The sequence below is a fragment of the Sorex araneus genome, chromosome X (assembly GCF_027595985.1).
Source record: "Sorex araneus isolate mSorAra2 chromosome X, mSorAra2.pri, whole genome shotgun sequence".
Classification (NCBI taxonomy): domain Eukaryota; kingdom Metazoa; phylum Chordata; class Mammalia; order Eulipotyphla; family Soricidae; genus Sorex; species Sorex araneus.
The window spans coordinates 26,949,905-27,094,083 of NC_073313.1; positions in this window are offsets into that span (position 1 = coordinate 26,949,905).

Sequence of the window (144,179 nt, forward strand, 5' to 3'; positions counted from 1 at the left end):
TGAGAGACATTACTGGTGCCCGCTCGAACAAATCGATGAGCAACGGGATGACAGTGACATATATATATATATATATACATATATATGTGAATAATCAATATGTTCTGCTAGATTCAAAGGATATTTTCACTATCCAGAAATAAATATCAGTTTTACTTTAATAACCGAGTCACCTGTGGGTGTTTTTTTTCTTTTTTTTGGAATTGCCTTCCTGCAGAAAATCATTATAAGATCAGGTGGAAGTTTTATTTAAAGACACCAGTGACTGGCCAAATTTGAACAAAAACTGGAGAGAAGGAAAGAACTTTGAATAAAATCCCTTGATTATAAGGCTTTTGCCTGAGGATACGCTCCAATTTTTGTGAGGCTATTAGAACTAAAGGAAAATGCTGCCCTGTGTTACACCTGATGTTGGGTGCCTTAAGACAGAACTCGGTTGTGTTAGCATTGAAAAGCTATGGGGAAGAGGATCCAGTAGTCTGCTTGCCTTGTACATGGCAACCTGGGTTCAATCCTCAGTATCCTATATGGGATCTCCCAAGCATCCTCAGGAGTTATTCCTGAGTGCAGAGCCAGAAGTAAGCCCATCACTGTGTATGGCCCCAAAACAGAAAGAAAATAAAAGAAAAGGAAATATCATGTGAAATCTAGAAGGAGAGAGTCACTAAAAGGGAAGTCCTCAAATACACATGAAATTCTGAATACATTCTTGAAAAGTCCCTCAATTCAGCATATGCCAGGATCATAGAACAAATGAAATCCTGAAAGCACTGAATAATTTTAGCTACAGCTTATCATGACTGCAGAAGTTACAGGGTATGGTATGGGCACATGCAGACTTGGATTTCAATATGTTCAAATTAATATCATCCGGAATAAGAATAATACAATAAGCACCAGACACAAACTACAATAGTAATGGGAGACTTCCACATTGCTTTCTCATCTCTGAATAGGTGAACTAAAGTAAAACTCAACAAGAAAACACTGGCTTCGAAGGAAGAAATGGAAAATATGGGCTTATCAGACAAATACAGGCCACTACATCCCCAAAGTATTAAATACACATTCTTCTCCAGTGCACATGGACATTATCCAAGATAGACCTTATGTTGAGTCACAAAACATATCTCCACAAAACCAAGAACATAGAAATAATATCAATAACCTCCCAAGTCATAATGCCTTGAGAATTAAAATTAATCAGAAGCAGAAGCTAGGAATAACATCACACGCTTGGAAATTAAACAATTTGCTGCTGGCCAACCATTGGGTAAGAGAGGAAATCCAAAGATTCCTGGAAATAAACTAGAATGAAGATATGAGCTCTCAGAACATATGGAATAGAGCAAAAGCAGTGTTAAGAGGAAAGTTCATAGCAATACAAGAATTCTTTAGGAAGGAATAAGGAATAAACATAAACAATCTAACCATGTAGTTATATAGATTGATATAGTAAAATTGCAGGCTAAAAAAATCAACCCCCCAAAACCAGGGTTTTTCTATATGTAAATAATTTAGGAAGAAATTCCCTTCACAGTTGTGCCTCAGAAAATCAAGTACCTAGAAATTAGCTAATCAAAAGAGGTGAGAGACCTACACAACGCAAATGACAAGGCACTACTAAAAGAAAAGAGGACATGGGGGATTGGAAACATATTCCCTGTTCATAGGTTGGGAGAATTAGAATTGTAAAGATGGCAATACTACCCAAATAATTATATAGATTTAAGGCAATCCCTGTAAAAATATATATATTTTAAAGATATAGATCAAACACTCCTGAAATTCATTTGGAATAACAGACCCCCAAGTAGCCAAAAAAAATTATAGAAAAAAGAAGATAGGAGACATTGTTCTCTCCAACTTCAAACTGTACCACAAAGCTCTAGTAATTAAAACCATTTGTAGTACTGAAATAGACTCTCAGATCAGTGGAATAGGCTTAAAAAACCAAAGACAGATCCTCACGTATATGATCAGCTAATCTTTGATAAAGGAGCAAAAAATATGAAGTGGCGCAAGGAAAGCCCTTCAACAAATGGTGTTGGGAGAACTGGCCAGCCACATGCAGAAAATAAATAAATAAATAAATTCAGATCCCTTTCTAACACCATGAACAAAAGTCAAATCAAAATGGATTAAAGACCGCAATGTCAGACCTGAATCCATAAATTACACTGAAATATTGGCAGAACTCTTTATAATAATGAAGCCAGAGGCATCTTTAAGGAGTCAATGCAAAGCTAACAGAAACAAAGATAAATAAGTGGAATAACATTAAATTAAGAAGCTTCTGCACCTCAAAGGAAGCAGTGACCAAAATACAAAGATACCCCACAGTCTGGGAGACATTATTTGCCCATCACTCATCTGATAAAGGGTTAATATCCAAGATATATAAAACACTAATAGAGCAATACAAAAGATTAACCCCATTAATATATAGAAAAGAGATGAACAGAAACTTCCTCAAAGACAATATACAAATGGCCAATAGGCATATTCAAAAATGCTCTGCATCACTAATCATCAGGGAAGTTCAAATCAAAAATACAATATCACCTCACAATACAGGGACTGGAACACATCAAAAAGAACAAGAACAGCCAGTGTTGTCATGGATGTGGGGGAAATGGGACCCTCACTAATTGCAAGTGGAATGTTGACTGGTCTGGCCTCTGTGGAAAACAATATGGACTTTCTTCAGAAAAACTACGAATTAAGCTCTCATTTTACCCAGCAATTCCACTTTTTGAAATCTAATCCAAGGGCTCAAAAACTCAATGGAGAAAATACAATTTCACCCCTTTGTTCCTAGTAGCACTATCCACAATAGCCAGCATCTGGAAATAAACTAAGTGTCCAAGAGCAGGTGACTGGCTACAGAAACTATGGTCCATATACATAATGGAATGTTACTTGGCCATAAGAAAAGATATAATCATGCAACTTGTTGTTATGTTGATGAATCTGGAGAGTATCATGCTGAGTGAAGTCAGGCAAAGGGCGAGAGACTGATGTAGAATGATCTCTCTCATATGTGGGATATAAAGAAACATAATGGTAGGATTATAAATGCCCAAGGACAATGGAAACAGAGAACATAAGAACTGGTCTTCAGTAGGAAGTCAGTCACCTAGGGGTGAGAGATGCGGGGAGGAGAGATAGAACAAGGAAGGCACTATAACAATAGTGGAGGGAAATGTTCAACTGGTGGAGAGGGGGGAGTGTCAGAACTGAAAATTAGTAAAGTGAATGAAACCCTATGAGCAACAGTACTGTAAACCACAGTGCCAAGAGTTATATACTAAAACAGTACCTCTCATAGAGGCAGACTGGTGCATGGGAGGGAAATGGTGGGGACTGGTGGAGAGAGGTGAACAATGGTGAAGGGATTGATGTTGAATAGCTTTGTAATTCACAGTGACTAAATTATTTTTAAATGTGCATTTGGGCTAGAGAGAGTACAGTGGTAGGGCTCTTGTCCTGCATATGGCTGACCAGGGTACAATCCCTGGGACCCCATATGGTTCCCCAAACACTACCAGGAGCGATCCCTGAGTGTAGAGCCAGAAATAATCCCTGAGCACGACTGGGTGTTTCCCACAAAACAAAACCGAAGATGTGTCTTTCAAGGAGACAGGTTGCAGGGTAGGAGGGAACCTGAGGATGTTGTGGAAGGCTGTAGACACTGCTGGTGGGATTTAGTTGTAAAATTGTATGCCTGAAAGTTTTATTTCAAAGGTTACTTGTCATGCCTATAATATTTTTAATCCCCATCAATTTTATTAATAATATATTTATTGGTTTATTATTCTATTCTCCAAAGCATTTAAGTCTTTTATATAAAGATGTAGCCTGCATTTGATGAGTTTGACATATACTAAAATAAGATCCATTCTCTAGCTAAAGTAGGTCATGATAAGGTTAAGTATCAGATAGCAGATCCTGTGGAATTCTGGATTTTTAAACAATTTGAACATTAAATTTGAGCAATAATTGCACGAGTTTATTACAAAAGAAATGTGATAGGATGTTACCTAGTTTGTCTTGTGATAGCCCTTATCAATAAACACATTTTCCCATTTCTAAATGACTACCAATAAAATAGTTAAAAATCTTATTACTACTACTCAATTCCCGGTTTCCTCCGCCCCCTCCCCCGCCTTCTTTTGGTTTTGGAGCCAGGTGTGGTGATGCTCAGGGGCTACTTCCAGCCCCTGATGTAGGTCACTCCTGATGGTGTTCAGGGGACCATGTGGTGTTTGGGATCAATGCCAGGCCTTCCTCATACATGTGAAGCATGTACTTAGCCTTTTGAGCTATTTCCCCAGTCCTTTATTTTTTATTTTTGTAGAGGTTACACCTAGCAATGCTCAGGAAGTCATTGAAATCTCAGATCAAATTCAGGGTCTTGTGCCTCGTGCTTGCTAAACATTTGCTCTACCATTGGAGCTACTGTCCCATCTCAGTCAGCGCTACTTTAATTTTTCTCCTTCCTTTAGTGACTGATCAGATAACTTCACTTCTTTTTAACTTAAATTTTCCTTTCTTTGACACACTTGTTTTTTATTTCTGACTTATATCCCCATTCATTTGTTTCTATTTTTCTTTTAGATTTGTAGTAATTCCTTAAATAATATAGAATATTCACAATATAGCTCTTTTTATTTTCTTATTTTGGGGTGTGAAGGTGATGGGTGTTTGGGGCCATATTCAATTGTGCTCAAGACTTAGTATTGACTCTGTGATCAGGAAGCATTTTTTGGGGGGGGAAGGTGCGAGGAAGCACACCGAGAGATGCTCAGAGGTGATTCCAGGATCTGCACTGAGGAATTACTCCTGGTGGTACTCGGGATGATATGGGATGCCAGGGATCAACGTGAGACAGCTGCATACAAGGTAAGTGCCTTACCTCCTGTGTTATCACTCGCTCAGGAATTATTTGCTTTTGTTTCATTTATTGCTTTCCTAATCTTCAACCAGCACTGAACTAAAGTTTTTGTTATTTCATATTACCTCTTAAAGTACCAGAAATTTAACAGCTTAAGCCAACATGGGTGCTCACCATAATCATACTGCAAAATCCCTTTTGATGAGGAAGGACACTTAGTAACAAAAGGCCTGTCTCTGTTTTTTCTTTAAATGTCCTCTTTTCTAAAGGAACAAGAACATGAAATGGAGGAAGGACAGCTTCTTTAACAACTGGTGATAGGAAAACTTGAAGATGTGACTCAAAGAACAAAACAAATGTTAAATGGAACTACTTAATGATCCATCAATTTCCTTCCACGTATCTATCACAAGAACACAAAAAAACATCAATTAAAAAAAGTTAATGTGTATGCCTATGTTTATCACGTACTAAGTACTACAATTTACAGTACAAAAGATCTGGGAACAACCCAAGTGCTGAAAGACATATGAATAGTTAAAGAGGTTGTGTTCTATATATACACAAAGGAATACTATTCAACTCTCAGAAAAGATGACTTTTCTGTTTGTTACAATGTGGATGAAACGTGAAAGCATCATGCTAAGTGAACTCAGAAGGTGAACGGCAAATGCCAGATGATCTTACTCAACTACATCTTTAAGAACAAATCAAGTAGTATAAAATGTTCAAGAAAAGTAAATCAGACTGACAAGAGAACTGGGGGGAGAAGAGGGAGTGAGAGAAGGATCTATAGACTATGGAGGAAATTACTATAGTAGGCATTGCACATTCTCCCTAAAATATTTGCACACTTGCAAACTAAAACAAAATCATCATTCACATTCACTTCTTCACCTGAAGTAAAGAGTTTGTGTCGGGGTCCTGGCCAGTCGACCCCAGCACACTGGAGTATGATCCCCTGGAGTCGCCGGACTTACTTCCTATAGGAGAGGGAGTGGGTAGGAGAGAAGCGTCTGCCCTGGCCCTCCGCGCACCGTGGACTCCTGACGCCTCAGAGAAAGAACCACGCGGGATGGGGAAAGCTGGTGGCCAATCAGCAATCCGTTTATTAGCTCTCACACAGAGGTTTTTACGCACACGTTTCAGGGGCAGCCCACGTGTATCACATTTGCCTCATCAGGATCAGTACCAAGGTTAGTTAATGATTTGCATCTCCCGCTCTCAGGGTCAGGTGTATCAGCTCAGGCAAATGGTAACTGTTATGTCCCTTGTTCTCTGCCTGTGTGTGGAACGCTGGAGCAAGCCCCTGGGCCCCTGTAAACAGGAGCAGCTCTTGCTTTCAGGGGCAGGGGATTTGGTCCAAGTCTCAGGCTGGCTGCTGAGACCCCAACAAGTTTGTTGAGTTTTTTTTAAATTATTTTAAAGTAATGATTACTTTGAGAAGCACTGCATCTTCCTGGTATTTAATTTTTCTAACAACAAGAGTGGTATAGTTTCTATCTTTTAAAAAGGTTTTCATTTAGGTTCATCAGAAATATTTCACTGTTTTCATCCATAAAGAGGATATATTTTTTCTTATAATATATTTTAATTATTTTAGGAACATATTTCTGTGCCATAATTCCTTTAACTATTCTTGTGTGCTAGTCTATCAGAAAACTGAAAATCTGTTAGCTTGTACAGATATCATAATCAATCCACTGGTGATATATTGATTTGTCAAAAACTTCTGTTGAATTTTACTCAGGATACACTCTACAAATTAAAAATACCCATACTCTTTTTTATATAACTATTTAAGTCCGTTTGCTATCATGTCTTATAAGCACTATCAATGTAATAACAGATGAGGTACGCTTGCCATATTTATAACTTACACAAAAAATACAGCTTACATTCATTTCATTATGATTCATGCCATTCATCACAATATTCTATTTAAGATTCATTATCGGCCGCGGCTCGGGGCTTCTCCTGAAGCCCCTGCCTGGCACCTGTCCGCCGCCGCCGTCGGATCCTGACCAATCTCCATCCTGCAGGTAAACAGGCAATCCCTTGGAGAGCCTGCCTCAGCGCGGAGAAGTCCCCTCCCCGCCCCCTGCCCGCCGCGGCTCGGGGCTTCTCCTGAAGCCCCTGCCTGGCACCTGTCCGCCGCCGCCGTCGGATCCTGACCAATCTCCATCCTGCAGGTAAACAGGCAATCCCTTGGAGAGCCTGCCTCAGCGCGGAGAAGTCCCCTCCCCGCCCCCTGCCCGCCGCGGCTCGGGGCTTCTCCTGAAGCCCCTGCCTGGCACCTGTCCGCCGCCGCCGTCGGATCCTGACCAATCCCCACTCCGCTGCTTAGGGGCGTGTCCTCATCTCAGGGGGCGTGGCCTAAAAAGTGGGCGTGGCTTCTTTCCGGAGCGGCCAACGCTAACGCGGCCGCAGTTATTCTTTGCTACCTCAGCTCAATCCGTACTGTGTATTCCTTTGAAAACTCACTTTTGCGATCTCAAACATCTACGCAAAATACCCATTAGCTTAGGCTGACACTATAAAAGCTATAAGTGAATAAGGGAAGTTTAGCACAATCGGAGCCCCTTCTTCCCACAAAAAGGAAGAGGAATAAAGAACTACAAGGTGCCAACTCTGCACTTCCGTGACAATATGAAGAAACAGCGAAAATCCCCTCCACCAAGAGAGGGAGAACAAAAGATACTAGAAACCTCAAAACAGTCTCCCAACATCTACGACCTCTCAGATAAACAATTCAGAGAGGAAATATGGAGGAGAGTCGACCTACTCCAAGCAAATATGGAACAGACATCCAATAAATTAAGGGAGGAGATGAATCAAGCGCTGGAACGGTCTACCAAGAAAATTCAGGAAGAAATGAGAGCAGAAATGAGAGCAGAAATTTCAAACCTTCGAACCGAAGTCTCACAAATAAAGCAATCGGTAGATGAAATAAAAATCTCACTAGATGCCCTCAACAGCAGAATGACTACAGCCGAAGACAGAATCAGCGAGCTTGAGGATGAGCTGCAGAAAGCTTACAGACAGCAACAAATCATGGCCAAAGACCTCAAAATGGCTATAGAGCGAATCAGAGCCCTGGGGGATGACTTCAAGAGGAACAACATAAGAATCATTGGAGTACCAGAACCACAGGGAAGTAACCCCAATGAAAAAAACATAGTCAAAGACATCATCGCTAAGAAATTCCCAGAGCTGGAGAAGGCAGGCGTCCAGATACAAGAAGTCCGAAGAGTGCCAGCAAAAAGAGACCCAAATAAAAAGACTCCAAGGCATATCATAGTCAGAATGGCGGATGCTGTAGATAGAGACACAATTCTACAAGTAGCAAGGTCAAAGAGGGAAATCACATACAAAGGAGCACCCCTCAGATTTACGGCCGATCTGTCAGAAGAAACCCTCCGAGCCCGAAGACAATGGTGGGACATAGTGAAAAAACTCAACGAAATGAATGCCTCACCAAGAATACTTTATCCGGCTAAACTCTCACTCAAACTCGAAGGAACCATACACTACTTCTCGGATAAACAACAGCTCAGGTCCTTCATAGACTCAAAACCAATCTTGAAAGAAGGTCTAAAGGGGCTACTGTAAGGCAAGGAGGAGCCCCATAAGAACAACAAATCCCACAGAAAGATGACACAAAACCACATCACAATAATCTCTCTCAATGTCAATGGCCTAAATGCACCTATCAAGAGACACAGAGTAGCTAAATGGATCCGGAAACTAAACCCAACATTCTGTTGCCTGCAAGAAACACACCTGAACAAACAGAGTAAACATAGACTCAAAGTCAAAGGATGGAAAACAATCCTCCAAGCAAACAACCCCCTTAAAAAAGCTGGAGTGGCCATCCTGGTATCCGACAACATAGATTTCAGGATGAAAAAGATCAAAAGGGACAGCGAAGGTCATTTTCTGTTTATCAAGGGATATGTACAACAGGAAGAAATCACACTCTTAAACGTATATGCTCCTAACGAACGACCGGCTAAATATTTAAAACAACTCCTAACAGACTTCAAAGAGGACATCACTAACAGCACAATTGTAGTCGGAGACTTCAATACGGCCTTATCACCTCTAGATAGATCCACAAGAACAAAACTCAACAAGGAAACACTGACCCTGAATGAAGAAATTGAAGAGAGAGGCCTAATAGACCTATACAGGGCCTTACACCCCAAAAAGAAAGAATACACATTCTTTTCCAGTGCACATGGAACATTTTCAAAAATAGACCATGTACTGGGCCCCAGAACATACCTCAATAGAATCGGAAAAATAGAAATTGTATCAACCATCTTTTCAGACCACGATGCGCTGAAGATAGAAGCTAACCACCCACAAATACGGAAAATCAAATCAAACACCTGGAAATTAAACAATTCCATGTTGAACAATGAGTGGGTCAAGAAGGAAATCAAGGAAGAAATCAAAAGATACTTAGAAACAAATGAGAATGAAGACACGAGCTACCAAAACCTATGGGACGCAGCTAAAGCCGTGTTAAGGGGAAAATTTATAGCTCTCCAAGCATTCCTCAGGAAGGAAGAAAGGACCCACATAGATAGCTTGACTTTACAACTCAAGACCCTAGAAAAGGACCAGAAAAAGGACCCCAAACCAGACCGAAGGAAAGAAATAATAAAAATTAGAGCAGAAATTAATGACATCGAAACCAAAAAAACAATCCGAAAGATCAATGAAACAAAGAGTTGGTTCTTTGAGAAAATAAATAAGATTGATAAACCGCTAGCAAGTCTCACAAAGAAAGAAAGAGAGAAAACTCTAATAAATCGAATCAGAAATGAAAAGGGGGACATCATAACAGAAACCAGTGAGATTCAAAAGATCATTAGAGACTACTTTGAAAGTCTTTACGCCACAAAAAAGGAGAACCTAAAAGAAATGGATGGATTCCTTGATTCCTACAATCTCCCAAGACTGAAGAAAGAAGACCTGGAATACCTGAATAGACCCATCAATGTTAAGGAAATTGAAACGGTAATCAAAAACCTCCCCAAAAACAAAAGCCCAGGCCCAGATGGTTTCACTGGCGAATTCTTCCAAACATTTAAAGAAGACCTATTGCCTGTTTTCCTCAAACTTTTCCAGGAAATTGAAAAAACAGGAACTCTCCCAAACAGTTTCTATGAAGCACATATCTCCCTAATACCAAAAGCAAACAAAGACACCACTAAGAAAGAAAATTACAGACCAATTTCCCTGATGAACACCGATGCGAAGATCCTCAACAAAATACTAGCAAATAGGATCCAACAACTCATCAAAAAGATCATACACCACGACCAAGTGGGATTCATCCCAGGGATGCAAGGATGGTTTAACATTCGGAAATCAATCAACATAATCCAGCATATCAACAAAAGGAAAGATAAAAACCATATGATCATATCAATAGATGCAGAGAAAGCATTTGACAAGATCCAACATCCTTTCATGATGAAAACCCTTGCCAAAATGGGGTTTGGAGGAACTTTCCTCAAGATAGTCGAAGCCATCTATCACAAGCCTACGGCAAGCATTATCCTCAATGGGGAAAAACTAAGGGCCTTTCCTCTGAGATCAGGCACAAGACAAGGATGCCCACTCTCACCACTCCTCTTCAATATAGTACTGGAAGTACTTGCGATAGCTATTAGACAAGAAAAAGAGATTAAGGGCATCCAGATAGGAAGGGAAGAAATCAAACTCTCACGATTTGCAGACGACATGATACTATATCTAGAGAAGCCTAAAACCTCTACTAAGAAACTCTTAGAAACAATAGACTTATACAGTAACGTTGCAGGCTACAAAATCAATACCCAAAAATCCATGGCCTTCATATATGCAAACAATGAGGCAGAGGAAAGGGACATGAAAAAAGCAATCCCATTCACAATCGTGCCCCAGAAAATCAGGTACCTCGGAATCAGCTTAACCAAGGAAGTAAAAGACCTTTACAAAGAAAACTACATAACGCTACTCCATGAAATCAAAGAGGACATGAGGAAATGGAAACATATACCCTGCTCGTGGATAGGGAGAATCAATGTTGTCAAAATGGCAATACTCCCTAAAGCATTATACAGATTCAATGCGATCCCTATAAATATACCCATGACATTCTTCAAAGAAATGGATCAAGCAATCCTAAAATTCATATGGAATAACAAACGTCCAAGGATAGCTAAAACAATTCTTGGGAAAAAGATGATGGGAGGCATCACCATCCCCAACCTCAAACTTTACTACAAAGCAGTAACAATTAAAACAGCATGGTACTGGAACAAAGGCAGAGCCGTAGACCAATGGAACAGGGTGGAATATCCCTACACACAACCCCAAATGTATGACCATCTAATCTTTGATAAGGGAGCAAGAGAAGTGAAGTGGAGCAAGGAAAGCCTCTTTAACAAATGGTGCTGGCACAACTGGACAACCACATGCAAAAAAATGGGTTTAGACCTTGACCTGACACCATGCACAAAAGTCAGATCAAAATGGATTAAAGACCTCAACATTAGACCACAAACCATAAGGTACATTGAAGACAAGGTCGGCGAAACCCTCCACGATATTGAAGATAAGGGTATCTTCAAAGGTGACACGGAACTAAGCAATTTAGTAAAAACAGAGATCAACAAATGGGACTACATTAAACTAAAAAGCTTCTGCACCGCAAGAGATACATTGACCAGAATCCAAAGACTATCCACAGAATGGGAAAGGATATTTACACAATACCCATCAGATAAGGGGTTGATATCAATGGTATATAAAGCACTGGTTGAGCTCTACAAGAAGAAAACATCCAACCCCATCAAAAAATGGGGCAAAGAAATGAACAGAAACTTTACCAAGGAAGAAATACGAATGGCCAAAAGGCACATGAAAAAGTGCTCTACATCACTAATCATCAGAGAGATGCAGATCAAAACAACCATGAGATACCACCTCACACCACAGAGACTAGCACACATCCAAAAGAACAAAAGCAACCGCTGTTGGAGAGGATGTGGGGAGAAAGGGACCCTTCTTCACTGCTGGTGGGAATGCCGACTGGTTCAGCCCTTCTGGAAAACAATTTGGACGGCTCTCAAAAAATTAGATATTGAATTCCCATTTGACCCAGCAATACCACTGCTGGGAATATATCCCAGAGAATCAAAAAAGTACAATCGAAACAACATCTGCACATGTATGTTCATCGCAGCACTGTTTACAATAGCCAGAATCTGGAAAAAACCCGAATGCCCCAGAATGGATGACTGGTTGAGGAAACTTTGGTACATCTATACAATGGAATACTATGCAGCTGTTAGAAAAAAGGAGGTCAAGAATTTTGTAGTTAAGTGGATGGGCATGAAAAGTTTCATGCTGAGTGAAATGAGTCAGAAAGAGAGAGACAGACATAGAAAGATTGCACTCATCTATGGCATATAGAATAACAGAGTGGGAGACTAACACCCAAGAACTGTAGAAATAAGTACCAGGAGGTTGACTCCATGGCTTCGAGGCTGGCCTCACGTTCCGGGGAAAGGTCAACTCAGAGAAGCGATCACCAACTACATTGCAGTCGAAGGCCATGTGGGGGAAGGGAGTTGCGGGCTGAATGAGGGCTAGAGACTGAGCACAGCGGCCACTCAACACCTTTGTTGCAAACCACAACAGCTAATTAGAGAGAGAAAGCAGAAGGGAATGCCTTGCCACAGTGGCAGGGTGGGGTGGGGGGGAGATGGGATTGGGGAGGGTGGGAGGGACACTGGGTTTACGGGTGGTGGAGAATGGGCACTGGTGAAGGGATGGGTTCCCAAACTTTGTATGAGGGAAGTGTGAGCACAGAAGTGTATAAATCTGTAACTGTACCCTCACGGTGATTCTCTAATTAAAAATAAATAAATTAAAAAAAAAAAAAAAAAAGATTCATTATCAAGTTGTGGGGCAAGAGGAGGCATGGATGTCAGAACCAAGAAGACTGCATATTCTTTTGGTTTTCTTCCTAGAGTCATTCTTCTTGACAGACTCCAAGTTGTTGGCTTGCTTAGTGTGGGTTTTGTTTTGAAAGGATTAAGCAGTATTTCTAGGGAAAGTGGGATTGGCATTAAGTCTTGAACTTCATTATAGACTCTACATTACTGTAGTTTCTTTCTTGATTATTCACCATTTAGGTTTGGGTATACAACCCACAGGGGCATATGGAAGCAGCTGAGTGTTTTCCGGAGAAGACTTGCCAAAACACTCACAACACCCCAAAGCTCTGACATTCTCCAAGGTCTTCAAAAAGCAGCTTTTTAAAATCAAATTTGGGGGACTGGAGATGTAATATTTGGGGACCGCTTACCAAACACACAGTTGATCTGGGGGTCCTGGCATTCCATATGGTTTCCTGAGTTCCACCCGAAGTACCAAGAGTAATCCCTGAACACCATCAGGGGTCCACCCCCCACCACAAAAAATAAATAAATGAATAAAATAAAAAATTGTACTTCTCTTTTGTGGAGGGTTTGGTCTGACCCAAATTAATAACATTTAGGGACAAGTTTTGGATGATAAGACTTTAATACCACTGTACTCTTAAAAAGTAATTTTTATTTCAGTTTTATTAAATATAATTGATGCAATTTTATTGCTTTTAAAGACAAGCAACATAATTTATAAACAAGGTGAAAAAATATATCCTTGATACAAAAACTTCTAATAAGTGTTGAAAAATATATTAACACTTGAAGATAATGTGTCAAAGGTGATAAAACAATATTTCTCAAAGAATAAAATATATATGCCTAGTAATTGAACATAGCTCAAGTTCATTAGTAATCATAGGAATATATAAGTAAAGGCATTGCATTTTAAAATATCTGGTTTAGGGGCCAGAATGATGGTATAGCAGGTAGGGCACTTGCCTTGTACAGGTGGTCCCCCAAGCAGAGCCAAAAGTAAGCTCTGAGCACTTCTGGTTGTGGCCCCAAATAAAAAAATAATCACTATATCACTGTCATCCCATTGTTCATTGATTTACTCGAGCAGGTGCCAGTACCGCCTCCGTTCGTTCCAGCCCTGAGATTTTAGCAGCCTCTCTTTACTCGTTTTTCCCGACTATTGGAGACTCTTTCCAGGGTCAGGGGAATGAGACCTGTTATCGTTACTGTATTTGGCATATCAAATACAACATGGGGAGCTTGCCAGGCTCTTCTGTGTGGGTAGGATACTCTCAGTAGCTTGCCAGGCTTTCTGAGAGGCATATATATATTTATATATAAATATATATATAATAACATATTAGAAGTTTGTAAAAATATGGAAAGAGTGATCAAAGCATTTCTCACAATTTTCAGCAGGTATGCAGTTACATAGAATTCACCTTAAAACAATTTTAATGCTTTATAAGCTTTAGTTAAATGAATAACCCTTTAATAACATCATTTATCTTCTACACTGCATTGTAACTAAATAATAGGAGTTGCAGTACATGTTCACACACAAACACATGCACACTTATATATACATCAGTAAATTGAACGTGGATAAAATTGATATTCAAGATGACAAAATTTACAATGTGTATAATTCTTCACTTAGGAGATCTTTGGCCTTGAGAAAGTTATCTAACTTGTCTTTGTAATTTTCTTAAATGTAAATAAGAATATCAATAATCCATACCACAGAAATTTGTTCTGACTATATAAACAATTGTAAACAATAATAAATAATTCTTGTCATACAGTTAGTCCTCTTTTTTTTTCCTTTTTTGTGTCACACCTGAGCTGGAGCGATAGCTCAATGGTAGGGCATTCGCCTTTCACGCGGCCGACCCGTGTTTGATTCCTCTGCCCCTCTCGGAGAGCCCGGCAAGCTACCGAGAGTATAAAGCCCACACGGCAGAATCTCGCAAGCTACCTGATGTATTCAATATGCCAAAAACAGTAACAATAAGTCTCACAATGAGAGACGTTACTGGTGCCCGCTCAAGCAAATCGATGAGCAAGGGGATGACAGTGACAGTGACAGTGTCACACCCAGCGATGCACAGGGATTACTCCTGGCTTTGCACTCAGGAATCACTCCTGGCGGTGCTCCGGGGACTATATGTGATGCTGGGAATCGAAAACCTGGCTTGGCTGCGTGTAAGGCAAATGCTGTTCCTCTATGCCATCACTCCAGCCCCACAATTATTCCTCTTAAAAGTGTTAAATCGTAACAGGGCAGAGAGTCTCTTGCCCGCATGCCTGGCTGTCTTCCCAGGGGCCCCTCGGAGGGGATGGGCTCCAGCTTCCCTCCCCACCCCGAGTAGAGCTCCCGGCGGCCAAAGACCACCGGAACCTAGCTACAGCCATGCTGGAGGCCCCTCTCCACACGTTCAGACGGGCCTCATCATGAAGGTACCGGCAGAGGAACCCAGGTGTGTGTAATCCCATCAATGGCCAACATCCAGAGACTTAAAAGTGAGCTCTTAGAAGTGCGCGGTCGCAAAGCTTGTAGCCTACTTCTCCCTCTGGGAGAAACTGGCAAGCTTCTGAGAGTTTCCTGCCCACATGGGACAGCCTTGCAAGCTTCCCATGGTGTATTCATATGCTAAATCCAGTAACAAGCTGGATCTCATTCGCCTGACCCTGAAAGAGCCCCCAGTGCAACATCGTTGGGAGGGCCCAGTCGAGAGAGACTTCTAAGATCTCAGGGAAAGGACGAATGAGAGGTTACTGAGCCTGCTCGAGAAATCAACGATTAACGGGATTTCGTGATCATGATCGTGAAAAGTGTTAAATAGTATTTATTCTTAAACACTAAATTAACACAAAAACTTGGGAAGGGGCAATAAATAATTCTTTATCCTGGTGTTTAATAACCACTTTCATTCTTACTATTTTGGATGTTTAAGACAATATATACTAATGAACATAAAAAAATTTTAAATCCTTAATATTGAACCTACCCTCTTAAACAAAGGACTCAATATGGACTCATATAACTGTGAGGATCATGAAAGTTCTAAAAAAAAGTCTTTGAAAATAAATTTATTTCCAATTTATTATCAGTAAATGTTTGATTTGTATATGTTTTATACACTTTATGCCTGGGGTCACACAAACATTTTTCAATGAAAAGGGTTCATGGATGGTAAAAGTTTAAACAGTTCTTTTCAAAGTTTAATGAGTATGTGAATCACCTGAGGGTTTGTGAAAGCTGTACATTTTGATTCTTTATATTTAGTTTGGAACTTGTACTTCTTACAGACTGGTCCATACAAAACATTTTGGGTAGTAAGAGTGTGGAGAAGTGATCAGCAAACCAATACCCAGAGGTCAAATCCAGTCAGCTATATTTTATTGGAATACATTCCACGCACCTATTTCCTTACTGCCCGTGGAGGCTTTCATGAGATATGAAAGCAGACTTGAGTATTTGTAACAAAGATCACATGGACAAAAATCTTGAAACATTTACTGTGTCTTAGCAGTTTACTGACCTCTTGTAAAGACACACACTAATTAGTATAATAAAACATTTTAAATACAAAATTTGAATTAATTTGAACACGTTGGGTGCCTAACAGAAGTGGCTCACATTTAAAAGTGTCTTAATAAACACACTTGACAGTGCCGGTATCAATGTGTTAAATACAAATTTTAGATTTAAATTGCTTTAAGTACAAATAAGAATTAATGACTATGAAACATGAGCAGCAATTTGAGTCCCATCTCAATATTCACTGTATCACTGTATCACTGTCATCCTATTTTTCACCGATTTGCTCGAGCGGGCGCCAGTGACGTCTCCATTCATCCTAGTCCTGAGATTCTAGCAAACTCTCTTTACTCGTCCTTCCCAATGGTGCCGTATTGGAGGTTCTTTCAGGGTCAGGGGAATGAGACCCATCATTGTTACTGTTTTGGGCATATTGAATTCACCATGGGTAGCTTGCCAGGCTCTGCCATGTGGGTAACTTGCCAGGTTGTCCGAGAGAGAAAACTAGACAGTAAGATGTCACTCGGTCACGAATGTGGCCATGTGCTTCTGGGAGCTTTGTTTTATAGTCTCTGGATCTTGACTGTTGATGGGATTACACTGGGAAGTTTGTGGGTGTGACCACCTAGCTACTGGAAAAAGAGGGACCTGGATGGAGGAGGCCCAGTTCCTGATCCAAGCAAGATTGGAGATCTCAGCCCAGGGTCCCTAATAACTGGGTTCCTTTGCCGGTTCCTTCATGCGTGAGACTCATCCAAGCCTGTGGAGATTGGCCTTGAGCATGGCTGTGGCTGCCAGGGCTCTGCTTGGGGTGGGAATGGAAACTCAACTCACCCCCCTCTGAGGGGCACCAGTGAAGACAGCCAGGTGTGGGAGGCCGGAGACTCTGCCTCAATATTACCTTATTGGTAATATTGTCTCAGTATTATCAATCCACAAATCTGAGAAGTTCTATTGTCTATGCAAATAACCTAGGGGTTAAGTTAGAATAAAATGTACTTTTTGCAAAAAGTATATGCTCAGGGGTGGAGGGAACAATAAAGTAAAAGATTCAAGGTATACAATGCCTCAATAATAGATTTATAAGTTATTTAGGTTTGTAGGTCAAAGATGATCAATTTTACAGTGATTAAGACTTTCAATTGTTTCTATATGACAGTCAATTGCTCTCAATGGAAGGGACATCTCCGAATGCAGCAGCTATGTGTACCTGGGTCGAGAACTCAACATGATGAACAACCTGGCACCTGAACTGCGCAGGAGGAAGAGAGCACTGTGGAACTCCTTCAAGAGCGTCGAAGAAGTGGTTAAGAGGATGAAGAAACTCTGGCTCTGGGCACATCTTTTCGACTCTACCATTCTTCCTGCACTAACATATGCCTCAGCAACCTGGGACCTATGAAAACAGGATGAGAACATTATTTGGGTATCCCAAAGAGGAATCAAAAGAGCTATGCTTGGAGTATCACGTTTCACTCAAGTGAGAGAAGGAATCTGGAGTTCCGACCTTCGTCGATGGTCAAGAATCAGGGACGCTGTCTCGTTTGCCATGGTGTCAAAAATCAGATGGGCCGGACATGTAATGCGATTCAGAGACGACTGCTGGACTAGAGCTGTTACCGAATGGATTCCACGGGATTTCAAAAGACCACATGGCCGCCCACCAATGAGATGGTCAGAATTCTTCGTCAAAACCCTGAATGAGGGGCTGGAGAGATAGCACAGCGGGTAGGGCGTTTGCCTTGCACACGGCCGACCCGGGTTCAAATCCCAGCATCCCATATGGTCCCCTGAGCATGACCAGGGGTAATTCCTGAGTGCAAAGCCAGGAGTAACCCCTGTGCATTGCCAGGTGTGACCCAAAAAGAAAAAAAAAAAACCCTGAATGATTTGTTTGAGGCTCTTCCTGTTCCTGGAGCGAGCAGATATCCTTGGACTACACTAGCACGTGATGTTACTGGCGCCCGCTCGAGCAAATGGAAGATCAACAGGATGACAAGTGATACAAGTGATGACAGTCAATATGCTGTTATAGAGCACTATCCAAAAAGGTTGTGGAAAACCCATCTCTTTAGCAGGCATTTGGTCACAAAGTAGCATAGACTGAATAACAATCTTGATTGGAATCAGAATTGTCTAAAAAAAAAAAAATTTTAAGGGAAATACTAAGTTGAAGACAGAAACTTCAACCGTATGATTAATGTAGATTAAGGAAGAATAAAGGAAGGAACGCTCTACTATGCTACAGCAATGATTGGTGTTTCAGCAAGGATTGCTCCAAGCTTTTAAAGACCAGAGTAGGAGATTTTGTCTTGCACCCATATGTTTTTTAAATTATATGCAATTTAAATTGCATATAATTTTAATATATAAAATTTTAATATATAAATTTTAATATATAAATTTGGGTAATATTTTCACACTTGTTATCTTTTTTTCACTAAGAATTAGCTGTGTTTTTCAAACCTAATACATCTTTCTTCATGTGCAACTCTTTGTTCAAAATGCGGAATACCCAGGATATGCTGACATTCGATCTCCTACCTACTACCTCAACCATCCGTACCCAGATTGCTTTCAGTGCTCTCTCTTCACAGAAAGATTACAATACCAATCCTTAAAGGGGGAATGCAACTCATGTGATGGAGCACATCCCTTGCATGGCAGATTTGCAAGTTTAATCTCTGGGTTTAATCTCAGGACTTGGCTCTCTGGGCACTGCTGGACATGGCTCCTTAATTTTATGTATTTTTGAGTATAGTAAGTGCTCAGTAAAATATCCATTATATATGTTCAAAGAGGAGTTATATTTTTTTAGAAATGTATTATTGATAAATGCTATGTAATTTATGCATGCTTAGAGAGTAATTGTTTTGAAGAATGATATTATCTAGTGATAAATGTAATAACAGCATTAATGATGTTTTCTTTACACACGTGCTGAGTATACATATATTGTTTGGTATAAACATTTTTGTTTTCTCCTTTTTGATTACCAGTATATTTTTATATGGTTAAATGCCATTTATAATTAAGAGAAATTGTCAGAGAGGGTATATGTGCATATGTGTTTTGGTAAAAGAATAATACTTTATATTTATGCAAAATATAAGCTTCTAATTAATAAGTATCTGTGTTTGTTTTGTTCACAAATATTTCTGTTCAGATAAAAGTATATGTTCATATGTATACATGCATATGCCTATGTATGTACTTATGTACACGTGTGTTTATATAATGTACTTATTTTAAACGCTAAGCACTGACAATATATTATTATCATAGTTAAGGGTAATTTGACTAAGCATAGGAGCCTGGTTTTTAAAATTGTTGGGTATTTTGAAGGAATTTATTTCTCGGTAAACTTCTGATCAATCCAGTTGTTTCCTAGTATAACTTGCTGATTACCCAGCCTATCAGAGGGAATTTTCTTTTGATATTTCTATCATGGTAACTAACATGATGGATCTGATAAGAGATGTTATCTTGGCCACTAAAGAGATTCTTTTATTTAAGAAATAGATGTGATTCATTTTGAAAGCTTTTTACATTTTCATGTCTTTTGCTAAAAACACCTTCTTTTTATTGATTTCTGTGAGCTACAGTTACAAAACTTTTATGTTTGAGTTTCAGTCATACAATGATAGAATGCCCATCACTACACCAGTGTACATATTCAACCACCAATGTCTCCTGCTCCCTGTCCCACCTCTTCCCCTGCCTCTATGGCAGAAAATTTCCCTCTTATTCTCTCTACACGTATGGGTATTATGTTTGCAATACAGATAATGAGAGGCCATAAAAACGCCTCTTATTTGGTTGAATCTTACAGATTCACTTTCTGATCTTCATTTCTTTCATCTGCTACTTCCCATCTCTTTTTCTTTTTGTTCCACATTAGGTAAAATGGCCTTAATTTTCTTTCTATCCCTGCTATTCATTTTTAATGGTAATAAACATACTTTCAGTTTCAAAGATCTTTCTCATCCTGTTTTTACTTTATTGTAACATGTTCTGCTTTCATTTATTACACTGAGACTACTAATGATTAAAAATAACATATTTTATGTTCCTCTGTTTCATTTCTATTACGAATTTTACTTTTTTCATGCTTTTGTTCTCTTTTACTGGTGCTTATCTCTCATATTAGAAACTTTTATATTAAGAATAACCATTGACTTAAAGATAATCTGTATACTCTGGATGAAGAGGATTATTTACTGATAGATTTCACTGTGTAGTGATTGGTAGGAGAGTTAAAATAAAAAAATCCTCAGAATTTTAGAGACTGAAGTGTTTGGGATTATCTCAAGGATATAATTCTTCATAATCTTGCCAGCGGTTTCTAGACAATGATGTTTACAAAGATGGACAGATAGATTAACAGAAAGACGGTATTCATGTACATATGGCCACTCATTAACTCTACAGTCAGCCTTGGATCTTTCTCTATCCTAGTTTTCTAGACAGGAATATCCCATAACTCCAAATCTGGAAACTTTTACCATCAATTGTTCTAGAAATTGTCCCCCACATTTCCTATTTTAGAGGATGGTAGATATATGCAGAGGTAAGAGGGTGAGAGTAAATACCAAGTAAATCAACTCAAGATAAAATTTTAATTATAGAATTTATGTCAGATGGAAGAGAACTACCATTTTAAAACTCATAACATTGCTGGACATTATATTTAGCAAACTTTTGTGTTTATTTTAAAAATTAATGTTAATGACTTTAAATTTTCGTTCATATTAATGAAATTACTTTCTGTAATTACATTTCTGCTTATACAGAGCACCACTATGTAATTATGGAGCAAATGATATTATCTTGCTCTATAATCCTTCAAAACTTTCTTTGACATTTACAGAAAACCTGTATTATATTCTCTGTTTTATTTACAATGACTATTAAATCAATATAGTTTACAGTTAATTTTTGGTTTAGATATATATATATACATTAAATTATAGTTGCCATATTCTATTGAAATTATTATAAAGTAACAAATCACCAACTTTCTAAAAGTCAAATATGATATTCTCTCACCATTAACCCTGTTAAGTTAGTCACAAGGGATTCAATATTCTGGATCCTAAGTGAAGCATTGAATAATAATCACATCCTAAAGTACCATACCGAACTATATAGCATTCATGAAAGAAGGTAAAAAGTGATAAAGACAATGATCTTGTTACAGAGACCACCATAAATATTCAAACAATGTTTCCAAAGAGTTGATAAGGCAATAAAATGAAGGAAGACATTTCAGAAGCTGCAGTTTTCTTCATATTAGAGGTGAGTAGAGAGAGTAACAGGATATAATAATCTCTGCTAGGGGAATGGTATGAAGAGATGAATAGGGAATAAAGGAGGCCTAAAAGTTGATGAAAAAAATCATTCCCCTTTCTAATGGGGAGCACAACATGACAGAATTAGGAATGAACATCATGCCATTTGCTCTACTTGGAGGCAACCCTTTAAGTTTACATCCTTCCTTTATTATCTTTATTTAGTTTTCCTTCTGAGCTTCCTCAAGCTTCACTTTACCCCCTAATAATTTTTATATTTTATAATATTTAACCTTATAATCTATAGATAATTAAATATTCAAATGAGAAAATGGAGTATTTGGAAGTTTAATATAACAAATATAATAAAAAAAGTGTTGGGCTTATTAATAGAAGTTTTTTTTTAATAGAGACTGGTGTCAGAGGGTGACATCTGTCTAGCTAACCAAGAAGAATGCTCTCTATATTTAAATCGAAAGTTCCACATCCCAGGAAACCACACAGTCTTGGGGAAACCAGGATAGTTGGTCAGTCTGATTTGATTATATTTTGACCAAAGAAAAAATATGTTACCAAAAAAATGCAGCAAGACTAATAAACATTATACAGATAATGAGTAGCAATAGTAACAAGGAAGTTATCAAGTTGGAATAAAATATCCATAGCTGAACCAGAGAGATAACACAATAGGGTGGATCTCAAGAGTCACTTGTAAGAGGCCCAGATCCAATCCCTACTACCTCATGATCCTCTGAGAACAGCCAGGAGCAGTCAGAAGCATGGAGTCAGGAGTCAACTCTGAGTACCACTGGGTGTGGTTCAAAAAAGAAAAGTAAAGTAAAATGAAATATCAATAGTTTGCTTTGTCTTCTATTCTTCTTTCTTTCATTAAAAAGTTTAAATTTTCTTTATCCTGTTCCCTTATCTGGCTTACAAGACCCTCGATCTCATAAAGTGAATATTTTTGTATGTAATTTCACATGGGGCTCAGAGTCTCAGAAACTTATCATTTAATACCAGATCCTATTCAGATCAATTTGATGTTGGTTTCAAATTATCAGCTGTATTTGCCTTTAAATATCCTACCCAGTCAAAAATTGTCACAGCCAATATCCCCTTCCATCCACCAGTGTCCTCAGGTCCCCTGTCATACTCCATCCTGCACCCTTGGCAGGAATATATTTCATATTATTTTCTCTAACAAAACTTAAATAAATGGCAAATGGAATTATCAAAAACATGAATCAGCTGGTTATAGGGTGAATATCCTTTTCCATTCTGTATACTGTTTTTGTATTTTGGTCACTGTTTCTTTGGAGGTACAAAAGCTTCTAGTTTAATTTAGTCCCATTTGTTTATCTCTGTTTTCACTTGCTTGGCCAGTGGTGTGTCATCTTTGAAAATACCTTTAGCTTCAATGTCATGGAGGGTTTTGCCAAGCTTGTTTTCCATGTACCTTATGGATTCTGGTCTGATGTTGAGATCTCAATGCACTTTAACCTAACTTTTGTACATGATGTTAGGTAGAGATCTGAGCCCACTTTTTTGCATGTAGCTGTCCAGTTTTGCCAGCACCATTTGTTGAAGAGGCTTTCCTTGCTTCACTTCATATTTCTTGCTCCCTTATCAAAGATTAGATGATCATATATTTGAGGGTGTGTGTGGGGTCCCCCCTGCGGGCATCATCCTGTCCCGCAGGGAGGACCTTTCGTGGGGCTAAGGAGGGGACGCAACCGAACGAAGAGACGCAGAGCCAGAAGGAGGAGGAGAGAGAGAGAGTTTATTCACAGCAGTTACAATACTTATACCTCTTGGTGGGAGCGGGCGGTATGCATGCTTGGACCCCCATAGGAACAATAGTAAAATGCAGATCAGGCATGGGCGTTTGGCAGATCAGGCATGGGCGTTAGCTAGTGAGAGAGGAATGCCGAACTGATAAGATCAGTAAGGTCAGCAGTGGTGACCTTGTTACAGGAATCCCAAGTAAGCCTCCGCTGGACTAGAGGATAAGAGCTGGGCTTGTAAAATGGCTCCCTACATCTCCCCCTGTTTTGTTTTAAATTAAATGTGGTCAGGGGAGGCATTGTCCGGTATCCCTTGTGACACAAACACAAAAGCATGAAAGTACACATCTCAAGGGGGGAGATGCGGGTGACACATGTGCTCGGCCACATGGCACAAGCAGCACATGGGCTCAGGCAGCATATGCGCGCACTTCCTTTGTTCAAGGTGGCCTTTATAGGGTCCTTCAACCTGCCCCCACGTGGGGGCTTCTTCCCAGGTAAAAGTCCATTGCTAAGGAGGTTACCAGGGAGGTAGGGAGTGGTGATGGTCTTCTTTAGAAGGTCTTATCATGTCTGTTTTCTGTATCCACAGGGTGGGTCAGTCTCAGGATTCTCCTTCCCAGAGACTTTGTTAATCTGTTTCATTGCCAAGGGCCTTTCCCTATCTACCTGCCTACATCATATTCCCCCCTAGAGATTTCACCACCTTAAATCTTTAAGGGGAAAATGGTCGGTGATCCATCTTCTGAAGCTGCTTCATGCTGACAGAGGGGCGCAGACCCTGCCTGCACAAGGGGTGAAACCTCATGCTACCTTAGTTTAGTGGGCCCCAGGCAATGAACTGTTAGGGATCCTGAAGTTATCTGAAAGAAAAGATCAGATCAATTAGACTGAGAGGGATATTCAACCCTGTTCCATTGGTCTGCAGTTCTGCCTTTGTTCCAGTACCATGCTGTTTTAATTGTTACCACTTTGTAGTAGAGATTGAGGTTGGCGAGGGTGATTCGTCCCATATTCTCTATCCCAAGAGTTTCTTTATCTATTCATGGGGGCTTATTGTTCCATATGAATTGTAGGAGTGTTTGCTCCATTTCTTTGAAGAATGTCATGGGTATCCTTATAAGAATCGCATTGAATGTGTACAATGCTTTGGGGAGTATTGCCATTTTGAAGCAATAGTTGAACTCTACAAGAAGAAAACATCCAACCTCATCAGAAAATGGGGGCTGGAAATGAACAGAAATTTTCTCAAAGAAGAAACCCTAATGGCTAAAAGACACATGAGAAAATGCTCTACATCACTAATCATCAGGGAGATTTAGATTAAAAAATCTGCATGATGTTTTAATGAGATATCATTTCACACCACAGAGACTGGCCCAAATCTAAAAGAACAAAAGCAACTGGTGTTGGCGCGGTTGTGGGGGGAAAGGAACTCTCCTTCACTGCTGGTGGGAATGCCGACTGGTTCAGCCCTTTTGGAAAACAATATGGACGATTCTCAAAAAATTAGAAATTGAGCTCCCAATTAACCCAGCAATAGCACTCCTGGGAATATATCCTGGAGAGGCAAAAAGATATAGTAGAAATGACATGTACATTAGTATTTTCATTGCAGCACTGTTTACAATAGCCAAAATCGGGGGGGGGGGAAATGGAGTGCCCCAAAACAGATGACTGTTAAAAAAACTTTGGTTAAAAAATCTTTGGTACATCTACACAATGGAATACTATGCAGCTGTTAGAAATTATGAAGTCAGGAAATTTGCATATAAGTGGATCAACATGGAGAGTATCATGTTAAGCGAAATGAGTCAGAAAGAAAGAGACAGACATAGAAAGATCACAGTCATGTGTAGAATATAAAGTAACAGAGTGGGAGACTAACACCCAAGAGTCGTAGAGATAAGGACAGGAGGTCTGCCCCACAGCTTGGAAACTGACCTCACATGCTGGGGGAAAAAGCAGCTGAGATAGAGAAGGGAACACCAAGTAGAGGATGTTGGGAGTACCCATTCAGGTTGAAAGATAGGTGCCAAAAGTAGACTATAGACCGAACATGAAGGCCATTCAATACCTCTATTGCAAACTACAACACCCAAAAAGAGAGAGAATAAAAGGGATAGCTCTGCCGCAGAGGCAGGGTGGGGTGGTAGGGGATGGGGTGGTGGTGGTGTGAGAGATACTGGGAACATTGGTGGAGGAGAATGGGCACTGTTGGAGGGATGAGTAAACGATCACTGTATGACTGACATGCAAAAACAAAAGTTCATAAGTTTGTAACAGTACGTCACGGTGATTCACTAATTAAAAATTTAAAAAAATAAATAAGTCAGCAAGTATTTGTGGTTATTTTACTGCCATATTATTTTAAACTGTGTAAATAAAGTAATTCAACTCATTTAGTACAACAGAGTACACTGCCTATTCTTGTTTACTTAAAAAGTTTTGAACTCTGGCATCTAAAATTTATTGCATTAAAATTTATTTTGTACTTGAAAAAAAATTGTCACAGGTTTACACTGACGAATGCTATTTTGTCTAGGCAAAATCAGAGCATTCAGATGTTATTTAGCCATTTTATAGAGATAAATTTAGATTAAAATCTAAACTGGGGGGACCCTCCGAGCCTAAAGACTTTGATTCCAGAGATCTAACACATTCAGGCATCCAGCGCAGCATCTAATAACAATGCACTGGGACTGCGAACTGGGCTACAACTCTGTGCTGCCAGGGGGTGGATTTTTTTCCTCCCCACCCTGTCTTCCTGCACAGAAAATGGCGGGTTGGCGGCACCCACATGGCAGGCGCCATCTTCTAAGACTCCAAACCCAGAGGTACTCGGTTTTTACTCTTGGGGCTCCCAGGAACTCATGGGAAATGGGCGTAACCGGCAAGCCCTCGGCCCAGATAAATCCGGAGCCGCTGAGCATGAAGCGGACCCTCTGCGCCTAAAGACTTTGATTCCAGAGACTTCTTACAGCAATGCACTGGGACTGTGAGCTGGGCTATGCAATTTCTGGCAGAATTTTCCTTGGACTTTATACAGAAATCCAAAACCGCAATTAACATTTATAATTGTCAGCAATGTGAAACGGTTCCTTTTGAACAGATCTGACTTGGGGGGGAAACTCCAAATAATAACAGTAAGTTTTTGTTGAAATATTGAAGGTTATTAATGTAGCAGCCACCTCTCTGGACTGTGAACTAAGCAAAAGCCCCACGCTGGCCAACGCATTGTGGCGTACACCATACTATATGGCGCGGGAAGGGGGATGAGGGGGGAAAAAAAAAGGGAAAAGGAAAAAGGAAAAAAGATACAAAAAAATAGAGTTATGTACTTGTAGCAGTGGGGCTACATATCTCTTCATTTCCAGCAATGGAAAACTAATTATCAAATGCTTCCTTGGTAGTATGTCTGTCTCTCTTGGGTGGAAACTCCAACAACTATAGTGAGTTTTGTGTTGAATTATGGAATGTAATCAAGGTAAAGAGAAAATGAAGTGAAATTCATTAGTTATATAGTAGGGGTAGGGGCTGGGGGCGGGGGGTATACTGGGGTTTTTGGTGGTGGAATATGGGCACTGGTGAAGGGATGGGTGTTTGAATATTGTATAACTGAGACATAAACCTGAGAACTTTGTAACTTTCCACATGGTGATTTAATAAAAAGTTTAAAAATAATAATAAAAATTAAAAATCCAGAAAAAAAATCTAAACTGGGGACATTTGTAGTAGGAAATGCACACTGGTGAAGGGACTGGTGGTAGAACACTATATAACCCGCACCCAATCATGAACAACTTTGTAATTGTTCATCTCACTGTGATTCAATTAAAAAGTAAACAAATTTAAATTAAAAACAAATAAATTTGAGAATAAAATTTAAACAGCAAGTGGAGTTTACTTTCCAGAAGTTTTGGTAACATAGATAGGATAGGTGTAACACTAGATATTGATGTACTCTGATAAGTTGGACTTTCAGGCACATATTCAGCAATGAAGGGGTTAAAAATGGGCAGAACATAACTTACGGGTTATTAGAGGTTTGTGTGTTTGCTCCTATCACCCAATACCAAATTCCTAAAACTTTTTGTGACTTCATTTCTAAATATCTCAATTGATTCTAAAACAAAGGAAGAAAAAAATGCATTCAAATGATGTACAATTTCGCTCCTGGATTCAAAAAAAAAAAAAAAAGGAGGGTTTTGTTGACAAAGAAACAACTTACTTGGGAAGCATGTCTAGAAGAAACTTTGAAGAGAGGAATATCAAGTTGGTTTCACTCCCATCAGAGACAGGGGTATGTAACACTCTCTACACATTTAAGCAGTTTTTTATAAGCGCATGCATATTCATGAGGGGAACAGTGGGATACTCAGTTGACAATATACATCGCATGAACAGAGAAACATTTTCAAGGGTGTGTTTTTAGTATGGTAATAAAAAGAGAGGTTGACAAGCAAAGGGTTGAGACTAGAGGTTGAGAATGGCTCCATTGTGCATTCTCTACTGTTCAACCAGGGATTTGGTGTTCTTACCAGCAACAAGTGTTCCTAAGGTTCTACCTCAGCCCAAGGAGTACCTAGAGAATATAATGAAGTGGCTTCTACCAGGAACACACTGTTACACTCTCAACTGCAGCTCTCAGACCAGTCTGTTTTAGTTTTCTTACTTAATTCCAGTGTACTTCCAAGTGTTGGGGCAAAGAGATGGGGCAAAAAGATGGAAACAATTTTGATTATGCATTATACCTCAGCCCCCAACTTTAAGTTTGGGTCACCATATGCCTTAGCTTTTTAGCAGCTATTACTATTTCATTTCTTCTTTCTTCATAATCATTCCAAAGTTATTTTTTACATACTTGTATCACTTGTCATCCCATTGCTCATTGATTTGCTCGAGAGGGCACCATTCATCCCTGTCACGTGCTAGTGTAGCCCAATGGCCTCTGCTTGCTCCAGGAACACAAAGAACCTCAAGCCATTCATTCAGGGTCTTGACGAAGAAGTCTGACCATCTCGTAGGTGGGCAGCCATGCGGTCTTTTGACGTCCCGGGGAATCCAGTCAGTAATAGCTCTAGTCCAGCGGTTGTCTCTAAATCACATTACTTGTCTGGCCCATCTGATTTTCTACACATTGGCAAATGAAATAACATCCCCAATTCTCGATCATCAAAGAGGTCGGAGCTCTGGATTCCTTTTCTCACTTGAGTGAAATGTGATATTCCAAGCATAGCTCCTTGGAATCCTGTTTTCATAAGGCCCAGGTCTCTGAGGTTTATGTTAGTGCAAGAAGAACGGTGAAGTCGAAAAGATGTGCCTGGAGCCAGAAGTTCTTTGTCCTCTTAGCAAGTTTTTTGACGCTCTTGAGGCATTCCATGCTGCTCTCTTCCTCCTGTGCAGCTCTGGTGCCGGGTCATTTGTCATGTTGAACTCTCGACCTAGTTACACAAACTGCTGCTTTCGGAGATGTTCATTCTATCGAGAGCAAATGGAACATCAGGAACTAGATCGTGTCTCATGAACATTGTCTTCATGAGATTCAGCTGCAGTCTGACTTTTCCATACTTATGGTCGAAGTCGGCCAGCATTCATGACGCTTGGCTAATGTTTGGTGTTATTAGAACAATCAGCGAAGCAGAGGTGTTGTAGTTGCCGACTTTCTATCTTCACTCCCATTCCTTCCCATTCCAGTCATTGCATGATGTTCTCAATGGTGGCGTTGAAGAGTTTCGGTGAAATGGCATTGCCCTGCCAAACCCTCTCTTTATGTCGATGATCACTTCCTTGTAGAATGGTGAAATTCTGGTGGTTGAATCCGTAATACAGCTCTTGGAGAATCTTTATGTACTGAGTTTGAAACGCCCTGTTTGGCTAGCGCTTCAATGACCGCTTCAGTCTCAACAGCATCAAAGGCCTTCTATAAATTGATGAACGTTAGACAGGGCAACATCTTGAACTCTCTCGAAACCTCAATGAGCTTGGTCACTGTGTGGATATGGTCGGTTGTGCTGAATCCTTTTCAGAACCTGGCTTGCTCGCATGGTTGTCCATCGTCTAGTGTTCTGCCAATCCTATTCAGGATGACTCGAGTGAACAACTTGTAGACAATGGACAACAGGCAAATCAGGTGATAGTTGCCAATGTCGTGGATGTCTCCCTTTTTGTACAACAGAATGGTCCTGCTGGTTTTCCATTGGGATGGAAACTTTCATTTAGACAGTGTTTGAAGAGCCGAGCCAGTGTATTGACGAGTAGTGGCAGCAGATTCTTCAGGTGTTCGGGTCTGATCTTGTCTGGACCAGGTCCTGTATGCTTCTTTATATTTAAAATATATATATATATTATAAATATATATTTATATATAAACAAAAATATATCCTGGTAACTCATGCTTTTGAATCTTGTACTTTTGCATTTAGCAATATTTTGTGAAGATAATTCCATAGCATAGATTAAAAAATAAGCCTTCTTTACTTTGGGTATATCACTGTACAGATAGTAATACCATTGTTTACTAACCAAATTTCTACTAATGCATATCTAGTTATTTGTCATCTGTTACTATTACATAAAATGTAACAATGATTAAATGTTTAGCCCCGACTTTTCTTTTTCTTGAATTCATAGTAGATATTAACATGCTCCTATCAGCCTGCATTCTCAGTTGCTGTTCTTGCTGAGTTTGCTTTATGGAAGTAGACTATCCACAGTCTTGTTTCTTTCTGAGATCTAGAGTTAAGCTGCTCTTCTGCGCTTTTGGCATGTCTTCCATTTATTTTATGGTTTATGGCTTAGCAGTCTCATAGGTTCAATTAAAATAAAAAAAATTAAACTGGAGTTTGCATATTCGTATTTCCTGATCCTCTTGTTCGACAAGGAGTGAAAACAATAAAAAGAAGGAATCCTGGGTTTCCATGCCACCATAAAATCAGAATTTCAAAACAATGTAATTTTGAATAATTCTCTAAAATTTCATTTTCTTTTTTAAGCTGCAATAATAATATTTGTAGCTATGCCATTCCAAAAGAGAAGGCAATTATCATCCCTGCACAATCTCCCATTCTCAGCTCTAACTTTAATAATAAATACTTAGCTACAGAGAAATAGAAATATATCCTGCAGTTGGATAGCTCACACAGAATATTGTTATGAGATCTCTTAAGAGGAAGATGTGAGTGGTATAGGTGTTTTCTTATTCCTCTGAGTAGGGTAGTGAGTTTTGGAAAGCAGGAAGGAGAGAAGGAAGAAAAGAAATGAGGGAAGAAAAAAAGAAACGAGGAGACTTAATGAACTGGCAATCTTTCTCTGGCCTTGATTGTTGCCATACATCTTTTGTGACTCCAGAGTTATGGGAACTGAGATTCACAAATGCCTCTTGTAGACAATTATTTGAGTTGAGGCAACAACTGTATCCTGCTGTATCTGCCAAAACTGCCACCAGAAATCTCTTCTCTTCGGCTACACTTAGGCTTTATTTGATGCACCCTTTAGAAGTGATGGCTAGTTGATCATTGGTACATCAGAATTAAGTGTCTTCTCTTTGATGATTTTCTATATTCAGCTACCATGCTTCTTATAAGTTTTCAGGCATTGTTTTCTAAGTTTTGGTCTTAAAGAAACTGTAAAAGGTCGGTTATAATATTTAGTTCTCTAGTTTAATAATGTAGCACTTACAAAGTACAAAGAACTAAGTTAAATGCTCAAATGGAAAAAAAAAGGGAAGGTACTGTCCTGCCTTCAGGAAAGCTATTATTTCATATATTGGTTAACAGGTCTAATTGTGCCTAATTCAATTTTTAAAGCTATGTTTATAAGTCCACTGTACATGCATAATAAGGCAAATTTGTACATGTAGATACTGGTGGCAGCCCTCACACCCTCTACTATTAATACTATGATTATAATTATAGTAGCACTGTAGCACTGTCGTCCTGTTGTTCATCATTTTTGATCGAGCAGGCACCAGTAACATCTCCATTGTGAGACTTGTTGTTACTGTTTTTGGCATATTGAATACGCCATGGGTAGCTTGCCAGGCTCTGCCGTGTGGGCGGGATACTCTCAGTTGCTTGCCAAACTCTCCGAGAGGGGTGGAGGAATCGAACTTAGGTCAGCTGCTGCGTGCAAGGCAAATGCCCTACCCAATCATAGTATTTTTATATTTTAGGATTACTCTTAATATAATAGTCCTTGTGATTTACCCATTGCAAATACCAAGTCTCTTTAAAATAGAAAAAGACCCCTACACAGATTTATTATCTAACCTTATTCCAGTTTCAATATTTTCTGAAGTATAATCTTAAGCCATTCAATGTGGATTTCCCTGATCTACTGTAGCCAGGTAATCTGTAAAATTACCTCCCTCTGCCTCCCCCACCAGGGGAGAGTGCTTTCCTTGAAATAATGTCTTAATTTTCTAATACCCTAATACCCTCATCCCACCCCCTTTTTGTCTGTATAAAATTTCCATCACACATTACTCCTTGTATACCCTTGTTACTTATTTTTTCCCTTTCATTTCTTCGTGAGTATTGGGTGGGAGGGAGAGGGGAAGGAAAGGAGAGGGGCACTGAGTCATACCTAACTGTACTCAAGGCTTACTCTTGGCTCTGCACTCAGGGATCAATCCTGGCAGGGCTCAATGCTGGGGATTGAATCAGAATGGGCCACTTGCAAGGTAGGCACAACCACCTGTACTATCTCCCAGCCTCGGCCCTTTCTACTTCCTAGATTTATTTTGCTAGATTCATGAATCCTTTAACAAAGTCATTTAGTTCTCTCAATTTGTGAAACTTGCTTTTCAACAACTCTATCATTTACGTTGTATGAGGAGTACCTATAATTCAGTATGCACTTCAAAACATGTATGCAAATTCTTTATATTTAACATACCTAGCACGCTAAATCTGAGTTACTTTGCATTTTTGTTTTACTTCCCTCCTTTTTTTCTTTCTACCTCCCTCTTTCTTTGTCCTTCTGTCATTTTCTTCCTTTCTTCTTTCCTTCCATCCTTCCTTGCATGTAGCTAACCAATTTACCAATACCATTTGTTAAAGGAGTTCCCCCCCTAATTAATGTACAGAGCTCCTTAGTCATTAATTAAATGGCCCATAGAGCTGTGGGGGGTGGTACTTTAAAACTCTTAATTCTATTCCAATTTCTTGAAAATACTTTCTTATTCTGGTGCCACCCAGATCATGACAGATTTATGGTACAAATTCAGGGAATGCAATGCCTCCCATCTTTTTTCTTAGCAATTCTTTAGCTACTTGGGAAAGTTTTAGAGTTTCATAATATTTCAGCAGTGCTTGTTCTATTAATGATTATTTTAAATGTTCTTAATGGCAATATGGTTATAACTTCATCATCATTGATCCATGTTTGCAAAAATGTGACTATTTGTCTTGATGAGATTTTCATATATATTTTAACTCTTTCAAAATATAGTGACTGTCTCCTATTCTTCACTAATGCTCTCTTGAACTCATTCTAAACAGGTTTTGACCTTAGCGTTACTCAAGGGCATTGATGAAATTGAAGTTACTGCAATGGGTGGTTCTCAGCTCTTACATTGCTTGACAATTTGGCATGTTGTGACATAAGTTTCTGGTCCAGGGATCAGTACTTTACTAACCTTACTTATTGGATGTTGTATTCATTTTCTCAGGCTGCCACAATAAGACACTACAGACAGGGACTCAAAATCAAAAAGTATTAAACGCTAGATATCTAAGATCAAGGTGAAGTCAGGACTAACTTTTGATGAAGCCTCTCCTGACTTATAGACAATTATCTTAGTATCTCAACACAAGGTTTTACCTCTGCATGTACTCAGAGAGAAAGCAATATTTGATTCCTCTTCTTGTAAGTACATCTGTCTTTTGGTGTAGAGCCACACTCATATGATGGTATTTTAACTTAATTATGTCTTTAAATGTCTTCTCTCCAAATTTAGTCACACCGAGGCTATGTCTTCAACAATAAATTTTGGAGGTACATACTTCAGCCCATAGCAGATGTTCTTCTTATTTATTATGTTAACCTAAAAAAATCAATCACTGCTGTATAGAGGAAGGAACTATTTTTCAGAATCCAAGTTAGGGGCAGCCCAGAGGAAGCAGAAACCAATGCAGAGTTCTGATTAGCTGCTTTTCAGCCCCAACCAAGACAGGTTCTAATTTATATATAGTTCGAGCAGGCTTGCTATTCTCAATAGAGGGAAAAAAATGTACATTAAAGTAATCATTTAAAGTAACAAAGCATTTGTCTTTGACTGAGCATATCATGAATAACACTGTGGCTGAACAAGAAAATACACCTTTCCCCCGTCTTTTGCAATGCTGGAAATTGTTTTGTTTGGGTGCCACATCTACTGGTACCCAGGGCCCACTCCTGGATTGATGCTCAGGGGCCATGACTTAGTCCGTCTTCTGGACCAGGATTCAAACCAGTGTCTCAGCCACAACCTCAATGATGATGAGGTTATAACCATATTGCCACTAAAAACATTTAAAATAATCAGACTAGAATAATCACTGCTGAAATAGTATGAATATTTAGAGTATCCTGGGCCAGGACCTTAACCTTTGTACTGCCTTTCTGACCCTGTGGAGTTAAGGCTTTAACTCATGGCTTCACACATGCAAAGCTTGTCCTTTACCACTGAGCCACACCCCAAGGTGCATATTTTGAACTCAGAAGATCAATATATTTGGGGAAAAACCATCCTAAGGGTGAATAAATTAGAGCTAAGGGCTTGAGATTTTTGTTGATGGCCATTTAGCACTGGTCTTCATGGTTGTTGTGATGCTATTGCATCAGTGAAATGGAACACAGGCAGGGGGTCACTGGATTTTTTTGAGGCAAAACATGAGAAGAATTCATTACATTTGCCATGGTTGACTTAAAACCTCTGGAAACTTAACTTCTCTGTGCTCAAAACCGCAATTTTTTGACTGATCCCTGCCATCTTCCCTTTAATTCGCGTGGAGCTGAGTTCAATCCTTGTCCCCATTATATTCTGTCAACAGTTAACTCCATGGTGGTCTCAATTACTGTCAGTTTTAAATAGCATTTATATTATGGAAATTCTCAAATAATGAGAATGGACATTAAACACAAATGTATTAAATGACCACAATGAAACACAACTTTACATCCATTCATATGGCTGTAATAAAAAGAGAATAACAAGTGTTGGCAAGGATATAGAGAAATTAGAGCCCTCAAACTTTCCTGGTGGGAAAACAAAATCATGCAGATGTTATGAAAAACAGTTTGGCAGTTCCTCAAAAAGATAAAAATAGTATTATCATATGGTCCAATAATGTCATTGCTATATATACAGACCCCAAATAAATAAAATAAGTGTCCAGGCAATAATTTGTATAGGAATGCTTACAGCAGTGTTATTAATAATAGTCAAATGGAAGAGGAATGCAATATCCACCAATTAGTAATTAGATAATTTAAATCTATATTCAAAAATGTACCAATAAAGTGAATTAAAGTACTGATAAATGTTACATGAATGAACTTTTAGAATGCTATGTTAAGTGATACATGTCAGTCACAAAAGATAACACATTATAGAGGTCAATTTTAATTAAATATCCAGAAGAAATATATATAAATAATAAAGATGATAGGGGAGTGGTAGTTTAGGATTGGCGGTGTTAAATGAAGAACATGAAGGTTACCTTGAGTTGACAAAAAGTGTCTGAGTATTGATCATGCTGATCAGTATACATACCTATGAATATACTGTTTAAAGTGAAACAGTGATATGTGCAATTTTTAAAACCTTCATTTTGGTTTTGGGTTACACCTAGCAGTGCTCAGAGATTACTCCTGACTCTGAACTTGGATCATTCCTGGTGGATTTGGGGTAACTATGGGGTAGAAGGGATTAAACCCAGGTTGGTCACAAGCAGGGCAACAACTCTACCAAATGTACCATCTTTCTGCTCCCCTTCATTAAAAAAATAGTTCGGGGGTCACACCCTGTGATGTTCATGACTTACTCTTGACTCTTGGCTCATTGACTATTCCTGGGAGTTGTGGGGGAAAGATATGCTATATTAGGGATCAAACTGATAATTCAAGTACCGGACTTACTGTCCTATCTCTCTGGCCCCTAACATGTTTACATTAAAGGGATTAATTGTGTGTTATAGAAATTTGTAATAAAACTATAATTTCTATAAAGAAAGCAACATTATAATGGTCAGAATAACTGTTCCCTTTGTTGGGTATGAATTGATATTGATTGGTAAAGAGGCATGGATTATCCTTCTGTCTGCAGTCTGTGGGGGTTTAACAGATGTACACATTTCTCAGATGTCATCTATAAAAGTTCATTTGAACAAAGACATGAACTTCAAGAGGACTAAAATAAGTAAAACATATGCACATATGTTATATATACATGGTATGTGCATATATGTGTTTGTCTTATCTGTATGTGTGTGTATGTCTGTATGTGTGTGTATTACAGAGCTAGCTGGGGGGGGGGGCTGTGCGTATGCTCTGCATAAAGTAGGCCCACATTTAATCCCTGGCACGTGGTTTCCTGTGCACCACCAAGTATGGCGCCTACCCCCTCCACAAAAAAAAAAAAAAAGAAAAAACAATACAGTGCATCTCACTAGTACCCAAGAGTAAAAAACACTTAAATAAGTTATATTTCATGTCAGTCAAATTTAATATATGCATTACTTGACGGAGCAAGAGTTCATAGGATCTATTTCTGTAAATTATGGCAAATATTTTGAGGATTGAATAAATATCAAAAAAGATCCTAAAAATGTTATTGCTGTTTAGCCTAAAAGTTCAAATTCAATTGTTAACCCTAAGGTATCATTAGCCAAAATGATTTTAATGCAAGTAAAATATAATCTATTATATTCTTTTTATAATAGTAATGAAATTCTATCAAAGAATTAATTACTTATAAAAATACACTTGTGTATTACTATTATATTCTATAATATTTACTATAATTAGCATATATTTTTATGGTCTTTAGTGAGACCTGTTTGTCACAAATTGCTATCTTTATTATGAACTTACTTTTAATTGACATATCTGGATATAGTAATTCATAAAACAGAGTGCAAAAATATATCAGAAGATGTATTAGGCTCTAGTTCATTTTTTATTTTGTAATGAATGTGTATTACTTGCATAAAATGTGATGCAAAGTGTGTTCAACAGTGTCCAAATCAACAGGCACAAGAATAATATTTCTTAAAATTGCAGAGATTTTCGAAATGAGATTGTCACGGATGGTACTTGAGATCACATGATCAGTTTCAGAGTTAAAGCAGATCAAAAGCTGGCTTCTGATGGGTTGGGAAATTAAATTGAGAATAGTGGAAATAAAAAAGTTAGACAGGCTTTCAGAAGTTTGTATGAGAAGAGAAAGAAAAATCATATGGCAGCAAGATGGGATCAAAGTTCAAGAAATATATTTAAGTTTTAGAAAAGTCAGCATGTTTGGTGACTATAGTGAAGAACAAGTGGAGATTGCAAAGAACAGAGAATGGTGACCATCAGTGAAAAAAGAGTCTAATGAAGGACAGTTGTCAAAGCTATGATGTAACTAGTTGCCTTGGTCAGAGTGAGAAATGCTCCATACTCAGAGATTTGATTAGATGCAGTGAAGAAAAGCGCTAGTTGGAGTAACTATCAGTTACAGATAGATTTTTTTTCTTTTTAGGATTGACAGTAAAATGTTGAATAGGAACAATTTTCTCAATGGTATAAGTGTAAATTAGCTTATGCGCTGAGAATTATATGACCAGCAGCTAGCTAGAAAAGGTTGATTAAGCATAGGGTGAATGGCTACACCAGAGGGATGATGAGAAATAAGATGAGAGGGGACAAGGATGGGACCAGGATCTGAGGACAGACAAGCACTTATATTCTTGGGAAAGGTTGATGACTGCAATAAAATTGGGAGCTTTGGATCAGTCGTATACCAATGTATACCAATCTTTAGGTATACATGGATCTTGTTAAAGCTACCCATATGAAGTGAAGGATCCAGAGCAGGATAGGATATAGGAATGGTAACAGGAGTTGCTGTATATGGGCTCATGTGGGAACCGAATCTGGGTAATAAAACACTGTGGTCCTGAGATTGAGTGATCTGAGGATTATGTTAACAGTGGAAGTTCTCTGTCCCCATAACTAAGACATTCATCTGTCTCATAAGCATTTAAGCTTTCTTAAATGTTATTGGAAAGTTGTTTTGATCAGGAAATCTTCCAACCCAAATTAAAATCATTCAAGTAAATGATGAAGCAATATAGACATTAGCCTTAAAGAAATGTGGGCCTTCATATAACAGTGCAAATAGTGTTCCAGAAACAACTTGGAAATCCAAACTTTTGCTGTTCTCAGATTGGAAGATAAAAACAGTGGGACAGGAAATGGCAAAGGGAGATGGAGTTTCTCATCTTGCTAAAACATTTCAAGTTTAAGTCAGTGCATCCATAAACACACAAGCACAAAATCAGTATCAGATACCTCTTTAGTAAATCTTTTTTTTTGGGGGGTCCACACCTGGCGATGCACAGGGGTTACTCCTGGCTTTGCACTCAGGAATTACTCCTGGCGGTGCACAGGGGTCCATATGGGATGTTGGGAATCGAACCTAGGTCGGCCACATGCAAGGCAAATGCCCTCCACACTGTGCTATCGCTCCAGCCCCTCTTTAGTAAATCTTAACAATATTTAATATTCTTAAATGAGTTGACTGTAAAAGTAGATTTATTACCACCACTGAGTGAGTCAAGTATTTTCAAAATAAAATAACAAATTTTGAATGATCAGCCTATAAATAACATTTCTGATGAGAAACATTATAAAAATAATTCACAACATTACTAAAATATAATCTATAAGTTATTTTTATATAAAAATAAATAAGTAGCACTGCACTGTCATCCTGTTGGTCATCAATTTACTCGAGTGGGCACCAGTAATGTCTCCATTGTGCGACTTGTTGTTACTGTTTTTGGCATATCAAATACGCTGTGGGTAGCTTGCCAGGCTCTGCCATGCGGGCAGGATACTTGGTAGCTTGCCGGGCTCTCCGAGAAGGACGGAGGAATCGAACGCAGGTCGGCCGCATGCAAGGCAAATGCCCTACCCACTGTGCTATCACTCCTTTCCAAAATAAATAAGTACTCCTATAGTCCTCAAATATATTTATTTGTTAATACCTGTGTATCCTTAATGTGTAACTTATTTTAAAATAAATTTGATTCAGATTCCTTGCTTTTTAGCTTTATATTTTAAGGTCAATACCAAAGAGGTTTTTGTTGCAGCCATTTTAATTTTCAAGGCTATCAAATCAATTCTCTGTGTAATATGGCAAAGTTACATTGAAACTAAAGCTAATTTTCAGTTTCCTAAGAGAAGACACAAAAGGTATCATGCAAAATTTCCTCATTTTTTTCTATCGATAATTTCAGTAAGAAAGTTTAAATCATAATCTGCATTTCTCCAGCATAAACTCAAACAATTCCAAAAGAATGCAAAATGTGAATGTTGGTGAATGACACCAAGTACTTGTACATTGAATTTTCCATTGTAAATTTCCTTCAGCTTTCAAATGACACGCAGAAAGGAGTCTCGGTGTTTAAGGATGCAATACACTGGAAATAGTTTTAGGGAACAAATAATTAGCCTTTTGGAAGTGCGTGTTCATTTTACACAGCAATCTGTTCCTTCATCTCCTCCTCCTTCCTGTTTTGAAGGCAATCGTGTGTGTTACGGGCACCATCTGCAGCCTTCCTGACAGGTGCAGGGTCAGTATTATTCCTCCAAGCATGGTGTTGAGTGCAAGCTGGAAATTTCACTAGGCAATTTAGGAGATTTTGAAACCAACCAAAAACTGACAGCCTATTTTAACAGTTGATATGAACATTTGTTTAAAATGCTTGTAATTGTTCTTTCAAGACTACCTGCACATAGGTTAATCTGGCTTGGGACATTAACCAACAATAGGCTGATCCCAATAATGAATCTAATCTAGAACATACAGGTCAGAAATAATAAAAGAAGAAAAATTAGCAACATGTCAAGCTTTGTTTCTGGGGTGAATGGGTTGTATAGCCTTGAGAAAAAAAGCAGACTTCATTCTCATTTCTCTACCTCATTTTTCAGTGTTTCATGGAACCATGTTTAACCATCATTTTTCTTCAATTTTCCTCTAGGTGTTAAAAAAATGAGTCAAATATTTACAGATGACTGCAAATAACCACTGCTAGGCAACTTGGTTTCTGGAAATAATTTGTCAAAGAGCATACATACTATGCTTTTTTAAACAAACAATGTTAATCATATGCCTTGTCAATAATTCTCATAAAAATCTACATTATACATAAAATAGTAATCCCTTTTATGTTTCATGAAGTAAAAAATGTGTAATTTGTTTAAATAATACCAAGAGATACAGAAGTAAGGCATTTTGAGATCTTTTTGCTCAAATTAGGATACTTTCCATTTTTTCCTTGTAATCTGAGGCTATGTCTAGGTAATAAAAATATCTGAGTTTAAAAAATAGTAAAGTATCACTTTATATTATGTAGTTTTCCAAAATATAGCCTGAGTCCTATTTAGTTATACTATAAAGGCATATATATTGAACATGATATAAGAAAAATGCTATTTGGGGGACAGAGAGATAATCCAACAGGCTTGAACATGGCGTTGCATGCAGAAGGCCTGGGTTTGATGCCCAGCACCACGTAGTCCCCCATGTACAATCTGGAGCAACCCCTAAACACAGAACCAGGAGGTGTGATCTAAGACCAAAAGTAAATACTCAGGTATATTGCTGGTGTGGAGAAGTGGCATAGCTCTATACCCAAACCACAGTATCAACAAGACCGAAAGCAGGTGATCCAAATTACAAAAATGAAGTTTAGAAATGCGCCTGACAAAGAGGCAGGCTGGAGTTGGGGTGGGGTGGGAGGGAACCTGGGAACACTGATGGGTTGAAGTTGAGACTAGTGGTGAGATTAGTGCTGAAGATCATATGCCTAAAACTCAACTATCAATAACTTTGAAAACCACAGAGTCTTAATCAAAAATTAAATTTTAAATGATATCGTATGGATCCAGATCTGATATTGAGGTCTTTAATCCATTTTTTAAAATCCACTTTGATCTGACTTTTGTGTCTGGCGTTTTCTAATGCCTCTTTCTAGAAATCTGAGTTCTTTTTTTTTTTTTTTACATGTAGCTGCCCAGTTTTCCAGCACCACTTGTTGAAGAGGCTTTCCTTGTTCCACTTCCCATTTCTTGCTCTTTTATAAAAGAACAGGTGATGATATATTTGAGGGTCGGTGTCAGAATACTCAACTCTGCTTCATTGATCTGCAGGTCTGTCTTTATTCCAATACCATGCTGTTTTAATTATAGATTTGTAGTACAGTTTGAAGTTGGAGGAGGTGATGCCTTCCTTCTTCTTTTTCCCAAGGGTTTCTTTAGCTATTTGTGGGGGTTGGTTTATTTTTCCATATGAATTTCAGAAGTGTTTGATCTGTTTCTTTGAAAAATGTCATGGGTATTCTGATATGAACTACATTGAATCTGTATAATACGTTGGGAAATTTAGCCCTTTTGATAATGTTAATCCTACTGATCCATGAGCAGGCTATGTGTTTTTATTTTCTCATGTCCTCTTTTATTTCTTGAGTAGTGTTTTCTAGTTGTTTTTTTTTTGTATAGGTCGTTCACCTCTTAGGTTAAGCTGACTCTGAGGTACTTGATTTTCTAAGGCACAGTTGTGGACGGAATTATGTTTACTAATATCTCTTACTTCTCTTTCATTTTTGTATAATGGACCTATATCCACAAGGCACATGGGGAAAAATGTGGGAAGAACCCACCATGACACTGAAGCTAAAGACATCTTCAAAGATGAAAAACCACTGATCAAGGAAGTGGAAGCAAAGATAAACAAATGGGACTACATTAAACTATGAAGTTTCTTCACCTCAAAGAAAATGATGACCAGGATACAAAAACAGCCCACAGAATGGTAAAAATTATTTACCCAATATGTATATAATAAAAGGTTAATATCAAAGATATATTAGGCACTAGTAGAACTTTACAAGAAAAAAGCACCCAAATCCATACAAAAATTGGAAGAAGAAATGAACAGAAACTTTCTCAAAGAAGAAATACAAATGGCCAAATGACACACATGAAATATGCTCTATCTTACTAATCATAGGGATATACAATCAAAACAACAATGAGATACTGTCTCATACCATAGAGACAGACACACATCCAAAAGAAAAAGAGCACCCTGTGCTGGCACAGATGCTGGGAAAAGGGACTCTCCTTCATTGTTGGTGGGAAAGTCGACTGGTCCAGTCATTTTGGAAAACAGTAGATATTCCTCAAAAAGTCATAAATTGAGCTTCCATATGTTCCAGCAGTACCACTTCTGGGAATATACCTTAGGGGCCCCAAAAGTGCAGGAAAGCCATCTGCACATCTCTATTTTCAGCACTATTCACAATAGCCAGAATCTGGAAACAACCTGAGTTCCCCATAACAAATGACTGGATAAAGAAACTCTGGTACACCTACACAATCGAATACTATACAGTCACCAGAAAAAAATAAAGTCCTGAAACTTGCATATATGTGAATTGATATGGAGAGTACCAGGCTGAGTGAGATGAATCAGAGGGAGAGGGGCAGACATAGAATTATTGGGCTCATCTATGGGATATAAAAAGACACAATATAAGTCCAATACCCAAGGACAGTAGAAACAAGGGCGAGGAAGAATTGTCCATGAGGCTTACCACAGTTGGTGGGAGGGGGGAGGCAGTTATGACAAAGATAGCTGGAAACAATCACTCTGAACAAGAACTGAGTGCTGAAAGTATATAAAGGGACAAACATAACTTTTTAGTACCTGTATTGCAAACCATAAAGCCCAAAAGTGGAGGGACAGAGAAAGAGAGAAAGAGGGAGAAGAGAGAGAGAGAGGGAGAGAAAGATTGAGAGGGAGAGATAGAAAAAGTACCTGTCATAAAGGCAGGCTGGTGGGAGGCAGAAGAGAAACTGGGAACATTGGTAGTGGGAAATGTACACTAGTGAAGGGATGGGTGATGGAACAGTGTATGACTAAAAATCATGAATAATTTTGTGACTGTGATTCTCAATGTGATTCACTAAAAACAGGTAAATTATAAAAGATTTCTTAATGTAAACATCAAGTCTGCTATAAATAACAATAGCAATAACAAATAATAATAATAACAATAATAATAGGCAAAGTATCTTGAACAAAACACAAACTGCTTTTGTCTTCTTTACCATATTCTTTGTCACACAACCTAGGGTAGTATTATTTTTCTGAGCTAATGAAAGTAAATAGGAATGAGGGTAAATGATGGAAAAACAAAGATTTTTAAATGATCTCTATATGGTATTTCCCAATGTATTTTTGCCTCAAGGGTACTTGAAATACTCAAAAATTATTGAGGACCGGAGCTTTTCTTTGTATGAATCATACATCATATATAATCAATATTTACCATATTAGGAACTAAATATCTGTTGAAAATACATATTCGGGCTGGAGTGGTAGCACAGCGGGTAGGACATTTGCCTTGCACGCGGCCGACCCGGGTTCTATTCCCAGCATCCCATATGGTCCCCTGAGCATGGCCAGGGGTAATTCCTGAGTGCATAGCCAAGAGTGACCTCTGAGCATCGCTGGGTGTGACCCAAAAAGCAAAAAAAATACATATTTATTTTTCAAATTCACTTAAAAATGACACTGATAAATACCTTACCTATATCCAAAACACAGAACAAACAACTCTGAAAGAAGGGGATCCAAACCTCAAACCACAGGACAAATAAAGAAGCAGGATGGAGGTGGGGGTGGGAGGGAAGCAAATGTATTGATTAAGATGTATTGATGGGGGGAAGTTGGGTCACACCTGTCAGTATTCAGGGGCTACTTGAGGCTCTTTGCTCAGAGTTACTCCAAGCAGTGCTCCGGACACCAGGTGCTGCTGGGAGTTGAACCTGGAGCTTTAGCATGGAAAGTCTGCAACTTTAGCCCAAGTGAGCTGCTATCTCAGTGACTTAAAAAACATTACTAATTAAAAAAATTACGCTTTCATAAAGAAGGAAGTGAAAGAATGACACATTGTTACATTTTTTGCCAAACTTTTGAAACATTGACTGATAGAGAAGAGCTGGGTTGTCATATCTGCTTTGGTTATCCAGTTTGTTACAATATCTCATTTTACGTAGCCTTTAGAAAACTCTACCATACATTCATCATTATCACTGTCACTGTCATCCTGTTGTTCATCAATTTGCTCGAGCGGGCGCCAGTAATATCTCCATTCATCCTAGCCCTGAGATTTTAGCAGCCTCTTTTTACTCATCCTTCCCAACGGTGTCAAATTGGAGGCTCTTTCAGGATCAGGGGAATGAGACCCATCATTGTTACTGTTTTGGCATATCGAATACGCCATAGGGAGCTTGCCAGGCTCTGCCGTGCAACCAGGATACTCTTGGTATTGCCAGGTTCTCCGAGAGGGAGACCTAGACAATAAGAGGTCTCGTGGCTGCAAATGCGGCCGTGTGCTTCCAGGAGCTTTGTTTTATAGTCTCTGGATCTTGGCTGTTGATGGGATTACACGTTAATGGGAATGTATGTGTAACCATACATTCATGGATAAAATTAATGTGGACAGGCAAACAGCATTTTAGGACTGTTTTAAGAACAATTTTGACTTTACCAACCACCTGAGGGGTCTAGGTCCCCAGAGGTTCCCACAATGCATATGGAGAATTTCTGACATAAGAGATTAATGAATTATTCTCAGACCTAGGCTTCAGTTTGTGAATTGTTTCATGAATTTTCCCTAGACTAAACCTAGATCATGCTCTAGTCTTGTGAGGCTTGATTTCTGTCTGGAATTAGGAATAATGTGAGGAACTTCTTAATGAGGACTTGAAATCAGGGGGCAATTTATTTAGGATGTTTGTATAATGTTTATACTATTTAATTGTAGCAATTGTAGCAAGACTTATGCTGTTACTCTTAGAGAATTGCACTAACATAAAGAAAAAGATAATATTTTGTTTATGAAATACTGAAGTAATATAGAATTATCTTGCACACTTCTACAGCATAAATATTGAAAGTGAAATTAAAGTTTGATGTTATTTGATATCACTAAATAAGTGGAAAATTATTAAAATGCAGAATTATACTGAATTTTTCCCTGTTTATTATTTTCTTTACTTCTAATAGTATTACAACTCATGTCAGGCACTATTATAATATCAATACATGACTAAAAATTAGTGAAAGTGATGTGTGTATGTGTGACATAAGTCCAACAATGTCTTTTTAAAGTCTAAAATATAAATAAAGAAAGCTCTTGAACTTTGTTCTTTTCAACAATAAGGTAGGAACCAGTTTACTATATGCTCTAAGGACAATTATAATATCAATAAACTCTTATGATATTATTTTAAGTATTGTGGAAGTCAATATTGGGTCACATGCAGAGAACAGAACAGTAGTATCTAGTAAAGTTTTGAAATGTTCAACGAGGCTAGTTTTAAAAGAATGGATTATAAAAGGGCAAGAAGTGAATGCAAGGGGAACCATTAAAACTACTAGATTGTCGGGCTGGAGCAATAGCACAGCCCGTAGGGCATTTACCTTGCACGCGGCCGACCTGGGTTCGATTCCCAGCATCCCATATGGTCCCCTAAGCATCGCCAGGGGTAATTCCTAAGTGCAGAGCCAGGAGTAACCCCTGTGCATTGCTGGGTGTGACCGAAGTAGCAAAAAAAAAAAAAGAAACTAGATTGTTTAGGCAAGAGCAATTTGGGATTCACAGTATGACTGTTGTGATAGTTAGAAGTGATCAGCTCAGAGACATTTAAAAAAAAAAAATTATTGGTGAAACACTGTGAGGTACAGTTGTAGACTTGCAACCTTTCGTGCATGTGTTTCAGTTGTACAATGACTGAGTACCCATCCTCCACCGGTGCCCATTCTCCACCACCAATGATCCCAGTATCTCTCCCACCACCCCCACCCCATCCACACACCCCACCCCGCCTCTGTGGCAGGGCATTCCCTTTTGCTCTGTCTCTCTCCTTTTAGGTGTTGTAGTTTGCAATAGTGGCCATTAAGTGGCCATCGTGTTTGATCTAAAGTGTTTGATCTATAGTCTACTTTCATCCCATATCTGCCATCCCGAGCGGATACTCCGGACCCCCTTTACTTGGTGTTCCCTTCTCTATTTGGGCTGTCCTTTCTCCCAGCATTTACAACCACAACATCAGACCAGAATCCATTAGGTACAATGAAGACAAGGTCGGCAAAACTCTCCACGATATTGAAGCTAAAGCTATCTTCAAAGATGACATGCCACTTATCAAAAAGGTGGAAACAGAGATAAAAAAAAATGGGACTATATTAAACTAAGAAGCTTCTGCACCGCAAAAGATACAGTGACCAAAATACAATCTACGGAATGGGAAAGAATATTCACTCAATACCCATAAGATAAGGGGTTGATATCAAGGATATACAAGGCACTGGTTGGAATCTACAAGAAGAAAACATCTAACCCCATCAAAAAATGGGGCAATGAAATGAATAGAAACTTTCTCAAGGAAGAAATACGAATGGCCAAAAGGCACATGAAAAAATGTTCTCCATCACTAATCATCAGAGAGATGCAGATCAAAACACCATGAGATACCACCTCACACCACAGAGACTGGCCCACATCCAAAAGAACAAAAACAACCGGTGTTGGCATGGATGTGGGGAGAAAGGGACCCTCCTTCACTGCTGGTGGGAATGCCGACTGGTTAAGCCCTTTTGGAAAACAGTATGGACGCTTCTCAAAAAATTAGAAATTGTGTGATCATTTGACCCAGCACAATCACTTCTGGGAATATATCCCGGAGAGGCAAAAAGAGTATAGTCGAAATGACATCTGCACTTTTATGTTCATTGCAACCCGAGAGCAGGTAACTAGTTAAAGAAACTTTGGTACATCTACACAATGGAATACTAAGCAGCGGTTAGAAAAGATGAAGTCATGAAATTTGCATACAAGTGGATCAACATGGAAAGTTGATTCATTCATGCTAAGTGAAATGAGTCAGAAAGAGAGGGACAGACATAGAAAGATTGCTGTGGTTTGTTTCATGGCTGGGAAGACACTTTTTTAAAGTAGTCCTGTTACTAAGTAAAGAGGCAGTAAATCGGTAATGGAGACTTCCATTGGCTCCTCATTTACATACAAAAGCTCATTGATCAATTCCACAAGCCCTCCTTTACAGGGAGTATAGACAACCAGCAGAAAAAGCTACGGGGTGGAGAATTCCTTAAAAACTTAAAAGCTAAGGGGAACATACTACAAATACCTTTGGGTGGCACTACAGAGGGGAAAACCTGTTTAGTGTTAGGGGGTTGAAATTTCAGGCATGAAGATTGTTACTGTTAATTTCTTTTGTATCTGTTACTGTTACTATTGATTCCATGGGAAAGTCAGACTGCAGATATGTATCTAAGTGCACTGTCAGTAAAGAGTAGCAACACGGAAAATATCTGGTGGAGGGCATGCTATTCTTAACTCTCCATCCATAAGAACCTGAAGTTAGATCTATAGCAACAGTTTTTGCTAAATGTGTATGGATTATATGTAGTAGATAACAGGAAAAGGACCTCAGGAATGACCTACCAATTAAAGAATACCACTAAATAAACTGGAAGACACATTGATAAATCTGCATGTAAAGAAGTCAAAGAGTTGCATTTAGGATAAATTAATTTACATTGTCTATTAGCTACCTGTAAGACCAAATCGATCCAATTGGTCATTTATACTAAATTGATGAATTTATATGTAATACGAACAAAATGCAACACAAACAATAAATTTATAAATTAACTCTAAACATTAAACCAATCATATTATTAAATGCAAATTATTTCTGAATACCACCAAAATCAAACACAAAGATAAAAAACGATCCCTTCACTAGCTTTCAAAGTTTTCAAGGTAGAGAAGACTCAGTTTAAACTATTCTTGATCAATAATTACCAAAAGGTATTAATACAGCAAATTAATATAATAAATTCATATGCTAGTGCTTCATCTATGTAAATACTTCTTTCATTTTTAAAATTTCAGCATGATTTTTTGAGATATTTTGCATTCAAAATTTGCCATTCTATATTGAAATTTGAAATTAACTCTAGGAAATACAGTTTACTTGCAATAAAATCCATCAATTATATGTGAGCAATGCATTGAATTTCAGTGTGTTGAAAAATGAACCACAAAAATTGTAATATAGAACATTCCATCAACCTAAAATGTTCTCCTGTGATCATTTGAAGTCAATCCCATCCTCAAAACACTGGTCTCTGGTACCTATTGATATGCTTCCTCTAGCCATAATTTTGTCATTTTTAGGATTGCATATATATTAAATCAAACAGTGTGCTTTTAAGTTTCATTCATACTGAAATATATTTATCAGTTCATTGCATTTTATCACTCAATAGAACTCTGCTGAAAGGGGTTTTATATATTTCCAGTCTTTGGTGGATAAAAATACCGTAAATATTCAAGTACATGCCTCTGTATGGAAATGTTTTAATTTCTCTTAGTTACCTAGTAGTTTAATACCTGAGTCACTGTTAAATCTATATATAACTTGATATTGAATTATACAATTGCTTTCTAATGTTGATGTGCCATTTTGCACTTCATCAGCTAAGTATAAAAAGATCTAGCCAATTTACTAGGAATTATCACCAAAATTTGCTGATACCAGACTAGAACTTTTGTTATTTTAAATGTGCATAAAAAATATTTTAAAAATTTTCTGTTTTCTGATGGAGTACCCTTGAAGTTGAAAAAAAGATAATGAATAGCAACACAAAACAATATTATAAATATGAATGATATATTTATGGAATCTGGTAACATGTATGTAAATTACTTTAAAATTAAGTAGAGAAAATTTTTGAATAAATTAAAAAACAACAACTAAAAACTGGGTCAGTGGCCATGTATATAAAAAATATAGTGAAGGGATAAATGGCCTAATGTGTCAGAACTGGAGAATTGGTCTACAGAACTGAGCTTAACACAGAGGGGATGGTAGGAATCTTGGGAATATTGGTGGAGGAAGTGGGCAGTCAGGTGGTGGGTGTGGTTTTAGAACAATGTACGTATGCATGAGACTCCAACAATAACTTTATTTTTTTAATTTATTTATTTTTTTGGTTTTTGGGTCACACCTGGCGATGCACAGGGGTTACTCCTGGCTCTGCACTCAGAAATCACTCCTGGCGGTGCTCAGGAGACCATATGGGATGCTGGGATTTGAACCCTGGTCGGCCGCATGCAAGGCAAACACCCTACCCGCTGTGCTATCACTCCAGCCCCTCCAACAATAACTTTAAATGTAAATGGCTAAAATTCCCCAAATGAGGATTGTTGATTTGCGTAAGAAAAACAAGAATTAATTACAGGCTTTCAAGAATAAGAGACTCACACTAGATGGAAGGATACACAATCTAAGCACAAATGGACACCCCAGGTGAGGCTAGTCTTTGGTGAGGCTAGTCTTTGTTACATCACTGTAACAGGAGGCAGAGCCCTCTTTTCTGGCTTTCTGGCTTGGAACCGGCAGCCTCCACAGCTGACCTGTGCCATGTTAATGGGCTCATGCAACATTTTCTAAAGCAAATTAGAATCTACAAAGCAAATTACAACGTTGCTCACAGTTATACTTCTTGTCATTGAGCGAAGATGGGTAGAAAGGAAAGAGAGTAACCCAGTCTAATCCTTCAGCATCTTCAAGGGGGGTTAACTAAACTCATCTCAACACACCAAAAATACTAGGAAACTGATGGGTGGAATGAAAACAGTATCACTGAAAACACAATGCCAAATCAGGTTGATGCAGGCAGGTAGATAGGGAAAGGCCCTTGATGATGAAACTTAGATTAGCGAAGTCTCTGAGAAGGAGACAAGACCGGATGAGACCTCGAGCAGTGGACCCTGAGGAGATTGGACCCCTCCCCATGAAGGAAATTCCTCGAATTCCCTCGGACCTCGCCCTTAATCTGATTAACTTTAGTGATTCAGCCCAAAGAAGACCATCACCACTTCCAACCTCCCTGGTAACCTCGTTAGCAACGAACCTTTACCTAGGAAGAAGCCCCACATGGGGGCAGGTTGGAGAAACCCTATAAAAGACCATGAACAAAGGAAGCAAGTGCATATGCTGCCTCAGCCCATGTGCTGCTTGTGCCCATGTGGCCAAGCACATGCGGTGCCCGAGTACATGTGTCACCCGCATCTCCCTTCTTGAGATGTGTACTTTCATGCTATCATGTCTAGAGCTAGGATGTGTATAGGGGCTCTCTCCACCCTTGGAGAATCTCGTGTTCTCTCTTGAGCACGTTACTCTTACTATTCTCTCTCTCACTTATCCCTTTCTCCTTCCCTCAAAAAACCTCTAAATAAAGTCTGTTTACTTCACTGCTTGTCTACTTCTGAAATTCTTTTCCGTGAGTGAGACAAGAACCCAGTAACCCTGGGTCCCGGGTGGTAGAGGTGGTTGGGGAGAAAGTGACCGTCTTTCTCCTCCCCGCTTCACATAAATCACCCATGGGGCCCACCGACATCAAAGTCAGTAAACCCTCAGACAATGAGTTTAGTGACACCATGATGAGGATGTTTAATGAGTTCGAAGAAATATCAGTCAAAATGAGAAAAATACTACAATCAGAAATGACAGAAATGAAGAGCATGCTAGGTCATAATAAAAACTCAAAGGAAGCTCTGAACAGCAGAAATATCTGAGCCAAAGTATCTGAACAGTATCTGAGTCAAAGATCCAGGAGCTTCAAGGTGAAATGGAGAAAACCACTAGGAACCAAGGGAAGGAAGAAAATAATCTGAAAAGAACTGAGCAGCATACCTGGGAACTATGGAATGGGATGGGTTCAAGAGGAGCAATATAAGAGTCATCAGAGTCCTGAAAACAGGAAGGCAAACAATATAAAGAAACAATAGTTAAAAGGCTAATTGATAAGAATCTCCCAGAGTTGAGGAATAAAGGCACTGAGATTCAAGAGTCCCAAATGATCCTAGCAAGAACAACTTAACCAGGAAAACTCCAAGACACATTGTACTCAAAATGAAAAAAGCCAAAGACTGAGACACAATATTGGATGCAGCAAGATTAAAAAAAAAAAAAGGCAGGGGCCAGAGAGATAGTATAGTGCTTGCTCTTCACACAGCCTATCCAGGTTTGATCCCCAGCATCCCAGACAATCTTCTGAGCAGTGTCAGGAGTGATTCCTGAGTGCAGAGCCAGGAGTAACTCCTGAGCATCACCGAGTGTAGCCCCATAATAAAAACTAAAGAAAAGAATAAAAAGAAAAGCCCATAGGATTTACTGTGATCATCAAATGAGACTCTGAGTCAGAAGAGAATGGAGAGATACAGTACAAAAACTCTTCTAAATGTACATCTCCCCAAGAATACTCTATCCAGCTAGGTTATTGTTCAAATTGGAAGCAATACTAGAGATCTTCATGAACAGGTAAGTGAAAGATCGCTGACCTGGCCCTTGGCAGACAGAGGGGCAGAGACAAGTGAAGAAATAGAAATTTATATAAAGTGGAGAAATAGAGGTGCACCCCCAGAGGGACCCCACATCGGCCACTGGAGAGGCTGGGTTTAGAGCTGCCTGGCAGGCTCTCAGCAGGGGTGTTTATAATGTCTCTTTGGCGACAAAGAGACAAAGGACAACATGGTTTCTCTAGTGGGGACAAAGAGGAGTGTGCTCTTAGGCTGGAGGGTCGTAGAGGAGGTGTGATTTAGAGCTGCTTTCCTCTATCAGGGAGGGGCAGGGGGATCCCCAGAAAACCTTACAGTAACAGCTTAGGAAATTCGTAGACTTGATCCAGTTTTGCAAGAAATATTACAAAAGCCTCTTTAAAGGACAGGACAAACTTCCCAATAAATTACACTCTATGGCGCTCACTATGGGTGCCCGCTAGTAGATTAAGAAAGGTATGTTTACTCCTATGTTTAATTCCTACATTGCTAAGGGATTTGATACATTTTCAATAATAAATTAATGTATAATTTATGTTGATTGTTCTATGTCAGATCAGTTTTTTTATACCCATTTTTATTGCAGGTTTTTTTTATTGAGACGTTTTTATTGCAGTCTGTGACTAATGATATGCAAACACTTAAGCAATATCCACAAAACTTTCTGAGATAAAAGCAGTATTCCCTTTCTTAAGATACAAGACTTCGTACTTTTATAGGCTTACTCAGATTTTCCCTTTAAATTTGCTTAATTCTCTTCATTCTTACTAAATTTTACACTTATAGTTTTTGCCTATGGGCTGGAGCGGTAGCATCGCTGCTAGGCCTTGCACGTGGCTGACCCGGGTTCGATTCCTCCGTCCCTCTCAGAGAGCCCAGCAAGCTACCAAGAGTGTCTCGCCCTCACAGCAGAGCCTGGCAAGCTACCCGTGGCATATTCCATCTGCCAAAAACAGTAACAACAAGATTGGACCCCTCCCCGTGAAGAAAATTCCTCCAATACCCTAAGTTTAGTTATTCAGCCCAAAGAATACCATCACCACTCCCAACCTGGTAACCTGCTTAGCAATGGGACTTTCACCTAGGTAGAAGCCCCACATGGGGGCATATTGGAGAAACCCAATAAAAGCTACCTTGAACAAACGAAGGGTGCGCATATGCTACCCAAGCCCATGTACTGCTTGTGCCCACATGCCCGAGCACATGTGTCGCCCTCATCTCCCCTCTTTTTTTTTTTGCTTTTTAGGTCATACCTGGGGATGCACAGGGGTTACTCCTGGCTCTGTACTCAGGAATCACCCCTGGCGGTGCTCAGGGGACCATATGGGATGCTGGGAATCGAACCCGGGTTGGCCACGAGCAAGTCCTACCCACTACCGTACCCACTACCCTACGCCCTACCCACTGTGCTATTGCTCCAGCCCCTCCCTTCTTGAAATGTGTACTTTCATGCTTTCATGTCTAATGCTGGGATGTGTGTAGGGGCTCTCTCCGCCCTTGGAGAAGTCCGGGTTCTCTCTTGAGCTAGTTTTTCTCTCTCTCTCACTGTCTCGCCCTCCACACCCTCAAAAACCCTCCAAATAAAATCTATTTCACTGCTTGTCTACTCCTGAAATTCCTTTCTGTGAGGCAAGACAAACCCAGAAACCCTAGGTGCCAGGTGGCAGAGGGGGATGGGGAGAATGTGACCGTCTTTCTCCTGCCGGCTTCACTTAAGACACCCATGGGCCCAACGACATCAGTGGGACTGGTTTTGAAACATCATATGTCGAAAAGGACTCTATCATGAACAACTTCATAAATAAAGTTATCTTCAGAAGAAATAACTTTAAAAACATAAATGTAGGCCCAAAGATATAGTACAGTGGGTAGGGTGCTTACCTTACAAGTGGCTTCATTCCATGCACCATCTATGGTCCTGCTAGCCTGCCAGGAGTGATCCCTGAGTGCAGACCAGAAGTAAGCCCTGAGCACCACTGGGTGTGGCCTCAAAGCAAAGACATATATATAAGTAAACATAAAATTTTACACACATAGGAACCTAAGGTCTACAAATGCAGCCATAATTACATCAGACAAAACAGATTGGGTGAAGATGTTCTGTTTAGGTTGTCATCTGCTGGCCGTGGCTTAGAGTATAAGGGCAGAGAGAAATGAACTAACTCCCGTCATTGTTTGTTTATTTTCTATCTATTACTTTGAACTCATTCTTGAAGGGCTTCTGTACTAGTATTTTCTACCCTGGTGGTCTATTTTGTTGCTGTAGAATTTTTTGCTAAAGGTCTAGGACTGTTGTTTCAAGGTCAAAGAGAGAAGCAAAATCCGAACTTAACATATTTCTTCCACCAATTTATTTTATTGCTGCCTGAGGTTCCTCTGCCCCAAGTAGTAACACACAGTAAATACATAAGCCACTCAAGGGAGCCTATAACTCCACTCCGTGGCTTTCCAAACATTGTATGGTGAATTTTACTCAAATCAATGCTACCTCAATAAAAAGAGGGTCATCACATTTGATTTGGGGTAAGTGTATCACACGGACTCTGTGGTAAATTTCAATGAATCACACCCTTATATAATCCTCTCCTTTGAAACGCAGGCAGAATGTGTGACTTTATTTTAACCGCAGAATGACAAGGTGACTATGATAGTGCTTTGTTATTTACGAGTCTGTCAAAGCATAGAGATGTTCCTAGAGGCCTTAAAGAAGCAAAGAGCTATGTTGTGAAATGCCTAAGAAGGGGACCGTGTGGCAGGAGCTGTAACTGTCCCTCAGCCAATAGCCAGTAGGAAGTCAGGGACTTCAGTCATAAGGCGATAAGCAAATTAATTCTGTCAACAGCCTGGATAAGCTTGAAAGCAGATTCTCCTCCAGTCAAGCGTCCGATAAGACGACAGCCAGCCAGTAACTTGATTGCATTTGAGTGGAGGAACGTGCAAGCTATTCACAGACTTGTGCACCCAAAGAAGTTGTATGATAATAAATATTTGTTGTTTTAAGTCATTGTATCTGTGGGAATCTGTTATGCAACAGCAGAAAATGAACACGGGTAGAAAATAGCTCAAACTAGTTCTGAAGCTTGATGGGAACTAGGATCTAAGGGTAGGTACACAGGGAAGTGAAAAGGTGTTTTTACTTTTATCCTTTTATAATAAAAAATAAGAATCATTCGGAAGGCAGGATTGCCATAATTTAAAAAAAAAGCTTAATTTTTTGACTGCTTACTTTTTTGCATCATGATATTTTCACATCTAATATTTAAAATGTAATTTGCCTGTGGAGAATTGTATGAATATTCCAAGTACATTCCAAGGTCACAATTACTCTGCTGGTTTTGTTTGTTTGCTTGTTTGTTGCTTTTTAGTTGTTTTTGTTTGTTTTGGGGGCCATCATTGACTGTGTTGTCTCTAGAGCTCAGCAGATCAAATAAGGTGCTGGGGATCAAACCTGAGTTAGCTGTATGTAAGCCACTTGCCTTACCTGCAGTATATCTTTCCAGCCCATTGACTATTCTGGGTTTTAAATGTAAGACTGTGTGACAAGGACCAAGTACCCCAAGGAACAGGCAAGAGCTGTTCTCTTGCTCAGTGTACCCCATCAGCTTATCATCTCACATCTATTGCTTTCTCTTTTTGTGTCCACATTCTCTTTTTGTGTCCACTCAGGGCTAACTCCTGGCTCTGTGTTAAGGGATCAGTCCTGGAGATCATAGGTGGTGCCAGGGCTTCAGTCAAGGTCACCAGATGTAAGGCAAGTGCTTTAACATACACACTCTCTTTTTAATCCCGTGAGCTACTGCTTTCTAACTGAAGTGAATATGGTCTATTATCAATTGTTAAAAGTGATTGTCAATATTTCTTGTTTCAGTTTTCTTTAGAATATCAACAGAATGATTAACTTCATTATTATCCATAGTAAAGTTCAATAAATCAATATTCATTTGTTCAACAGTAAATTTCTTCAACAGCCACATAAATTGGTGTTATGTGGGGAATTATGAGTTTTATTGAGGTTTACTATTCTTAAAATAAAACTAATTTCGAATTCATAAAGATGTAATAGATCAGCCTAATTGAATCCAGTCATATTTTATCAGAACTGATTATAGCATTGGGATTGGAATTACTCTGCCCGTAAGTCTCTCTTTTTTAAAAATTGTCCTTTTGAGAAGCTCAATAGAATCTTTCAGAGTATATGTACCTTATGAATGGGTACAAAACAAGTGGGTTAAAGTATATATTAGCTTCACATGTATCATTTTCAGGTAAATTGATGATAAAAATGGGATTTCCATGTCCTCGTAGTCATTAATTTATTGAAAATTCCCACAAATTATAACTGTTTTGCTTCATCAATATCTACTTATTATAGCAGATTTTTCATTGATTACAATGTATCTGTTGAAAGCTACAACATTTAATTTCATGCTCAGATATACTGTCTAATTACCACTCATATTCACCAACTCTGTAGAGAGCCTCTTGCTGTGCGCCTGGCTGTCTTCCCCAGGGCCCCTTGGAGTGGATGGGCTCGAGCTTCCCTCCCCACCCTGAGCAGAGCTCCTGGTGGCTGAAGACCTCCAGAGCCTAGCCACATGTTCGGACGAGACTCACGCATGAAGGTACCAGCAGAGGAACCCAGGTGTGTGGGACCCAGGGCTGAGACCTCCAAGCCTGCTCGAATTGGGACTGGGCCTCCTCCACCTAGATTTCCTATTTCTCAGAGCTAGGCGGTCACACCCAGAGACTGCCCCCATCACCGTGTAATCCCATCAACAGCCAGTATCCAGAGACTTAAAAGCAAGCTCCCGGAAGTGTGTGGCCTCTTTGTGGCCACTCGATATCCCTCTGGGAGAACCTGGCAAACTACTGGGAGTTTCCTACCCACATGGGAGAGCCTTGCAAGGTCCCCATAGTGTATTAATATGTCAAAACCAGTAACAAGCTGGGTCACATTCCCCTGACCCTGAAAGAGCCTCCAATGCAGCATCTCTGGGAAAGACGAGTGGAGAGAGGATCCTAAAATCTCAGGGCTAGGACGAATGGAGACGTTACTGAGACTGCTCGAGAAATTCGATGATCAACAGGGTGATGATGATGATGATGATTATGATTCACCAACTCTATCATGTTTGCTTCATCTTTATGTTTCATTAGCTAATTTTTAAAACCTATGATGATGAAATAAAGGGCACAGTTTACAGTAAACATTTCTCTAACACTCATACAAGACTTAGCACACCAACTCTTACAAGGCTATTTTTTCGGATGACAACAAAATATACAGATGCAAATTTTCAGTCTATATTTTATAGAAATTTAACTGTTTCTATTTGCTGTAGTTTGTGTACAATAGAGGGATGAATTAAATTATTTTCCTTCACCTTCAGAAAGGATCGGGAGATTGAATAAACTCTTATCAATGCCCCTGCCCCCAAAGAGAAAACATAAATTCTTTTTTGGTCATGATTTAGTCTTTGGTATTCAATGTCATAATAATATATTATGTAAAGGATGTGATCCCCAACACCAAATCATTAGGAATAAAAGAAAGAGGGCATGGATCTTAAAGAATAGTGGATATATGTGGGGTAGAACTCAAGAAAAAGTTTTAGATAAGATAAACCAATATTGGTGGTTGTTATTAGAAGAGGTAACGGAAATTTCATTGTTGGTTCTCATGATAACACACAAAACATTATGTTACTTACTGTCTGGGAAGACATAGATAAGAAAAAATAGCATCAGTGCTCATTAAGCAGTTTGAAATATATTATCTAATAAATACTGATTCTGAAGGAATTCATCATCAATTATTTCCTTAAGATTAGACTTACATCGAGCAGTGAAGAATCCAGGCCTTCGGAAACCACAAGGCAGAGAATGCTCTGGACCCCAGACCAAGCCAACAACACCGGGGTGCCAGACGGGGAAGGTGCAGAGTCCCCGCCTTCTCCAGATGGAGTCCCGGTGACACTGAGCTTCTACTAACACAGCTCCGGTATGTGGGACTGGGATATCTCCCCAAACTGCACGGCCGCATGCAACCTTTCCTGATACACAAAAAATACACTCAGGAATGGCTCTGCCACCCCTGAGTTCCCATTATCCCAGAGGCACAGAAACCAATCTTGGAACACAGCAGCTGCTGGCAGATATACTCCTGGACTGTGAACTAAGCTATGGCCCCGTGCAGCCCGAGGAGGGGAAGGGTTTCTGTCCCTCGGCCTTTTTCCCTTTGCGGCAGCATGGCTACTGCCATGGTTCAGAACCAATTGAACAGAGAGTTGGGAGCTTGCAGTGATGGGTCGCATGGGGAATTTTGTGATGGGGGGGCAGAACCGGCCCTGCCTCCTGCCCAAATGAGACCCTGAGCGGCCGCCCACGAACAGCTCCTCTCCTCCTGAACAGCCATGATCCCAGAGGCATACAAACCAATCTCAGAATGCAATGACTGCTGTCAGAAATACCTTTGGACTTAATACCAGAATCCCAAAACTGGGTGGCCACTTTCACGACCGTGCACAATCATATGCTCTTTGTTATCGACAATAGAAAACATACTATCTAATAATGCCATTCCGACAGGTCTGACTGTTGGGGGAAAAACTCCAAATAATGACAGTGAGTTTTCTGTCAAAAATTAAATGTAATCAAAGTAAGGAGAAAGTAAAGTGAAAATCATCTGCCACACAGGCAGAGGGGGAGTGGGAGTGGGGGGCATGCAGGTGTTCTTGGTGGTGGAACATTTGCACTGGTGAAGGGACGGGTGTTTGATCATAGTATGACTGAGACTTGATCCTAAAAGCTCTGTAACTGTTCTCACAGTGACTCAATTAAAAAAATAAACATACTAAAAAAAATATTAGATTTATGTCACATTTTTAAGCTTCCCCACAAAATTTTTGTTTTCATCAGTATCTTGCCTGATGAATGACCCAGAAAGAAATTATTGGTAGTTCTGGTAAGCTGTGCTCAGTGTAATGTCTAGGAATATTTGTATCATACACAACGGGAGGCTCTATACACTTGCTATGATGAATTATTGGTGAGAATTGAGACTGTCTTCATCAACATAGTTTAATGATTAAGAGTGAGAACTGACTCCACCTTTGCCAACATGATATCAATATTTGTTCCCTAGAACCTTTCATTCTAGAAGACAAATGTTTAAACCAATACATAACTTCATTTTATTTTTTGGAATAAGAAATTGTTACTAACCATTTTGTCTAGGTAGTTTATTCATTTTTACAAACATAACCCCTTTGAGGTCAATAAATTGTTCACATTAGCAAAGAGTTTGACTCATCAAACTTCATGTCAAGATGCTTGCCTCACTTTGTTCATCAATCATAATGTATTATAGTCAAACTCCAATTATTTGCTGATATTCGTAAGTTTTCTATCTTGAAATACACACCTCAACTGACTGGAATCTAGATTTCCCAAAATCTATAAATATTCTCTTCTGACACAACCTAATATGACATTAAGACTGTCAAAGTTGTGTCCTCTTTTACTGAAGGAAATCAAATTAAGTTTTCTTTTCTTTTTAACTGTTTTCTGGTGATCTTCAACCATGAGTGTGGAAAGGTCGGATTGCCGCTGAATCTCAACAAGACGATGTTCATGAAAAACGAACTGGTCCCTGAAGCTCCATTAGCTCTCAATGGAACGAGCATCTCCAAATGCAGCAGCTGTGTGTACCTGGGTCGAGAAATCAACATGAGGAACGACTTGGTGCCAGAGCCGCGCAGGAAGAAAAGAGCAGCGTGGAATGCCTTCAGGAATGTCAAAGAGGTGGTTAAGAGAATGAAGAACCTCCGACTCTGGGCACATCTTTTCAATTCCACCATTCTTTCTGCACTAACATATGCCTCAGAGACCTGGGCCCTACGCAAACAGGATGAGAATGCTATTAGGGTATCCCAAAGAAGAATCAAAAGAGCTATGCTGGGAATATCACGTCTCACTCAAGTGAGAGAAGGAATCTGGAGTTCTGACCTCCATCAACGGTCAAAAATCAGGGATGCTGTCTCGTTTGCCAAGGCATCAAAAATCAGATGGGCCGGTTATGTAATGCGATTCAGAGATGACTGCTGGACTAGAGCTGTTACAGACTGGATTCCACGGGATGTCAGAAGACCTCATGGCCGCCCACCAACTAGATGGTCAGATTTCTTTGTCAAATCACTGAATGAATGATTTGAGGCTCTTCCTGTTCCTGGAGCGAGCAGATATCATTGGGCTGAACTAGCACGTGACAGGGACAAATGGAGACGTTACTGGCGCCCGCTCGAGCAAATCAAAGATCAACGGGATTACAAGTGATACAAGCGATTTTGTTTTGTTTTGGTTTTAGGCCACATCTACCAGTACTCAGGACTTACTCCTGGCTCTTCTGGTGGTCTTTTTGAAAATAACAAAAGCAATGAAGTGTCTTTGTACCTGGTGGCGGGCTCTCTGGGCGGCTCTGTCTCACCACCCACGTTCAGTGCCCTGGAACCGCTTTGTGTGTTTTCTGTCAGGGGCAGGCAATGGAAGGAAGAAAGCCAAACTGATTGCTCGATCAGTTTATTTCATTCTCTCTCTCTGCTTCTCTCCCGGCTCTGGATCTCTCTCTGGATCTGTGGATCTGGCCCCCCAATCCACTCTTACAGCCTAGTTAAATCTCCCCAGCATGAGGGGTTTGGGGCGTACACATAGGTGTGGTCACAACCAATAGGGTAAGGTTCCTTTCCCTTAGGGGATGCTTCTCTTAGGACTTAATTCTCTTTCAGCAGGAGGATCCACCCAAGGGTGGAGTCCCATAAGTGTGTTTCTCCTCTCCTCAGCCAGCAAACATATAAGAATTCATATATTAATCATTTTGTATGGACACAATAAGAAATGCATTAAAGCTTATAGAATTGGTCTCCTGGGGCCATCTCGATCTCAGACTACAGTGCTCAGGCTGGATCAGTCTTTCCTATCCCTAGCAGCGTCCTAGTCTCGTCATTACTTTTGGATCATGACAGCATTTGTCTATGATCAAGCTCTTAACTTATACTTAAGAATTAGGCACTTTGGCCAGGCCCATCTCGATGCCAGGGTAGCACATAACTCACCGCTTGCCCTGGATCCTTCCTGTCCCTCGTCGGGACCCTGCTTTGGGGGTGCTAGGAACTGAGGGCAACTGAGGCTTAAGTGGAGAAAGCAGATGCCTGGGAATAAATAATATTCGAAGCCAATTAAGTCCAAGTTACAAAAGCATAATATTGTCTTCTCGTGTCTATACAAAAAGGACTTTAAAGTAAATTATTCAAAAGGCACAAGGAGAGAAGAAAGGCAATATTACGTTGTAATATAAGTTCAGTATCCTAGGAAGGTCTGACCTTACACATTAGCAGAGTCAGATTAAGGGAAAGCCAAGGATTAACTCTTTTGGGGAAGAGAGCATGGAGAAGTGATTATAGCTAAACAAAGGGACGGGAGAGATTCGGGAACACCTTGATGGGTGAGACTAGGGTAAGCCTAAATTCCGGGAAAAACCGGGACAAGCTCCTCATGGCAAGGGGGGAGAGGACAAAGTAATGTCATCCTACAAGGATGAGTGAGTCATGTTTAGGACAATACTTAAAAATTAGATTCCTATAAAGGACTTTCCTCGTAAAGTACCAAGAAATCCAATTATGCATCAAAACCATCTTTGGCGTACTTTATGTTATATTCTTTCAGACTCATTAGAGACATAAAATTTCTTTTTAGATGATCAGGCTTCCCCTCACTGAGTTTTAAAAATTGCTTTTATAATCAGCTCATCAAAACTAATGTTTGCATACTTTATGTGATTTTCCTTTGTCAAAATTAGACAAATCAAATTCTTTTAGAAAAAAGCATTTATTCTATTTGGTTTTAATTACTCCTTTTTAATAATCAATAGATCACTTCTTGGACACTGTGGTGATGGTTCTTTTAATGATCCCTGTCAGACATGCCAATAATGATTTTAACAAAGATATTTCAAATATTAGCAATATTGTAGCAACACAATATTAACTTCAGAATTTTTTCAATGAAGGCAGTTAAAGGTGGAAACTTGCATATAGAATTAGAATTACATACAGTTCTATTAAGGCCTGCAGGACTAAGAGTAGGGCCACTTACAAATAATAGAACTGTGCCCAGAATGGACCTAATAAAGTCAAAATAGAATAAAATCACCTTCAAAATCTTTAGGCAGAGGCCAATATTCTTAGGTAAGAATATATTGATGCTATAACTTCAATTGCCCAATCAGTCTTGTATTCCTTTTGCTGACTTTGACTGAGAAGCAAAATGCAAAAGTTTATTTTCCACTTAATGGAGATTATTTTTCATGCTATCATCAGCTCAACTACAAAACAACCATTCCTGGTTGTTATGTTAAATGAATATCTTGGGGTTAAATCGTTCAAGTTGCCATCCTTTATTGGAAATTTAAATAAGGACCATTATCACTATAACGCATTGTCTGGAGTTTCATCTTACACCTATGGAATGTGCTTCTCATAGACCTACTGATAGCTGTAAACATCAATATAATTTTATAAATTTTTTTATGTTTGGAGTCACTCCCAACAGTGTTCAGGCCTTACTCCCAACTCAATGCTCGCAGGACCGTGTGGTGCCAGGAATCAAACCCTAGCTTTCCCCATGCATAGCATTTGGTCTGCTTATTGAGCTATCTCTTCAGCCTTCAGCCCTATGAATGAATTTTAGAAAAAAATTTAGAAAAAAATTCACCGTAGAAAGGACTGTGTAGAAAATGTCACAGTAGAAAGGACTTCTGCAGTTGTATGTTATATGTTTATTGCAGTACTGTTCACAATAGCCAGAATCTGGAAACAACCCGAGTACCTGAGAACAGATAACTGGTTAAAGAAAATTCAGTATATCCACACAATGGAACACTATGCAGCTGTTAGAAAAGATGAAGTTATGAAATTTGCTTGTAAGTCGATGGACATGGAGAGTATCATGCTAAGTGAAATAAGTCAGAAAGAGAGGGAAAGACACAGAATGACTGCACTCATTTGTGGAGTATAAAATAATATAATATGAGACTAACACCCAAGGACAGTAGAGACGAGGGCCAACAGGATCACTCCGTGGTTTAAAAGTCTGCCTCATTCGCTGGGGGAAAAGGCAGTTGGGATGGAGAAGGGACCTCTAAATCAATGACGGTTGTAGATCGCTTGGGATGGGAGATTTGTGCTGAAAGCAGACTAAGGACCAAAAATAATTGCCTCTCAGTATCTATATTGCAAACCGTAATGCCCAAAAGTAGAGAGAGTAAGACGGGAGTGCTTGCCACAGAGGCAGGGGTTAGCCAGGGGGTAGCATGGGGTGGAGGTGGTGGGAGGGATATTGCGGACATGGGTGGTGGAAAGTGCGCACTGGTGGAGGGATGGGGGTTCGATCATTGTATGACTGAAACTCAATCATTAAAGTTTTGTAACTGAACTGTATCTCCCGGTGATTCAATAACTTTTCTTTTATTAAACATAAAACAACTTTACTCAAAAAAAGAAAGAAAAATTGACTTGTGTTGTAAACTTGCCCTAAATGCATAAAAATGCATACCAGGATTATTATTTCTTATGGTCAGGGAGAGCCCAGCAAGCTACCAAGATTATCTCGCTCATACGGCAGAGCCTGGCAAGCTACCCTTGGCGTATTCAATATGCCAAAAACAGTAACAACAAGTCTCATAATGGAGACATTATTGCTAGAGCAAATTCATGAGCAATAGGATGATAGTGATACAGTGACAGTGATACAGTGATGGTCAGATATACAATTCCACACCCTTTCAAATTTTTCAACACACACAGATTACATAATTCTACTGTTGCATATTTTTCTCCATTAAAGAGGTTAATCTGATCAGAATGGTGATTTGCTAAGGGGTGTAGAAGCTAAAGATTATATAGTTCCAGGTCCCAGTTGCTTTTTTTATGGCATTAGAGAATAGCTGGATTTTTATTGCCTTAATTTCACCACTGTTGGAATATTTCCCCTTTTCCAGCTGCCTTCTGGAGTTTTGTCACAGAAACCTTTTGTCACAGAAACCTAGCTGATCTTTGACCCGCAGATCTTAGGTGCTAGCCAGGCTTGACTTGACATTGTAGATTCCAGGCTCTGGCCCAGCCTGGTCTTTGGGATGTAAATTTCAGGTGCTGTCTAGTTTGTAATTGACATGTAGATTTCTTGCTGCAGCCTGGCCCCGGTCTTTGGGATGTAAATCCGAGTGCTTTCAGCCCAATGGAGGCTTGGTTTTGGTTTTGTATCTTCTTTCCGGAGGCCTAGATTAACAGCCTGCAGATACAAGAGAATTATGTTGCCTCAATGTTCTTCCTGTAAGATCTTTGGGTGCCTTTGGTGACGTCAATGTATTGCGCACTTTGGAAGGGCCATGATCAATAAAAGGGGTTGGAGAGAAGGTGAGGGGGTGGAGAGTGTATAGAGGAGGAAGTGTGTATAGAGGGAAGATTGGAATAAACTGCAAGTGAGACCAATCATCATGGCTCCGTTCCTTCCTTCGCCTGCCACATCATCGCCATCAACCTCCCCGGGGTGGGGGAAGCGGCTGGAGGCTACCAAACTCCCGGTGGCGGGAGAGACAGCTGCTGCCCTAGGCCTTGTGCCTGGCTCTGTGCGGTGAGGCGTCCCTTCCCTCGCCCGCACCTTTTCTTTTTATTTTTATACAACCACTTCAACTAGATGATTCCCATTCACTGGTTTAGAGAGTCAACTGGGGATCTCTTGTCTTTGTTCAAGGAGGTACCCAAATATGATAATAAATCACCTCACCTTGCTCAACTCAGCATTAGTTCAGTACTTTGGATACTTTTTTTTCTATCATGAAAGTTTGAATATATCAAGGAGAAATAGTTTTTGTGTTTCTATATACCAGGTTATTTTGTATTGTGATATGTATTATATATTATAATATTTAAAATATTTCCCTTGGGATGGGAGCAATAGCACAGCGGATAGGGCATTTGCCTTGCACGCGGCAAACCCGGGCTCGATTCCCAGCATCCCATATGGTCCCCCCGAGCACTGCCAGGAGTAATTCCTGAGATGCAGATCCAGGAGTAACCCCTGAGCATCGCCGGTGTGATCCAAAAAGCAAAAATAAATAAATAAATAATCAAAAAATAAATAAAATATTTCCCAGAAAATGTGGCACAGGCAACAATCAGTTATTATAGATACCTGAAGAGTCATATATGTGACTATTAGTTTGATAGCAGTTCTAAGCAGAAGTCTAACTTATCATAGGCAATTGGAGAAAAATTGCAGCGGAGCAGTGGCATATAACATTTCCTTTTGGAGTAGCAAAATAAAGGGGGGCTGCATGGTGGAAAGGAGAGAAAATGGCAATTGAAAATTGGCTGAAAGCCTGAATTTTAGCAAAATCAAAGTATGTAACAATGTATATGCTCCTTTTTCATGACACGATTCTGCTATTTATTCAGCCGCTGATTAAGCTAACTGAATGGACATAAACTCCACATTACTTTTTAAAAAAAAATATTGAATATCTATGAAATAGACATTCTTACATATCTGTCCTAGCATAGAATTCACTTTTAAAGTGAATTCAGGGGCTGGATCAATAGCACAACAGGTAGGGCGTTCGTCTTGCACGCAGCCGACCCGGGTTCGATTCCCAGCATCCCATATGGTCCCCTGAGCACCGCCAGGAGTAATTCCTGAGTGCAGAGCCAGGAGTAAGCCCTGTGCATCCCCAGGTGTGACCCAAAAAGTAAAATAAATAAATAAAAATAAAGTGAATTCAGGGTATGCATATACTATTTTAATAAACTATTTGGGAATCTCTCATATTTAATTAAACCAATTAATACACTATGTTTATTTTCAATAAAAAAGAAGGTGACTGAGCTGGAAAACTTGAAAAAGTTTTAGCACTGTTAATATACAGCTATTTACTTTCATTAAGATGAGTAAATAAATTACTTTTAGCATTTCTATTTCTATTAAATTATAACTGTTTGGCTGATTGGGTTATTTAATTGGAAAAGTGGTAATGAGGGAATTCTTCCCCCAGGATTGCTGTTTTAGTGCAGGAGTTTAGTCCACCACGATGAAAAAGCAAAGTAGCTTGCATTGTACATAACATATAACCATGTATACATTAAGATTATTTAAATAGAAGGTAAAGTTAAATCTTTAAAAATAATTTTAAAAAACAGCCCAATCCTTATAAAAATTTTTAATAAAAGTACAGTTGATCAGAATTTCTGTTTATATATTGTATTTAGTTCTTTTCTTAAATGTAATAGTACTGCTATTTATTCAGCCACTAATTAAACTGACTGAAGCGGGCATGAACTCTACATTACTTTTTCTTTTTAATTTTTATCGAATATCTTTGAGATAGACCATTCCAAAGCTGTTCATGATTAGGTTTCAGTTGCACAATGATCCAACACACATCCTTCCACCAGTGTACATGTCCCACCAACAATATCCCCAGTTTCCCTCCCATCCTCCAATACCCCACCCCCACCCCCAGTCTGCCTCTATGGCAGGCATTTTTCTTCTTTCATTCTCTCTCCTTTTCCTTTTGTACACTATTATTTACAGTAAGAGGTCATCGTGTTTGTTGAGGGCATTCAGTATTTTTTTTATCAGGAAGGTAAGGCTGGAGTAGCTTTTTAACTGGCTGGCAGACTTTGGGGTGTGAACATGACTGCTGAGGCTTCTGGAGGTACAGGAAGTACAGAGACATTGGGGGAAGTAGCACATCCCCATCCTGAGAAAGTCTAGAGATTTCAGTCACAAAACTCGCATACCCGAATTTTCACCAGATTATATCTTAGTAAGGTCCATCCTGAGACAGTGGAGTCTGGCCAGGGGCATGGAACAATTTTGGATTTTGGAAGCAAGTGGTTGCTGGGAACTCCGCTTGGTCGGGCACCAGGAAAACCCACCCCGCGCCCTTCCAATTTACCCCAGTCAGGTCAACTTTGTGTGGGTTCAAGATTAGCAGCTTTTGATCTCTTGAGATTTGTTTATGGATCTCTGAAGCAAGGCCAATAAATGAAGTTGTATAGCTGAGCTGGAGGTCATTTGTAGCATGGCTCCCACATACCTAACTTTTGGCCATTTTACTTCTTGGGAAACTTGTTCCGGAGTTTTTGGGGTCTGACCAGAGGCACAGCAGCAATTTTGGGATATCAGAAAGCCTGAAGGCTATATCAGGAGGTTGATACACTTGCCCTGGAGGTACAAGTTGACCTCCTGGTGGCCCCACACCCCATGTATTTAGTTCTCATTTTTATTGTAACAAATTCCCACAAGTTTTGCAACTTAAAATAACAAATGAATTTGATAGATCTACAGATCAGAAAAAAACAAACCAGTTTTACAGGGTCTAACATTTATGTATCAACCAGCCTACTTTCTTCTGAGGGGAACGCTAGGAGAGAATCATTTCTTTGATTCTTCCCTCTGTCAAAGATTATCTTCAATCCTTGACTCTGTCGACACCTTTCATCTTCAAATCCAGCAATTCAACATCTTCAATTCTCTCTGACACTGACTCTCTACTTTTTACATTTATTAGCAACCTTCTTATTACATTGGAACTATCCATAAAAACCTGTATAGTATCCCTATCTCAAGATCTATCACTAAGTCACATCTGAAAAATACCTTTGATCATTTAAGGTCAAAAATTTATCCATAATTTTCAAGCATAAGAAACTGGTTATCTCTGTGCGTCATTATCTCTGTGTGTCATTATCTCTGTGTGCCAACACCTAAGAGCCATAACAGAAAACCAATGTATTTTAACACTTGCTTCCTCTAGGTCCCAAAGTTAATCTATCTGAAAGCATTTTTCTCATTAGACAAAATTAAGATTTCTTCATGTAACATGTGTAGGAAACAATTTTCAAATTTAACTTAAAATATATTATTTATATATTCTGCATGAAAATATTCTTCATTAGTCAAGACCAATTAATATGAGAATTTTACGTTATCATTCTTAATTACCCAATATAACAATGTAAATCATCCAGATGAGCCTCACACATGAAGGGACTGACAGAGGAACCCAGGTGTGTGGGACCCGGGGCTAAGATCTCCAAGCCTTCTCGAATTGAGGCTGGGCCTTCTCCACCCAGACTCACCTTTTTCCAGTAGCTTGGCAGCCACACCCACAAACTGCTCCTGGCGCTGTATGATCCCACCAACAGCCAACATCCAGAGATCATAAGACCAAGCTCCCAGAAGAGAGCGACGCAGAGTCTCTTGACCCTCATGCCTGGCTGTCTTCACCAGGGCCCCTTAGAGGGAACGGGTTGCCTTTCCCTCCCCACCCCAAGCAGAGCCTTGACAGTTGAAGACTTTTGGAACCCAGCCACAGCCATGCTCATGGCCATCTCCACTGGATGAGCCTCACGGATGAAGGGACTAGCAGAGGAACCCAGGTATGCGGGACCCAGGGCTGAGATCTCCAAGCCTTCTTGGATTGGGACTGGGCCTTCTCCATCCAGACCCCCCATTTTTCAGTAGCTTGGCAGCCACACCCACAAACTGCCCCAGGCGCCATGTAATCCTACCAATAGCCAACATCCAGATACTATAAGACCAAGCTCCCAGAAGCACGTGACCACAAATGTAATAATGTAATACATGTAATAGCATGTGTTACATGTAATAATATGTAGTAACATGTATTACATGTAATAACATGTAATAGCCTTGTTCTCCCTCTTGGAGAACCTGACAAGCTACCAAGAGTCTATTGCCCAAATGGGAGAGCCTTGCAAGCTCCCCATGGCATATTCATATCCCAAATACAGTAAAAGATATATCCATACCTCTCGGAGAGCCCGGCAAGCTACTGAGAGTATCCTGCCCGCACGGCAGAGCCTGGCAATCTACCCGTGGTGTATTTGATATAACAATAACAATAGGTCTCATTCCCCTGACCCTGAAAGAGCCTCCAGTCATTGAGAAAGACAAGTAAGAAGAGGCTGCTAAAATCTCAGGGCTGAGTGTATTAGATGTTACTGGTGCCTGCTCGGGTAAATCTATGAGCAACGGGATGACAGTGATACAGTGATACAATGAATGTCTAGGAATCAATGGTTATAATAGCTTCTCATGTGCCTTCTCAAATATTTTAGAATCTGTAATTCTCAAGAATTATTTTTTGTAAATTGAGTTTCTATGAGATATACAATTAGAAAGTTGGTCATGATTGGGTTTCAGTCATATGATATTTCAACACCCTTCCCTTCACTTTTCACCAGTGTATAATTTCCACTGTATCCCCAGTTTGCCTTTTCATCCAGTTTGGCCTGGCTCTATGGAAGGTACATTCCCCCCCCCCCACGTCTCTCTCTCAAGAATTCTTAAATTGTAATTGTCAAAGTTCCAGAAAATCTGTTTCTTATAGTAGCTTTAATATTTTAACAAATTAACTTTTGCTTCTCTAGAATTTTTATTTAAAATATTCTCTTTATTACTCCTTTTTATTGATAATAATATGGAAAATAGTGCATAGCTATTAATCTGACCACTATATACATATATCCTGGAGAGAGGATTATTATGAATTTGAAAGGTCATAAATCATTTTAATGCCTATTTTCATGCATGAAATTAAATATTTTTACTTAATATTTTAATTGGGGCCAAGTAGAGAGCCATGCATGCCACCCATCCTCACCAGGCATGTCCCAGGTACCCTATTACTGACTGGGTGTCCCTGATGGTTACTGATACCAGTGGGCCTAATTATTAAATTGTCTTGTCCATTTAGTTGAGCAACTGCTTGGAAGCATCCTAAAAAAAGGTCTATAAAACTTGATTATATGGGTCACACCAGCAGTAGTAAGGGCAAGCACTCCCCACAATGCTCAGGAAGCAATCAGGACTCCATGCAACAGCAGTAGCAGCCTGAACTAGCAACTTGGAGTGCTGGGGATCAAACTCAGATATCACACATGCTAGGCATGTGCTCTTGAGCTATGAGAACATAAACTTTTTCTTTAGAGTCAAGTGTCCTCTGTTCATCCATTTTAGCTGATTTTCCATATTCTCTTTAATAAAAATATGTCCTTCTACCTGTTCACAAATAATTATTCCATACATGCTATGATGAGCAACTCTGCAAGCCACTTGGCATAAAATGATAAATAAACTTGACTTCATGTAATTTATGTACTATATGTAAGATAGAACATTAACTGACCAAATTATAAAACTCTATGTTAACATATAGTTCCTGCAAAAATATGAGCTTCTCAAAAGCAAGTATCTTCCTCTGCTTTGCATATAGATATATGTCAAGCAACTGGAACTTAATCTGGAATATGGTAGCCACTCAACAAATATATTATGAACAATCTAATAAAATATGGTAAAATTCATTTTAAATACACAACACATTTCTAGTTGTACAAGATCACAGTCTGGTCAAATCTGGCCATTTGTGTTATTCCAGCTCATAATACATAGTAATGATAATAAATGTGAATGGGTGACAAGAGAAAAAACTTCTTAAATATTAATAAGAAAAGAACAGCATGGAGTTTTGTATTAAACTAATAGAACAATTATTGTAAAAATGATAAAAGATGACAAGTGTTCAAGTGTTGGTGAGGATGGGGATAAAAGGGACTTGGGCACAATTGGTGGAAATGTAAACTGGTACAACCATTGTGTATAACAACATAGTGGCTCCTAAATAATTCATTATGTGGGGCCAGAGAGATAGAACCATGGGTAAGACACTTGTCTGCATGTATCTGACCCCAGTTTCATCCCAAGAACCACATAGAGTCCCCCAAGCACTGCAGTGACAGGAGTGATCCCTGAGCACAGAGCCAGGAGTAAGCCTTGAGAAAGAATGGCTCTGATTAACCCAACCCACTACCCAAATTTCAACATGATTCACCAATTCCTTTCTGTTTATATTAGTAGATAAGTATGTGTATGTGTGTATATATAATATATAGCATACACATTATAATATATGATAATATATATGTAGCACTGTTGTCTGGTTGTTCATCGATTTGCTCGAGTGGGCACCAGTAATGGCTCCATTGTGAGACTTGTTGTTACTGGTTTTGGTGTATCAAATAAGCCAAGGGTAGCTTGCCAGGCTCTGCCATGCGGGCAGGATACTCTCAGTAGCTTGCCGGGCTCTCCGAGAGGGACAGATGAATTGAACCTGGGTCAGCCGCGTGCAAGACAAATGCCCTACCCGCTGTTCTATCGCTCCATATATGTCTGTATATAATATATGCACACATTTATACACACATATATATGAAGTAAATAAAATCATTTCAAGGTGCTATCAGCACCCTCAATTTTATTGTAGCCTTATTCATAATAGCCAAGATATGTAAACAACCTATTATCAATTAATGAATGTAAGAAGAAAATGTTATGTGATATCACTCACCTTTAAAAAGAAGGAGGGGGCTGGAGCGATAGCACAGTGGGTAGGGCGTTTGCCTTGCATGCGGCCAACCCGGGTTCGATTCCCAGCATCCCATATGGTCCCCGGAGCATTGCCAGGAGTAATTTCTGAGTGCATGAGCCAGAAGTAACCCCTGTGCATCGCCAGGTGTGACGCAAAAAGAAAAAAAAAGAAAAACAAAATAAAAAGAAGGAAATCTTGCTATTAGCATCAAAATGAATGAACCTTGAGAGTATCATGCTAAATAAAATAAGACAGTCAGAGAAAGACAAATGCTCATTCATACATGAAACACTCAAAAGGCCAAACTTATTGTAACACAAAGTAGAATGATGTGGAACTGGAGAAAATGAGAGAAATGTTGATCACAAATTATTAGCTTGAAATTATATAATAGTCTGGATAACTGATGATCAGCATGTTGACTATAGATAATTGTACTGTAACACTGGTGACAGGTGTAGTGTTGCAACTGTGTGAATGGGAAGTCATCGTTAAAAGTATTAGAAATAACAGAATTTAACTCAATAAAAATAAATAAATTCAAGAACTGTTCTTCCTCTGTTCTCCCAAGATCTGGATAATGGGTGCATAACTTATAAATGTTCCTACTTTTAAACTGCATTTTGTTGATCTATGATGCTTAACAATTTGTCATGAACACAATATGCCAAAAACAGTAACAACAAGTCTCACAATGGAGACGTTACTGGTGCCCACTTGAGCAATAGACAAACAACGGGACAACAGTTCTACAGTGCTACATATACATTTAGAAGAATAATTCCTATACATACATTGACGCCATTAAGGAATATTTTATAATGAAAAGAAATGTATGGAATTTTTAAAATATTGAATACATTATAATTATTGAATGTATTTTAAAAGGTCTTTAGTCAAGAATACCTTTGCTCTGGGTTAGTTCCCAACATATATCCAAAACAGATATGAAGGTAACAAGAAAGCAAGACTATTTAATCTTATCAATAAATTAGACTGCATACTTTGGAAACTCTTCGAAAAGAATAAGAAAAATAAAACACCAAGTTACTAAATAAATATCCATTTCGAACTTTGTTACCAGTACCTGCATATAATCCCAATTTTCTATAGTTCTAAATTCTCTCTAAATTCAAAATAATCATGCAGTGGGGGGAATAACTGATTGAATGCCTCGAGGCAGGAAAGAAAATGAATAATGGATTTGAAGACCTTGTTACCAGAAAAGAAAAATACCTTCAAAATAGAGCTACAGTCGAGTTAAAACATCAAAGCTGTGCCCTATAAAAGTTTCCACTGGCCACGTATAAGAAACTGGAAAATCAAAAAGAGAATAATACCTATAATTATTCGGAACCATGAAAAGCCATGAGTATGTAATGATACTTGTAAATGGAAAGTTCATTCAAATTGGGCAAAAATTGATTAAGTATGAAGGAAGATGAGTGATAAAATATGCTTCAATTTAATGACAACTTATTAGAAATTTTTGTGTTGTTTCATTTTTGTTTTTAATTATAGGTTGCTATATAAATTGTCTTCTGTAAATAAGGGACACTGGCTATAAAAATTATAGGAAAGCTAACTCCAAAGTTAGGCACCGTGGTAAATCATGAATTATAGTCAGTATTGGTGTGCTGACACAAAGACCTAATAGATAAAAGGATGAAAAAGCAATAAGTTGCGAGATGATAGATAAGTTAAAAATCGACAGATAAGAATTAATCACATAGACACAACAAAAGCATTTCTTGGAGCTTTCATATTTAGTAGTATGTAATAATAAGTTCTTATAATGTATTATGGAGTGACTTTTAAATTGAGAAAACTGTTCCAAGATCAAATCATAGTGGGTGTGCGAGAAGAGAAACCACATCTGAGATCAAACATGGACTTGTAAATCTCATTTGAATTAGCAGTAAAATTAACTATATTAGTGTAAGATGACATTAGTTCATCCTTTTTCCTCCACCCTTTCTCCCTTGCCACAGGGAGCTTAGGTTTATTGAGTTACACCCATCACAGTGCTCCTGAGGCATTCCCATTCCTCTGTGTTTAACTTCTCTGTGCTCTGCTTCCTCTATCTGTTAATCACTTATATCCCAAAATCAGACCCTCTGACTTGTAAGGTCAGATCCTTTTAAGGACTCTGGATTTTGTATTTATAAGTGAAATATTGCTTTTCTCTTTCACTTTTGTCCTTTGCATAGTTTACTTTAGAGCAAGGCCTTTTGTATAGACATTGGAAGACAGTTAATACTATGCTTTTTTTTTTTAACTTGGGAGATAATTGACTTTGAATAGTATTTACTCCTGGGCATCTGTCATATTGACTTAAGCTATAGTTGCCCTTAGTTCCTAGCACCCCCAAAGCAGGGTCCCGACGAAGGGACTTGTATGGACCCAGGGCAAGGCTGTGAGCTACCCAGGCATTGAAACAGTACAGGTCAACTGCTATAAAACTTGTAATAAGTTAAGAGCACGGTCGTGGACAAAGTCTGTCATGACCCAAAGAGAAGTGACTAGAAAAGGACCCTGATAGGGTTAGGAAGCATTAATCTGGCCTAAGGATTGTAGTCTGGATTCTATAGCGACATGTCCTCAGGAGAGCTATCCTTTAAGCTTAATATATCTCTTATTGTGTCCATACAAAATGACTAATATTATTAAGAAGTAGAATTATGATGAGTTTAAGTACATATGACTAAGGAAAGGAAGAATATGCCCTTAGGTGAATTTCAGCCCTTGAGCCCCTTAGGTGAAATTCTGCCCTTGAGTGGATGTCCTAACAGGATTAGATCTTTGTCTTAGAAGAGCTTCCAGGAAGGAAAGGCTTTACATATGTTGATTTTGCTATCTTACCTAAGCATATTGGCTAACCCCAACCCTTGGTGATTAGGCTGACTAGGCTGTGAAATGGGATGAGAGAGATGTGAATAGGAGACAGAGTGAGACTAGCATGATGGAAAGAAGGAGACAGCAATGAGGGGCAGTGAGACGGGAATAGGGGCCTCAGAGAGAATGGGATAGGTGTGCAGGAATAAATGGTGGGATGGAAATTGGAATTGGAATGAATGGTGACTGATCACCAACCAGCTTGGTGGCCCTGTTCCCTCTTTCATTCATCCATCGTCATTGGCCGTCTGTGGTGGGAAAGCAGCCTGACCACCAAATGCACTCGGAGAGTGTCCACACATTTTGTGAACACACATATGAAGAACCCAGTCAGCAAATTTTGGACCTAGGTTTTATCCTTTACAAAGATAAAATTACACCTTGTGTCTTGACCAGAATCAGCAACCTTGGCTAATCTGACACAATGCTCTTAGGAAAAGAAGGAAAATCTACTAATAATTCTCCAACCTAAACTAAAATTAGACAAGTATTAAGACAATTCCTAATGCACTGTAGCACTGTCATCCCGTTGTTCATCGTTTTTGATCGAGCAGGCACCAGTAACATCTCTATTGTGAGACTTGTTGTTACTGTTTTTGGCATATTGAATACACCATGGGTAGCTGGCCAGGCTCGACCGTGCAGGCGGGATACTCTCAGTAGCTTGCTGGGCTCTCTGAGAGGGACGGAGAAATTGAACCCAAGTAGGCCGCGTGCAAGGCAAATGCCCTACCCGCTGACATATATTAATTTAATTGCATATTTTGAAATAACTATTACCATAGTAATAATTTGCATATGAGAAGATACTGGAATTGAAGACATCTGCCACATGATCTATTATTTTATAGATACATTTAAGATAATGGGACTAAGCTTGCATTCAACATTTAAATATCTAGCAATACTGAGTGTATTTTATTTATTTTAATGATATTAATTGTGCAAGAAGATTGAACTATTTTTAAAAAAATGATTCATGAAATAATAATGTTAGTGCCTATCAGAAAAGCAATAGAAATATTCTTTTTCATATTCTTCTCCACAGATGCCCTTCTGTTAATAGCATTGTAATACTATTCTGATCTTAAATTTATAAGATCTATAATATTCTCTATAGACAAAATGTCATAGGAAATTGCTACCTTCAGGATGTGCATGAAAAAATTTTAGTAACCATTCACAGTCATAAATGATGATGAAATTTGAGTTGAATTGAATAATCTTGCTATGGTGTTCATATCACTGAATTAAAAAAATGATTAGTGAATCACTGTGAGGTACAGTCACTGACTTACAAACTTTCGTGCTTGTGTTTCATTCATACAATGGTCGAGTACACATCCCGCCACAAGTGCCCATTTTCCACCAACAATGGTCCCAGCATCCCTCCCACCACCCCCAACCCGTCCCCATATCACTGAATTTTTAAACAATGTCCCACCATTTTTTTCTGCCCCCAATTGTCTCACTTGATGTCCACTGTAAATATTTTTTAGTTAAAAAGGTTTTTTTAAATTATCATGTAATAGAGCATTACAAAGCTGTTATTGATTGGGTTTCAGTCATACAATGAATGTTCCAACACCTATCCTCCATCAGTGTGTACATTTCTCACCACCAATGACCAACGTTTCTGTCCCCTACCCCAACTCCCCACTCCCAACACAGCCTGTCTCTCTAGCAGGCAGTTTTATTTCTCTCTCATTCTCTTATTCTCTCTCTCTCTCTTTCTCTCTCTGTCCCTCCTCCCTCCCTCCCTCTCTCCCTCTCTCTTCCTTCCTCTCTTTTTTCCCCTGTCTCTCTTTTGGGCATTATGGTTTGTCCCTCTGCAGCCACAGATGCCCAGATAAGCTCCTTAATTGAGGGGGTGGAGTGGGTGGAGAACTCCTGCTGTAAATCTTAAGGATGCTCTTTTGTATGTAATTTCCTTCTTTGATCTTGCTTCTTTCAATATTCTATCTCTCTGTTTGGCTTTCATCATTCTGATTATGATGTATGTAGGAGTATTTTTATTTGAGTCTCTCTAGAAATTTGCTACCACATAGATGGAACTGGAGACTATCATACTGACTAAAGTCAGGAGAGAGACATACACAGAAGAAACAGAACAGGGCAATACCGAAGGCCCCAAAGCAACAGAATCAAAGAACTTGTCTTACGTAGGAAGCCTACTGAAAGGGTTGGAAGGGTGTGTGGGTGACCCTGGGACAATGGTGGAAGGAAGTGGACATATATATGGAAGTTGAGTTGCTAGAATAGATTATGTGTAAATTTTCTACTAACAACAGTCCACGATGTCCAATTTTTTTTTAAAAATTAGATAAAAAATTTTTACATAAATAAATAAATGCATTACATTGTAATTCTTTTTTGTTGTTGTTGGGTCACACCTGGCGATGCACAGGGGTTACTCCTGGTTCTACACTCAGGAATTACTCCTGGCAGTGCTCGGGGACCATATGGGATGCTGGGATTCGAAGCCAGGTTGGCCGCGTGCAAGGCAAACGCCCAATCCGCTATGCTATTGCTCCAGCCCCCTACATTATAATTCTTAAAAGCACATATTTTTGTAAAACATTTTTTGGTAAAAGAACCTATTTGCAAGGTTTTTACCTTGCAAATTTTACAAAAGCTATTTCTATAAGACTTATCATTTTATAAAAATATTGTATAACACAAATTATTTCACACATTGAGTGAAAAAACTCAATGAAATGAACGCTTCACCAAGAATACTTTATCCGGCTAAACTCTCATTCAAACTGGAAGGAATGATACACTAATTTGTGGATAAACAACAGCTCAGGAACTTCATAGACTCTAAACCAAACCTAAAAGAAGGACTAAAGGGGCTATTGTAAGATAAAAAGAACTTCTACAAGCACAACAAACCCTTACAGAAAGATGGTGCAAAATCCCATAATAAGAATCTCTCTTAATGTCAATGGTCTAAATTCACCAATTAAGAGACACAGAGTGGCAAAATGGATTCAGAGACTGAACCCAACATTTTGCTGCCTGCAAGAAATGCATCTGAACTCAAAGTCAAAGGATGGAAAACAATCCTGCAAGCAAACAACTCTCTCAAAAAAGCTGGGCTGGCCTTACTAGTATCGGACAACATAGATTTCAGGTTGAAAAAGATTAGAAAGGATAGGGAAGGCCATTTTTTATTAATCAAGGGATATGTACAGCAGGAATAAATCACACTCTTAAATGTGTATGCACCCAATGAGGAACCAGCCAAATTCCTACAACAACTGCTAACAGACCTTGAGAAGGACATCTCGAGCAACACAATAGTAATTGGAGACTTCAATACTGCCCTATAACCCCTGGATAGATCAAGAAGATTAAAACCCACCAAGGAAATACTGGATTTGAAGGAAGAAATAGAAGAGATAGGGCTAATAGATCTATACAAGGCTTTATATTCCCCCAAAAGGGAATATACATTCTTTTCCAGTGCACATGGAACATATTCCAGAATAGACCATGTGCTGGAACACACAACATACCTCAACAGAATCAGGAAGATAGACATTGCATCAGCTATATTTTCAGACCATGATGCACTGAAGATAGAAGTTAATCACACACAGATGCAGAAAACCAAATCAAACACCTGGAAATTAAACAATTCGATGTTGAACAATGAGTGGGTCAGGAAGGAAATCAAGGAAGAAATCAAAACGTACCTGGAAACAAATGAATACACCAGCTACCAGAACCGTGTTAAGGGGAAAATTTATAGCTCTGCAAGCATTCCTCAGGAAGGAAGAAAGGACCCACATAAATAACTTGACTTCACAACTTAAGATTTTAGAAAAGGACCAGCAAAAGGAGCCCAAACCAGGCAGAAGAAAAGAGATAATAAAACTTAGGGCAGTAATCAACGACATGGAAAACCAAAAGACAGTCTGAAAGATCAGGGAAACCAAGAGCTGCTTCTTCGAGAAAGGAAGCAAGATTGATAAGTCATTAGCAAGACTCACAAAGAAAGAGAGAGAGAGACCTTATAAACAGAATTATAAATAAAAAGGGGGACATCACAACAGAAACCAAAGAAATTCAAAAGATTATCAGAGACTACTTTGAAAAGCTGTATGCCACGAAACAAGAGAACCTAGAAGAAATGGATAAATTCCTGGATTCCTACAATCTCCCAAGACTGAACCAAGAAGACCAGGAATACCTGAACAGTCCTATTAATATCAAGGAAATTGAAGCTGTAATAAAAAGTCTTCTCAATAACAAAAGCCCAGGTCCAGATGTATTCACTAGAGAATTCTTCCAAACATTTAAAGAGGACCTGTTACCAGTTCTTCTCAAGCTTTTCCAGGAAACTGAAAAACTAGAAACCCTCACAAACAGTTTCTACGAGGCTCATATCTCCCCAATTCCAAAAGCAAACAAAGACACCACAAAATAAGAAAACTACAGGCCGATATCTCTGATGAACACAGATGCAAAGATTCTCAACAAAATATTAGCAAACAGAATTCAACAACTCATCAAAAAGATCATACACCACGACCAAGTGGGATTCATCCCGGGGATGCAAGGATGGTTTAACATTCGGAATTCAATCAACATAATCCATCATATCAACAAAAGAAAAGATAAGAACCATATTATTATATCAATAGATTCAAAGAAAGCATTTGACAAGATCCAGCACCCATTTATGATGAAAACTCTGGCCAAAATGGGTATAGAAGGGGCTTTCCTCAATATAGTTAAAGCCATCTACCACAAGCCTATGGCAAGCATCATCCTCAATGGGGGAAAAACTAAGAACCTTCCCTCTGAGATCAGGGACGAGATAAGGATGCCCACTCTCTCCACTCCTATTTATTATAGTACTGGAAGCACTTGCAATAGCGGTTAGGCAAGAAAAAGGTATTAAGGGCATTCAGGTAGGAAAGGAAGAAATCAAACTTTCACTATTTGCAGACGATATGATACTATACTTAGAGAACCATAAAACCTCTACCAAGAAATCTTAGAAACAATAGACTTGTATAGTAAAGTTGCAGGCTATAAAATCAACACCCAAAAGTCCATGACTTTCCTATACGCAAATAATGAGAGAGAAGAAAATGACATGTTTAAAGCAATCCCATTCACAATTGTGCCTCAAATGATCAAATACCTCAGAAGCAACTTAACTAAGGAGGTAAAGGAATGAAAACTACAAAACGCTACTTCAGGAAATTAAAGAAGACAAAAGGAAATTGAACGATATCCCCTGCTCATGGATTGGAAGAATTAATATTATCAAAATGCCAATACTCCCCAAAGCATTGTACAAATTCAATGTGATCCCTATAAGATACTCTTGACATTCTTCAAAGAAATGGAACAAACACTCCTGAAATTCATATGGAACACTAAGACCCCACAAATAGCTGAATCAATTCTTGGGGAAAAAGAAAATGGGAGGAATCAACCTCCCCAACTTCAAACTCTACTACAAAGCAGTAGTAATTAAAACAGCATGGTATTGGAACAAGGCAGAGCTGAAGACCAATGGAACAGGGTTGAATATCCTGACACACACCCACAAATGTATGATCATCTAACATTTGATAAGGGAGCAAAAAATGTGAATTGGAACAAGAAAAGCCTCCAACAAATGATGGAAAGTATCATGTTGAGTGAAATGAGTCAGAAAGAAAGAGACAGACATAGAAAGATTGCACTCATATGTGGAATATAAAGTAGCAGAGAGGTCCGAGCTAGCAATGATGCAACTTCTGGCAGAAATTTCTCTGGACTTAGTTACTAAAATACAAAAATCCAGAACCTCACGGCCGCTATTGTGGCCACAGGATCTCATATCTCTTCATTCTCAGCAATGGAAAACAAATTATCAAATGCTTCCTTTCCAGCAGGTCTTACTTTGGGTGGGGGGGACTCCAAACAATAACAGTGAGTTTTTTGTTGAAATATTGAATGTAATCAAAGTAAAGAGAAAGTAAAGTGAAATTTATCAGCTACACAGGCGGAGTGGGGGGCTAGGGCAGTGGGGGTGGTGGAGGGGAGGTTTACTATGGTTCTTGGTGGTAGAATATGTGCACTGGTGAAGGGATGGATTTTTGAGCATTGTGTAACTGAGACTTAAGCCTGAAAGCTTTGTAACTTTCCACATGGTGATTCAATAAAAAAAGAAGGAAAGAAAGAAAGAAAGAAAGAAAGAAAGAAAGAAAGAAAGAAAGAAAAAAAGGTAACTTTGAAAAAAAATTTTGTAACATAATCCTCTACAAATTTTTTAAAATTTTTGTAAAATTTAGAATCTTAACAAATGTTAGTTTACAAAAACTATTTTGCAAATTTTCTAAAAATTATGCTACAGAAATTTATTTTTGATAAAATGTTTTCTATAAGTTTTCCAAAAATTATTTTTGTGAAACTCAGAACTTTTGAAGAGGGATTCCTTGATTCATTTCACACTTATGTTATTGCCATTCTATTTACAATAGCCGAGATCTAAAAACATTCCAGGTACCCAAGTAGAGGTAACTGGATACAGAAATTGTGGCATATACGCAGGATGAAATAATACTCAGCTCTAAATTTAATCATTTGTTGGTATGTGGCTAGAACTAGAGAGTATGGTACCAGGTGAAGTCAGTCAGAAGGAGAGGGACAGATACAGAATGATATTTCTCAAGTGTGATATGGAAAAACAAACAGTAAGGGGACAATGAATGACCAAATGCATCAGAACTGGATTGTGATCTGAAGGACTCAGCATACCTCGTGGAGGAAAGGGGGAGTGGGAGAGAACTCTGGAATATTGCTGGAGAGAAGGGGGCACTCTGGTCGTATACGCATGAAACTATCGTGAACAGCATTGTAAATCACAGTACCTGAATCAAAATGGGTGTGATTTAGGATTTTTGAGTAAGTGAAATTTTTAAATGAACCTGTTTCCATTTTTAAGAAACCATCATGCCATTATTTAAAACTCATGCTTATAAAGTATCTTGCAACTACTATGAGATGCCAACCACACATCAGTGAAATGACAGGGCTGGACATGGCTAACCTGTGCTGTGTGCCTCATTTGTAACTTAGAAGCCTGCGATATGGATCACATTGTACTTGCCAAGACCTCTCCGTCTTCCAGTCTTCGTTATTCTTTCATCCTGTATTCACATAGATCAGACCTAACTGATTAAGGAACTAGTGAGCAGTTGCGCTCTGCAACTGACAAACTTCCAATTAAGGAAGTCCAATTAAAAGCTCATTTCTGTAATTGAGCAGAGATGTAATCAAGCTTAAAGAGAAGCAGAAGAGAAAGATTCATGCAGTTTATTTAGGGGAATGGGCATAGTAATTTTGAACTTTAATAATTTTTAAAGAATGCCTCTGGTTACACACTGCACATTAAATTTCTCCTCTGTCACTTCAAGATCATCAGAGCTAAAACAAAGGCAGGCCAATATATAGTCAGCAATTCAAATGCAAACTCTGAATGTGGTTTGCAACTATGCAAGCTTATAGCCAAAGGCAATCCTTTAAATTCCTTGGTTCTAAAGGAAACAGAGAAGTAGATGGTAACTTCATACTACACAGATTGAGAGAGCCATGATTATGTCACACCATTTGGCCTAAGTTAGGAGATGCAGAGAATCAGCATGCATATTCAATGCCACCAAGCTTGTTTCTGTGCCTGCATTCACAGTATACTGCTTTGAGTCCATCTGCAGCATATGCTTGGTTTTCCGATTTTAATATCTTATCAATCAAAGGGAATAAAACTCCTGCTTTGTTTAGATAAAAACTATATACATAGTTTTATGTAACTATATATATAGTTATACACACACACACACACACACACACACACACACACACACATATATATATATATATATATATATACACACATACATGGGGCTGGAGCCATAGCACAGCGGGTAGGGCGATTGCCTTGCACGCGGCCGACCCGGATTCGATTCCTCCATCCCTCTCGAAAAGCCTGGCAAGCTACCGAGAGTATCCCTCCCACATGGCAGAGCCTGGCAAACTCCCTGTGGCGTATTCGATACGCCAAAAACAGTAACAAGTCTCATAATGGAGACGTTACTGGTGCCCGTTCGAGCAAATCAATAAACAATGGGACGACAGTGCTATATATATATATAAGGATCTGCAAGTCTTTATAGGCCTCAGTTTACTTGTGTAAAAATAAGAACACTGTCGCTGTCACTGTCATCCCGTTGCTCATCGATTTGTTTGAGTGGGCACCAGTAACGTCTCTCATTGAGAAACTTATTGTTACTATTTTTGGCATATCCAATACGCACGGGTAGCTTGCCAGGCTCTGCTGTTCGGGCTCCATACTCTCAGTAGCTTGCCGGACTCTCCGAGAGGGGTGGAGGAATCGAACACGGGTTGGCTGAGTGAAAGGCGAAAGCCCAACTGCTGTGCTATCGCTCCAGCCCAAGAACACTGTAGATCTATAAATTGAAGTAAGTATGCATATATTAATTAATGCAATACTGGGCATATGCAAGTAGTTTAAAAGTGTGTGCATTTATATTTTACTTTGTGTTACAGTTACAAATTGAGGGAAATGAAGGATACGTTCTATAAGAGCAAACAAAAGCAAATTATGTATAATACAAAATAAGATTCACATGAGAGGTACTTACAAAATGAAACTATATATTTCATTTTTCAAGTTTGAAGTGGGCTTATCAATAGTTTTGAACTGACTATCATCAGTTGTTTCTACGTTATTTGACTATAAACCTTTGAAAACTTTAGTTTTTTTCTGTAATTTTAATAATTTGACTAATAGTTTAACTTTAAAATAATGTATGGAATTAAGTAATACAAAATACTACTATTTGATAGTATTTGTAAGAAATTTTGGAAGAGTATTTTCCCTGAAAAAAAATATGGTGCAAAAGTACAGGAATTCAAAAAATGCTTGAATGTTTTGAATAGAAATTTTTCTCCTGGAAGGAGCCTAAATTGGTAAACAACTGCAGCTCAGGTGCTACTTTCTGCATGAAGAGTGTGTTATCAAGGCAAATGTAAAACCCAATTTAGAATTTGATTGTTTTTCCTTTTCCATTATATATTTACAAATACAGCACTCTGGGCAACAATTCAGACTACTAGTGTGTAGATATTTTGTTGTTGATTTCTGGTGGTAGATTGGGAACTACCAATAATGCATTATGTATAAATCTATTCCACCATTATTGTAGAGAAATAACTTTTTATCTCTACTTTAAAACCCTCTTGTGTTCCGTTTAATTGTGTTCTTTAGAGTTATGTCCTATGGAAAGAGCCTAAGTTACAGAGAAACCACAGAAGTTAATATTGCGTAAAGTATCAGAATCACATCAAAGAACAGAGACGCAAAAAGGAGGACATTAACATCATGGGTTTTTATTTAATTTTGTTTTTGCTTTTTGGGTCATACCCAGCTGTGCCCAGGGGTCACTACTCCTGGCTCTGCACCACCAGAATTACTCCTGGTGGTGCACTGAGGATATGGGATGCTAGGGATTGAACCCAGTTCTGCTAGGTGCAAGGCAAGTGTTCTACCTGCTGTACTATCACACTACACCATCCCTCAAGAATTATAAAGAGCAACTTCTGAGCACAGAGCCAGTAATACCCTGAACACCACTGGGTATGGTCCAAGCTGTCCCCTCTCCTTCCACACACAAACACAATTACATACATGGTATAGGAAGTTATTTTAAAACATTGCATGGTTATGTCTAAGGAATTATTAGAGATGATTTCAAGTTATATGATAGTATATAAAAAGTGGAGAAACAGATTAAAGAGCTAGAAATTATAGCCCAGCAGTGAGATTTGGGGGGTTAGGACCACACCTGGAAGTGCTCAGAAATCATTCCTGGTAGTTCTTGGAGGACCATACTCGATACTGGGGATTCAACTGGAGTCAGCTACATGCAAGACAAAGGTCCTTACAACCCTGTATGGTATTTTGCGCCCCAAGCTATGAATACTTTTTCTAAATGGAAATATGAAACAAAAGAAAACAATTTCAAGAGAATTTTTAAATAAAATATTTTTAAATAAAGAAGACTGATTTAGCATTTTCCACATCCATATTTTAAAAAATTTCAGAAAGACAAAACAGTAAGGCTGAAAAGGAAATAATGGTTTAATTCACCATGCTTAGAGATTTTCAGCACTATTTATCTCCTAGACTGAAACATTTTTAACATAATAATGATCTATTCAGATATTCAAGCTATAAATCTGGGAATGATTTGTGATATCTTTTCTCACTCAACAATCCCAGCTCAAGTATATCAACAAATACTTTAAAACATCTCAATAATCTTGTTTCCATCACAAGTTGTTCCAGTTTCCTATGTGCTTCTAGTTTCTCTGTATATACATCTATCCAGTCCTGTTAATTCTCCACACCATACCCATTGTAGAGACGTAAATCTATATGTATATGTATGTGCAGTCACACATTTGCTACTTTGTTATACGCTCATATTTTTTAACTGGAAGTTTATTCTATGTATTATTACATATTTACCCAAAGTATATATAAACATAGATGGCCATTAATTTGCAAGTTTTGTGTTTAATTTTCTTACAAACAAACACTTTAAATTGGGGGCCAGCCTAATTATTTCTTTATAACGAATCTTAAATTTCTGAATATGTACATGTGTATGTAGATATACATGTGCAAACTGTCTCATATGTCTATGAATATGTGTATGTATGTATGTTATATATATGCTTGTATCTGGACTTCACATTCTGCCATATTAATTTATTTTGGTTTTGGTTTTTCATTGCAAAAACTCACTTTTTGCAATTATTACACATTTATGAATCTCTTTAATATAACATGAATCGTAAACAAATATTCCTATTTGGGGTTTAACTGCATATGAAATAGAATATGCTTAAAGTAGAAAGTTTTGCACAACTTTATTATGACTAGGTCCTCAAGTAGATTTTTGTTACATTTTTAATTTTCATATTCAGACTATTGTTTTTATGTGGCAACTATGTCAGGTCCTTGTCTTTATGTCATGACTTTGATGAAATTATGTGATTTTCCATAAAAATGCAATGGTATATGGATAACAAGAAGTAATTTAGAAAATTTAATTAAACAAAAATAAAAATGCATTATCATATTACTATGTGACATTTTTCTTTTTGGTCACATATTCTTAGTGTCTTACTTTGACCGACAGAATTGACATAGGTAGGACTTCAGAATACAGCTCTTACAAGGTGCTAAGAATATACACTTTAATCTTTTTGGAATTCTTTCTCTTTTCTGTTTGTATTTTTGGGACACACACAGCAATGCTCATGGCTCTGCTCTCAGGAGTTACACCTGGCAGTACTCAGGGGACCATATCTGATCACTGTCACTGTCATCCCATTGATCGCTGATCTGCTCAAGCGGGCCGAGTAACGTCTCAATTTGTCCCAGCCTGAGATTTTAGCAGCCTCTCTTTACTCATCCTTTTCAACGGTGCCACATTAGAGGCTCTTCAGGGTCAGGGGAATGAGACCCATCATTGTTGCTGGTTGTGGCATATGAATACACCACAGGGAGCTTGCCAGGCTCTCCTGACTTGTAAAACTAGATGCAAAAAGTCCTCAAACACTACCAAACCTAACCCAGCAGCACATAAAGGCTTATACACCATGGCTATAGGGATGCCAGAGATAAATGGGGATTTGGCCACATGCACAGCAAACACCCTACCTGCTGCACTATGGCTCTGTCCCTTTGGAATTCTTCCTTAGATTCATTCCAAGCTGGGGACTTGTGTGTGGGTCAGCTGCCAGCTCTTACCAACTCTCATCCATTGTTGAGTGAGGGTGATAAAGGTCTCACTGAACTATCAAATGACTGCAGCTATTTAAAGTTCTTAGTAAAGACCAGATAAATGGTGTAATTGAATTTAGTCCTCTTTACTTAGCAAAAGATTCACGAAAAATAAATAAATAAAACACTTGGTATTTGGAGCCACTAAATTGTGAAATGGCTTGCTTTGTAGCAGTGGGTAATCCAAATAGAAACTGATAACTACAAAATGAGTGTTGCTATAATAAACTTGAAACATGGCATCGGTTTTGAGCCTAAGAACAAAGAGCTGAAAAAGTATAAAATGAAGGCTGGGGAAGAAATGAGTAAACTTCCGTAGGAGTCCGGGGAAAAAATGGTCCAGTGTATATATAGAAAATATACTTAAAGAACATGAGGAATTGCTTAACAAATTCTTAGGTAAGAAATCAATTGAGTACTCTTAGTTCATCTGATAGGGCATGATGAGCAAAAGGGAAATTTAAGAAGGAACTGCACAGAATGCTCATTAGAACAAACTGGTTTATATCCCCAGTGTTTAAATCTGACAAATCATTTTGAAAGTAAGAAATAGCCTCGATGCTAAAATCATGCTGTTTTAAAACTGTCTTTATTTTTTTTAATGTAAAATATACTTAGAACTGTGGCTATAGTCTACAATTACTCCTATAATTCTTGTGCAATAGACTACAGTCACTCTTAGAGTGCTCTAGAATTATTCTCAGATATTTTATTTAATCCATAAAATGCTAACTTAAGGATATTCAAAATAACAAACTGAATTTATTAAGTTATTAATTTAGTCGTTAGCTTGCTTACATATTCAATATATTTAAGGACTTAGGAGGTTAGCCTAAAATCACTGATTTGAAACAATTAACCTATAAAAAGAAGTGCTTGTTTTCATTTTTTCAAAGAACAAACAAACCAGCCCCAAACTCCTGTATCTCATAGTTTAATATGTTTTCATGTAATGACTCCAGGTAAATTTAAGTCATTCATGAGAGCTGATGAAAATATTTCTATTTAGCAACACAAATATATCTCATACAGGAAGCCTTGGAGGGAAAAGCTAAGTACAGTCTTACACAATTGATCAAGTCCCTCTCTCTTCTGGTATGTTAGTGGCAGAACAAAATGGGTTGACTTTTTCTAAATGTCCTTCTGTGCCTTGTAGTAGCCTGGGGCCCCTCAGCGTGGTAAAAGAATGTGAGAAAGAATGACCAAGGAGGGGCCTGCCCTCTAGTGATCTGATCTCATTACCCACCTTGCCTGAAGATCTTTTTCAGGTAATTTTTCACCATTATTAGCATTTTATTTCAAGATACTGTAGCACTGTCCTCCTGTTGTTCATCTATTTCCTCCAGCGGGCGCCAGTAACATCTCCATTGTGAGATTTGTTGTTATTGTTTTTGGCATATCAAATACGGCATGGGTACCTTGCCAGGCTCTGCCATGCGGGCCAGATACTCTAGGTAGCTTGCTGGGCTCTCTGAGAGGGACGGAGGAATCGAACCCAGGTCGGCCTCATGCAAGGCGAATGCCCTACCTGCTATGTTACCGCTCCAGTCCTTCTAAACCTTTCAAGATACAAAATGTAAAAATAATCGAGCATAATAATCATATAGGAATTGTCTAGTTACTCATAAATACTGAATGAAATTAATTGGGTAGGATATAGTACCCAATTAATATCGCTGTGGAGCAATAGCACAGCAGGTAGGGTGTTTGCCTTGCACACGGCTGACCCTGGTCGATTCCTCCATCTCTCTCGGAGAGCCGGGCAAGCTACCGAGAGTAACTGGCCCATATGGCAGAGCCTGGCAAGCTATCCATGGCGTATTCCATATGCCAAAAACAGTAACAACAAGTCTCACAATGGAGATGTTACTGGTGCCCGCTCAAGCAAATTGATGAACAATGGGATAACAGTGCTACAGTGCTACAGTGCTACTTCTGCTCAGAGAGGTTAGAAATCCATGTTGATGCAAAGAGGAAGGAATGTGTCAGAGTGCACATTCACATCTCCTAATGGCCTGTCTGAATGTTTCCTCTAACTGGCAGATCAGTGTCTGTTGCATATTAGATGTTCAATAAGTACTTATTGAAATAAAATAAAATATGTTTATGCAATGTACATTTATATAACATTTCAGAATACAAACAGAGCTAAATTGCCATTAACTCTTACCATTAAGATGTAAAGTACTAATAAGCAATGCTAAATTTTCCTCTGGATGGCACTCAGTGGTTTCATACTTAGGGAAAACAGCAGTATTGATTTATTTAACTTCTAACAACTCATATTCTATTCTGCTTTTCATTTCTCTGCCAAAGTGCTATAATTATCCTTTGGCTTCTTTATTTTAAGTCTAGAGGGAGAGTTTCCTTACATGCAAATACAATCGTTATCCAAGCCCTGGGCCCTAATATTGGACTAGATGCTATACCAAACAAAATTTAAAATTAGCCTTGCCCATGCTGAATATGAGCCTAAACAAAGCCCATTGCTACTTTTACTCTTCACAAAGGAGTCCTATTTAAAATTGTCTGGGCAAAAGGACAGCACTATATTGTTTTTCTTGCTGGAAGTCTTTTTTTTTTTTCCAATCGAGAGGACTGCCATCTTCCGTCTAGACTGTAGAACGCTATAGACTGTCATTTTCTCATTGAACAATGAGAACAGAGCAGTGCCAACTATAAAGTCACACATTTCCATGAACTCATCAGAGATGTCAGGTTACCGAATAATCAACAAGGCTGAACTCTTTGGAAAGATAAGCACTTTCAAGCTGAGATTTGGAAGGCCCACTGACTCACCTATGGCGCAGCACAGAGGAAACACACAGCTGGCATACAAAGGGCTAAAAAAGTTCTCAACTAAAATATTTTGGTGGTTTGTTAAGGCAGAGTGTAGGCCAGCATGAGATTATAGAGCCCCTGAGAGCTGCAAACACAAAGTGAGAATGCACACACTAGAAGGCTCTTCTCTAGAGACTTTACCAGGTGCTAAAGAGAAAGATCGCTAGCAAGGCAGAATATTGGAGAAAGCATCCCTTCGAGGATTTAGATTACCAGTGTAATGCACCATGTCAACAGACTAAAGAAGCAAAAATAATACAGTCATCTCATAAATGCAAAACAAAAAAAAATCCTTGACAAAATTCAACGTTATATATGACCAGACAAAAAAACTTCAGAAAAACTAGATAATGGTACTTCCTCTATCTCAGGGATTCTGAAGCATTATCCACTTGTGCCCCATTTTCCTCTGAGTGCTGCCAGAAATATCTAAGATTCATTATGTGTTAGATTAATTTTTTGTTATTGCACAGCCATTTTTTCACCACTTGTCAACATTTACTTTTTTTTAATTTTTAATTTTTTTAATAGTGAATCACTGTGAGGTACAGTTACATACTTACAAACTTTCGCATTTGCGTTTCAGCCATTCATGTTGTCCACATTTTTGTGACATCTACATTCAGTTGTACAATTCTCGTATGGAATTGCAGCCCATGTTTAATAAGCTTGATTCTCTGATAAAGGACATCTGAAAGAATAGAACCCTACCAATAGTCTATGACATGTATGATAAAAGTCTGAGTACTCACTGTTACAGGGAAAAGGCAAAGATATCCATTCTCACAAATTCTATTGAACTACATATATTTTAGCCAAGGCAATGAGATAGTACAAGCACACATGCATGCATGCATACATGCAAACATAAAAATAGCATGCATATTTATTTATTTATTTTCTTTTTTTGCTTTTTGGGTCACACCCGGCAATGCTCAGGGATTACTCCTGGCTTTTCACTCAGGAATCATTCCTGGCAGTGCTCGGGAGACCATATGGGATGCTGGGAATCGAACCCGGGTCTGCCGCATGCAAGGCAAACGCCCTACCCGCTGTGCTATCACTCCAGCCCAGCATGCAGATTTAATGTGAAAAATGAATCTATTTTCAATGTGATTTACTTGAATAAATCAAATCTTTAAAAAAAAAAACAGAGTTAATAAGTGAGTTTAGTAAGATTCCAAGATCAAAGGTCAGTATGGAAAACAAGATTATACTTCTATGTACCAACAATGAAAAACTGGAAATGTAATTTCAAAATAGTATTTTTAAATGTAGCTTTACATTGGTGAAATTTAGCAAATATTATCTGTCAGGTAACCAAGGTTAACATCAACAGATAAATCGTATGAGTACCAAGTAATCTTGATATGATAAAATAAGAATGGCACCTTATTTCTTTGGTCTTCCAAATTTTCAACTCTAGTCTAACCTTGACAAACGATCAACAAAGTCCAACTGAGAAGAATTCTATAAACTTGCAATTCCTTCTCAAAACTATCAAGACCAAGCAAAACAAGGAACATTTAATTAACAGTTGTACAACCCTGGGGTTCAGCTCACTGCCTCTAGGGGCTGAATCGTTAAGAACACTCCAATTGGTGTGAACTATGAAGATTCACCCCAGAGAACAGCAGACACAATGGAGAAGCTGTGTAATAACTCACTGAGCGTGAGGAGTGGAGATTATAGCCCAGAAGGCTCTACTCATAACAATCAGTTCTATGACCTCTCAGATAAAGTATTTTAGGGAGACCATGATGTGAATGTTTAATAAGCCCAAAGAAACAATGGTACAGGTAAAAGAAAGTATATGATCATAATTAAGGAAGTTAAAAACAGAAGTGACAGAACTCCAGTATGGTAGTGAAATTAAAAACAGAAAACAAGCAAACAAAAAAAACCCGAAAAGCTTAGTGGAAAGCCTCAACAGGAGAGTAACAACAGCTGGAAAAAAAAAAGTGAATTCCAAGATGGGGTGCAGGAAAATAACAGAAAATGGGGGAAAGTCTGTAAGGAAATGAACAACACACCAGAGAACTGTGGAGAAAGTCAAAAAGGAATAATATAAGAATTATTGGAGTTCCAGAGTAACAGTAGGAGAATTCCATGAAAACCAGTAGTCCAAGATATCATAGAGGATATTTTCTCAAAGTTGAAGAGTTCATGTGCCCAGATTCAAGAGGCCCAAAGGGTCTCAACTAGTCAGCCAGGAGGGAACAACATAGAAAATTCCAAGACACACTGTAATCAGAAGGGCAAAATCCAAAGACAGAGACACAATACTGCATGCAGCAAAAGCCAAAAAGAAATTCACAAAGAAAATCCTACAAGATTCACCACAAATCTATCAAATGAGACTCTATGGGCCAGAATACAATAGTGGGAAATAGTGGGTTTTTTTTCAAAAGCTGAATGAAATGAACTCTAGACTATCATTTAAATTTGAAGGAATGTTATAAAATTTCATGGGCAAGCAACAGCTTAGGAACTCCACAGCCTTAAAACCAGTTTGCAAGGGGCATTAAAGGAGCTTCTTTAAAAGGTGAGGCAAACCTCACTATCACACATAACTTCTACAAAATGATAGCAATAAATTCCTTCATTTTAATGATCTCACTCCGTGTCAATGGACTGAATTCATCTATCAAGAGACACAAAGTGGCAGGACGGATCAGAAAACTGGACCCAGCTTTCTGCTACCTACAAGATACACAATCAGAGTAAACAAAGACAAATTATTTTCAAAGATTAGAAAATAATTGTAGAGGCCAGCAATTCCTTTAAAAAAGCCAGGGTGGCAATACATATATAAGACAACATAGAGTACAAATTTTAAAAGGCCACAAGGGACAGGAATAACTAGTGCTTAATGATCAAGTAATCAATATATCAAGAACTCACACTCCTAAAATAATATGCTTCTAATGCTCCTATAGGCTCTGGCCACTACAGTTGCATTTATTTAATTTCTAAAATGCAAGAAAAATATTACTGCTATAAAGTTAAAACACTCCAGAGCTCAAAATTAAAAAATAAACACCAAAAAACATGTGATAGTGATTATTCTTATTTCAAAATATTTCAATCCCTAGATTTTCCTGAGAAAGCTTTTCTCTCAGAGTCATGGTCATTGGAGACCTTGACATTTTAGTCAATGTGATAAACAAAGGTTTGGTGATTATATTTCAAAAAAGAATCACATGACAGAACAGACAGAGAAGGTCAGTGCTAATTATGAGGCCTGAATTGTTTATCCTGGTTTATGTAGGTTTTTCTTCACAGCCAATATTAAATAAATGAGAAATTGAACTATATGGATGGTTGGGAGAGTCAAAGCAATGACTTTTAGCATGGTATTTATATTCCAGCATTCAGTTGGGCAGTTGCTTATCATAATGCTTTTATTAATTATCACAACATTGGGAAATTCACCAAAAGTAAATGAGTTAACCCTACTCTTAGAATAATTTATTCATTGATTATTAGCATCATAAACAGATATTTAGTGCATACTATTTACCACAAGATAATTACTGAGGATTCAAAGTAAGCAAAACAAAATTCGTTAATCATGGTCTCTAAAAAGATTAAGCAAAAGCTATGTTAGAAAAACAACAAATGTGAAAAAATTGAATTTGATAAAAATGTTATTTCGAAAATCTTCAGGAAGTAAGCCAAATCAGTTGTAGTACTGCTTGCTAGGACACATCCCAGTAATCATTATGTAGTGGAAACAAAACTAGTTTATGTACAATGATCATTACCTACTTTGTGAGTCATCTAAGCTACAGCTGGCATTTCTTCTAGAACCAATGGAAGCATTTCAACTCTGTCAAACACAAGGCAAATTCCTGACATTTAACAGATACTGTTATTACAAAAGAGCACTTTTATTTTTATGGAAGGATGAACAAATTATTTTCCAAATCAAAAAGAATTTATGAATTAGATCCAAGAAGCTGAAAATGATCTGAAGAAGACAGACAAAATGGGATTTTGGAATGGTTGCATAGCCTCAACAGACTTCTCAATCTGTTTCTTTTGTGCCACCTGAAGGGATATTGACAAAACTAATTCGAAGAGAGCTTTAATGCCAAAATAGACATTTATCTCTTTTTACGAATGCTTCTTATGAAAGGAGTATATTCTGTTTATATCTTATAAACATTTTTTGTAGAATTTATGTGGTTTAAAAACATTTTGAGCATATTTTTTATTTTTAAGCACATAACCATGTCATGCCTATTTTCTATGAATTTGTCATTTATTTACTAATAATTTATCTACTATATATTTACTAAATATAGTATGCAAATGTACTATATTTATTCACTAATAATTTATTTACTACACATTTACTTTTTACTAATTTACCAATGTAATTTTCTAGAGTTCCCATAAGATCATTAGTGTTATGGGTTGAATCAGTTGTGCATATAGTTGAATCAGTTATACATGTAGTCTTATAAACCTTGAACATTAAACAATATCAATAAGGTTCTAATTTCACAAAGGAAAAGGGCATTTAACTGCAATGCAGCTGTACATTGCATTTGTCATCTGTTATAAACAAGCAGGGGTGAGAACCTCAAAATATCCAGGGCCTATCATTTATTCTTGATCATCATAATCACCATTAATCGTTATTCATCAACCTCTCACACAGTTTCTTCATCCTTTTGGACATAGGATTTGGCATTACTAAATATGTCATGCTTGTGTTTGAATACTGGCTACAACTATTTGGTTTATAAAGAAAGCATGGGGGAAGTAGATCAGAGGAACCACACAAATATTTATTTTCTTTAGCATAGACAAATATTAGTTTAGAGTCATACACATGGAAACACATTTTCCTCAAATATAACTACAATTTTCCATGAAGGAAAAAAGCTCCATTGGGACCAAAGAGACAGTACAGTGGACAGGGAGCTTGCAATGCACACAAGTAGGCCCGGGTTCGATCCCCAGCACTCCAAATGTTGTCCAGTGTGTTCCCTGAGCACAGTGCCAGGAGTAAGCTCTGAGCACTGCTGGGTGTGGTAAAAAGAGATAAAAATAGAGAAAGAAGAATGCTCCATTTTTGATAAAGTATGAAATAATAAGCTACATAACAAGTAATAGCACAGAAGAGCAACTTAGGCTCAGGAAATGATGTTCAGTATATTACATGCCTTATCTTTCTTTTTCTCATGTGAATCTGAAAAAAAAGTGCTAACAGTGCAAACATTTAGGACTTTTCATTTATAATTTCTGGAAAAAGTGCCGGCAATTTTGGAATGTTGGAAATGCTGTTTTTTTTTCCACAATATATTTCACAAAATTCCATATAAAATCATAAAAAGATGCTATGTTTTTCACCAGCTACAGTGTGAGTAGTTAAATTTATGATTCTTTCCAAAGACAGTGCATATTAAATAGTATCAGAAAGAGTTCTAATTCTACTGAGGAAAAAGCCCCATGTGACAGCAGAATTTTTCTTCGCTGCTTGCTTTACTCAATTAATACTGATTGTCCTTAACTTTCCTCTTGATACAACTGGACACATCATATTGGAAGTGTTTCAAGGACTAGTGAGATGGGGATTGCGGGGAAGAGTGCAAGCTGTCCGAGTTAATCTAAAATACACCTTCAAATAATTGGATCCACATTTAATTATTTAAATGACTATTGAGAAAGGTTCTTTTTTCCTCCACAGTGTTAAATTATTTCCTAATGAAGGCATCAGGTTCTCCTAAGCCTTGGTAGGCTATAATTTAATTGTCTGAATCAGATCAATGAATCTGATCATCACTGAAGACTCTTCCCACTTTAAAATATTATGATTTTTCATGGATGGTGATATTTCTCCCTGGAGCTTTTCACTCTATATTTGCTATGAAAGTAGGTTTATAATGATATGTTGCTTTAGCTGTATTAAATCTAATAATTTCCCACAGGGAGCTCAGAGCATTTCCACAGATAGTGTCCAATATAGGTGTGAATGCAAATAAGGTTGGAAGATAGAGAATAAAACTCAACAATAGAAGCAGTTAGTCTCTACTGATACATTTAAAAATAATGTAAAAAAAAAGATAGTGTATATTCTGAGGCCTAAAGAGGGGAGGCTAAATTAGCTACTTATAAACAGGTTTCATATCAAGTTACAGTATTTGTATTGGAAGAAGGAAACTGATCCACCCACATCCTCTGAGACGGCCACGTTTGACCCTTTGTGGTTTGCTCTCAGCCCTTCTACTCTGATGTTCACTGTTTACATCATGGCAGCTGATCAGTATATTCTGTAAACGGCTTCTTCCCAACTCTTCCCTCTTCCCAATTTACCACCACTCTCATTTTCCGAACATAATTCAGAGAGGCTTAAGTGAGAGCCTTCTCAAGAGACAAATCAAGTGTACTTTCTGAGGTTACTTTCCCCATTTCATTGTCACTTTTGTTATTCTCTCCATAAAGATTAGATATAATGAAAACTATTTCACATTCCTTGAGAAGGGGCCAGAAGTCATGATTAAACAGTGAATAGATATTCCTGTCCAACAAGGATAATAATACATAATAATACATAATAATAAATTCCTTCATTTTAAATTATCTATTATATTATTTATAGATATTATTATATTATTTGAATTTATTTAATTTCTCAAGTGTGAAGAAAAATGCACTGCTATAAAGTTTAAATTTTCCAGAGCTAAAAATTAAAGATAAATTAACTAATATATTGATATTATTATATTACAATCTTAATTTACAATAATTTATTATTATCCAAAAAGTTTCTCAGAAACTATTGTCACCTTTCAAATACAATAAAAATGTATTGACAATTTGTACATAAACTACTTTGGAGGCAAAATGAGTATTATCTGCAAAAGACTTTTATACCAAAATAAACATGATTACATAACCAAATCAAGTGACTTTGCCTTTAATGAACTTTAGTAAATAAAACCTACAGGTTAAAAACTTTTTTGACTGTGTCCTTATGATTTTTACTCACTTATTGAGTGAAAAAGCAAAAAACTGTCCTGAATTTGTATGGTCCTTTAAAGCAAGACCAATGGTATACTTTTTCCTTACATGCTCCATGGGGTGACTGGAATATTGAAATACAGTTAATTATCTAAAATATTTACTGACTAGGTACAATCAACAAATTAAGTACACAATTTAAATATACATATAACTTTATGCATTCTGAAACTCTGAAATAGAAACTACATAAAAAAATTCCTCTGAAATATTCTGCTACCTCAGGAAATCATGCAAAATCTCCTAGGAATATTACGCTTGTGTAGAATAATAACATACAACATCCTGAGTCATAGATATTAAAGGAACATCTAAAAGTATAATGTACAATTAATGAAGGAAAATTAGACATGCAATTGAGTTACTCTTTCTGCTAGAAGGAGAAATCAAATATACAGGAAGCATTAGTTTCCATTTATCTTCAAGTTCTAATCTGTATTCACATACATGTATTTGCATTCACAAGTTCAGATTTAATAAGCAGAAAAGATTATTTTAGGCGGTAATTGATTATAGAAAGCCTGTGAGGATGAGAATTAAATTGTAACTCTCACAGTTCCATGAAGTCAATCAAAACACAAATCACTGGGCTTGTGATTTAACACTTCTGTCTTCATTAACTGTGCTATTGCCCTGGGCAAATCCCAACTTTAGCAGAAACTTCTTATAAGGTATCCACTTTCCCTTTGTAAATAAATTTTACCACCACCTTCTCAGGCTGTGTTCCTGAATGAAGATCCAGGATTACATTTAATAGGAGACCCTTCTGTTTCATTTCTGTTCTATATTTTAAATGATCACTTTCTTTAAAAAAAGAAAATAGCTGATAATTCTGCCTGTTTTGAGTGCTGCAGCTTTTAGGGGCCTAGTGTATTTTCTGAGAGAATCCATATTGGCAATTAGGAGGATAAGTCACATGATTCCAATGGAGTTACTGATTCTCAAACTTAGTGCGCACTGGAATCACCTGGGGAGCTTTTACAAGGACTGATGCCTGGGTCACACCCCCTGAGATTCTGAGGTAATTGATTTGGAGTTCAGTTTCCGGAGCATAGGAGTGATAAAAGCTCCCCAAGTGATTCTAATGTGTACCCGAGGTTGAAAATCACTGCACTAATTAATAGAATAATAATGAATTGCCTAATCACAGAGAAGACCACACAGATAAAACTATGATTACAATTAAGAGCCTTTTATTATTATAAAAGATATTTTTAAGGAATTAAGAAGAATAATGATAAATTTTGAGGTTTCTGTAATTGTATATATATTTTGTAGAAGGCCCAATAAAATTTTGTGGTGGATTCTAAGCAGGTGATTCACTACTGATTTGTATTAATTTTCTTATGTAAGCATAAAGTAAACTCACCCAAATTTGTCTGTTTATTAAACAAATATGTATTGAGTCCCTTGAATATTACTTTGATTTGCTAGTTATGCTGATGAAATGATTAGGGAAAAGTCAGAGATAGCTCAAAAGACTGAGCATATATACTTTGGGTGTGGGAGACCCAGTCTGATTTCCAGTACCGTATTGTAGTCCTGCAAGCACCACTGGGAGAAACCTCTGAGCACGGAGTCAGGAGTAGCCCCCAAGAACTTCTGGGTGTGGCCCCCAAATCCTCCCAAAATAATAGTGATTAGGAGGAGTAATTTTTTTAAAAAAACTGAATCACCATGAGATACAGAGTTTCAAATTTGTTCATGACTGGCTTTCCACTGAATGTTCAACTCCATCCCCTTCACCAATGTACATTTCTGACCACCAGTGTCCCCAGTTTCCTTCCCACCCCCCCCCCATAGCCTACCTCTGTGGCAGAAATTCTCTCTCTTCCTCCCAGCCTCCCTCTCTGTCTTCCTCTTCTTCTCCCTCTTCCTCACTTCTCCATCTCCCTCCCTCTCCTTTTCTTCTCTCTCTCTTCCTTCCTGCCCTCCCCCATCTCCCCTCCATCTCTTTTTTTAACCTTTTAGGCATTGTAGTTTACAATACTGTTACTGAAAAAAGGTTATCTCATATATCACTTTACCAAAGAGGAACATTTTTGTCTATTTATACCAGGAATTAACCCCAAACTTAAGAGAAGGGGGAAAGTCTGGAGGAACCTCAAAATTAAACTGTCAACAAGCTAGATAGAAGCACTGAATTATTCATTCTATCCAAGGCTAGGTGAATAAATTAAATGCTATATGTAAAAGTCAGAGCACTTGTCAGAGCAGAGCCTTGACAGTTGAAGACCTCCGGAACTCAGTCACAGCCATGCTCAAGGCCACTCTCCACACGTTCGGATGAGCCTCATGCATGAAGAGACCAGCAGAGGAACCGAGGTGTGCGGGACCCGGGGCTGAGATCTCAAAGCCTGCTCAGATTGGGACTGGGCCTTCTCCACCCAGACCCTCCATTTTCCAGTAGCTTGGCAGCCACACCCACAAACTGCCCCCAGCGCCGTGTAATCCCACCAACGGCCAACATCCAGAGACTATAAAACCAAGCTCTGGAAAACTTTGCAGCTGCGCGACATCTAATAGCCTTGCTCTCCTTCTTGGAGAACCTGACAAGCTACCAAGAGTCTACTGCCCACACAGGGGAAGTCTTGCAAGCTCCCCATGGCATATTCATATCCCAAATACAATAAAAGATATATACATACCTCTCAGAGAGCCCAGCAAGCTACCCAGAATACCCCGTCCACACGGCAGAGCCTGGCAAGCTCCCTGTGGCGTATTTGATACACCAAAAACAGTAACAATAGGTCTCATTTCCCTGATCCTGAAAGAGCTTCCAATCGTTGGGAAAGATGAGTTAGGAGAGGCTTCTAAAATCTTAGGGCTGAGTGTAGTAGAGATCTTACTGGTGCCCGCTCGAGTAAATCAATGAAAAACGGGATGACAGTGATACCCTAATGTAAAAGTCAAACACAAAAAATCCATTTCCCTTTAGCTTCCTCTGAAGCTTGGATTATTGTTACAATAGCAACAATTTGGATAGTAAATTATTCTCTCAACATCAAACTGTTACTTATGTTACTGTCAGATTAGGTCTACAAAATCACACTTCTATAGTCAAACAGTACATATATGTACACAAACATAAGTATATGTTTGTGGATTTCACATAGCTGTGGTCAGGGACTACACCTGACTTTGTGCTCAAGGTTCACTCCTGGCAGTGCTCAGGGGATCATAAGAAGTGCTGGAGATCAAACCATGGCTGGGAGCATGAAGGAAAGTGTCCAAACACCTGGATGATTTCCACTATATATCCTGCCCCAGATCTACATATATATGTGTATTTACATATTTGTATATGCACATATATTTAAGTTATAAATCTTTAACGAAATTTTTCCACTTGAAGAGAAACTGTTGTTAACATTTTGGCACGTAACTCACAAAACGTTTGTACATACACTAAAAGCATGTTTACAAAGTGTGTGTTATGAGTATCATATGCTAAATATAAATTTATTTGATTTTTTCATTCTGATAAAATTTAAGTTTAAAAAATTTTAAGAAATGCTGATACCTACACCCAGAGGTACCCGCTTGTAGACTCATCTATCCAGCTTCACTGACCCATGATTGTCCATGAAATCATGGAAGAGATGCAAGCCACGTTACTAAAATTCATAGGTACAGTGGTCTACTGGCTGGAAACTCTGGGGCACCTTCTGTAGGGGGCAGGCTGAGTGCTGGCCCTGTAAGCCCTGGTAGCCACACCCTACAGCCAGCACCATGCCAATGGCCCAATTTTACTGTTTCATGACTAATTTCTGCAGAGATGCCAAACTGACAAAAATTCCAAGTACACCCGTTTTCATGCTGAAAACTCTGGCATCTTCTCAAAGTGGGATCAATCAGCCTCCCCCCATGACCCTGTATTTCTGGAAGCCCAAACAGCCACACACACATCCCACATGTAAACTGCTCTGCCCAGTACTACAGATCCTGGAGTTACTGGAGTGTGTGGCTGCATACACTCCACATTCCACAATACCGACAGCCCAGCAGGAGCATACTATTTAGATGAGAAAATAGCAAAGCAGCCAACTAAGCTCAATAAAGAAAACCACTAGCAGAGAAGGCTCAACTAGCAACAAACAAGTAAACCCTCAGACAAAACTTAATGACCCCATGGTGAGTTATACAAATTTTCACAACATTTTTAAAATTGTTTTATTTTTTTATTTTTAAAATTTTTTGCTTTTTGGGTCACACCCGGCGATGCTCAGGGGTTAGTCCTGGCTCTGCACTCAGGAATTACTCCTGGCAGTGCTCAGGGAACAATATGGGATGCTGGGAATTGAACCTGGGTCAGCCACGTGCAAGGCAAACACCCTACCCTCTGTGCTATCACTCCAGCCCCCAAGTTTTTTTTTACTAGAATATTTTTGATAATTCTACTAGCCACCTAGTTGTAACAAACAATAGACTATAAATCATTTGTGCCTGCTCAGGAGGCAATCTTGAGGGGTTGGTGGGAAACTGGGGACAATGGTAGAGGGAAGGTCACACTGGTGGTAGGATTGGTATTGGAACACTGAATGGCCAAAACAACTTTAAAATAGCACTGTAGCACTGTCATCCCATTGTTCATAGATTTGCTTGAGCAGGTACCAGAATGTCTCCATTGTGAGACTTGTTGTTACTGTTTGGCATATCAACTACACCATGGGTAGCTTGCCAGGCTTTGCCGTGAGGGCAGGATACTCTCAATAGCTTCCCGGGCTCTCCAAGAGAGACGGAGGAATTGAACCCAGGTCAGCCGTGTGCAAGGCAAACGCTCTACCCGCTGTGCTATCCCTCCAACCCACGAAAAATGTATTATTTAAATAAAGTAAAAAAAAACACATACATATGTGTCTTCATAATTATAAAAAAGAACAAACCTATACAAAGAAAACATTTATATGCTGACAGTAATGATTCAGTAGCATGAGATAAGTTGTTGATATCGGAGAGAGAAAGAAAGAATGTTATAAGTGTATAAATTAAATCTTTAAGATGCTGAGAGAGGGCAAGATCCAGAGGAGATGGCTTTGATGCATGCAATTTATTTCATTTACAACATGTAAAGGGATAGTGAATACGCATACAGATGCAGATGGTTTAGGAAAATTATTGGTGAGACATGCTGAAATTACTGTCTTTTTCCATATTTTTTCTTTAAGAAGAGTTTCAGGAGGAAAGCATAAGCAGGGTTTGGAAGACAAATACACTGCGTGAAATAATTTTTTCAGAATGGGAAATATACCCGTATGTGGAAATTCTGACCAGAAGAGGGCGCCCTTTAAATATTAATAGTTATTCACTTAAAAGCAAAAATATCCACAATATGTGCACTTTTCTCTAATCAACATTCAACAACTAAGGGGAAAGCCATCTGAGTAGAATGATAGCTACTTAATAACCAAGATTCGATCTTTGCCAGTTGGGTCCTATAAAGGGAGAAAAGAGCAATGAAACTGAAATATATAAGAATTTTGAAAATAATCCAAGTTGAATATGCTAGGCAATGAGAATGTGTCAGGCTATGGGGTTAGTATATTATAATGATAATGATAATATTAGTTACAACAATAACAAATATTATTCATTAATTTATTGGAGGTCAAATCATTGGAGGTCTAAGTAGGGGTGAAAAATTACAGAGGACACAACTTTAGACCAGACAAAAAGGAAAGAGGAAATCTTGGTTTAGAGTATGGGAAGACTACAACAGAGATTTTGGAATCATTAAGTGATTAGAAATACTAAAGGGAGATGATTGAGATTTGAGTTTAATGGAGGAAATTAAAATTGCAGCAAGCAGAGTATTCAGACATGTGAAGGTAAAGTATGGTTATAAAATTATTGAAGTATATGGTAAACATGAGAAGAGGCAGAAATTAACAGCAGGAAGTTAGGTGCTGAATGCAAGGTGAAGAAATGACTTAGTTAACTGGTAGATGAAAGCATTGGGAATCTGTTCATGAATACTTATTGTGTATGTTCAAAAAATGTGGGGAAGTGCCACATGCATTCTGTGTTCAGGCTGCTTTCCCACCCCAGATGGCCAATGACAGTGAACAAAAGGAAGAAATGGGGGCCAGGCTGGTTGGTGATCAATTGCCATTTATTCTAATCTAGTCTTCCTCTGACTACTTTCAGTCTCATTCACTATCCGCATTCCTTCTCCCCAGCCTACTCTCACAGCCTTAGTTACATAGAACAATCACCAAGGGTTGGGGCGGGGGAGTAGCAATTCTGCACAGTTTGAGATAGCACAACCAACATATGAAAGCCCTTCCTTCCACTTAAGGGTGGAATTTCATCTAAGAGCATATTTCTCCTTTCCTTAGTCCATATACATTTAAACGGTCATCTTAAATTTAATTCTTAATATTCTTTCTAGTCATTTTGTATGGACATATATAAGGATATGTCCTCCACTCTTTAGAGATATATAAGGTTATAGGGTGGCTCTCCTGGGGACACCTCACTATAGAACCCAGACTATAGTCCTTAGTCCAGATTAGTCCTTCCTAGCACCAGAGGGTCCTTGTCCAGTTACTTGTTTTGGGGTCATGAGAGAATTTGTCCATGACCATAATCTTAACTTATTATAAGCTTTATGGCTCTTGGCCTGTCCCATTTAGTTGCCAGGGTAGCTTACATCTTGCCCTGGATCCATCCAGTCCCTTGGTTGGGACTCTGTTTTGGAGGTGCTAGGAACTAAGGGCAATTGAAGCTTAAGTCGAGTAAGTATGACAAATGGCCGGAAGTAAATATTATTCTGAGCCAACTAACTCCCAAGTTACAAAAGCATAGCATTAACTGTCTTCCTGTGTCTATACAGCATTACCTGTCTTCTTGAGTCTATACAAAAAGGCTATTGCTCTAAAGTAAACTATGCAAAGCCACATAAAGGAAAGAGAAAAACAATATTTCACTTACAAATAAAAAATCCAGAAATCTCTGAAGAATCTGACTGCATAAGTCACAGCTTTTGATTAGGGGAAATGAGTGATTAACAGATAGGGGAGGCAGAACACAAAGGAGACGTTAAAGATGAATATCGAGGAAATGGGAATGATTCGGGAGCACTGTGATGGCTATTACTGAGTAAACCTAAGGACAAACCAATATTATCTTACAACTTATGACATGAATCTCAGAATATCAGGGACCTGAAGAAGAGGATGAGGGGCCAGAACAATAGTATAATGGGCAGCCAACTGTCAAGCAGGGTTCAATCCTCAGCATCCCCAATAAACCCCTAGTACCACTGAGAATAATTCTTGAGTGCAGGAATAACCTCTGAGCATCACCAAGTGTGGTCCAAACACCAGAAAAAAGAAGAGAGAGGATGATAAAGAGCTGAAAAAATACCAATGAAAGCAAAGAAACCTTATCTGCTCCTAAGAGTCTGGATATAGCACTGGATCTTCAAGGTGGTATTGGTGGAGGGGGTGAGTGCTATAAGGAAGGTCCAAGGAACTGGTAGAGGGAAGTTGACACCCTGGAGAGGAGTGTGGGGCAGTGACATTTTATACCTAAGCATTAATATTAACATTATTATCAACAATGATGCCTAAATAAAAATATATCTATAATTATTTGATAAAATAATTCTTTAAAAAGAAGATACTTTATCAGCCCCTATTATATGTATAGGTTAAATTATCTTCATCTGTTTACAGGTCATTGGACTTTTAACCTTCTGAAAAATTACTTTCCTGATGTTGGACCAATTTTCTTTTCATTTGTTGTCTGTGTGTAATTTGCAAATTTGCAGCAGTTTCACCTATATTATGAGTTCTGATGTTTGATGCTAGGCTTGCTATCAAATAATTTACTCCAGGGTATCACTGTATTTTAACTTTTTTTTTTTTTTTTTTTGCTTTTTAGGTCACACCTGGCAATGCACAGGGGTTACTTTTGGCTCTGCACTCAGGAACCACTTCTGGCGGTGCTCAGGGGACCATATGGGATGCTGGGAATCGAACCTGGGTCAGCCGTGTGCAAGGCAAAAGCCCTACACGCTGTGCTATCACTCCAGCCCGTCTTTTAACTTTTTATGTTATATTTTACCATAGATATTTGAGTTTGAAGTAGTTTTATTTGATAACTTTAGTTTCTCGGGTTCACTGCATTGGTTGTGGATGAACAGATGTGGATGAAGCAGGGGAACTGATATCACCCCACACCAATGTTCAGTACTTTGGATCCATGTCACTAAAAGTAGTTTGATATTTGTCCTTACTGCAAATTTCAGGTTGAAAAAGCCTTAGCCTCAGAATTTCAGCCTCTATTCACAGCCCAGTAACTTACCCCCGTGCCGTGAAATCCCATCAAAGGACAACATCCAGAGACTATAAAACCAAGCTCCTGAAAGAGTCTCTTGCCCATTTTCCTGGCTGTTTTCACCGGGGTCCCTTGGAGGGACCCCTTGGTCACTTGGAGTTTCCCTCCCCGCCCCGAGCAGAGCCTGGGTAGTTGAAGACCTCCAGAACCCAGCCACAGCCATGCTCAAGGGCCCTCTCCACACGTTTGGATGAGCCTCACACATGAAGGAACCGGCAGAGGAACCCAGGTGTGCAGGACCTTGGGTCTAGATCTCAAAGGCTGCTTGGATCGGGACTGGGCCTCTTCCACCCAGATTTTCATTTTCCAGTAGCTAGGCAGTCACACCCAGAAACTGCCCCCGGCACCCTATAATCTCATCAATAACCAACATCCGGAGACTATAAAACCAAGCTCTCAGGAAGCGTGCAGCTTCTCAGCTGCCCTACATCTGATAGCCTAGTTCTCCCTCTTGGAGAACCTGGCAAACTACCGAGAGTTTACTGCCCACACGGGGAAAAGCCTGGCAAGCTCGCCTTGGTGTATTCATATGCCAAATACAGTAACAATAATGGGTCTCATTCCCCTGACCCTGAAGAGCCTCTAATGCGGCACCATGGGGAAGTATGAGTAAAGAGAAACTGCTAAAATCTCCAGGCTAGGATGAATGGAGAAATTACTGGGCCCGCATGAACAAATCGATGATCAATGGGATAACAGTAATACAGTGATATTCACAGCTTACCATTCCTGTATAATATCCAATACTAATATATGCATGACAACATCAATGAAGAATACGATCTACTGGTTCAGCACTGCCATGACTGTGCGAAGAATGCGGAGAGTGAGAAAGCCACAAACAGACACCTGTCTTCGGAAACACTCAAGCTCATTTGTCAAAGTGGTTTGGTATGAGCCTCAGGCAACCACAAGCTATCGTCCGAGCTCACAAAGCTGTGCAGAGATGCGATAAAGGAAGACCTCAAAGAGAGAAGAGCAGCAGTGTTTGCCAGTGCAGCAGAAGCCGGGAAAAGTATTCGCAACACTCGCCTGTCCTTCGCCAACTACAAGACCAAGATGACTGCCCTCCGACATCCTGATGGATCTATCACATCTTCCAGAAAGGCAATGGAGAGGATTATTCACGACTTCTACTCTGATCTCTTTGACAGCCATGTCCACCTGCCCATATACCAAATTCTGCAGGATGGATATGTCATTCCCAACATTCTCCCTTCTGAAATCCGACACGCCATTTCATTGGTAAAGATGCATACAGCACCTGGTCCAGACAAGGTCAGACCTGAACACCTGAAGAATCTGCCACCACTACTCATCAATACACTGGCTCGACTCTTCACATGCTACCTGTCTGAATGCATGTTTCCGTCTCTGTGGAAAACCAGTAGGACCGTTCTATTGCACATGAAGGGAGACATCCACGACATTGGTAACTATCGCCCAATCTGCCTGCTGTCTGTCATCTACAAGTTGTTCACTTGTGTCATCCTGAATAGAATAGGTAGAACACTAGACAAAGGACAACCATGCGAGCAAACCGCATTCCAAAGGGGATTCAGCACGATAGACCATATCCACACAGTGACCAAACTCACTGAAGTTTCGTGAGAGTTCAAGATGCCGCTCTGTCTAATGTTCATCGATTTAAAGAAGGTCTTCGATTCTGTTGAGACTGAAGCTGTCATGGAAGCCCTGGCCAAAGAGGGCCTTCACACTCAGTATATCAAAATCCTCCGCAAGCTGTACTGTAGATTCACCACCAGGATCTCAACATTCTACAGGGAAGTATCATTGATGTAAAGAGAGGGGTGCAGCAGGGTGATACCATTTCACCAAAACTCTTCAGTGCCACCCTCAAGAACATCATGCGATGACTGAAATGGGAAGGAATGAGTGAAGATAGACAGTCAGCAATTACACTACCTCCACTTTGCTGATGACATCATTCTCATAACACCAAACATTAGCCAAGTGGCACACACAAATGCTGGCTGACTTCGACCATGAGTGTGTAAAGGTTGGATTGCAGCTGAATCTCAACAAGACAATGTTTATGAAGAGCGAACTGGTCCCTGAAGCTCCATTTGCTCTCAATAGAATGAACATCTCCGAATGCAGCAGCTATGTGTACCTGGGTTGAGAAATCAACATGAGGAACGACTTGGTGCCAGAACTGCGCAGCAAGAAGAGAGCAGCGTGGAATGCCTTCAGGAGCGTCGAAGAGGTGGTTAAGAGAACGAAGAAACTCCGACTCCAGGCACATCTTTTCGATTCCACTGTTCTTCCTGCACTAACATATGCCTCAGAGACCAGGGCCCTATGCAAACAGGATGAGAATGTTATTAGGGTATCCCAAAGAGGAATTGAAAGACCTATACTAGGAGTATCACGTCTCACTCAAGTGAGAGAAGGAATCTGGAGTTCTGACCTCCATCGAAGGTCAAAAATCAGGGATGCTGTCTCATTTGCTAAGGCATCAAAAATCAGATGGGCCAGTCATGTAATGCGATTCAGAGATGACCATTGGGCTAGAGCTGTTACCGACTGGATTCAACGGGATGTCAGAAGACCTCGTGGCCGCCCACCAACTAGATGGTCAGATTTCTTCATCAAATCCCTGAATGTACGATTTGAGGCTCTTCCTGTTCCTGGAGCAAGCAGATATCATTGGGCTGCACTAGCATGCGACAGGAACAAATGGAGACATTACTGGTGCCCACTCGAGCAAATCAAAGATCAACGGGATGACAAGTGACAAGTGACTAATATACACATATGCCTATATAAATTCACAACCTACACATACTGAATAAATATTTTCTTAGTTTCTATATATTTAGATCAGAAGAAAATTTCATGTATGATTTTTAAAAATAAAACAAGAACTTTTAGTCCAAAAAATAATAGTTTAACCTTTGTAGAACTCTGTCCCTTTTGCTAAGAATATGATTAAAGCTTCCATACAGAAAATTGGCCTAATACAAGAAGAGGTATGTCACAGAAGGTTAAAAGCCCAGTGACCTATAAATATATGGAAATAAATTACATTTTATCTGATAGCCCAATTAATTCAACACACCAATGAGCAAACATCACAATTCATAGAGTATTCCAAGTTGCTAAACAACCAATAATTAAATGGAAACTGCAAGAAAGTACTAGAACTTCAGTGAATATATGGTGAATTAAGAACTAAAGGTAATGTATCAACTATGAAAGTGGCCATTAAAGCTAATACTGTCAGATGTTTCCTCTGTTACATCAAAGTTCCTATTTGAACTGACTGGTAAATTATTTGGGAGAGTGTTGGTTTGAGATTGCTATAACTACTAATTTATATGGGAAAAAATATTCAGCATTAAGTTTACTGGCTCATTTCTTTTTTGCGGTGGGCCTTCTAAGCAGTGCTCTGGGAGCACTGGGGCTTCTAGGGTATATCCAGCAGTGCTGAAGGACCATACTGTGCCAGAATCTCGACCCCTGAGCTGTCACCTTGACCCGCTAACTCATTTCTTTTAGCACTGAATGATATTCTACTGACTGAAAATCCCACAGCTTACCTAAGTGCTTAAGATCATCTTGGTGATTTTCAAGTTCTGGGAATTATAAATAAAGCTGTTATTAAAATCCATGTGCAGATTTTTATGTGGACAGGTCTTCAGCTTCTTTGGGTAAATGCCAAGAAAGATAATGATTGGATTATATGATAAAGGCATGACCAGTTTTGTAAGAAACCACCAAATTTATTATTACAGTGAACTGGTAAGGTCAAACTTTCTTACATGCTTAACCAGAAACTGAAAGTCTTAAAATATTTTAGTACTCATATAAACAAAGAGGCCTATTGACTTTCCATATGCTAACTATTGTTTATTTGAATATGAACGATCCATTTCTTGCTATCTTAATTTTTAAAAATAAATATGGTGCTATCATTCCATTTGGAGATAATGTATAAAACTATTTAAAAGTCAATTCTCAGGGAAAAAGAGACAGCACAGAGAATAGATAGGGCACTTACCTTTCATGTGGCCAACTTCTATCCCAGGCACCCATATGGAACCCTGAGCACTGCAAGGAATAATTCCTGAGTGCACAACCAGAAGTTACCCCTGAGTATCACCAGGTGTGCACCCCAAGCTCCCACAAAACAAAGCAAAACAAAAAGTCAGTTTTCTATGGTAATCATTCCTTTCAAACATCTATAAAATAAGTTTCCATGCAAAATATGGGTTTACTTTATCCATTGTCTATATGGACAGAAAGTTTTAGGCATCTCAGGGCTGGAGAGATAGTACAGTGGGTTAAGGCACTTGCCTGGCACGTGGCAGACCAGGATTGTATCCCTGGAAATGCCTAGAGTTCTCCAAACCTACCAGGAATAATCCTGGCTCAGCACTCAGAAATTATTCCTGGGATGCTGGAGGATCATATGGGATGCTGGGGATTGAATCCTGGTCGAATGCATGCAAGGTAAACAACTTACCCACTGTACTATCGCTCTGGGTCCAGCATTTATTGTATAAAAGTTGCTTAGAAAGATGTGAGAGGAGAGATAGAGAGGAAGCATATGTGCAAGAGAGAACACAGGATTCTTCAGATTGGAAAAAGCAAGCAGAGAGACATAGAGATCAGCAAAAGAGATATGTGTTCAAGGGAGAACGTGGTCTTGTAGAGCAAGTCAAATTTCATTTTAAACTTAAAAAACAATCAAACCTAACACCTAATTCCAATACAGTCCTTAAACCTAACTCTATTCCAAACAAAATCCTAATCCTGACCTGTACCTACACTGAGCCTGACCGTAGCCTGTGCCAAAAACTACTAATAAGAAGAAATTTAACAGTTGCCCTATGCTTTACTGAAATTTTAGCTTTAATCACAGCCCATCATAATACCAAAGCCCTTCATAAACCTAACCTAACCCCAAGCCCTAACATTGACTCTGATACTAATTCTAGGCCTGGGCCTAAGCCTAAAAATATCAATTCACCTACATTGAATAACTGCCATATACTCTATTTTTGATCTTTAAATGCATCCCTTTTAGCCTAACTTTCTGCTTGTTTCTCTGACACTCCAATCAAGTCTTCTTCCGGCTGACAACACTGTAACTGCTCCATAGTGGGAGAAGGAGCCCTCCTTTTCAGTTAGGTCCCAGCGGCCTTCATACACAACCTGCACCATATTAAGGTTCCACAACAGCTCCTGAAGCAAGTTAGATTCTACTCAGCAAATTACACAAAGCTCAGAGTTCTGTTTCCGGTTTCTTGGTGAGGATGGGTAGAGAAGAAAAAAGAGCGACTCTTGCCTAATTACTCAGCATCTTTTGGTGAGTTTAAGTACAAAGATTCACCCCAAGCACAGCAACAATTCTATAAAACCAATGGAAAAACACATGGAAGCCACCAAGTTCGGAGATCAAAAACAGTATCACCAACGATATAAACAACACCAACCAGCTCAGTTAACCCTCAGACACTCTAGGGACACCATGAGGAAGATGTTTGAGGAGCTCAAAGAAACAATGACATAAGTTGTCAGCAAAGCACAAGAAGTTATGAGTGGAGATGAAAAATCAGCTACAATCAGAAATGTCAGAGAGAAAGAACCTGGTGGGTGATATGAAACTTCATTAGAAGCTCTGAAAAGCATAATAACAGCAGCTGAGCAAAAGATCAAGGAGCTTCAAGATGAGGAATTTGCTAGGAAATAGCAGCAGGTAAATATAGTCTGAAAATAAATGAACAGGATACCAGGCAACTATGGAATGAGTTCAAGAGGAGTGATATAAGAATCATTGGAGTCTCTGTAGAACAAGAAGGTAATTGTGATGAAGAACTATTGGTTAAAGAAATCACGATCATGATCATGAATCACAAAACCCCATCAATCATCGAGTTCTTGAGCGGGTTCAGTAACCTCTCCATTCGTCCTTTCCCTGAGATCTTAGAAGTCTCTCTCGACTCGGCCCTCCCAATGATGTCACACTGGAGGCTCTTTCACAGTCAGGGGAATGGGATCCAGCTTGTTACTGGATTTAACATATGAATACACCATGGGAAGCTTGCAAGGCTGTCCCATGTGGGCAGTAAACTCTCAGAAGCTTGCCAGTTTGTCCCAGAGGGAGAAGTAGGCTACAAGACATCACTTCTGGGAGCTTGCTTTTAAGTCTCTGGATGTTGGCCGTTGATGGAATTACACACACCTGGGTTCCTCTGCCGGTACTTTCATGTGTGAGGCCTATCCGAACATGTGGCGAGGGGCCTCGAGCATGGCCGTAGCTAGGTTCCGGTGGTCTTCGGCTGCCGGGAACTCTGCTCGGGGTGGGGAGGGAAGCTGGAGCCCATCCACTCCGAGGGGCCCCGGGGAAGACAGCCAGGTGTGCGGGCAAGAGACTCTCTGCTGGTTAAAGAAATCATCAATAAAAATTTCTCAGTTTTGAGGATTACAGGCACCGAGATCCAAGAGGCTCAAATGGTCCCTGTGAAAACAGAACTAACCAGGAAGATTCCAACACACATTATACTCAAAATGCAAACATAGACTATTAAACGCAGAAAATCAAAAAAGGAAGCTATATATAAAAGAAATGACACTCACTAATGGTGCACATGGTTATCCTCTACTATCTTAGTAGCACTGTAGCACTGTCGCCCCATTGTTCATCAATTTGCTAGAGCGGGAACCAGAAACATCTCCATTGTGAGACTTGTTGTTACTGTTTTTGGCATATCGAATATGCCACGGGTAGCTTGCCAGGCTCTGCCATGGGGGCAGGATACTCTCAGTAGCTTGCTGTGCTCTCCAAGAGGGACAGAGGAATCAAACCCAGGTTGGCCGTGTGCAAGGCAAACACCCTCCGTGCTGTGCTATCGCAGTTCTTCTAAACCTCTCAAGATACAAAATGTAAAAATAATCTAGCATAACATCAAAAAATTTACAATATACCTAGCAAAAGGTCAGACTGTGGAGTGGGAGGGAATCTTGGGACATTGGTGGTTGAATTGGTGTTGGAAAACTTAAGTATGCTTGAAAGAAAATTTTATTATGAACAACTTTGTAAACCACAGTATTTTAATAAAATTTCTTTTAAATAGAAAATGCAACACTGCACAGAGTAGACATTCAGAAAACTAATTTAAGAGAATAAAAAAAAACATATATTTTATACCAAGCCTCAGAAAAATAGCAGTTGTTGGTTATACATCAAATGGTGTAAAATATAGTTACCTGCAATTTCTAAAAATGATCAAAGACTCATTTCAAGAATAGAAAGATACACAGAAAACCATTCTGAAAAGTTGAAGAAAATATCTCAAATCTTTTATGATTCATTGAAAATATATGGCTCCTCTCTAATTTCTCCTCTCTGATAATTTCTCCTCTCTGATGGTTTCTGTGGAGTTTGTCATGCTGAATATTGATTTTAAAGAAGTTTTGACTATGATTGTCCTTACTTCTACTACATTCTTTGTAGAAGAGAGAAGGAATAGAGAAAGAATCCGGAGTTTCGACCTCCATCAACGATGAAGAATCAGGGCAGCTGTCTCGTTTGCCACGGTGTCGAAAATCAGATAGGCCTGACACATAATGCAATTTAGAGACAACTGCTGGAATAGAGCTGTTACCGACTGGATTCCACAGGACGTCAAAAGACCTCATGGCTGCCCACCTACGAGATGGTCAGACTTCTTTGTGAACGAAACCCTGAAGGAACTGAGGCTCTTCGTGCTCCTGGAGCGAGCAGATACCATTGGGCTGCATTAACACTCGACAGGGATAAATGGAGATGTTACTGGAGCCCACTCGAGCAAATGAAGATCAACGGGATGACACGTGATACAAGTGATATTCTTTGTAAATATTTGGCCATACCCTACAGCACTCAGATGTCATTTCTAGCAGTGCTCAGAAGAACAAGCAAGCACAAAGGAGTGAATGTGCATCTCCTGCATGCAAAGCATGTGCTCATCACTTTGAGATTTCTCTCAGTTCAACTAATTCTATTCTAAATAATAATCTTAAATTTTCTTTCTAGTATTATTATGTTTACTATTCCTCTATGTAAATTATTGCTTGTAAGAGTTGGGTTTGTCCCTGACATAGGATGGCTGCCCTTATTTGTGAAATATAAAGTAACATAATAGGAGACTAACACCCAAGGACAGTAGATATAAGTGCCAGGAGGATTGCACCACAGCTTGGAAACTGGCTTCACATGCTGAGGGAAAAGGCAGCTGGGACAGATAAGGGACCACTAAGTAAATGATGTTTGGTGGGATTGCTCAGGATGGGAGATGTGTGCGGAAAGCAGACTATGAACCAAACATGATCGCCACTTAGTCGCTTTATTGCAAACCATAACACTCAAAAGGAGAGTAAGAGGGAATGTGCCTGCCACAGAGACAAGGGGTGGGGAGGGGTGGGGGTGGCAGGAGATATACTGGGAACATTGGTGGTGGAGAATGGGCACTAGTGGAAGGGATGGGTGCTCGATCATTGTATGACTGAAAATTAATCATGAAAGTTTTTAAGTCTGTAACTGTATCTCACGGTGATTCAATAAAAAAAAGGGTTTCAGGTCCAGATGGATTCACTAGAAAATTCCTCCAAACATTTAAAGAGGACCTCTTGCCAGTTCTTAAGATTTTCCAGGAAATTGAGAAACAGAAACTCTCCCAGTTTCTATGAGGCACATATCTCCCTAATAACAAAAGCAAACAAAGACACCACAAGAAAAGAAAATTACAAGCCAATATCCCTGATGAATACGGATGCAAAGATCCTCAACAAAATATTAGCAAATAGAATCTAACAACACATCAAAAAGATCATAAACCACAACCAAACGGGGTTCATCCAGAGGATGCAAGGATGGTTTAACATTTGGGAATCAAACAACATAATCCATCATATCAACAAAAGAAAAGATAAAAACCATATAATCATGTCATTAGATGCAGAGAAAGCATTTGACAAGATCCAACACCGGTTTATAATGAAAACTCTCACCAAAATGGATATAGAAGGGACTTTTGTCAATATAGTCAAAGCCATCTACCACAAGCCTCATCCTCAATGGGGAAAAACTAAGAGCCTTTTTTCAAATATCAGGGATGAGGCAAAGATGCCCACTCTCTCCAATTCTTTTCAACATAGTACTGGAAGTACTTGCAATAGTGGTTAGGCAAAAAAAAAGATATTAAGGGTATTCAGATAGGAAAGGAAGAAATCAAACTGTCACTATTCTCAGATGATATGACACTATACTTAGAGAATCCTAAAACCTCTACCAAGAAACTCCTAGAAACAATAGACTTATATAGTAAAGTTGTAGGCTATAAAATCAATACCCAAAAGTCCATGGCTTTTCTATATGCAAATAATGAGAGAGAAGAAATCGACATGAAAAAAGCAATCCCTTTCACAATCGTGCCTCAAAATATCAAGTACCTCGGCATCAGCTTAACTAAGGACGTAAAGGACTTATACAAAGAAAACTACAAAATGCTACTTCAGGAAATAAAAGAGGACACGAGGAAATGGAAATATATCCCCTGCTCATGGATTAGGAGAATTAACATTGTCAAAATGGCAATACTCCCCAAAACATTGGACAAATTCAATGTGATCCATATAAGGATACACATGACATTCTTCAAAGAAATGGAGCAAACACTCCTGAAATTCATATGGAACAATAAGCCCCCACAAATAGCTAAACAATTTTTGGGAAAAAGAAAATGGGAGGAATCAAACTCCCCAACCTCAAACTCTACCACAAAGCAGTAATAATTAAAACAGTATGGTGCTGGAACAAAGGCAGAGCTGCAGACCAATGGAACAAGGTGAAATATACTGACATACTGACACTCCCCCAAATATATGATCATCTAATCTTTGATAATTGAACAAGAAATGTGAAGTGGAGCAAGGAAATCCTCTTTAACAAACTGTGCTGGCAAAACTGGACAGCTACATGCAAAAATATGGGCTCAGATCTCTACCTAACACCACGTACAAAAGTCAGATCACTATGGATTCAAGACTTCAACATCAGACCAAAATCCATAAGGTACATTGAAGACAAGGTCGGCAAAACCCTCCATGTTGTTGAAGCTAATGGTATCTTCAAAGATGACACGTCATTGGCCAAGGAAGTGAAAACAGAGATAAACAAGTGGGACTATCTTAAACTAAGAAGCTTCTGTACTTCAAAAGAAACAGTGACCGAAATACAAAGACAGTCTGCAGAATTGGAAAGGATATTCACCCAATACCCATCTGATAAAAGGTTGGTATCAATGATATACAAGGCACTGGTTGAACTCCACTAGAAGAAAACATCCAACCCCATCAAAAAATAGGGTGATGAGATGAACAGAAACTTTCTCAAAGAAGAAATCCAAATGGCTAAAAGGCATGTCAGAAAATGCTGTACATCACTAATCATCAGGAAGATGCAGATCAAAACAAAAATGAAATATCATCTTACACTGAAGGATGACATTGCTTTGTCTTTTCCCCCTTTGCCATAAGGAACTTAGCTTGTCACACCCATCAAGGTGATCCCGAGTCACTCCCATCCCTTTGTTTATCTGTAACTACTTCTCTATGCTCTCTTCCCCAAACAGGTAAGCAGCTTTTCCCCCTAATGAAACTGTTGATTTGTAAGGTCAGATTTTCCTAGGACACTGAACTTATATTGAAAGTTAATAGTGCCTTTCTCCTCTCCTTGTGGCTTTTGAATCGTTTACTTTAAGCTAATGTCCTTTTTGCATAGACACAAGAAGACAATAATATGCTTTTGTAACTTGGGATTTAATTGGCTTCGACTATTATTCATTCCCGGGCACCTGCTTTCTCCACTTAAGCCTCAGTTGCCCTCAGTTCCTAGCACCTCAAAAGCAGGGTCCCAATGAGGGACGGAACAGATCCAGGGCAAGCGGTGAGTATTGTGCTACCCTGGCATTGAGATGGGCCTGGCCAAAGTGTCTAATTCTTAACTATAAGTTAAGAGCTTGATCTTGGAAAAATGCTGTCATGATCCAAAAGTAACGATAAGACTAGGACCCTGCTAGGGATAGGAAATACTAATCAGGCCTGAGCACTGTAGTCTGAGATTAAGATGGCCCCAGGAGAGCAATTCTTCCCTGGTCGCCTTTTCGCAGATGTATTTTTACATCACACCACAGAGACTGTCCCACATCCAAAAGAACAAAAGCAACCGGTGTTGGCATGGATGTGGGGAGAAGGGACTCTCCTTCACTGCTGTAGGGAATACTGACTCATTCAGCCCCTTTGGAAAACAGTATAAACTATTTTCAAAAAAATTAGAAATTGAGCTCCCATTTGACCCAGAAATACCACTCCTCGGAATATATCCCGGAGAGGCAAAAAAGTATAGTCGAAATGGCACCTGCACTTGGATGTTCATTGCTGCACTGTTTACAATAGCCAAAATCTGGAAAAAAAAAAGCCTGAGTTCCCGAGAACATATGACTGGTTAAAGAAACTTTGGTACATCTACACAATGGAATACTATGCAGCCATTAGAAAAGATGAAATCATAAAATTTGCATATAAGTGGATCAACATGGAAAATATAATGTTAAGTGAAATGAGTCAGAAAGAGAGGGACAGGCATCAAAAGAGTACACCGATCTGTATAATATAAAGTAACAGAATAGGAGACTAACACCCAAGAGTAGTAGGATAGGGACCAAGAGGTCTTCTCCATGGTTTGGAAACCAGCCTCACATGCTGGAGGAAAAGACAGCTCAGACAGAGAAGGGAACACCAAGTAAAGGATGTTGGGAGGATCCATCGGGTTGAAAGATGTGTACCAAAAGTAGACTATAGACCGAATATGATGGCTGGTCAGTACCTCTACTGCAAACCACAACACCCAAAAGGAGAGAGGGAGCAAAAGGGAATGCCCCACCACAGAGGTGGGGCGGGGTGGAAGGAACAGGGTGGGGGTGGTGGGAGTGATTCTGGGACCCGTGGTGGTAGAAAATGGGCACTGGTGGAGGGATGGATACTCGATCATTGTATGACTGAAGTGCAAGCATGAAAAAGTTTGTAAGCCTGTAACTGTACCTCACTAATAAAAAAAATGTGTTTGTCCCCAAAACAGAAGACTGGATTATGGTACATATACACAATGGAATACTATGCAGCCATTAGGAAAGATGAGGCCATGCAATTTGCTGATACATAAATGGATCTGGAGTGTATCATGCTGAGTGAAATGAATCAGAGGGAGAGGGACATACACAGAATTAGTGCACTCATTTGCAGGATACAAAGAAACATTGTAGGAGGATAAACTCAAAGATTATAGAAATTAAAGGTAAGAGAACTGGTCCTTTGTGGGAAGCTTGCCATAGTGAGGGGACTTAGGACAGGGGAAGGACCACTACAGCAATGACTGGGGGAAGTGGTCAGTTTGGACAACAACTGGGTCCTGAAAGGAGGTAAAGTGATATGCACGATAGCCTCTTGGTAATAATATTGCAAGTCACAAGGCCTTAGTGGGAAAAAGAAAAAGGGAAAGTGCCTGCCATAGGGTCAGCTGTGGGTCGGGAAGTGGTGGTGGTGTGGGGAGAGGGAAACTAGGGACATTGGTGAAGGGATTGGGGACACTGGTGAAAGGATTGGTGCTCGATCATTGTATGCCCCAAACTCAACATGAATAAATTTGTAACTGGTTAATTCACTTAATTCATTTTTTATTGAAATAAATCTAAAAAATCCAAAATCAATAAGCAGATGGCTCACCAGAATGGCACAGTGAAAAAAAAGAGGGGGCTGGAGAGATAGCACAGCGGGTAGGGCATTTGCCTTGCACGCGGCCAACCCGGGTTCAAATCCCAGCATCCCATATGGTCCCCTGAGCACGGCCAGGGGTAATTCCTGAGTGCAAAGCCAGGAGTAACCCCTGTGCATCGCCAGGTGTGACCCAAAAAGCAAAAAAAAAAAAAAAAAAAAAAAAAAAAAAAGAAAAAAAAGAGAGAGCTTATTAGCCCAAGATATAATTCTGTACAAAACAGATGATTTGCATGTATAAGACCCTAGGTTTAATCCCTGGCACCAAAGAAAATGTTCGGTTTTAAAACGTTTTTTCTTTAATGTTTACTTTGCTTTGTAAAGTTATAAATAAGAATTCAGACATCAAGTTACTTCTATAGCTAATTAAGTGTGGCTTTTTTTGCCTTTCAGTACTTAATATTATTGCTTCAAATTCTTATCTGAGAAATTAATTGCCAGATCATTCAAGTGACTTTTACATGAGAGTTTTCCCATGAAATTAAATTGCAGACTGTGAAGAGACATCACGGTTTTATAGACATATCAGTGGTCTTGGATGAAGCCTAAAGATATTTTAGTTGCGCTTTGATGGAAAATGTATATTTTTATTTCTTTCATCTGTAGGAGTTAAGTAAAAGATATTGGTGCTGGGAAAAGTACACTGATGAAGGGACGGGTGTTGGTATATTATATGACTGAAATCCAATTATGAACAACTCTGTAAATCTGCATATCACTGTGATTCAATTTAATTTTTTAAAAATCATATACAAAGATACTATATAGAGGGACCAGCGCTAAACAGTCAAGAATTGTTAAGGAGATTCTTATAATGTTTTAGAGTATCCATATAGTAGGGTGGGTTTCTCTAGAGCTAATCCTGAGTGAAGGATTTACATGCAAGTAATTTATCTTGATGGTGACCCTGGAAAAACCTCTTAGGAAGGAAATATATGTCCTGCGTATGAAATTTCACTGCATTATTTTTACACCCTAATTTTTTTTTCAGTAATTGGGCACAATCTTATTTTGAAAAACAAGTTTCACACAATGGACATAGAATGCTTATGTGCAAAAGAATGGTTGACACAAAACCTGCTATGATGACTGTGCAAAGAAATGTGGTAATAAAGGGGAACCAGTTAAGTGTGTTATTGATCAGGTTGCTCCCAGAAGCAACAAGGGGAACTTTGGGCTGAGCCTTGAACAAGACTTACTTCATAGATGTTCCTCAGATATCCCACCTGAAGCTAGGGAAGCTGAGCTAGTTACCTTCTAAAAGCCTTCTATTCCCAAGGACAGTAGAGGCAAGGGCCAAGAGGATCGCTCCATGGGTTGGAAGCCTGCTTCATGTGTTGGGGGAAAAGGCAGTTGGGATGGAGAAGGGACCAATAAGTCATTGATGGAGGGATCGCTTAAAATGGGATGTGTGTGCTGAAAGTAGACTAAAGACCAAACATGATGGCCTCTCAGTATCTGTATTGCAAGCCATAATGCCCCAAAGTAGAGAGAGAGTAAGAAGGAAGGTGCCTGCCATAGAGGCAGGGGGTATGGAGGGCGGTGGGGAGGTGGGAGGGATACTATGGACTTTGGTGGAAGAAAATGCGCACTGGTGAAGGGATGGGCGTTCGATCAAATGACTGAAACTCAATCATGAAAGCTTTGTAACTGTATCTCACGGTGATTCAATAAAAAACTAATTAAAATAAAATACGTAATTACTACAAATGCTGCAATGGCCAGGAATCAAACCGGGCCTCCCGCGTGAAGAGCGAGAATTCTACCACTGAACCACCAATGCTTCGGTGCTGTAGGGTGTTCGTTTTGCAAGCGGCCGACCCGTGTTCAATTCCTCCACCCCTCTCGGAGAGCCCAGCAAGCTACCGAGAGCATCGCGCCCACACGGCAAAGCTTGGCAAGCTACCCGTGGAGTATTCGATATGCTAAAAACAGTAACAATATGTCTCACAATGAAACGTTACTGGTGCCCGCCTGAGCAAATCGATGAGCAATGGGATGACTGTGACTGAGATAAAATACATATAATAAATCCCTTCTGTTAGTGGGATGGGGCGCTTTTGGGGTCACCAACTCACCAGGAATTCTGGCTTGTTCCACCAAGGACCAAGGAGTGGCAAGTGCGTCCAGCTGGACGCTGCACAATTTCACTAGAATTGTGAAAAACAAGGAAATACAGGCAGAGTATCAGTAACTTTATAGGGAAAATGTGAATATAACCTATGAGTTCAATGTTTCCTTGAGATTTCTATGCTTCCACAATTTATGACCTTAGCACTTAGTAAGTCCTTTATCACAGATATTATACCTTTTAGTTTTCTTTTTTCTTTTCTTTTTTTTTTCTTTTGGTTGTTGCATGGATCACACAAAGGGGTATCTCAGGGCCAAGGGCCACTCCAGGCATTGCTAGGGGATGAGATGGTATGTGGTGCTGGGGGCTCAAACTCAGGTAAGGCATGGGCTCTTCCACTTTAGGCCACATCCCCAGCATGTCTTTAATTTTATATCTTCGCCACTAGAATGCATCAGTAAGTAGCACAATAGCAAAGTGGCTTTTTCTTTGTAGAATAATTTAAGATATGAATAAATGAAGACCCAGTAATGTGGGAATGGACTAAATATTAGGAAAGACAACCTCATATTCACTCATTCATTCTATAGGAAACACCTCAACGGACCCAAGATGCATTTACTATTACACGTTTTCAAGAGTCATAATTTATTCATCAAACACTCACTGGAAAAATCATGATGTGCCAGAACTCATGTATACCCTGGGGACATAAAGCACGTGTATGTGTCATATAATTTATCTTCTATTCTTTCATTATGTTAAAAGCACACAAAAATAGATCAAATTACCACCTTAATTTTGTGTGTGTGTGTAAGAAGCACACCCAGCAATGTTCAGGGCTTTCTTCTCCTGGTTTTGTGCTCTGGAATCACTCCTGGCAGCTCTGGGTATTGAACTGCAGTCAGTTGTTTGCAAGACAAGCCCACTAACTTCTGTCCTATCTCTCCAGTTCTACTGTTGAGTATTGCTCTAGAGGGGCCAGAAATGATCCCTAAGCACAGAGCTAGGAGTAAGCTCTGGGCACTGCTGAATGTGGTCCCAAAACAAAACAAAAGTACTGTACAGTGTGTGATCTAGAAGCAGTTGGTTGTGCAACAGATCTCTAGAACTTCTCATCTTGCAAAACTATCCTGTAGCTTTGTAATATGCTTTGAATCCCGGCTGTGACACCATTTTTAGAGATTTTACAAGAGTTGTAGCTACTGTTGTTAAATGGTTCTTTAAAATGGAAAGAGGAAAAAGGTGACTTAGATTACATTATTAAATTATCCACAAATAATAACTAAAAATAAATTAAACACTGAGTTTCGTATCTGTGGGGCACGGTTTAATATAATGTCATCTTAATCATTATGTTTCATGTATTATATTTAATGTTTTATGTTAAATATATAGTTGGTGGGAGTTTTGTTAACTGTGAACAGAAACTCTGACAGTTTGTTTAGAAACATCAATTTCTAATTGTGAAAAACCTCATAAATTGTAAGTAATCATTATATGTGTTCTTATTACCACACAAAGGGGGAATAGTCTAATGATTGCAAAACCAAATTTTATTAAAAATTATATATTCATTAGGGACAGTTCTAAATTAAGATCAAGTTTTAGGGCCCTTTCTTTAGTCCACTATTATTTGTCTTTTAGTTTGGGTAGTATTACATAGCATTGCATTCTGTAAAATCTTTCAATTTATTAAAGCAAAAATAAAAGTCATTTCAATATTGATCTAGTGAAAAATACATATGTTTTTCACACAATAATAGCAGAAATAAATGTTTTATTTGATGTCTTAGGGAGCTGAAACCAAAATTGAATATCCTTGTCTATTTAAATACCAAATTTAGCTCCACTGATATAAAACACTAAGTAAATGATCTCATCTGCAAGACAGAGAGAGATGAGATACCATACAGCATCATTATAAGACTAGAATCCTGAGAAAAATAAACCTTTCGCATCAGGTTTAATAGCATAATACGTAATGATTAATTATTGCTAAAAATTCCATTCATTAAGTAAATATATGATTAGGAGGTTAAAGGAATTGTTTACCAATTGTGCATTGTTTACCAAAAATTCTGTCTCTATGAAAAACAAGACGATAGGAAGAAATAAAAGAAAATGCACTAGGTTTACTAAGTAAACAAGAATATATGAAATTGAATGGCCATATGTAGAGAAATTTTTTAATGAGTACAGATTTTTTGAAAATGAGTGTCAGGAAACCATATGCATGTCTGTGTTGGGATCTGAATACTATACCTGAATACTATGCTATACTGATTCTGAATACTATAATAATATTAGTAATACAAAGGTACTAACCCTGCTCCTCATTAAATATTTACTATGCTTTGGTCAAGAGGTATCCTAAGAAGAGAAAACCAGAACACTAGAATTCATAAGTGGGGACTCTCAGTTCCTATTCAAAAGGAAGGGTCCAAACTACATGTTTGGAAGCAACGTAGAAAAAAAAATTACTGGCAAAGAATGATAGCTGCATACGAGTTTAAATGAGATTCAGTTATATTTTTTAAATAAACAGATTTAATTAAATTTTTAATTTCTCCTTTATTTGCCCCCTCCAAAAACATATATCATGCACTTTGAGGCACACAAAATGCATAAAATCTAACCCTGGTATTCCCGAAGCGTGGCTTTTATTATTGATGCTCCACCATTGTCAGAATGGAAGAATTTAAGTTCCTAGGATCCTCCAACCTCAATTCTGCCAGGAGAGCTCATCTTTCATCTGTTTATGCATAGTTTTGTGTAAGATCACATTTGAACAATAACAACATTCCTTTAAAGTTTAAAAAATAGAACTCTTACTATGCAGCTGTTAGGAGACATGAGGTCATGAAATTTGCTAATAAATGGATAGACATGGAGAGTATCATGCTAAATGAAATGAGTCAGAAAGAGAGGGACAGACATAGAAGGACTGCACTCATTTGTGGAGTATAAAATAACATCACAAGAGGCTGACACTCAAGGACAGTAGATACAAGGGCCAGGGGGATTGTCCCATAGCTGTAAGACTGCTTCATGAGCGGAGGGGAGAAGGCAGATAGAATAGAGAAGGGATAACTAAGAAAATTATAGCTGGAGGAACCAGTTGGGATGGGAGATGCATGCCAAAAGTAGATAATGGACCAAACATGATGACCTCTCAGTGTCTGTGTTGCAAGCCATAATGCTCAAAAGTAGAGAGAGAGTATGGGGAATATTGTCTGCCTTAGAGGCAGGGGGAGGGTGGGAAAGGGGGGGTATACCTGGGATATTGGTGGTGGGAATATGCACTGGTGGAGGGATGGGTGTTTGATCATTGTGAGATTGTAACCCAAACATGAAAGCTTGTAAATATCTCATGGTGATTCAATAAAATTTTTTAAAAAAAGAAAAGAAAAATAGAATTCTTCACTTGTATCACTTGTCATCCCATTGATCTTTGATTTGCTTGAGCAGGCGCCGGTAACGTCTCCATTCGTTCCTGTCGAGTGCTAGTGTAGCCCAATGGTATCTGCCTGCTCCAGCAACACGAAGAGCCTCAAACCGTTCGTTCAGGGTTTTGACGAAGAAGTCTGACCATCTTGTAGGTGGTGGCCACAAGGTCTTTTGAAGTCCTGTGGAATCCAGTCAGTAACAACTCTAGTCCAGTGGTCGTCTCTAACTGCATTATGTGTCCGGTCCATCTGATTTTTGACGCCTTGGCAGACGAGACAGCATCCCTGATTTTTGATCGTCAATGGAGGTCACAACTCCGTATTTCTTCTCTTGCTTGAGTGAAACACGATACTCCTAGCATGGCTCTTTCGATTCCTCTTTGGGATTCCTGAATAGTGTTCTCATCCTGTTTACATAGGGCCCAGGTCTCTGAAGCGTATGTTAGTGCAGGAAGAACGGTGGAATTGAAAAGATGTCCCCAGAGCTGGAGGTTGTTCGTCCTCTTAACCATTTCTTCGACACTTGAAGGCATTCCACACTGCTCATTTCCTCCTGCGCAGTTCTGGCGCCAAGTGATTCCTCATGTTGATTTCTCGGCCCAGGTACACATAGCTGCTGCATTCGGAGATGTTCGTTCCATTGAGAGCAAATGGAACATCAGGGACTAGTTCATTTTTCATGAACATTGTCTTGGTGAGATTCAGCTGCAGTTCGACCTTTCCACACTCGAGGTCGAAGTCGGCCAGCATTTGTGCCGCTTGACTAATGTTTGGTGTTATTAGAACAATGTCATCAGCGAAGTGAAGGTGGTGTAGTTGCCGACCGTCTATCTTCACTCCCATTCCCTTCCATTCCAGTTGTCGCATGATGTTCTCGAGGGTGGCACTGAAGAGTTTCAGGGTGAAATGGTATCACCCTGCTGAACCCCTCTCTTTACGTAAATGATCACTTCCTTGTAGAATGGTGAGATCCTGGTAGTGAATCCGTAATACAACTCGTGGAGGATCTTTGTTCACATTTGAACAAAAACAACATTTCTTTAAAGTTTGAAAGATAGAATTCTAACTCTCAAAATAACCATCCTAAAGAAAGATATTTCCCACAGATTTACCAATGGAGTCCTAAATCACATCATTGCTTTCCTCAATCCTCTACACAAAGGGAAGGAGCTGTAAAAGTGCTTTTGTTTTTTAAAATGTTTCAATACCAGTCAACTATATTAAGAATCAATTATAAAGGAGGATCTAAGTTTCAATATTAATATTTTCCCCCATGGAAGGTGTGAGTGGTAAAGAGCCTGTCTCACCTATATGAGGCCATAGATTTAACACCCACCCCCTAATATTCCCTTTGTCCCGCCCCCAAAAAAGTTCTTTTGAATGTAATTTTATCCAGCCTCTATGGAATTTCTTTTTTGTGTATGTGTGTTTTTTCAATTTTATTTAAAAAAATTTTTATTAACAAATCACTGTGAGGTACAGTTACAAACTTATGAACGTTTGTGTTGAAATTTCTTAAAATAGTAAAAATAGATGTATCACATGACTAAGTAGGTGGATTCTTAGGTATCTATCAGAAGAACACAGAAACACCACTTCAAAAAGACACATCTACACTTGGGTTCACTGCAGCACTATAGCCAAGATGCAGTAACAACCCAAGTCCTCAACAACAAATGACTGGATACATAAAAGGTGGTATGTATACACAACAGAATATAACTCAGCTAAATGGGAAGAGGAAATATTTCCTTTTGTCATACCATGGATGGAAATGGAAAAGGTCACAACAAATGAAATGAACAAAATCAGAAAGTAAAAGGCAAATACAGGATGATTTCAGTAATCTGGGAGATATAAAGAAACAAAGCAGAAGAGACAAAGCCAAATGAAACATGCTGAAATTCTTATCACAGAACTGAGGTTACCACAGGGGACAGGGAAGGGTCTCAAGGATGGAGGGAGTCCATCATACAGTGTTGAAATGATAGTCACTTGGGAGGTGAGGGTGGAATGCTGCTACACATTTTGAAGAGGTATGGGCCTGTATCCCTGAAACATATAGTTCTATAAGTAAACATGAAACATATACTTTGGCAAATCACAAAATCCTATTTTTTTAGTGAAAATTCACACATTTTTATCTAAACATTAGCACTGTAGTACTGTCACTGTAGCACTATCATCCCGTTGTTCATCGATTTTCTCAACTGGGCACCAGTAATGTCTCCATTGTGAGACTTGTTGTTACTGTTTTTGGCATATTGAATACGCCACGGGTAGCTTGCCAGGCTCTGTCATGTGGGCGGGATACTCTCTGTAGCTTGCCGGGCTCTCCGAGTAGGACGGAGAAGTTGAACCCAGTCGGCTGTGTGCAAGGCAAACGTCCTACCTGCTGTGCTATCGCTCCAGTCCTTTCCAGAAAACTCTGAAGACTTTATGAACGTTGGGTTTTCTTTTATCAACAAAAGAGAGATATAGGAATATCCCGCATCCCTGATTTTCTTTTGGATTTCAGAGATGCACTGTTGTACTGTAGCACTGTCGTCTCATTGTTCATCAATTTGCTCGAGCAGACACCAGTAACGTCTCCATTGTGAGACTTGTTACTGTTTTTGGCATATTGAATACACCACAGGGAGCTTGCTAGGCTCTGCAATGCAGGCCAGATACTCTCGGTATCTTGTTGGGCTCTCTGAGAGGGATGGAGGAATCAAACCCAGGTCGGCCACATGCAAGGCAAACACCCTACCCGCTATGCTAGGATTAAACATCCTATTTCAAGATACCTTGTTCATGGCTTCAAAACTGTTATTTAATATCAGGAAGTAAATGATAATGAAAGCTCCCAACTTTATTGACTTTCCCATCTTAATATTTCTTTGAATGTCTTCTTTATTACTCTCATTTCCTAAAAGAATGCACTAAAATATTAAACCACAACGTTTCAAAATATTAAAAGCACAGAAGAGCAATCAATGAGATAATATAGTTACTGTAAACTTTATTCTGATACTATAAAAAAGTACTAGGAATATACAACATGACAATGATAGCAGCAATTTGTATGATATACAGCAAAATAGTTAACAGTAAATCCTAAATATTCTCATCAAAATGAGAATTTTTCTTTTTATTCTTTCTAGTTTATATATGTGTGTATGTGTGTATGTGGTGTGTGTGTGTGTGTGTTTTAGATGAACCTATTGTGGTAATCATTTCACAATATAGATAAATAAAAAAACACCATCCTGTATCCCATACATTTAGAAAGTGATGCATATCAAATCTTCCTCAATAAAATTGGGAAAATATCTAATTTTCCAAAAAGAACAGAAATAAAAATCTAGTCTGTTGCAGTTAGCAAGTCCTGCTTTCACGAACACACTATGATAATATTGCTGGTGAGAAAGCAGAGTCATAAGCCATATTCTGCTATATCAGACCATCCCTGATTGTCCATTGAATCTAACAGTTTAACTCTTAGAATTTACTTTCATGTCATATCAGTTTCTCTAACTCTGACCTTTTTCTTTGAATTTGAAATTTCCTGCCTGAGTCCCATGTTTCCTCTAACAATCCTTCTGCACCTCAGTTCTGTAATTTTCTAGTGCTGTGTATGCTCCATTCATGCGTGGCTGTCTTCAGCCTCTCGCCTGAATTATTAATTAGTCAAAGATAATCTACCTCAGCTATCTGTTCACAATACTATGAGTGTCTTCATTCCTTCCTCTTTCCCTTCCTCCTCTTTCCTTCTCCTTTCCTTTCTTCTTTCTTCCCTCCCTTCCTTCCTAGAGATAAAATTAAGAATAAAATCAGGCATGACCTATGCCTGCTTGAAGTATATGCCTGGTGCAGGAAATGAGCAATAAATGGAAAATAAATATCCATATGATGAATTTCAATATAGTCACAATGCATGTGCATAGCTTTGTGAGAGTTTTTAATAGAACTATTTGCCATTGTGAAAGAATTGCTGGATAAGTAATACTAAAGTTGAGATTAGAAATAAATGCAAGTGATATATCTGTGAAGAGTAGAAATAAAATGCACTAGCTAGAAGAAATATTATGAATTAAAACCTAATGATGGCCCCCAATAAGTAACCGAATAAATACTTTGAAAACAGTATTCAAACTCTGAGGCATACAGATAAAGGGAAGGAACTGAATGTATAAAGGTGGTAGATTTAAGAAACCACAGAAAATTCAGATTACAACATAGTTTTGTGTTCCTCGATCCAAGCTCACACCTTATTCAAAATACAGAGATGACAGTCATAATGGATTTGATTATTTTTAAAGATTTTTGAGGGCTTGCATGAAGTCCGAGAGTATCCTGCCCGCACAGCAGAGCCTGGCAAGCTACCTGTGGCGTGTTCGAAATGCCAAAAACAGTAACAACGAGTCTCACCATGGAGACATTACTGGGGCCCGCTCAAGCAAATTGATGAACAACGGGAAGACAGTACTACAGTGTGTGAAGTCCAGGACTTTTGAACATGCTTAAATTTGGTGATATTAGAAAGATAGTGCATAATCATATAGCCAGGGCATAGTACAGTGGGTAATGCTGCTTGCACACAGTTTACGTGGTTTGATCCTTGGCACCCCAGAACCTTGCCAGAAGTGATCTGTAAGTGTAGAACTAGGAGTAAGTCCTGTGCACTGCCACATAAGGCCCCCCAAAACCAAAAACAAACCCATAGTGAGGGCTTGCACTTGACGCTCATTTCCTATGAAAATATAGACTGTTCATTTGTACAGACCCAAAGAACTTAAGAAATTTATATCACATTAGCATTTCTGAGAAACAAATAAAATCAAACTCCCTGTGTTCTGCTCACACAATAAATTTAATCATTCGTAAAAAATTTAATGTACAACTATCAATGTATCCTAGTTACAATTTAAATACTTGGTTTCAATATCCAAAAACCAATTGAAACAATCACTGTGCTCATAAAACTCATAGTCGTATAAAGAAGACCCCAAAATGAAACGTGAAAATTAGTCTGTAATGCATTTGAAATTATTGGACACTAAAAAACTAATCTTGTTGAGTCAGAGAAGACTTCCTTGAGGAACAAACACCAACTGTTTTGTAACATAAGTCAGGCAAGAGGGGATGTAAATGAAAATATTTCAATTGGAGAAAGCAAGGCACAAGAAAGGCGAGAGTTGAAAAAATATAAATGGGCATTAAGAAATAAAATATAACTAGTTAATTCATTTGGGAATTTGTTAATTATGCTAAAGAGTATACATTTATACTAAGAATGGTCATTCAGTTTGGTATATACTCAGTATGAAATATAAAATCAGATTTGCAGTTGAGAAGAACCCCTCTAGTATCAATGTGCTGAATGGACAAGAGGGGCAAAACTAGAAGCAAAGCCATACATTAAGAAATTGCTAGAACTAGAGGCTGGAGCCATAGCACAGCAGGTAGGGCATTTGCCTTGCACGCAGCCAACCCGGGTTCGATTCCCAGCATCTCTTATGGTCCCCTGAGCACTGCCAGGAGTAATTCCTGAGTGCAGAGCCAAGAGTAACCCCTGTGCATCACCAGGTGTGACCCCTCCCAAAAAAAGGCAAAAAGAAAAAAAAAGTATGAAGGCAAGAAATGTGGTGGTCTGTATTGCAATGAAACCATGAGGGAAAACAGAAAGGTATGATTTCAGAGATGTATAGACGTGAATTAGATGATTAAATGCAGAAGAAAAGCACATGGGAAAGTAGGGAAAGAGAGAGAGAAATGTGAGAAGAGAACCAAGGAGAAGTATGTTTAAAGATGATGAGTTACGCTAATCATAAACTTTTCTATATTGTGGTTGCCTCTGCATTTATTCCTAAGCAGTGCTTTATGTGAATTTGCCAGTTTCAGAACTTTTTAATAAGCAGAATATTCTGTGGCTTTTCTTTCTTTCCGGTTACGTGTTTGATATTTATTTGTGTTTAGAAGTAGTTTCATTACATGGCAATGTGTTCTGTTAAAAAAAAAGATCAAAATGAATTGATCTAGTAAATGAGTTTATGCATCTGAGTGTTTCTGATTCTCTTCTATCATGAACAAAGCTACTAATAACATTATTTTACACAGCGCCTGATACATATGTGTAGCAATTTCTCTGAGATAATTATCCATGAGTAGAGCTCCTAGGTGTATGTTTTCCAGAATTTATGCCAGTCTATACTTTGTCTCAAATTAAAAATTCCAGTTGTGCCTCATTCTTGCTTGTTTGGGTCCAATATTGTCTACCTTTTCTTTTAATCTCCATCCTGCCCTCTCTCTTTCCTTCTCTGCCTACTTTTACTTCCTTCCTCCCCTCGTTTTCTTTTTTATTCAATACTACATTTAATTGAGGCACTGTGCTTTGTAATCCTGTTAATGACAGTTTCATCTATATATCTTTCCAATACCACACCCACAAACAAAGTGAGTCCAGTGTCTCAAAGTTCCCTCCTATCTGCCATTATACATCCCCAACTCCCAAGCCACTGTAGACATAGTTCTGTGGACCAACTTGTCACTTCTGCTGCCTTTGGTAATATGTTACTCCTTTATTGTGTAGCTTTGCTCAAGTGGGCACCAGTAATGTCTTCATTGTAAGACTTGTTGTTACTGTTTTTGGCAATCGATGAGCAACGGGATGACAGTGAGACTGTGTAGCTTCATATCCTACATACCTCATTTCCTGACTTTAATAATTGTCTGCCTGTATTCTCAACAATTCTTAGTTGTTAGAGAAGCCACAGAAATCATTTTAAGTCATTTTGTTATGCCGTTCCTCAAGAAAGAACTTGTTTTTCTTTATACCAGCCTAGAAGAGGGTTTACTTATGGAATATAACCCATGTACCATCAGCAATACTAAGTTTATAGAGTTTGATAGGGAAACTAAATCTTAATTTTCATTCCCAGTCTACCAGCCTTTGAGGATCTATTCCAGCTTCTTAGTCTTATCACTGATGTTTCTCTGAAGCATTTATATCTAGCAGGGAAAAAATCCTCAATCCCCAATGCACCGCCGTTCTGTGTTTCCTTTATTTTTTGCTTTCCATGTTCTTCAATTCTGTCAAACCAACAGTTTCTGTAAATATATACATTTTTGCTATTCTCTGTGGAAGTGTTGGTACAAATGAACTAGTCTGCCCTGACTGGTAATAGATATTTTGCTTGTTTTTTTTTATTTTTTAAGTACACATTTCTGAATGTTTACTGACTCTCATCTGACAGTGATTTTAGTTTCCTTTGATTTCTCTAAATTTTTTAGGATATTATCGCTATAAAACTAATAGTTCTCATGTTTCTTGTATTGATGGCCTTTTTTTTTTTTTTTGAATCATCTTCATGGGTGATTCCTCTGTATATTTTGAGGTTGCTTTTCATTTTAGGTGAATTCATTTTTCTTGAAACCCTATAAGTAGAAACCACTTGAGACCTGATTTAAAAGTGAGGTACTTTTTAATGACTTTTATTACTTTCTGACATAGTAATGGCCTGTTAGTCTTTCACTAAATCTGGAGATTCCCCACTCATGTATACTGCTTCATCCCAGAGTCATATATATAGCATTTTGTTATTTTGTTTCCATAATAGCCCAAATATGGAAACAACCCAAGTAACCTACAGTTTTCATATATTTCTTTTCTTGTTTTTGGGCCATACTGGGTGGTTTCCAGGGCTTATTCCTGGCTCTGTGCTTTGGTGCCTGGAATTGAACCTGGGTTGTGCTGTACTACCTCTTTGGTCCCTAAAATGCACATTTTGTTAAAGAACAAAAACAGCCAGTGGTGTTTCTGCTATTGCCGGAGTGATAATACAAGTAAGGCACTTGCCTTGTATGTGGCCAACCTGGGTTAAATCCATGGCATCCTGTGTGGTTCCCTGAGCTCTAAGTGCAGATCCTGAGCACTGCTCAGTGTAGCCCCAAATCAAAACAAATAAAAAAACAATCAGTGTGGGCAAGGATATGGGGTAGGGGTAGGGGAAAGAACCCTTATTCACTGTTTGTGTGGATTTTGACTAGATCAATCGTTTTGAAAACAATATGGACCCTTCTCAAAACCCTGAGAATTGAGCTTCCATATGAGCCAGAATTCCTCTTCTTGGAATCTACTCCAAGGACCCAAAAACTTTGTTCAGTAAAGATATTTGCATTTCAATGTTCATTGCAGCACTGTCCATAATAGCCAAAATACGAAAACAACCCAAGTAGCCCACAGTTTTGATTTATTTCTTTTCTTGCTTTTGGGTCACACTGGGTGGTTTCCTGGGCTTACTCTTGACTCTGCGATTTTGGTGCCTGGAATTGAACCTGGGTTGTGCTGTACTATCTCTTTGGTCCCTAAAATGCACAGTTTTTAAAGTCACGTGGCTTTACCCTAATGGAAAGGCTACCGAGAGTGGTGGTGTTAACTGGCTACCTAAGGATACAGAAAACCTGGAGTAATTTTATTTAGCAACCAACATCCTCTTGATAGTGTTTTGAGGCTGACCTCTAACTAAATTTTCTACCTTTTCTCTCAATATTCATGAGTCGGTTAAAAATAAACAACAACAACCCTGATCTCAACCTGAAACTAGACTAAACCATTTCTTCCGAAATGATGCCATTCATCTATAAGCATGTTGAACCTGGCAGCCCAGGCCCGTGGTGAGGCTCTGTAGAGAATTCTTGTTAAAGCAATTAGGCAAACTGCCTCACTGGCAAATCTTTCTTTTGTCAGAGACAAGGTCTTCAATTTCATCAATGAAGACAAAGGGCTTAAACTACAATTAACTGGTAGGAGATGCACATTGAAACTCATTTTTCAAAAAGCTTGATCAACTAATTGAAAACTGAAATTCAGATTTAAAAAAAAAGAAGTAAAGGGGGGAAACAGTAGGGGACATTTTAACAATTCAAATAAAAGAGTGGGGGATAAAACTAGAAATGGAAAGCAAAGTGTCAAGAGAAATCTTTGGCTTAATTTCTTTGGTCATTGTCCTTTAGTGCTGTGAATTATGCCACTACATTGTTATGTCCTTTTTTTTTCCAGAAAGGACATGAAATTAAAAAAAAAAATGATTCGCCATCAGTTTACAAAGATACATAAATGTCAGTGCACTTTCATATCCCTCTAAATAATATATCACACCTCACCACCACCAACATTCTAATATCTTAAACCACTATCCAATTGACCACATCTATCCGTTTCTATCTTTCCCTTCCCTTCCCTCCTTATAACCACCATTTTGTAGTCAGGGACTAAGAAAAATTTTCCTTAGTTTGCTTGTTTTGTACTGATCCCCGATGAATTCTTTTGCCAGTATTTGTTTATTATAGTTTACATATCACTTAAGAAGCCAAAGAAATAGTACAAGGATTAAGATGCATGCCTTGCGTATGGCCAACCCCACCTAGAACCCTAACACCACATGATTTGCCCAAGCATTGCCGTGCATTTCCCAGGAGACCCACAAGCACCATCTGGATAGTCCTGAAAGCCCCTGAGCACTGCCAGGGTGGCCTGTGTAATTCCCAGTACAGCAGAGTACAAACTGCACCATATCCTCAGGTCCTGACACTGAGCAAAGAATCACCATGAATGAATTCTGGACCTCTGAGCACTGGTTGGGAGTGTTCCCCACAAAAATAAATAATCACTGTATCAGTTTATCACTTTCATCCCATTATTCATCAATTTGCTCAAGCGGGTGCCAGTAATGTCTCCATTCGTCCCTGTTGCATGCTAGTGTAGCCTGATGGCGTATTAGGGGCTCTTTATGGATCAGGGGAATAAGGATCATCATTGTTACTGTTTTTGGCATATCTAGTATGCCACAGGTAGCTTGACAGGCTCTGCTGTGTGGTCAGGATACTCTCTGTAGCTTGCCAGGCTCTCCAAGAGGAACAGAGGCTTTGGGGGTGGCCTCTAATCACCTTTCCAGGTGTTCCCAGTCTACCGAATGTAAGCTTTTGGTCAACTGGCATGTTGTAATGATCTGCACACTGACAAACATGCACCTGCCTGCGTCTCTGGGCAGCACCTGGGACATCTGTGGCCTCAGGTTGATCTTTTTGAGGTTGACAGAGTGCTCCTGGAGGATGTTGAGCAGCTGGCAGAGCAGGACCCTATCACGGAGGGTCTGTGCCAGGTCGAACACCTGTGCCAAGTCCCAGGTCACCCAGTGGTTGGCTGGCAGCACCCCACAGTGGATGAGCCACTGTGCGCACTGCTGCCATGGCTCTATGTCCAACGGCACTGCGACTCAGAGGCTGGGGCAGGTGGTGATACTACGGCCGCCGCCACAGTTTCTCCATGTCCTGCTGACACTATTCTGTCAAAATCTTGCAAAACAGCTGGCAATACCCATCAGTAATCACAAGTAGAGTTCCAGCAGGGATCACGTGTAGAGTTCCATGCCTGGCATGCTGAGCCTCATGTTGTCTACGCCTAGATGGTGAGTGAGCCAGGTTCGGGAGAGTGCGAGGGGTTCAGGCGGTTTCAGCACCATTGGCCTCCAATCAAATATGGTGTGATAATTATGGAAAATGAGTAGGGAGTGTCTTATGAAGCGGCCTCGTGGTTTAGGAATATGTTCACTCATAAGTGAAGCTTGGCTCAAGTGTGTGGAAAGCAGCCTGGAGAGTGGAGGCAGTTGGGTTATGGAGGTCAGCTGCCTGGGCTGGGTCCCTTGGTGTGGGGAAGGCTCTCACCCATCTCCCTCTGGGGTGCCCCGAATGAGAACAGCCTGGTGCAGAGTCTGGTGAAATGGTTAAAAAAGAAATAATGAAAAGATTTATTATTTGTGAGGCTCAAATAAAGTTAAGTAGCTTTCAAAGGTGACATTGCTACCAAAATGTAATGAAGAAATAGATTCATGGATAGAATCCTATATGGAAAATCCTATATGAAAAATCCTACATGGGCTGGAGCAAAAGTACAGTGGGTAGTGTTGTACAATGGGTATACAAATAGTACAACTTCTACATTTGTCTTTTACATGGCTGATACAGGTTTGATCCTCAGTACCTCATATAGTTCCTTAGCCTGCCAGACTGATCCCTAAGTACAGAATCAGGAGTAAGTTGTGAGCACTGCCAAGTGTGGTCCCAAAAACCAAAATATAAAAATCATTATATGCCCAAATAGAGAGTCTCATATATTTATATTTACACACATATCCTCTTGTTTGTCAATTAATCATATTTTCTTTGTGATTGGTCAAACCCTGATGACTAGTCTAGATGGTCTCCTGGGAAAGCATTGTCTGTGACCTAGAGAGAGACAGTGCCTTTCCTTCTCTGCCCTATGATGTCTCTAATGTTAACAAACCAGTGACCTGACATAGAATTTCACTTCCAAGACACATCTAAAGTGATAAGAGGGCTTAAAAATTAGTTTGCAATGCATTTAGTCACTATTCAATTATATATATTAGACAAATATATATTCATATATATTATGTGGTACTGCACATCTATATTTGGGCAAAACAGGGATTGGAGTAGAAAGAGCAGAAAAGGAAGTGTAACAGGAATATAAATAATCTAATCAGCGTGGCTGGTCAAATAAAATTATATTTCTTGAAAAAGCCAATAATTTAATGAGGGAGTTTCACTCACAAAGTGTATGTTAATCACAGCATAACTCATATGTGTTTGTACTACCACCAAGTATAAGTTGACCCCAGTAGCAGCTGTGATCAATTATTTCCAAAACTCCTAATGACATGATGGCCCAAAGCAAACTGCAGACAATGACTTGCTTGACAGTCAATTAACTGTGACTTGAGTTAGAGAAGTTATATGAACTTCAGCCCACATAAGAAGCTATTTATTATTTTTAGTACTGTCATTAAAAGTTATCGAAGAAAGAAAAATATTGAGACATAATGCATAATGGATACATCCTAACAAGCTCAATATCAAGTCTTGAATGAATCAGGAATTGCATGGCAACTGACTTACGCACTCGCCTAGAAACATCGCCTAAGTCTGTCAAGCCTCACGGGACATGTACATACACAGACTGAGTGGTAACATGATGGATTACACTTCATTCTTTCTCTCACTTGCCTATATATGTGACTCAAGTCCTTTCAAAGTCTTAGGCAGATTTTTGATCCCTAGTGGTGTTTCCTATGGCTGTGTAGTCCTGAATTTCTTATTGATGGTAACTATAAAAGAAGACAAGTGAGTATAACAAGTATCACTCCCAAGATTTGGAGAAAAGACACAGGGGATACTATCAGGCATCCAAAGTCTTGAGGTTCAGAGCAGTCATATTTATTATTGTGAATTCTGGATGTTTGGGTTACAGCAGACGGAGAAATGGTACTCTACGGTCCAGTGTTTCTCAATTCTTTACCCACCGTGGGCTTCTTCAGCTTGGTTTTCTTCCTGAGAGACTCTGTCCTACAGCTTGGCACTCTAGTACTGTGCCTGCTCACTTGTGCGATTTTCACCTGTAGCCCCCTTAGAATATTGTGGGGAGCCCCCGTTAGGCCATATGGCCCCAGTTGAGAAATGCTGCTCTAAGCACAAGCTTTTAAATTTTTCTTTTGTTTATTTAAGGCCACACCCAGCAATACCCAGGACTTCCAGCTAGCTCTGCACTCAGGGATCACTCTTAGCAGGGTCCATTGCTTATTTAACTTTTTAAATATTATTTATTTATTTATTTTTAGGCCATGCCTACCAGTTCTCAGGGGCTTACTCCTGGTTCTGCACTCAGGCTCACTCCTGAAAAGCTCTGAGGACCATATCGGGTGCCAGAGATTGAACCCTGGTGTGCCACGTGCAAGGCAAAGTGCAAAGCAGACACCCTACATTCAGTACTATTGCTCTGGCACCCAGGGTCCTTTGTTTAAAAGAAAGGAATCTCCATGTTTTGATGTTTTGTTTCTATCTTGGTCAAAATTAGCTTATACAGAAGTTGTTAGAAACCAGGACAGTGAAACAATAACTGAGCTCGACCAGCTTTGTCATCTGTTTACTGATTGATCTCAAATTCCCCTTTAAAATGGATGCATATGGTTTTTCTTGTGTTTTGTTTGTTTGCTTCTTTGTTTGTTGTTTCCTGCAACTTGCAGTACAGACATTTGTCTCCAGACAAGGTTCTATGCACCACCTCTCCAATCACACCTGCATATGCTCACTTTCCAGTCAAAATTAAGACCAGCTCCTCTCAAGTTAAACTAAATTAGAACAAAGATGAGTTTAGGCAAAAGATCTTCCACTAATGCATTTGCAAATGACGGCTCTCAGATACACTTATACTCCCTCCCTCTATATCTATGGAAAGAAAGGATGGATACCAGGACCAGAGGAAAGAAATACAGGAAGGATGAAATGGAGAGAATTTGAAAAGAGAGAATGGGAAAGTAAGAGCATTCTAAAAAGTCATCTGTGCTGCATTCGGGACTTCAGAATTATTTAATAGAGGAGAAATTTTATACAGGTAGTTTTAAAGAAAGATATAAACTAGGAAACCTGGAGCCACTTATTAGTTTTTAGAGTGAAAACTTTTGAACCAAAAATAGACAAGTAAACATTATTTTGTATTCCTTTCAAGCACACAGATGATATTTTGCAGTGTGATGGATTGAAGTTGTTTCAGATATTCTACAATTTCAGTGATTTTCACCCACTGAGACTCTATTCAGATAAAAGGATCAATCTAAATTCTGATGGTTAAGAATTGCATGTGCCACTTTTCAATCATATTTCAAGAAATCAACTGAATATAGGAAATGATTCCCAAACAATTTTGTCCTACCTCAACCCTTTGAATGTAGGCTTCCATGGGACTAAGTTTTAATCACTCCTTCGCAGAGTAGAAAGCAAATTGTAAACAGAAGCCTTAAGACAAAATATCAATGGGATTTCCACATTACATCTCTGATTTGGGTGTCTGAAGTGGCATAAAGAAGCATTTTCATATTTTTTGTTGTTTTTCAGGGATTATAGACTCTAAAGTATTATAACTGCTTTTGTTTATTTTTTCTACATTGTCAGGAAATTGGAATAAGATAAAGACTCTTCTTAATTCAAGTTATTAGTTTTTATGGCTTAACTGCTACATACCTTCAACAATCTAGTTCTAATCAGTTTATTTTGTTGAGAACAAGGCATATTTTCAAATGACTGATTTTTATAAAGCCAAGTAGGAGATACTTAACTAGAATGCCAAGAACAACCTCTTCATCCTGAATACCCTCTGCTAATGGGACAAAGTCCCTGTCTTCATGTGAAAAGGCATTGCCTATTTGTCCTCCCCTTGTATTCAAGCCGGCCTGTGATATTCTTTTGACAAATAAAACGTGACAAAAGAGATATTATACTAACTTGGAAGCTCAACCTTAAGAGATTTTACCAATTCAATTTTTGTCCTTTTATGTTTTTTTTTTTTTTTTTTTTTTAGTTTAAATGAAATATTAGTTCCTTTAATGAAATATTCTTTTTTTTTTTTTTGAGTTAGGAAGCTGGATTTTATTTATTTTATTTTATTTTTTTTATTTTTTTTTTTATAGTTTATTTTTAATTAGTGAGTCAACGTGAGGGTACAGTTACAGATTTATACATTTTTGTGCTCATGTTTCTCCCTTACAAAGTTTGATAACCCATCCCTTCACCAGTGCCCATTCTCCACCACCAGTAAACCCAACATCCCACCCCCCCTTCCCAGTCCCGTCTCCCCCCACCCCACACTGCCACTATGGCAGGGTATTCCCTTTTGTTCTCTCTCTCTGATTAGGTGTTGTGGTTTGCAATAAAGGTGTTGAGTGGCCATTGCGTTCAGTCTCTAGTCTATATTTGGCCCGCATCATCTTTCCCCCACATGACCAACAACCACATTTTACTTGCTGTTCCCTTCTCTGAGTTGCCCAGGATGAGAGAACAGCCTCCAAGCCATGGTGACAACCTCCTGGTACTTATTTCTACTATTCTTGGGTGTTCGTCTTATAGTCTATTATTCTATATTCCACAGATGAGTGCAATCTTTCTATGTCTGTCTCTCTCTTTCTGACTCATTTCACTTAGCATGATACTTTCCATGTAGATCCACTTATATGCAAACGTCATGACCTCATTTTTTCTAACAGCTGCATAGTATTCCATTGTATATATGTACCAGAGTTTCTTCAACCAGTCATCTGTTCTAGGGCACTCGGGTTTTTTCCAGATTCTGCCTATTGTAAACAGTGCTGCGGTGAACATATAAGTGCATATGTCACTTCGACTATACTTTTTGGCTTTTCTGGGATATATTCCCAGCAGTGGTATTGCTGGGTCAAATGGGAGCTCAACCTCAAGTTTTTTGAAAATTGTCCATACTGTTTTCCAAAAGGGCTGAACTAGCCGGCATTCCCACCAGCAGTGTAGAAGGGTCCCTTTCTCCCCACATCCTCTCCAACAGCGGTTGCTTTTGTTCTTTTGGATGTGTGCTAGCCTCTGTGGTGTGAGGTGGTATCTCAAAGTTGTTTTGATCTGCATCTCTCTGATGATTAGTGATGTAGAGCACTTTTTCATGTGTCTTTTGGCCATTCGTATCTCTTCCTTGGTAAAGTTTCTGTTCATTTCTTCGCCCCATTTTTTGATGGGGTTGGATGTTTTCTTCTTGTAGAGTTCAACCAGTGCTTTATATACCCTTGATATCAACCCCTTATCTGATGTGTATTGTGTAAATATCCTTTCCCATTCTGTAGATAGTCTTTGTATTCTGGTCGCTGTTTCTTTTGCTGTGCAGAAGCTTTTTAGTTTAATGTAGTCCCATTTGTTGATCTCTGTTTTTACTAGATTGCTTAGTTCCGTGTCATCTTTGAAGATACCTTTATCTTCAATATCCTGGAGGGTTTTGCCTACCTTGTCTTCAATGTACCTTATGGTTTGTGGTCTGATGTTGAGGTCTTTAATCCATTTTGATCTGACTTTTGTGCATGGTGACAGATCGAGTTCTAAGCCCATTTTTTTGCATGTGGTTGTCCAGTTGTGCCAGCACCATTTGTTAAAGAGACTTTCCTTGCTCCACTTCACATCTCTTGCACCTTTATCAAAGATTAGATGATCATACCTTTGAGGTTGTGTGTGGGGATATTCCACCCTGTTCCATTGGTCTGCAGTTCTGCTTTTGTTCCAGTACCATGCTGTTTTAATTGTTACCGCTTTGTAGTAGAGTTTAAGGTTGGGAAGGGTGATGCCTCCCATCATCTTTTTCCCAAGAATTGTTTTAGCTATCCGTGGGCGTTTATTGTTCCATATAAATTTCAGGATTGCTTGCTCCGCTTCTTTGAAGAATGCCATGGGTATCCCCATAGGGATCGCGTTAAATCTGTATAATGCTTTGGGGAGTATTGCCATTTTGACAATGTTGATTCTCCCTATCCATGAGCAGGGGATATTTTTCCATTTCCTCATGTCCTCTTTTATTTCATGAAGTAGCGTTTTATAGTTTTCTTTGTAGAGGTCCTTTACTTCTTTAGTTAAGCTGATTCCAAGGTATTTGATTTTCTTGGGCACAATTGTGAATGGGATTGCTTTTTTCATGTCCCTTTCCTCTGTCTCATTGTTTGCATATAGGAAGGCCATGGATTTTTGGGTATTGATTTTATAGCCTGCGACTTTACTGTATAGGTCAATTGTTTCTAAGAGTTTCTTACTAGAGCTTTTAGGTTTCTCTAGGTATAGTATCATATCGTCTGCGAATAGTGAGAGCTTGATTTCTTCCTTTCCGATCTGAATCCCCTTAATATCTTTTTCTTGCCTGATGGCTATTGCTAATACTTCCAGTACTATATTAAAGAGAAGTGGTGAGAGTGGACATCCTTGTCTTGTCCCCGATCTCAGAGGAAAAGCCCTTAGTTTTTCTCCATTGATGATAATGCTCGCCATAGGTTCATGGTAGATGGCTTTGACTATCTTGAGAAAAGTTCCTCCAAAACCCATTTTGGTGAGAGTTTTTATCATGAATGGGTGTTGGATCTTGTCAAATGCTTTTTCTGCATCTATGGATATGATCATATGGTTTTTATCTTTACTTTTGTTGATGTGATGGATTATGTTGATTGATTTCCGAATGTTAAACCAACCTTGCATCCCTGGGATGAATCCCACTTGGTCATGGTGTATGATCTTTTTGATGAGTTGTTGGATTCTATTTGCTAGTATTTTGTTGAGAATCTTCGCATCGGTATTCATCAAGGATATTGGTCTATAGTTTTCTTTGTTAGTGGTGTCTTTGTTTGCTTTTGGTATTAGGGAGATATGTGCCTCATAGAAACTGTTTGGAAGGGTTCCTGTCTTTTCGATTTCCTGGAAAAGCTTAAGGAGAACTGGCAACAAGTCTTCTTTGAATGTTTGGAAGAATTCGCCAGTGAATCCGTCTGGACCTGGGCTTTTGTTTTTGGGGAGACTTTTGATTACCGTTTCGATTTCCTTGATATTTATGGGCCTATTCAGGTATTTCACGTCTTCTTGGCTCAGTCTTGGGAGGTTGTAGGAGTCAAGGAATTCATCCATTTCTTTTAGGTTCTCTTGTTTTGTGGCATACAGACTTTCAAAGTAGTCTCTGATGATCCTTTGAATCTCCTTGGTTTCTGTTGTGATGTCCCCCTTTTCATTTCTGATTCGGTTTATTAGGGTTTTCTCTCTTTCTTTCTTTGTGAGTCTTGCTAGCGGTTTATCAATCTTGTTTATTTTCTCGAAGAACCAGCTCTTTGTTTCATTGATCTTATGGATTGTTTTTCGGGTTTCCATATCGTTAATTTCTGCTCTAAGTTTTATTATTTCTTTCCTTCGATCTGGTTTGGGTTCCTTTTGCTGGTCCTCTTCTAAGATCTTGAGCTGCGAAGTCAAACTATCTATATAGGCCCTTTCTTCCTTTCTGAGGAAGGCTTGCAGAGCTATAAATTTTCCCCTTAACACAGCTTTAGCTGCGTCCCATAGGTTCTGGTAGCTTGTGTCTTCATTCTCATTTGTTTCGAGGTATCTCTTAATTTCTTTCTTGATTTCCTCCGTGACCCACTCATTGTTCAATAGTGAGTTGTTTAATTTCCAAGTGTTTGATTTGGTTCTCCGAGTCTGTGCATGATTAACTTCCATCTTCAGTGCATCATGGTCTGAAAAGATAGTTGATACAATTTCTATCTTTCCAATTCTATTAAGGAATAACTTGTGGCCCAGAACATGGTCTATTTTGGAAAATGTTCCATGTGCACTGGAAAAGAATGTGTATTCTTTCTTTTGGGGGTATATAGCCCTGTATAGGTCTATTAGCCCTGTCTCCTCCATTTCTTCCTTCAGGGCCATCGTTTCCTTGCTGAGTGTTGTTCTTGTCGATCTATCCAGAGGTGATAAGGCAGTGTTGAAATCTCCAACTACTATCGTGGTGCTAGTTATGTCCTCCTTAAATTCTGTTAGGAGTTCTTTTAAGTATTTCGCTGGTCGTTCATTAGGTGCGTATACATTTAGGAGTGTGATTTCTTCCTGTTGCACATATCCCTTGATGAATATAAAATGACCTTTGCTGTCCCTTCTGATCTTTTTCAGCCTGAAATCAATGCTATCGGATACTAGTATGGCCACCCCTGCTTTTTTTTTGAGGGGGCTGTTTGCTTGCAGGATTGTTTTCCATCCTTTGATTTTTAGTCTGTGTTTGTTCCGGCTATTCAGATGTGTTTCTTGTAGGCAGCAGAAGGTTGGGTTTAGTTTCCGAATCCATTTTGCCACTCTATGCCTCTTGATTGGTGCATTTAGCCCGTTAACATTAAGAGAGATTATTGTCATTGGATTTTGTGCCATTTTTCTGTAGGGTTTGTTGTTCTTATAGGTCTTTTTCCTTGTCTTATAGTAGCCCTTTGAGTCCTTCTTTTAAATTTGGTCTTGAGTCTATGAAGTTCCTGAGCTGTTGCTTGTCCATGAAATAATGTATGGTTCCTTCAAGTTTAACTGAGAGTTTAGCCGGGTAGAGTATTCTTGGTGAGGCATTCATTTCATGAAGTTTTTTCACTATATCCCACCATTGTCTTCGGGCTTGGAGGGTTTCTTCTGATAGGTCTGCTGTGAATCTAAGGGGTGCACCTTTGTATATGATCTCCTTCTTTGATCTTGCTGCTTGCAGTATTGTGTCTCTATCCACGGCATCCATCATTCTGACTATGATATGCCTTGGGGATTTTCTATTTGGGTCCCTTTTAGCTGGCACCCTTCGGACTCCTTGTATCTGGATGTCCACATTCTCTAGCTCTGGGAATTTTTTAGCAATGATGTCTTTAATGGTGTTTTTTTCATTGGGATTGGTTCCGTGTGGTTCCGGCACTCCCATGATTCTTATGTTGTTTCTCCTGAGGTCGTCCCCTAGGACTCTAACTCGCTCTAGAGCCATTTTGAGGTCTTTTGCCATTATTTGCTGTTGTCTATATGCTTTGTGCAGCTCATCTTCAAGCTCACTGATTCTGTCTTCGGCTGTAGTCATTCTACTATTGAGGGCTCCTACGGAGTTTTTAATTTCATCTACTGATTCTTTTAGTTGTGTGACTTCTGTTCGTAGCTTTGAAATTTCTGCTCTCATTTCTTCCTGGATTATCTTGGTGGAGCGTTCCAACGCGGCATCCATATCCTCCCTTAATTTATTGGATGTTCGTTCCATAGTTGTGTTGAGTTCATGAATCATCCTGACAATTTCCTCTCTGAATTCTCTATCTGAGAGGAGGGTGTATTTCTGGGAGGTCGCTGGTGAGGTTAGTGAGATATTTTCTTGGCTCTCTGCTAGTGGTGGGGATTTTCTCAGTTTCTTCATGTTGTTATGGGCTTTCCTATCTGGAGCTCTCGTTAACTTGGGAGGAACCTCGACTAAAAATTTTTGGTTATGCTCTTTTGACAAAGTACTTTTCTGTGCAAGTTGATGTGTTCATTGACAGTTTTTGTGAAGTTAGGATAGGCTAGGTTAGTTGAGTATCAACATATAGTAACTAAGATAATGAGGGAGTTCTTCGGAGAAATGGGTTCAATCAATTGTAGCCAAAGGACAATGTGTGGAATGGTAGGAAAAATATCTGCGGCCGCGTTAGCGGCCGCCGCTCCGGAAACAGGCCACGCCCACTTTTAAGGCCACGCCCCCAAATGACAGGACACGCCCCTAACCTGTTCGGACACGGGAGGGCGGGATCAGGCGCGGTGGGCGAATGACTGGGACCTGCCCGGCGGGGAGGGGGTGCTCCGAGCTGTCCCGCTGCCGCAGGCGGGCACGGGACGCGGGGGGCGCTTTTCCAGGTGGCACAGGGTCTCCAAGGGGAAGAGCCAATATACCTGTCGGACACGGGAGGGCGGGATCAGGCGCGGTGGGCGAATGACTGGGACCTGCCCGGCGGGGAGGGGGTGCTCCGAGCTGTCCCGCTGCCGCAGGCGGGCACGGGACGCGGGGGGCGCTTTTCCAGGTGGCACAGGGTCTCCAAGGGGAAGAGCCAATATACCTGTCTGTCCTTTTATGTTTTAAGGACTCATGGTCACTCTACTAGGGAGACAGGGGGATAAAGATCTTTTTAAGTTGAAGACATGAGTGAAGCCATTTTGAGTCATGCAGCCCCATTTGAGTGTGGATAACTTCTACTGCATGAGGAATCTCAGTCAACATACATGAAGCAGAACTAGCTAAGTGAGACCTGCTGATATAATGTATGTGAATAACAAATCCTTATTGATTTGGGGAGGGAGGATTTGATATTCCAGGATAGATAATAGATCCAAGCCTCAAATCTGATTATTTCTTTTCCCCCATCTAGTTGTAATCAAAAAAGATGTTTATTTTCCTCTCTGAGGCTGAGTTTGCATTACCTATTTCACTAAGAGTAAATTTGCATTTACCTCTACCTATTCAAAGAACCTTTCTTATGTCAAGTATGCGTTCTTTATCATGTATATTATAAATCTCTTATCTCACAAGTGGTTCTTTCCTATTTACATTTTAATATTCTTAATTCTGTCTTTTGTAAAACATGTTTTTCAGACCCATCTTGACCTCTAGTCAGAAGCATATCTTTTTTTATTCCCCCCACTCCCAAATGAAAGAGCTGTTTACACTAAGTGATTGTTTTCTCACTTCATCTTTTCAACTCACTGAAATCTGACTTCTGTAACACCACTGAAACAGCTATCACCAAAGATCTTGCTATCTCTAAATCCAAAAGAAATTTCCTGGTCATTTTCTCTGATCCCTCTTATTATGTATCATACCCTTGTCTTTTGAACACTCTCTTCCCTTGGCTTTATAACACTGCATGGTCCTCATCTTATTCTAACACATATCCTATCCTTTGCAGTGGCCTTTAATTTTTTTCACTCTGATTTCCTTTACATCAATGGTGAGCAACTTATGACCTGCAAGCCAAATCCTGACCTTTCCCTATTTGGGGAGATAAAGTTTTATTAGAACTTAGGCTCATACATCATGTGTATGATGTATGATAGATTTGAGCAGTGACAGGAGATTGAGTTGAGTAGTCATAACACAGACCAGACTCCACAAAGGCAAAAATTATGACTTTTCACAGAACAAGTTTGCTGAACTCCTGAAATAAACCACTGTTATGTGCTGCATTCTACTTTCACTCTCTATGACATTCCTGGCTGAGCTCACTTTTCCCAGACACAAACACATCTATGTAAGAATATAATATCTATGTAGTGGGTAGCTACCAAAAATCCTGTCTCACTCATGCAATAGATTTTGATTTTGTGTTGATTTTTTTTTGTTTCTCTCTGTTCATCATCCACATTGTTCTCTGCCTTGCTCTGCTGAACTCTATAGTCTGGAATCACTTCCCCTTCCTTTTAATTGGGTTACTTCAAGTGGAGGCACACTAGGGGGAAATGGGAAAGTAAAAGGAGAAAAAGATTCAGATGTACCCATGTTCTCAGTAAGAGAACATGTTTCTGCTTGGGGGGCTACACTGGTTGTATTCAGGACTTGCTTCTGGCATATTCAGGGGACCATGATCCAGGTGTCATGGATCAAACCTGGGTAGGCCAGTGCAAGAGGTAGCCTCAGTTTCCCTTTGCAGGTAGCTCCTCTTTAGCTATCCCCGTGGGTCTAACATAATTCTCATCCAGGATCATATTTTACATTTTACCTGCATTTTAAACACTCCTCGGGTTCTTCCTGAGGAAGGGAA